Source organism: Micrasema longulum, unplaced genomic scaffold (assembly GCF_059751315.1).
Source record: "Micrasema longulum isolate JH-2025_06_02 unplaced genomic scaffold, ASM5975131v1 h1tg002732l, whole genome shotgun sequence".
NCBI classification, from domain to species: domain Eukaryota; kingdom Metazoa; phylum Arthropoda; class Insecta; order Trichoptera; family Brachycentridae; genus Micrasema; species Micrasema longulum.
In genome coordinates this window covers 76-144,254 of record NW_028279862.1, presented here as the reverse complement: position 1 = coordinate 144,254, position 144,179 = coordinate 76, and the positions used below count along the sequence as shown (strand labels likewise).

General features: G+C 32.2%; 2 protein-coding genes across 10 annotated transcripts; both read right to left on the bottom strand.

Annotated features, from left to right (window-relative positions):
• Positions 1-17,690: 17,690 nt before the first annotated feature.
• On the bottom strand, positions 17,691-25,788 carry LOC148271681 (uncharacterized). 9 transcript variants are annotated; one of them, XM_088241063.1, is made up of 5 exons: positions 25,696-25,788; positions 23,452-23,549; positions 21,656-22,659; positions 19,949-20,168; positions 17,691-18,695 (listed from the first exon to the last, which is right to left on the bottom strand). In XM_088241063.1, exons 3-5 carry the CDS (start codon positions 22,454-22,456, stop codon positions 18,361-18,363), a joined length of 1,356 nt encoding a protein of 451 aa, XP_088097189.1. In that variant the 5' UTR covers positions 22,457-22,659; positions 23,452-23,549; positions 25,696-25,788; the 3' UTR covers positions 17,691-18,360. The 9 variants fall into 9 exon arrangements, with proteins under 9 accessions (XP_088097189.1, XP_088097193.1, XP_088097185.1 ...); XM_088241067.1 differs by having other exon boundaries at positions 21,656-22,584; XM_088241059.1 differs by having other exon boundaries at positions 23,456-23,549.
• A 10,172-nt stretch (positions 25,789-35,960) lies between these two features.
• On the bottom strand, positions 35,961-118,279 carry LOC148271680 (protein O-mannosyl-transferase TMTC1-like). The gene is made up of 13 exons (XM_088241057.1): positions 118,123-118,279; positions 88,361-88,434; positions 67,046-67,183; positions 59,741-59,917; positions 56,236-56,425; positions 53,514-53,635; positions 44,250-44,414; positions 39,336-39,449; positions 37,848-37,991; positions 37,561-37,760; positions 37,313-37,469; positions 37,056-37,206; positions 35,961-36,788 (listed from the first exon to the last, which is right to left on the bottom strand). Exons 1-13 carry the CDS (start codon positions 118,177-118,179, stop codon positions 36,159-36,161), a joined length of 2,319 nt encoding a protein of 772 aa, XP_088097183.1. The 5' UTR covers positions 118,180-118,279; the 3' UTR covers positions 35,961-36,158.
• Positions 118,280-144,179: the final 25,900 nt, after the last annotated feature.

Sequence of the window (144,179 nt, the reverse complement as noted above, 5' to 3'; positions counted from 1 at the left end):
TTCGGAGGCCGATAGTATCGATTTCATATGTGATTATTGCATGGAAAATTAAGAAATCTGTGCCCCGATTACAATGGGAAGTTAACAGAGTTATCTTCGACTGTCTATTAAGAAACCCACAATAATTGTGTGCGAAAATGAGTGTATTTGCATGAACATTTAAAGTATTTTCGTCGGTAATCAATAATATAACATGTTTAGAAGAAAAAATTGTATGCACATTCTGCTTTTCATACGGAAAACTTAATTTTACTTTGTAGATAAAATTGAAGAAAAAGGTTAACTTCCCATTGTAATCGGGGCCCTGAGTATCCTATATTAGGAACACTTTTTTGAAAATACGTTTTATTTAAAAAAATAACATTTGTATGTTATTTTTTTATTTTTGTATGACATTTTATGTTACGTAACTATGTTTTCAGATATTAATAATCAATTTGATTTTAATTAACAAGATTACATATAATACTAATTATACTTAAAGAGAGCGGATGTGCCTGGTAATTAATAACTTTACTAAGTTACTTTAATAATTTTCATTACTTTTAATCCAATTTGATTACAAAATATACATCTTCATCATCATCATCATCGGTGGCGCTACAGCCCGTTGTGAGCCCCGCCCCCCAGAATCTGTCTCCATTCCTCCCTGCACCCTGCGGCTCTTCTCTAGTCCAATTCCACTCAAATTGCTCTCATATCACTTTCCACAGCATCCAGGCATTTAGAATTTTATTGGGGGTACGATTTTCACTGATTACAATGGTTGGGGCATGTTCACACACGGCCCAGCCATTGTAATTTCCTTATTTTTATAAATTATATGCAACTATTAAGTACTTCCTCCACATACCTGAAACCGTATTAAAGACAGTGTGTCTTTTTATCAGTTTCACTCATACAAAAAAGCAATGTTTTTTTTGTTGTTAATAAACATGTAACTCTTTTAAAATATTCAATTTCATAATCGCGATTTTAATTGAATTTAACTTTCACTGCCCCTTTTAGGGCCTTTGCCGGATATTGTCATTCATCCTCATGACCATAGGTATTGCAAACACGAATGGTAGCAAAAATCAGTATTTACTTGTATCAGAATCACCTATGTCCAGTTTGGTAATTTATAATTTATAAATGTAATAAAATCAAATTAGACTATCATTATTATAATTTAAAAATGTTCGAACTCCGACGCCCATCATATTATTTTAGTCACCAAAAGATAAATCTCATAATCATGCAAGTAGCGCAGCTTATTTAAAAGTTATCAATTTGATCGAGTCACGGTGAAAGCATTGTTAGTTAGTAGGTACAACGTTTGACAATTTCAACACCGAGGGTTAGCAACGCCACTTCCCAGAACGGCATAAAATATTAGTTCAGTTCATATTCCGACACATTGGGCTCCCTGACAAAAAGTAAAATTTCATTTACCAACCATTATGTACATTCTCTCAAAGACGAAAATTTCGCAAGTATCGATCACAATGTTATCGGGCACCCCTGAGAATCTCCCATTTCTCAACCCAAGATCTAAAAACCGTTTTTAACTGTCAATTGTATATATTTAGGTATTCGAAATTATGTAATTTATTTTCAAACTTTAAATATACGTTTACAATAAATATACATAAAAGGGCGGGCATATTGCCTTAAGGCAATTTCTTCCTACTTACCCAAACCGTTCAGTTTGAGAAAATTACAAGTACATGGACGTATTCTGAGGAATTATACTTTATCTTATAATTTTATACAAAATTTAAAACAAAAATTGACTTTATAAAAAAGTAACACTAACTATAAAGAGAGGAGAAAAGATGGGAAGGAACTATGAAGGAGAAAGGAACAACTCAAATATTTGGATAGTGACATTTCAATCTTGATTTGAATGTAAATAAAGAAGGGGCGTCTCTGACATAAGTGGGTAGATTATTCCACAGCCGAGCAGCTTCTTCTTTTTTCTCCTTAAGCCCACCATCCACCCGCAGCTGTTCTGAGTCCTGAGGGACTCTCTGTCAGCTGTGCATAGAGGAAAGTTATTATAAATATTCTTAAGGAATACAAACTCTATGCAGATTAAGAAGGGGGGAGGAGGATGTATGAACAGAGGCTAAAACGTCGTCCCTACCCCTCAGGATCCCCTCAATGCCTCTGTTTTCTTAATTAAAAAAATATGTATTTACACAAAAAATTGACATGAATAAACGTATCCAATTATACAGAAACAATTTCTTAAAACTATAGTAACACAACAAACATAACTTACATAACAAACATAAGTAAAAACACAAATATATACAATGAGAGAACGACTTTGAATAAAGAAGGACTTCCTGGGTGGTCAGAGGCAGGGGATCCGAATACCACCCCCGTAAAAGGAGAACAAAACAAAAGAAGAAAAGAATTGGATTATAACAAGAGATGTATCGACATGGAATATGTTGACTGTTGGAGCAAATACTTTTTTGATTTTTGTGATGAGTTAGGTGTTAAGAATAATGTTTTGTGTGTTAAATAGAACCAGAACCCTGGACGAGTGTTTTCGACTCTATGGCTAAATTATCATTCCATGTCCGCTCCCTAGTTGGAGCATATGATGTCCACAAAGAAATTCCAGGCATCTCTGTCGGCTGCCATCTCTATATTAGTATTGAAAAAAGTCGTTTTTACAATAGAATATTTCAGTCCCAGGACTGGCACCTGAAGAGTAAGACTGATCATCTTACCTTCATAAGAAAGATAATAAAACGCTGCGATTGGTGTACCGGAAGTGCGGAAAGGGAATGATGATGAGTTCTGATATAAACTGCCGACGAACAGTCACCAGCGGATGTCCAGGACGTCAAGAACTTGATGCCCTTTAAAGTAGATAAGCGTGGTTAAGAAGGTAAGTATGAAGTCCAGCCACCAGTATCGCCTTCGCTTGATGACGGTTATTACCGGAGTTTTCTGCGTTCGTTCTCTTATTTTTTCATTCCTTACAAAGTCAATTCACCGCACACCCAAGATTCTTTCGAGACATCTATTCTCGAAATTCAGCATTTTGCTGTTTTGGGCTCTAGCGACGTGCCACAGTTCAGGTGTAATGCAGGGGTCATATAGGCGGAATTTGGTTTTCACAGAGTAAATATCCGATTTCCAGTCAGCCTTCATACTATTGGATTCGGGGCCTGCTATTCCTAGCCGCATTCCAACTCTTTTAGAAAGCTGCCTATGGCCTACACTTAGGTAAACATCCTGAAAAATTAATTTGTGTAGGGATAGGCTGACCTCGTAGTATAATGGTTGGCGCATTTGCCTAAAATGCTTGAGGTTCGATTCGAGTTTAATTCCTGGCAGGGTTGATGTGAAGTATTTATTTTAAACGTTGTTTAACCCTGTCTCTGGACTCGTATCTGAAGCGTAAGACTGATCTCCCTACCTTCATGTAACACATGATCGAGATACACATGTGGATAGGATATGATATGATAAATACAATAAGGTATGTGGTAAATAAATAAACTAGTCCGAATGTGGTCCCGTGGTCATCAGAGGTCCAAGATTCGAGTTTTGATTCTCGTTTTCTGGGACGGTTGTTTGTGACTATTTGAAAATGATCTCAAAATTAAAATATTCCGGGAAATTAAAAGAAGGTGCGCATTTTTTTTTCATGAAAAAATATTTAGAAACTAAAAAAACATTTATAACGTGCCCACTCGTATATTACAACAGAGTTTAAAAACACTTTAAAGAAGGAAATATGAAATTCTAGGCATTTAGAGGGCTATGACCTGACAGTGACCACATTCCACATTGTGTAACATTCACCATTTTGCTTTTGTTTGAAGATCCATCTTTCTTTGATTTCGCAAAAGTCTACAGATGGAACAATTGAAGAATATAGGCAATATTGTGAATGTTACACAGTGTGTAAAGTGGCCAATTAAACCAGCCAACGACAGATCATAACTCCTATTTTTTTTTCCGATTTTTAAACAGTTTTATACATCATTTGACGTTTAATCATCGTCGTCGTATTAAGAAAATAAATCCCCCAAATTAACCACTCTCTAGGGGGTAAAGAAGATTTAGAATACCACCACAGGGGGTGAAATCTTTTTTTTTGTCTACTTACAAAATATTGTCAATAAAAAATATTTTTCGTTCGAAAAAGTTCAAAAATACTCTGTCTTTCCTAATGTTATTATACTTACTGATCCAACTTGTTTTTAAGCAAGGTGTGTCATCCTACTGCTACTGCCACTACTATCACGCAATTTCCCCCAGGGGTAGGCAGAGAGGATGAGCCGCCACACACGTCTATCCTGGCATACATTCCTAGCTTTTTCCACATTCATATATCTTATAAAACGTGCCCTTCGGTCGTGTCTGCTTTTGATCTGATTATGCCACGTCTTTCTTGGTCGCCCTCATCCTACGTCACCATTCATTCTCGACATATATCTGTTTTATCATTTTTTCGCAATCCATTCGTTCATCCGATTGATTTTTTTTGCATTCACAATTGAAAAGTGATTTTTCCCAGTTCGAAGACAAAATGATTTTTAAAGTAAGAATGCCATTGCAATCGCAATTAAAAGTTGCATAATCAGCAAGAAAAGCTGTTCATTAACTCTCACTAAATCTAAATAAAAAAAGGACTTTAAAATTTCACACATTTCCTCAAAATGCCATCAAAATCCTTATTTTAATAAGAATGCTTATGATGGAAAATCACCAAGGTGTATTTAAAGGATCTGATTGCACGATTCGATTCTAAAATCACTTAGACATTTCATATAAAAAATCTGACAAAAACCGACAAAACACAAATAACTGTTTTTCTCTAAACGATTTTTTTTACTTAAGCCACTTTGACAATTGTAAATATAAGTCATTAAATCATAACAGATTAGGAGTCGTTGACTGATTTCAGTGTAAATTATGTAAATTAGGCGAATCTTACAGTATCCAATCAGAGCTAGCCATATCAGAGATTGCAAGATTAAACCAAGTTATTGCATCTATTGTTCAGTCTTTGAATCCAATTTAAATGTCGTAAAGAACGCCTAAATACATTATTACCTTGCCTGTTTTTAGCTAAATCTTTACTGGATATTAAGATAATGGCAGAAAATAGTTTTTTAAAGATCAGCTTACACTATTTTTCACATTAATGTGAAAAATACATCACGGCCTTAGGCCTCTAAGGCGCTGGACTCTAGACAAAATTTAAATTAGGTTTTTCTCAAGCCTGGGTGTTCTGTGCTGTAATTCACCACTGTAATTAGGCCTTCTGGTTTGTTGTGGCGTTAAAAAAGAAAAGAAAATATTATAAACATGAATTGATAATAACGTATTTATTTAGTTGCTTTTCAACAATTTTATAATTAACAAGCATAGAAAGGATTACCCTTTGACCAAAAAGAAGTTTCAGCCCTTTAACTTGACAAAAAGCAAAAGTTGAAAGAATTGAAGAAATATGATATAGGCAGAATGGTGAATGTTACTTAATGTGTAAAATGGCCACATAAACCAGCCAGTGACATGTTATAAGCCCTGTAAATGCCTAGATTTCCATAGTTCCTTCTTTAAAATGTTCTCCATTTCTATTGTACTACGTTAAGTATAGTAGTATTTGATTCATGTTGTGGTGAAGCGGAACATTAGCCAATCGATTATTGGTTTAAAAGTTCCCAAAAGTACCTCAAGTTTAAACGAATTATAAAAAATGAATAATCGGTATTTACCGTTCACAAACGTAAAAATATTGTTTTGTCTCGCTTCGGAAGAGTGCTTGAAAGCTTTTATTTGTTTAGTTTCTTTGGATATTTGAGACATTCCGTGGAAAAAAGAATCTTCTTCTAAATACTTGAACACTATCCTACTTTAAATTTCAAGTGAAATGATACGATCGAAATTATTCGCAGCAAATCAATGTATATAAATGAAAGTGTGATAAATAGTCCGTTATGCTTCTCCGATCACGTTGCCGCGGTATTAACATCGCAGATTTTTCTAGAAATGACAACCTTTCCCACTGCATCCATCGCCTTTAACTAGAATTGAAACATGTTGTAATCTGATCAATGTTTTTTGATTTAATCAAATCAGCAAGGAAAACCACTAATGATCCATGTTGCAAAAAGTAAAGTGCTTCTTATCGTATAATTATAAACAAATAACTTGTTATAAAGACAACTAACCTTTTTCAATACGCTTTTTAATGGTTTTTAGTTAGAATAAACACAAAATTTTAAGATAATTGCGTGGAAGAAACTCAATGAAATTTAGCAAAGCTGTTAAAAACACATTTTTAAGATAATAACACAGTCTTGCGCACGAATTCTGATACCAATTTTGGAAGAAATAACTCCACAATTGGTATAATATTTTCTTGCCGATAGCTTAGGATAGTTTTGCAAAAAATGCTCGTCGTACACAATGTAGGTACTAATATATTATTAACCTAGCCGATGACAGATCATAAGCTCTGTAAATGTCTAGACCTCCATACTTCCAACAGCTTCATCTCTGTTAAAAAAATTAAAATATTTCATTTTATTTTATTTGGGAAATCAACAGTTCTACATACATATTTATAGTAAACAAACAGATATAGTGTATAAACTCAGAACTTATAACAGATTTCCCCAAAGTATACAAAGTTAGTAAAGAAAATAATATATTACATATTAAATAAATACATATAAGTTTATACATATAAAAATGTTGTTTTCATGTACTCGTAAATATTTTTCAATAATCAAAGATTTTTTTAAGAACAGTAAGTTATTGTAAATTGGGCGGGATGGGTTTGTGGAGTAAACGTATATGCATAAATATGTATAAAAAATAACAACGTGAAAATCTTAGAGTAATTTATTCAATTTAATTATTTTATGTACGTTTATGTACATTACAAAACTATTTCAATGCATACATAACACGAAAAAATTAATACTAAAATTTAAATATGTATACAAACACGGTAAAATACCCAGCAATTATAGGAAAAGTATGCTATCCTCTCTGGATTTTTTCCACTAATATGAAAGATGTCGATATCCGAAGAGATACGATTGAGTAAAGACATTGCTCTTCCGACTAGCATTACCATCGGCAGGTTGGTTCTGCAAACAGGACGATAAAACAGTTTAAGCTGCCTATGTCTAAGGTAGTCACGAGGAACATAAATAAAAATATTCTCCAATGTTTGATTATGTCCAAATGCTTGCAGACTGGCTGGATTTCCTCCCTAGGGAGTTGTTCATATTTAAATTTATTTCAACAGAGAGGGAAAAAGTTTTCGAGAAGGGAATATGGAAGTCTAGGCATTTACAGGGCTTATGACCTGTCATTTGTGTAAAGTGGCCAATTAAACCAGCCAACGACAGATCATAACTCCTATTTTTTTTTCCGATTTTTAAACAGTTTTATACATCATTTGACGTTTAATCATCGTCGTCGTATTAAGAAAATAAATCCCCCAAATTAACCACTCTCTAGGGGGTAAAGAAGATTTAGAATACCACCACAGGGGGTGAAATCTTTTTTTTTGTCTACTTACAAAATATTGTCAATAAAAAATATTTTTCGTTCGAAAAAGTTCAAAAATACTCTGTCTTTCCTAATGTTATTATACTTACTGATCCAACTTGTTTTTAAGCAAGGTGTGTCATCCTACTGCTACTGCCACTACTATCACGCAATTTCCCCCAGGGGTAGGCAGAGAGGATGAGCCGCCACACACGTCTATCCTGGCATACATTCCTAGCTTTTTCCACATTCATATATCTTATAAAACGTGCCCTTCGGTCGTGTCTGCTTTTGATCTGATTATGCCACGTCTTTCTTGGTCGCCCTCATCCTACGTCACCATTCATTCTCGACATATATCTGTTTTATCATTTTTTCGCAATCCATTCGTTCATCCGATTGATTTTTTTTGCATTCACAATTGAAAAGTGATTTTTCCCAGTTCGAAGACAAAATGATTTTTAAAGTAAGAATGCCATTGCAATCGCAATTAAAAGTTGCATAATCAGCAAGAAAAGCTGTTCATTAACTCTCACTAAATCTAAATAAAAAAAGGACTTTAAAATTTCACACATTTCCTCAAAATGCCATCAAAATCCTTATTTTAATAAGAATGCTTATGATGGAAAATCACCAAGGTGTATTTAAAGGATCTGATTGCACGATTCGATTCTAAAATCACTTAGACATTTCATATAAAAAATCTGACAAAAACCGACAAAACACAAATAACTGTTTTTCTCTAAACGATTTTTTTTACTTAAGCCACTTTGACAATTGTAAATATAAGTCATTAAATCATAACAGATTAGGAGTCGTTGACTGATTTCAGTGTAAATTATGTAAATTAGGCGAATCTTACAGTATCCAATCAGAGCTAGCCATATCAGAGATTGCAAGATTAAACCAAGTTATTGCATCTATTGTTCAGTCTTTGAATCCAATTTAAATGTCGTAAAGAACGCCTAAATACATTATTACCTTGCCTGTTTTTAGCTAAATCTTTACTGGATATTAAGATAATGGCAGAAAATAGTTTTTTAAAGATCAGCTTACACTATTTTTCACATTAATGTGAAAAATACATCACGGCCTTAGGCCTCTAAGGCGCTGGACTCTAGACAAAATTTAAATTAGGTTTTTCTCAAGCCTGGGTGTTCTGTGCTGTAATTCACCACTGTAATTAGGCCTTCTGGTTTGTTGTGGCGTTAAAAAAGAAAAGAAAATATTATAAACATGAATTGATAATAACGTATTTATTTAGTTGCTTTTCAACAATTTTATAATTAACAAGCATAGAAAGGATTACCCTTTGACCAAAAAGAAGTTTCAGCCCTTTAACTTGACAAAAAGCAAAAGTTGAAAGAATTGAAGAAATATGATATAGGCAGAATGGTGAATGTTACTTAATGTGTAAAATGGCCACATAAACCAGCCAGTGACATGTTATAAGCCCTGTAAATGCCTAGATTTCCATAGTTCCTTCTTTAAAATGTTCTCCATTTCTATTGTACTACGTTAAGTATAGTAGTATTTGATTCATGTTGTGGTGAAGCGGAACATTAGCCAATCGATTATTGGTTTAAAAGTTCCCAAAAGTACCTCAAGTTTAAACGAATTATAAAAAATGAATAATCGGTATTTACCGTTCACAAACGTAAAAATATTGTTTTGTCTCGCTTCGGAAGAGTGCTTGAAAGCTTTTATTTGTTTAGTTTCTTTGGATATTTGAGACATTCCGTGGAAAAAAGAATCTTCTTCTAAATACTTGAACACTATCCTACTTTAAATTTCAAGTGAAATGATACGATCGAAATTATTCGCAGCAAATCAATGTATATAAATGAAAGTGTGATAAATAGTCCGTTATGCTTCTCCGATCACGTTGCCGCGGTATTAACATCGCAGATTTTTCTAGAAATGACAACCTTTCCCACTGCATCCATCGCCTTTAACTAGAATTGAAACATGTTGTAATCTGATCAATGTTTTTTGATTTAATCAAATCAGCAAGGAAAACCACTAATGATCCATGTTGCAAAAAGTAAAGTGCTTCTTATCGTATAATTATAAACAAATAACTTGTTATAAAGACAACTAACCTTTTTCAATACGCTTTTTAATGGTTTTTAGTTAGAATAAACACAAAATTTTAAGATAATTGCGTGGAAGAAACTCAATGAAATTTAGCAAAGCTGTTAAAAACACATTTTTAAGATAATAACACAGTCTTGCGCACGAATTCTGATACCAATTTTGGAAGAAATAACTCCACAATTGGTATAATATTTTCTTGCCGATAGCTTAGGATAGTTTTGCAAAAAATGCTCGTCGTACACAATGTAGGTACTAATATATTATTAACCTAGCCGATGACAGATCATAAGCTCTGTAAATGTCTAGACCTCCATACTTCCAACAGCTTCATCTCTGTTAAAAAAATTAAAATATTTCATTTTATTTTATTTGGGAAATCAACAGTTCTACATACATATTTATAGTAAACAAACAGATATAGTGTATAAACTCAGAACTTATAACAGATTTCCCCAAAGTATACAAAGTTAGTAAAGAAAATAATATATTACATATTAAATAAATACATATAAGTTTATACATATAAAAATGTTGTTTTCATGTACTCGTAAATATTTTTCAATAATCAAAGATTTTTTTAAGAACAGTAAGTTATTGTAAATTGGGCGGGATGGGTTTGTGGAGTAAACGTATATGCATAAATATGTATAAAAAATAACAACGTGAAAATCTTAGAGTAATTTATTCAATTTAATTATTTTATGTACGTTTATGTACATTACAAAACTATTTCAATGCATACATAACACGAAAAAATTAATACTAAAATTTAAATATGTATACAAACACGGTAAAATACCCAGCAATTATAGGAAAAGTATGCTATCCTCTCTGGATTTTTTCCACTAATATGAAAGATGTCGATATCCGAAGAGATACGATTGAGTAAAGACATTGCTCTTCCGACTAGCATTACCATCGGCAGGTTGGTTCTGCAAACAGGACGATAAAACAGTTTAAGCTGCCTATGTCTAAGGTAGTCACGAGGAACATAAATAAAAATATTCTCCAATGTTTGATTATGTCCAAATGCTTGCAGACTGGCTGGATTTCCTCCCTAGGGAGTTGTTCATATTTAAATTTATTTCAACAGAGAGGGAAAAAGTTTTCGAGAAGGGAATATGGAAGTCTAGGCATTTACAGGGCTTATGACCTGTCATTTGTGTAAAGTGGCCACTTAAACCAGCCAATGACAGGTCATAAGCCCTGTAAATGCCTAGACTTCCATATTCCCTTCTCGAAAACTTTTTCCCTCTCTGTTGAAATAAATTAAAAAATATTCTCCATTACATCTTTGTTGATCGTTACACTACGAATTAATCGGAAAAAATACATAAGCAAGTATGCAATTCTTCTTTTCTCCAAACTATTGTAACCGAGCATTCCCAGAATGAAGTCAGACGGGTTCAACCACGGATAGTAGGCGCACTCCCTTAAGTAAAGATACCACAGAAATTTCTTCTGAACCATCTCCAGCATAAGAGAGTTCTTCAATTCACCTTAGCTGTTCGGAGAACAAATCCCAACATTTTGCGCGCACTGTCACATACAGTGCCCATGTGAGTACGAAATTTCAGTCTACCATCAAACATAACTCCCAGATCTTTGACAGTGGCAGTTCGCTTAAGTGAACACACTCCTATACAGTACCGTATAAAAATATTTTTCAATGCCTTTGTATATGACAAAACATAATATATGGAAACATTAAAATTTAGTTGGTTCTGAGTTCCCCAATCAAATATATTATTTATATCAGACCCGTCCATTCGCGAATATTACGAAGCCAGGTTATCTGCCTTCGGCCCACACGGAGTCGAGCCGCTATTTTGCCTTTTATGATCAGGTGCAATAGTTCGCCTTTTTCTCATTTTATTTTTATGACCCGAGTAAAAAAATCTTTCGGACTTTGATGTTTATCAGCAACTCCCTATTTACTCTCTGAAGAAAGTTTGTGTTTCTGGTCATATCCGTCTACTGTACGTGCATCATTCTACGCTTCTTATCGGTTCAAGGTACTTATTTTGAGGGTACATGATCTCCATATAAGTGTACAGACCGCACGAAGCATCTGATCACTCTCGGAAGGAGTTTCAAATTAAGAATGCCATCGCAGAAAACAGGTCTCAGTTTATTAAATGCCGTGCGAGCTGCCTCTATTTAAATTGTAAATGCACAAATAAAAAGATTTTTAAAGAAACATTTTCAAACATTTCAAAGTTTAAAAAGGCCCAACAACACGAAACGCGTCACAATATACCATCTTGTATATTTAAAAAAATAAAGTAGACTTAAAATCCAATAAACGTGTTTTATTTTGGATACATAACCAAATTAAATATGGAATTCTACTAATTCTACCAAAATAAAATAAAAGGTTTTCAAGTAAAAATCTTACCAAGCAATTCTGAACCATGATTGGTTGAGATTATTTTAATATTGACTAAATACATTTAAAGTGAGTATCTCAAACGAGGCGTGGTGACCCGAAAAAACGCAAATTATTATGAAGTCACACAGAAAACCTTGAAAATAGAAAATTGCTTAGTCGGAACGACAAGGAATTTATAAGACTTTCTACTTTATTAAGAAATTAATTATTACTTAGGCGTAACTTACTTCAAATCTCGCTGTTTTTGCTTTTTATGTTTAATTTCCCGGGTAATTAATTATGTTATTTTGATTAATCCATAGTTAATGTTTTAAATCTGCGGTAAGTAAGTAAAAAAAATCGATTTCAAGATAATGTCACGTTTCTTTTTTGATGTTGAAATGTTCAAGGATATTGGTAACGTTATTGGATATGCATTGAAACATAAGTATAGTTGTAAGATTACGAAATTGTCCCAAAATGAGTTTTTGTGTAAAACTCATGGGAATACTAAAGGCATAGGTATATATAATGTGTAAATAGTTTAATGAGTTTTTCTTATAATTTATTTCATTTTTACGCAAAAATAAATTATCTGTATTTTTTAAATTATTGAGTGAAAGATCACTATAAGAACACAAAAAAGATTTTATTCTCGGTCATAGCGATAAAATAAAAACAAATATACGTATTGTGCAAAATGTTGTTGGCACATGAAAAATTATTAGAAGAAATTAGAAATAAGAAAATTATTAAAGAAAGGATTATATTGATTTTATTTTATTATATTTTTATTTGATATTTTCCGTAGGTATTTAAAACTCAATTAAAATGTCCGCTTCCTTGCTAAGTGGTCTGTTTTCCGGGGTTCGCTCCGCCTGCTGGGGTGGATTCCCAGCTGTCCTTCCATTTTTTAAGTGGTCTTCTACGAGGACGTGTCCCATGAGGCTCATTATGTAGTGATAAGTGAGTCTTGTGTTACATAATTTTTCTTTACTAGTTAAAAAATTCCTATGAAATAGCATTCGTAAAAATCGTGAAGTGCACAATTCTCGGCGAGGTCACATCAATTAAAATGTTTTTTCTTCTTAAACCTGAGTGTTTTGTGCTGTGATTCACTACTAAAATTAGACCCCATTAGGTATCTGATAGTTAGTTGAAGAACAAAAAAGTTTTAAAAATGTGACGTAATCACGTAATCTCGGTACTCGAAAATTAGTTCAATGAATTATTTTTAATCGACGATCGTATTTGTTAAGATCCAGGGAGAGAAAAATAGTAACAGTTGCAATTTTTCATATTGTTTATTTTAAAAATATTTCTTTATTGTTTTATAAGTACCCAATCTAAATATTATTACATTCATTTTCACTAGTTACCAAAACATAACCCGCTCCTTAAAGTATATCATACTATAATTGAAATAATATTGATATTCCACTAGTTTTTCAATGCCTGTAAGATTTGATGGTTGATAGAAATAACGTTTTGAGTATGTCCAAATGTTTGTAGATAAGATAGATTTTAGAGACCGACCAAAGTTTCGGTAAAAAACGGTAAAAAAAAAAACAAATTTACTAATAAAATTTATGCCTTTTATTTCATTGTGTATTTTATTTAACACTTATTTTAATAAATTCGTGAGGTTTGCCAGTAAAAATGCATAATTTTGGGCGTTTTAATGTGACTTTTAACTTATTTAAATAAGTTTCGATTTCATCCGAAACTAGAACAGGGACCTTATGATGTACTATTTCGTTATCGTTCTTCTTCCACACGAAAACTTTAGTGAAACAATAGCACAAGGAAATTTTATTCGGCTTCGTGTTAGCGAATGAAATTCCGGAAAAATCGGTCAAAAACGCATATTTTTTCTATGGATTTGCTGACTGAGAACTGACAAATACGATCGTGTATAATCTTTAGGTACGATTCTGTGGATGTGAGGATCACTTGTTGACATCGGTTTTGTAAACATCGGAAGCTGGTCGTTCGTTTCGGTGAGTTAATAATGTTTTAAAACAAATTACATAAATATATTTGAAATACTTAAATATTGTTTTATATACACAAAAAAATATTTCTTTTTACAGACGTAATCATGGCTTCTAGGCGCCTTAGCGATTCACAGATGACCACTTTGATAGAGTAGTTTGTATACAATTACATGGAAAGGTTTGTATACAATCACAATTTTACTTCATACGCTAATACCCGTTTGCAGAGACAAAACTTAAGGTGAGGAAAGTCCATTCTATTGTCTTCACCTTCAGGTTATTCTCCGCATTTGAGATTAGAATGTACTTTCCTTACCTCAAGTTTTGTCTCTGCATACGGATATGAGACTCTTAAGAAAAATTTTTATTAAAGCTTTTTGTGCAATGATTATTTGTTTGATAAATGTTTCATTTGTACATCCCCACCCAATAATACATCACAAAAGTCAACAGATGGAAGAGTTAAGGAAATTTACACGTTTGCACATGGACAGAACGGTGAATGTTACACAGTGTGTAAAGTGACTACTTAAACCTCCCAATGACAGATCATAAGCCCTGTAAATGCCTAGACTGCCATGTTTCTTCTCAAAAATTAAAAAATTAATAACTCCCTAGGGAGGAAATCCAGCCAGTTTGCAAGCATTTGGACATACTGAAAACATTGTTGAATTTCATTTAATTTTACTTAAACACATCTAATTGTACACTTTTAACTGTTTTGCAAACAGAGCATTTTGTATTATTAACTATGATTAATACCTATTTTCGGCACTGAACTGAAAAAAAAAAAATTCTACATAGGAAATAGTTCCTTTTGGAATAGGTATAATTGATTTTAAAACTACAAAATCATCCAAAATTAGTACGTTTTAGCGAAAAGGAAATATATCAACATGGAGCGTCCCCAGGGCTGCTATCGCGGCTGTAGAAAAAGCTTTTATCTCGCGTGTATACATACAAAATATACGAGATAAAAGTGTTTTCTACGGCCGCGAGAGCGGTTTATAATAGCACCACAGATATATATGGTGTAATATAAAACTCGATTTGATATATTTTAGAAATAGTCAACTTTGGAAAAAGTTATTACCATATTTTTTGGCAAACTTTTTTTTTCGGATTCGGAAGATTGATAATTTTGCCGTTAAATTAACTTTTATATTTAAAAACAAAACAATAAAAGGGGTAGCTTATTTTTTTTTATTTAAATGAAAATATCAATACCTATTTCGTATAACGATAAAAATGCTTCCCGCCTACTTTTTTCTCTGCCTTTACCATTAATATACCAGTATTGACTGCCCTGTATTTTTGCGAAAGCCAACATTGATCGATTGGAATCATTAAAAACATGAAAATACTTTGATGTGTGAGTTGTTACCTACAATCTTCGGCACATGTTTTTTCAATATTTATAAATGATTATGAATAATGATATATTTGTAATCAGTCAGCATTCAAAGTCTCTCGCATATTTAGAATTCGCTAGCATTCACTAATTTATTTGCTAAAATAAAATTCTACGTAGTTAAAAATGGCTAAATACCCACCTACCATACAAATCCTTTAATATGGCATCCATTTTTTTTTTCAAAGTTAACTATAAGTTATGACGTTTAGTAATACGCGCAATGTTACAGACGTTGCAATCGGAACACAATACGATCTCTTTATACACACCTAATGGTGGATACGGCACTGCCTGAATACTTTAAATGCAGCGATATCGATCGGTTATATATTTTACTAGCGGACCCGACAGACGTTGTTCTGCCCGACGTTGGCTTGCCTGTTATTAGCTTGGAAAAAGACTTTTCATTGATAAGCAGGTACCTAGGTACTTGTTTATGATTGAATACCAAAACTAAAAATGATTAATTTTGAAATATTTAATTTAAGTAGGTACCTAGATACTTGTTCATGGTTGAATTCCAAAACATAAAATAACTTATTTTCAAATATATAATTCTTTTTGCAGATATCAAACTCAGCTCTTTTCACCAACAGGGGTGCACTTTATACATGAATGCGATTTTCAATAATGTATTGAATATCAGTTAATATTAATTTAGTATTACCGAAAATCCAGTAAACAGAAATAATAATAGAATCTGATTAGGATTCATAAAAATGTAATTTTGTTTATAAACATAAAAAAAAAACTTTTTTTAAACACAAAAAAACAACATCTTTCCATTTTTTTGTATAAGCATTCTCGTCATTCATACCCTGGTAGGTCGATGAAAAAAAGATTTATGCTTCTAACTTTGTGTTTACAGATTCGATTGAAAATTTTAATATCTACGAACACGCGTAGCGCAAAGATCTACATTTCGATGAAAAACGCACGTAAATCGGTGAAGCCGAAGGAGAAGTTCAGTGTCATTACACGTACAGAAGAATTATATATATATACTAGCGGACCCGACAGACGTTGTCCTGCCCGAACGTTGGCTTACCTGCTACTCTATCTTAGAAAATTACTTTTCATCTAGGTATTTGTTTGTGATTTAATTCCATAACTAAAAGTTGTTAATATTAAACAAATATTGAATTTAAGTAGGTACTTGTTAATGGTTGAATTCCAAAACATAAAATAAATATTTTTTCAAATATGGCATTCTTTTTGCAAAGGTCAAACTCCGGTCCTCTCATTAACAAAGGGGTGTACTTATGTAGGAATACGATTTTTTTAAATGTATTGAATTTAATATTATTTTAATGTTACCAAAAATCCAATAAAAAGAAATAAATTAAAAGGAATTTAAGGAAAGAATCTGATTGAGATCCACAAAAAACAAATGCTGTTTTACACATTCAAAAACGAACTTTTTTATACACAAAAAAACAACATCTTTTAATTTTTTTGCAAATGTATTCTCCTCGAATGAAACCCTGGTAGATCCACGAATAAAACATTTTTGCTCCCAATTTTGTTTTTACATATTCGATTGAAGATTTTAATATCTACGAATACGCACAGCGTAAAGATCTATATTTATCTGAAAACCTCACGTAATTCGGTTAATCCGTTTAGGAGGAGTATGGTGACATCACACGCACAGAGGAATTATATATATAAAGATAAAGATTACATGAACGTACGAGTATGTTGATCAGCCTGACTTTCATTTTGGATCAGCCATTCAGCCAAAAAAAACAACATGGTATCAAATGAGAACTTATATTTTACCAAAGCCACTAAAAAGTATTTTTTAATATTTTTCTGACTTTTGTTTTATGAAGCTTTTTTACTCTATCGGCAATGTTTTGTTTTCCGAATGTTTGAGTTTACTGTTAACCCCATTGATGTGCCTTATATATATATTTTATTGTTATTATTATTTTTGTGTTTCTGATCCTGTAAACTATTTGTGATGATATACTCATATGTCTGTGTCAGCTAATTGCTCGTCCTAACTCAACACAGGACTTTTAGTCCCATGGAGTTGGCACTTATGCCTCAAATAATATGTAATAAACTGTCTTTAAGGAAATAAATAATTAAATAAATAAAAATAACAAATCGCTTTTTGATTCCTAGAATACTGGCGTGGAAAGTATCTAGTTTCATACCATCGAAACATCGTTTCATACAAGCGATTTTTCTTTTTTGAAATATTAATTTGCATAACTAAATGATGAAATAAATTATGCGTAAGGAAAAATTGAAGGGAAGTCAGAAATAATTACGAACAAGCTAAAATTAAAATGTATAATTTTATTTGTACAAACATAAACAAAGTACAAATATTAACCAACTAAATAATATTTTTATTAAATGAAAATAATTTTAAATAACGTATTAAAACAATAGTATATCCCAATAAATAATAATAATGGTCATATTTCTTTTGAAATACATATAGCAATATCCACGAAGTGAATAATACTGTTTAGGTATATGTTTATATACCATTTGGATATATATATATATATATATATAAAATATGAAAGTACAGGTCTAGATCTAAGCGAAAATATAAATCTATCTCAAACTATGACACGTATGTTTTGTGAATTAAGAAATAATATAACCTAAAACAACGAAGTTCTTACTTTTATTAATGTCTTCGGTAACAAAATCAATTTACTACATCTTCTCAAAAATGCATAACATTTCATTAATACCCTATTTTCTATAAAAACGCCTTTAAAGATTATATTTGGAAGACAATGGCTGCATTATAATACGTATTGTAGAATCAAAATGTCAATTAAAATCAATCTAAAAGGCATTTTTGATTACGTTTTCGTCATAATGTATGAGGAATGTATCTGAATTCTGGAATTCTACTACCGATTGTGTTCGATCTATCTTTAATCTACGTGTTGTTTGCAGTAACTATTTTACATGATTGATTTTAACCATCAGTGTCCAGATTTGTAGCCATAAGTCTTGCCTCCATGGTGTCCGCCTTTCTTCCCGTGGTCGGTATGGTGAGCATGGTGTTTGTCATATCCCTGTTGGCTCTTGTGGGCTTTATGATCCTCGTCTACGTGTCCGTTACTATGGTGCCCTTTCTTGCCCGAGTGGTCCTCGTGTTTGGCGCTCTCGTGCTGAGCTTTCTTGTGATGGTCGCCTTCCTTGGACCCGTGCTTGGCGTGGAAGTTTCCGTAACGGGCGTGAGATCCACTCTTGTGGTAATCGTCGTAGAACTTGTGTTCCTTGTGGTATTCGTCCTTTTGGTATTTGTTGTGGTAGCCTAAGGATATCAGAAAATAATTATTAACTAACTTTTACGATCGTCACGTGACGGTAAAGCCGACTGTGAATGCGATTTTAGACAAACATTAAAATTTTATCACACTCAAAATATTCATCGAGCAAATATAATTAGCTACGACTATTTTAATCTGTGTTTTGGGAGCATCATCATCATATTCATACCCAAAATTGAAGCGTATCTGGATCGTTTTTGTTACATGTAAGGCAAGGTGATCAGTTTTACCAGTCCAGGAACAATGAAATATTTAAAAATAATAACGAACCAATTATTGTAGAACGACCTGTAAAACCAACAGTCCACGCTCATCCTGTCAGGAATCGAACCCAAGAGGTACTAAAAATATTTTTAAGTTTGCGCTAGAATGTTAGTGTCGTATTTTAATTTAACACTAGCAACAACTGGCGAAGCAGTTTGATCAGAATAAAATAATAAATGCAGAATACATAGCACGAAGATCAGTCATCTTGAATTAATTGATAATAAGATTATCGTCGATTAAAATAATGAATTTTAAATATGCAGAAGTGGAATAAATAAAAAAATATGAATAAACATTTAAACTTCCTAGATTTTCTCGGCACAATAAATAGAAACTGAGCATAGGTTTTCCTTTGAGCCGATAATCTTCGGTATACTGAAGAGTCACCAAATTCGATTGGTTAAAGAAGCGATCCAGATTTCAAAATATTTCGACTATATTACCAGAGATGATGGGATGCGATTTAAATCATCCTGATACCAAGTTATAAAGAAATCACATAAAAGCGTGGACTGTGAAGCGAGCCAGATTTCAAATCAACAATGACTGCGACACGGAACAAATCCTAAGCACATTACGTTACACATTTATCTACACAAACAACATCAACCCGATGATGGACGGTGTAATGCGATCCGAAACGTCAGTAAAGAGTACGAATGACACACGGCATTTAGAAAAACGTTTTAGTAATAAATATTATCTTTTTTACGATACCGTTATTTATTATATCTGAAACTATGAAATTGTTATTCTCATTCGCATTACTTGTTTATATCATGAAATGCTTCAATTTTAATTTTATACCTGTCTTATAAAAGTCCTCAAGGCGTATATAATAAATAAATAAATATGTACCCATAAACTTATCTGTTAATTCTACATTTTTCTTAGTTTGTCAATTTATAAAATAATTGTTTAAATACAGTTTTTATAAGGAATAGTAAAATTTATCACGATTGCCATGTACCTTTAGTATTGTGTCCCTTTTTATGGCCCTTTTCCTCTTCAAACTTCCCTCCCTTCTTCCCATGGGCGGCTTCATGGTGTTCTCCATGGTGCTTGGCAGAGTCATGGTTGCTGTGCTTTTTACCACCATGCTCATCATAGTGTTTGGCATGTTTCTCGTGTCCTTCGCTACCTTTATTTCCATGTTCCTTATGGTGAGCTGATTTGTACACTTTGTCGGCCTGAAAAATTAAATTAAAATAACACATTTTTTTATAAACTTACTATTTAATGTTTTAACAAGTTATTTCAGAATAGAAAATCGCATCTAAATGCAAACAATATTTTATATGCTTACAAGCATATCGTCGGTCTAAATTGTAAAACTCGTAAGTCCCAAAGTAACTTTTGTTCTAGAGAGAGTAAAAACAGTTTTTACTTCAGTAGCGAATTGTAGCAAAGTTTGTTTTCCGTACGAATATATAAGTGTTAAAGACCTTTAAATTACTTGAATTCCTAACAAAAAACGCCAAAATATAATTTTTGACTATTTGTGGACTTTCACCGAAAATTTTCATGAAAATGTTTTTTTTTTTAAACATTTATTTTTATAAATTATTACATACTCACCTATAATCTTTGTTATCAAGCAAAATGAATTATGTTTCCCTTTAAATGGATTTGAATATTAAACTGTATACTACCTATGAAACAACCACAGTTTATGATATTTTTAAACCTAATTTTAACAAAGAAACATAAGAGTACCTTTGTGTATGAGTCTTATAATATCCTAATAAATCAAGGTATTATTTATGAATTCTATCATCAGATAATGTGGTTCATTGAATCTACCATTAAAATCATATTTTCATAATTTATATATTATAATGTTCATACGAGTAAGAACTAAAAGGTTAAAGTAATGAGTTTAAAGTAAAACGGATTTTGTTCCCTTGAACAGCTATGTTATTTTTGGGAAAATATCTAAATTAAACTGATTGGCGTATAAGAAAATAAAGGTAGGTAGACTAGTAAAACATCTTTGAAAACAAATATGCGTTTGTATAGTTTTTTGCCTGAGGATACCAAAGATTAAAACCAATAAAGGTATCGATGATTGGATCTAATCAAATTGGTTGGTAGTAACCTACAGGATGAGCATTGTTAATAGAAAACTAGGTTAATTACAGAAATTTTACACTAGTGTATCAGCGATAAAACATTTTCATGTTAATTTTGTATTTTTATTGGTTACAAATGGTTATATGCTAATGATGCGACGTAGAAACAGGTACCTGACATAAGTAGATGATTCTATATTTTTGTATAGGAAAAATCAACAAGTTAAGTTCTAGAAATATAGTTTTTTCTAGAAATCACTTGCTTCACCGTATTTTACAAGATATTTTAAAGTTCGAAATATTATTGAAATTTCACAGAAAAACCGCAAAACGCATAATTAATTATGAATGCAGCTATTACGCAACAACATGATCAACCGCACTTGCAACAATTTTACTATTGAGATTTGGTGGGGTTCGATAAGAAAGTTTTCTTGGGCGACCGGAAATGTTTATAAGTCACTGCTCGTACACTTTTTATTTCCGATGCTGGTGTTTATGGAGCAGCTGCAGTTGGATGCGGAAAATCGGGTGAAATAATTTAATAAACATGATAACAATGCGAGGTATACAATGTTGTATGTTTCGTATGTTGAAATAATTACCTTGTGTCCGTGTCCGTTCTTGTGCGCATGGTGATGGGTGTGTCCACCTCCAGCGGCGCGGTGGTGGGGGTGGTGGTGCCCCCCGGTCCCCGAGGCGGCGGGGGAGTGGTCCACGTAGCGCGCCAGGGGCGGCGCCCCCGCGTGCTGCTGCTGGTCCGCCACCCGCACGTACTGGACCCCGTTGTGGAACAAGACGGGGGGAGGGGACCTGGTCTCCGAGACCAGCGGATCGTCGTCCTCCTCTATCTCGTGAACTTCGTATTGAGTGGTAGTTTTCATTCCTCTGGAGGAGTAGCGCGGTGCCGGTTCGCTTTCTTCGTACGCGAGATCATCGCCGTAGCGATGATTTTTGAACCTTATTTCTGAACGATAATCCGCGCTCCGAGCTTTTCTGGATTTCTCCTTTTTGGAAGACTCTTCTTTGAAATTTCTCGCGTATGTCTCGCCGTCGTAAGGAGATTCCTCTTCTTCTTCTACTTGGATTTCTTCGGCATTCCAATCCTGTTCTTTCTCGTACTTGTTCTTCGTCTTTTCTTCCAATTCGATATCCCTCCTCGCGCGAGTTCCCGTATCCCTTTTCTTCCTGTCGTAGTACACCGGCTCCTCATTCTCGTACGAGCCCCCGCGAGGGGTTGCGTCATCTGCAAATTCCGAGTAGCGATTTTCTATTTCGAAAAACCCCAAGTCGGAATTTCCACGATCGTTGAACTCTGCCTCCGAGGAGTATTTGGCAACTCCATGGCCCAGAAACGCGACGAGGAAAATCGTCAGTTGACACAAAACTTTCACTGTTTCATTCATTTCACGATTGATCGATCACGGCTCATGCAAGAGTTAAGTTGAAACTGAATATATAATTTGCTTTTGTAAGTATTTATATCGTAAATCGCTCCAAATTACCACTTCTCCTCCACTCGTACTTGAAAAAACTAAAGATTTCACAAATTTACCTCATGATACTGTTTATTTACGTTGTGAATATTCCCGGCTTATCAGTAGACTGGCTGCAAAAGAATATTTTTATTTCGGTTTTATTATCACACTAAAAAGTAAAAAGCCAACAGTTATTTAGTTCATTTCGCCAAGAGCAACTTAGGTACGGCCGCTGAACTACATTTATGAAACCTAGCACGTGTGTTTTGCAAAACTGCTCTGTCTATTCGCTACTAACGCATGTACGCGAGTAAGCTGTCAGAAAGAAGAACAGCTATTGAAGACTCTATATGCAAGTCACACACATACAAAGCTAAATCAAATAATGACATTCTCAGTTAGCGCGCTATTCGGTGTATGGGTGAAAATACGTAACGTATTCATATTTTTTTTAACAGAATACGGAAACATTTTCCAGATGAATTCTATTGAATTCTACTAATAACATGTGTTGGTGTAGCGCACGAACGACTTCTGCATTAAGGCAACGGGGAGAAATAATTACAAATTGAATTTATTATTTTAGTTGTTTTGTGGAGGTAATACATTTTTCATTACAACATTATTCACTCTAATATATTTCTCAATTGATGATTAATGCAATGAAAATATTTGTATTGGAATTTCAATGAAAGAACGCCGAAATGCAATGTTATGATTTAAACTTAAAAAAGACTAACGAACTGAAAATTAATAATGACTGTTACACCACTTTAGGTGACTGAGGTTGACCACAATACCGCTCCCGCAAAACATAGTAATTTAATGTAATTGTACAAAATGCATATAAAAATATGTATAGTAAAATAAATGAATTTAATTCCCCGATATACTTTACATATGTAAATGTAGATATAACTTACATACCTAGGTCTTGGTTGCAGGAATAAAACGAATTGATTTGTACAATTCGTGCTAGGATCCGTTCCGTTAAATTAGTTAACCAATAGCATATCGAATTCTGCGAAAAGGCATAAATATAAATAGTTATCTGTTGAATTTGTTTAAAGCGCTTGCTCTATCTAGAAGTATCTCACCGAAAGAAGGTGTCTAGATTGGTGGATCTAGATACGCTTGTGGGTGACAAGTATTGTTACGGATTTACGGATTGTAGGTACGGTATACATTTATTTTACTGAAACAAACAGTCAACGATGATTAAATAACATAATAAAGATAAGGTTTAAAGACAGATCGGCGAAGTTTCTGTATAAAAATCAAACATATAAAATTGTGGTACAACAAAAGGGTGTGTTTGTGCGTATTTGTATGAGAGTAATAACCGTATGCAGAGACAAAACTTAAGGTGAGGAAAGTACATTCTAATTTCAAATGCAGAGAATAACCCGAAGGTGAAGACAATAGAATGTACTTTCCTCACCTTAAGGTTTGTCTCTGCATAGGGGTATAAGTGTAGAGTTGTGAGGGTGTGTATTTGTGTGGGATACATAATAATGTTTTTGCAGTAATACGAGTTATCGATTTAACAATCAACATTAAACTTTAATTTAACTATTTTAATTACGAATTATTCTTTAATCATAATACCTAATCATTGCTAGGATGAGGGTTCGTAATTTTATGATTAGTCTATGTTTCCTATTCAAATAACAACATCGACCAATTAATACACAACTAACAAAAATTACCGTACATACTCGTGTGTGGTCATGGAGTAGTAGTGAGTGTTGCAGATTTCGAAATCAAACCCCAGGTTCGAACCCAACTTTATCTGTCTTCGTAGAAACCTGTTTTCAAACAGCGAGTTATTGCTTTTACCTATTATTGTATAATTTATTTCAATACTTTTCTCTTAACCCCCAAATGACAAAAATAAATTTGATTGAAAATTAATTGATTTGCCTTACTTTAGTGCAAAAATTAAAATGATGTTCTTATAATCTGATATAAGGGAAATATACTATAATTCTTTCGCTTCAGATGCTGTCCAAGAAAACTGAAATATTTTAGTAAAAAATAAATATTACCTACAATATTTTAAGCGTGTCCAAATCTTTCCGGATTAGAACTGGATTTAACCAAATAAAAAGTTTATCAAAATTCTAAATATTTCAACAGGGATTGAAAACCCCTTCGAGTAAATGACATGAAAGTCTATGAATTTAGAAGGCTAACGACCTGTCATCTACTATTGCGACAATGTTTAAACGCTTAAAGTTTTCAATTCGTTCATCTGTTTTTTTTTGTTGACAATTGAGGCTTTTATATTCCCCTTTTAATGCGTTTCTCCAGTTTTAGTATCTTTTGAAATATCCATCAATGTATCAAATAAATATTACTCTTGGGGTCGAACCAGGGGCCGCGGATACACGGTAGCTGGATGTGGTAATCACTACATCATATTATGGTGAATTAGTAAGTTTCTTCATAGAATAAGTGATTTGGAAATAAATAATTTAGTAAGTCGTAAGATTTCATATTTATCTCTATGTTATAATCGATAAACACCCTGTCTTATCAAATTATAAATGCTGGTATAATAAATAGACGCGTTACTTTCTTACTAAACGCATCTTAGTTTTAGCAAATACTGCGTTGCTCGAAAATTTGAAAAAAGAGAAGCAAATCACAACATATGTGCAATACTTTTGTGAAAAAAACATATGCAAGAAAGGAAAGAACTACGAATTGAAATGCCATATTTAACTTGTATATACGTCATTGGTGCCTTAGCAGTACTATGAAAGTAATATTGTTGTGTAGAAAAGGATATAAGAAGTTGCACAACAATAAGAATTTATTGCAAAATTAGAATATAAATACGTAGCACATAATTAAACATTATTTTTTTTTTGTAAATGGTACCTACATTTTTTTTCAATACATTTTTGTTGGGTTGAGTGCATTTCAGCTCTTTAGGTGAAAAAAATCCACGTTGAGCGGATATGTTTTACATAAGAAATAAAAATACTAAATAATAATCATAAAACAATACACGCAATTCGCACACCAATAAAAATATATATTATAAAATGTTTCGCCTTAAGCAAAAACATTAATTTAAATCGATCATTGCAGACATGGAGGCATTTTAAGTATCGAACAAATATATTGTATTAGAGTGTTAGTTTATTGATTGTACCAACCGGAAATAAACATACCACTTAGATGTTTTCGTGAATGCACTACATTATAGATATTGTATATTATTACTAAAACGAATTAGATTCTTGATTGTTGCAATTGCAGAGTTAATTTGAGTATTTATACTCCCAAAATAAAGCATTCATATTCAGTTATCTGATTCATGATAACAATCATTGTCATGTGTACCTATGTTTACCTGCTAGCTACTCATTTTTATAATCTCATAGGTATCTATGTATTATGGCCGTATTAAGTGGTGCAAGAAATGGTACCATACAAAATGTATCATTTCTTGTACATTAAAAAAAAAAAAAAATAGGCATGCGCAGTTATTTTCAACGCTATTTTTACCGGGAAATTTTATGATTCTAATGAAATTTTAAAAACTAATCTTGAAATAATAACTTAACCTTATTGAGCACGTCAATGGCGTCAACCTTATAACACGTGGTGAAATCATTTTTCAACTCAAACATTCTATATTTATTACGCATATGTCTAATCGACATATTCACAGGGAAACTATTTCTACGCACATCACTATTTTCAGTGAAATAACGTGTTTTTTTATTTATTTATTTTTTGATTTTTACAATAAATCTTACAATACAACATATCTATGGGCGGAGAACAATAGCATAAGTAAACTTTTTCAATTTTTTATTATTTGCTCATCTTGCAGTATGAAACTACGTTCACACGAATTCCAAAACACGTAAGTCAATTTACGCTATTAAGGATAATATTATAGATGTACTTTATTATATAAGATAAATTTATTAATCGCTTAAAAAAAAGTTTTCTCGGAGAAGGACCTTTTCAAACTTTATGCCTTGAACGACGTAACATTGAAGAGTAATCACCTGACTATGAATTCCGAATTATTAGCAATAATCCAAATCTCATAAGTATGGGGAAAAAAGGACATTCTTTCAATGTTAGATTTGATTCCCGCAATGTTTGAGACACAAAAAAACTATTTCCTGAAAAGTAAGGCATTTTGACTTATGTGTTTGTTCCCCCCTACCTTAGATATAGTACACCACCCAAAATCACATAAACAGAAGAAAAAACCCACAAAGACATGGCCTGTTTGTGGGTATCTATCCAAAAATAAAAAAAATATTTATTAAAAGCATCTGAAAGAATACGATAAATATAAAATTGAAATAAAAAGTGCTAATACTAAAATGTAAATGTCACGCCTTTGTACAGTCTTCGAAGATTTCATGGACAGCACGTTCGCAGTAATTGCATATTGAAAAAAAAGTTCTTTCATCGTCCATTCGCTCTATCACCGCATTGCTATTATTGTTGAAATTTATTTATTATTATATTTTTTTTAGATGTGAGTTGGGAATTTTCCCGGCTTATTATGTAATATTTCTTATAGTAGATATTTTCTGCTTTTAGGAAGCTTCTATTTTCTCTTTCAGTGTTAGGATCAGGAGGGATATTCTATAGTGGACCAACCAGGAACTTCTCCGAATTTGCTCTTGTGAAGAGGAATCCACATAAAACCCCTTAGAAGATGCCGACCTGTTCACAGTCATCAACAGGCCTTCCGTTTCACTAGAAGACTGTTAGGCATTTTGTGTCCTACTTTGGTTTATTTTACCAATGTCCTGCACTAATTTGACCACCTCTCGTGTGAGTCCTTTATGAAGTATCACCGCTCCAATGTCGCATAGGTCCTCGTTCAGACTTTTGCGTCGCGCCTTTAGCTGTTGTCTCTGAAAGCTGAAAATGGGGCAATGCATCAATAGTACAATGAGGAAGTTCAGTGGTTTTTTTTTGTTTGTTAATAGACCATTAAACTAAGCCATTTTTTTTTTCAATTTTTATATATCGTATTATCAGCGCTCTGATTTTTTAAAGTTTTGTATTTCTAAAATAACTCTGCGTGTGACGTCAAAGGTTCACATCCGCTTATTCTCTCTCAGTTCTGCCGATTGGTCCGTTTACAGTAAGCAATATCTTCTACAGATCCGTTATCATTGGTTGATTCATATCAACCAGTGACGTCGTTCAAAGTAGTTCGGTTTTATTAAAATATGTTTTTACTATTTTTATTTTCAAGAAACGTTGTACAATTGAATGCTCTCATTTTTACAACGCGCAAGAAAACATTTTTTGTATCAATTTCCCGTAAGGCTGAAGTTCCTCATTGGGTTAACCGAATTTCAGTCCAATAGCATGGACGCTAGATTTGCAGTCTGTCGGTGGTTTCTTCAAAACGTAGATTAGAGCTTCTCTGATTGCAAAGTTCCGCCTGAAACGCCGACCAGAATTTGTCAAGTTTCAACTTCTTCGACGGAAACTCTCGCGCCATCGAAAGGCACAAATTTTGCGCCTACTGCATCGTTCAAGAGACTGCCATCAGTGAAGATCCTCAACTCCTCCTCTACTGCCTCAGGCGGAGTCTGGTCATCGTAGCCGTGATCTGTCGGGTAGGGTTCCGCTGGATGAGGAAGTGAGAAGTCGTAATTTGAAATTTGAATTTATTGCAACAGAGAGGGAAAACATTTTTGAAAATGAGCATGGAAATCTAGGCATTTACAGGGCTTATGACCTGTCATTGGCTGGTTGAGGTGGCCACTTTAAACACTGTGTAACATTCACTATTCTGCCTATGTTTAAACATCCACATTTTCTCGACTCTTCAATCTGTTGACTTTTGTGAAGTAAAAATAATCAATAAGAATACATTGTTAATTAAATTATATAATGTATTCTTGTGAAGTAATAAATACATAATAAAAAGAGCTGAAACCTTTATTTACGTGTGTGAGATTTATCTGGCTGTATTATTTTACCTATAGACGTTGCCTATCAACAATATTTTTAGTAGGTTCAAATGCTTTTAAATGAGGCAGGATTTCACTCCCTTTTTTTCACTTCTAAGATCGGAATCTATTGCAACAGAGAGGATAAATGTTTTTGAGAATTAAATATGGAAGTCCTGGCATTTACAGGACTTATGCTTTTTGCCGATAATGCTTACCTCAACCTTTTATTTTCTGAACGAATCTTAAAATAACATCACCCTTCTTAGGATAGAATGACTATTAAATTTTTAATCTTAAAATATATTGTCATAATTTTGGCATCTAAGGTAATAATCCGTTATTTGTGAAAGATAAAAAAAAGAAGAAACAGATTATTTACATACATTATATATTATGTGGTTTGTTTTTGGTCCTGAGTAGCAAGCCATTTCTTGTGTTAAGTCAGGACTCTATTATAAAATTTAGTGTAACATGTTAATTAAGTAATAAAACTATATTGATTAAAAATCATATTGTTTATATTGTAATTAATGTAGAGTTTTTGTTCATTTATAAATTTAAAAAGGTTAGAAACGCTAAATAAATAATCAATAAATTTATTAGTATTACTATTAACTGTACAACCATTAACACCAAAAAGAGACTGGCAAAGGCCTTGGTTTTCTCAGTGTTCATGTACGGTGTGGAGTGTTGGACACTGAGGGAATCTGAAAAGAAAAAAATCGAAGCTTTCGATATGTGGTGTTGGCGGCGAGCGCTGCAAATTCCGTGGACGGTCAGACGTAAGAATGCATCTATTCTCTAGGAACTGGACATAGGAGAAAGACTGATATCCATGTGCGAGAAAAGAATCCTGCAGTTCTATGGGCATATTCCCAAGGGAGACTCTGATAGTTTGGAGAAAACTGTTCTCCTAGGAAGTGTCGAAGAGACAAAGTCGCGTGGACGTCAACCGACGAGATGGAGCGGTCTATGCCGAGTTATCAGAATCATCACAGACGAATGCCCATAGAAGAGCACAAGACCGTTCCAGATGGAGGGAGACTGTCCACAGACGAGCCATGCCTAGAGTCAGGCGTAATCACCATCCTCAGATATGGGGCACGGATTGAAGAGGATTAACTTTTAAAAATCAGCTGTATTTCTAAATGGTTTAACATTATTTGTTGGTAAAATATTTTTTTATAAAACTTCTGAAATTTCCCGATGACAACCTCTGGAAATGCTACTGTCGCGAAATAAATTTACAATGTTTGGTCTCGCTGAGATAGTCCGCATTGTTTGAGTGCATTGTGTCAATATTATTAGTGCTTACGGAGACAATGTCAAGAGTATAAAAGGTGAAATCTTAAAGGTGCTATATAGTGACTATGCGAGTAGTATAGCCTGCAGCTATCACCAAGTTGTTAGGGCATTATTATTAATATGACAATAACAGCAAAAAAATGTACATTTAAATTAATAAATAAATAACCCCGAAACAGCGTGGTTAAAAAAAATAATCCATTTTCATTTCTGTTGATCTGCCCTTTGGGCCTTAAACAAACGGCACTACGGACCTCATCTGACAGACCATTTGTAGTTTTTTCCACATTTTTGTGTTTTTTGTTTTTATTAAAAAAATATACTTTACTACTTGTGATAAACCGTTTACCAGTTTTGAAGTGTGTTTATATTATTTTCTGGTAGAATTAATCCCTTTTTTGAGAATGATAGAATAGATAATTACATTTCTCATATTCAACTCCGTGGTACCCCATTTGCAACTCATTACGTTTTTAAATAAAAAAAAGAACATTTTTGTGCTCCGGAATAGGTTTGCCCGCTCGTTAAATTAAGTTGATAAGAAACATTGATACTTATACATTGTTGAATAATGTCAATAAGGCTCATATTGCTTTTGGTGTAGGCGCAACATACACCGAACACCTAGAGAGTAATTAAAAATATTTGACCGCATTTTGGATATATCGAAATATTTGGGTTTGACCCACCACAGAGTTTATTAATATTTATACATATTCCAACAAAGGCAGATGTTAAGAATAAACTTCAGCAGAGATTGACGGTTTATTTGATTTATTTATTTACTCCAATATAACGCTACGTTGAGCACGCTAACCACACACCACAAAGCAGTTTAGAAAAATAACAAGCCCCTAAATCTTTGCATTCTTCTTTGTTTCCACCCTCAGACATTACCAGACGCCTCCAGAAGACCCTATAGTTAGCCAGCACTCTAGCCACCTCCTTATTCAACCTCGTGTCCCTTAGTTCCGCCGAATAAAACCGAAAGATCGTTATCGACGGCCTTCCAAAACGGCGGGAACCCGCAGTTGTGAAGAAGAGGCAACTTGAGGCAACAAAATTATTGCATTTAAGAAATTATAATTTTGTTTTTGAAAATTTAAAATCCTGGCATCAACCATTTTCCGAACGAAATATTCGGGTTAGCAAGCAACATTCCGTTATGTGACCTTGGTAATTAAAATGTGACAACAAAAATGGCGGTAGAATATTGCGCGACTGCAACCGTAACACGCTTATTGTAAATTTCACCATCATTTTTTTAAAAATACGTTAGTTCGTGATTTTGTTTTAAAATTTGGCTCGCGGTCCTCTTTTTAGTAATTTCTTGAACAGCGTATATAATTATTAGTAGGTATGTACCTACTCTAATTTTAGTTTCTTATTTGGCAAAAGTTGGCAAAAATGACCTCCATCGACGCAGTTTTGCTAAGTTTATGGACCTATCTCACAAAATACAAAAAAAATTGAGAACGTCTCGTTTTTTTCTCATCGGCAAAAAAGCGTATCGCTGACATTCAAACAAATGCTTATTTAGTTGGATAAACAAGTAAAAATACGAGATGGTGGATTTATATCTAAATAATCATGAGTCAGGATGACATATGATATAGGTAATTGAACGTAGTTATGCAGAAAGCAGCCAGCCATAAAAAGTGAAACTGAGATAATAGCACCTTTGTGAAATTAGTGAATAAACTAATCTACATAACAGTTTCAATGTTTTTGACTTCAACAAATTATAAACAATGAATATTTTAGTTTTTTTATATTACAAACAAGAATCTAATTATATGTTTGACCAGTTTAAATAATTTTTTTAATTCGTTAAGATTTTTCTAGTGCTGTGGGTGTTTTCTGCAAATTGAGAAATGCCGTTTTTGTGATGGACACTATTTTCAAAAGGTGATATAAACAATTTTTTGTATGAAAGCGGTCTTGCTGTTTTTAGCAGGGCATAACATTGACCTTACTGCCCCCGGTAACATCAATATATAATTTTTTCAAAATTGTGGACTGGCTGCTTTCTGCATAACTACGTTCAATTATTCTATCGTGTCATGAGTCATGACCAGTAGCAATTCGAGCAATTGACGCTTGACTCACAGACGGAAGGTTCCGGGTTCGATTCCCGGTGAGAACACAAAAATTAAATGTGATTTTTCTCAAGCCTAGGTGTTCTGTGATGTAATTCACCACTGTAATTGGGCCTCCTGGCCTGTTGTAGTGCAAAAAAAATAAAAAATCCCATGTATTGAAATAATTTTACTGTCATCTCATACAAGATTTAAGATGCCTATTTTTCGCAAAACAGGCCTTGGTCTGGTCTCTTGAGACCTAATTGCAGTGGTGATAACCGTAATAAGCACAGAACACCCGGGCTTGAGAAAAACTATGTACATACAATCATTGAGATGTCATCAGGAATTGAATCCGGTTTTCTGTGATCGAGCCGATGAAGAATATAGTTCAGTGTGTAAAATAGAACGAAATTCCTGGACGCGTGTTTTCGAATTAATGGTAAAAGATCCTGAAAAAGGAAATTGAATGGGCATATATATACTACCTTATAACTATAAGTTGGCGTGTTCGCCTACCGTGACTTAAGAGTCCCGGGTTCGATTCCTCAAAAGGTATACCCGCGAGGTTGAGAAACAATGAAGTGCAGTTTCCCTATCAGCATAAAGGAACTGCACTTCAAACTATGACCTGGATGCACTAATTTCTCGTTTTTGTTTTTTTTGTTTGTCTCTTATATTTTTATTTTTACTTTATTTAAAATCTATCTGGTTTACCTTAGTTAATCAGCAATGGTCTGCTAATAAAAAAAAAAAATAAAGGTCGCCAGGAAATATTTGTTTATAAAGTGGTTTTGTACTGAAATATTTCACTGTCCTTGGGTATGCAATTGAAGAATAAGACTGATCACCTTACCTTCCTGTAACAGTGCTCTATGAATATGAACCATCAGAGCCTGATTACAATGGGAAGTTAACATTTATTTTCAATTTTATCTACAAAGTAAAATTAAGTTTTCTGTATGAAAAGTAGAATATGCATACATTTTTTTCTTTTAAACATGTTTAATTATAGGTTACAGATGAAAATACTTTAAATATTCATGCAAATATATACTCATTTTCGTACACAAATATCAATTTTTCTTTATAGGCAGTCGAAGATAACTCTGTTAACTTCCCATTGTAATCGGGGCCCTGGTGCGGATAAGTGTTGGATTGATTGATGAATTGTCATAGACTTATATGATGATCACTTTAGACACATAACATTCACCATTCTACTCATGTTTGAACTTCTACATATCTACAATTTTCTAATATTGCATATATGAGGTATACCTCAGAGTAATAATTCCCTAACTCTTATAGATAATTTTATTGCTTTAAACAATGGCGTTCCAATTTTTGGTTTGGTTTAGCAACAAACGTTTGTTGCTAAACCGTCCAGTACACGTGTACTGTACGGTTTTTGGTTGCGCTTGCAATTCTCGACCTGAGTACCCACGACCCGTTATATTGCTGTAAACTGTAGCTAAGACCATCTGCTGATTTTTATTTTCAGATAATCAATTTATTTTTCTATAAATTAATTTTTTGATAAGTGCTAAAATAAACCAGCCAAAGTCTGGTCATAAGCCCTGTAAATGACCGAAGTTTTATTTTCGAGATACTGTGAATCTAGATGAAATCTTAAGAGACTTCAAAATAAGGCACTTGTTTACAAAGATTTGTGAATACACAAAATTCTGACATAGAACGAAGATGTGGTCCGTAAAAGTGTCCTGTATTCACACATCAATGGTCTGTGAACCCCTCACTGTCACAACTTGATACCCATTTTTTAGCAGTTATTTACTACTTTCAGAATATTAAGATTAATAGTAATAATGCAAATATTTATCTTTAAGAAAATAAATATGAGTTTCTTCTTCTAGTGCCGTATCAGATGTCCCTGATGTTTGACAATCACTTCTGAAAATGCCTCTATCTTGCGCTGCCTGGAACAACTTAATACTCCTCATTCCGGTTAAGTCTTTTATATTGCGCAGCTAGGATGTTTGTCTTCTGCCAGGTCAACGTTGTCCTTCAATCTCGCCTATTAATATAAGTTGGAGGATTTCATACTTGTCTCCCACTCAGGGTGTGACCCAGGTAGGAATTCTTACCGATCTATATACATTTTAACAATTCCCTGTTTCAATTAGCTCTCCTCAGAGGACCTCTACATTGTTGAAAAAATCTATCCATGGTATATAAAGCATTCTTCTGTGAAGCCACATCTCGAATGTCTCCAACCGTTTCATTGTGTTTATTTTCAAAGTCCAGGTTTCTGAACGATACAACAGAACAGATTAAACATAGCATTTTATCATTCTGTGCCTAAGTTTTTAAATTCAGTTTATAATTGTAGAATATTGTTCTTATTTTGTTGAATCCTCTATCTCCAACAGTTCATTTTTTAACTGTAAAGTAATTCTAGAGAGTAGTCTGGTCTGCCAAATGCCATCCACTTTGTTTAAATCCAATTGATTTCCTATTTCATTTATATAAGGAGTTCTTGAAGATCAGCAATATTTTCAGTCAAGATGACTGTGTTATCTGCATATCTTGTATTTCCGTTAATCTTCACTCCTTTCAAAGTGTTTTCAAGGGCTTTTTTAAAGACTTTATCAGAGTACATATTAAACAATAGCGGCGACAATATGCATCCCTGAGATGGTATTCTGAACGCAAAAGCGTACGTAGAAAACACATTTTTAATAAGTATATATAAGTGCACGCCAATAGAGTGTTCTCTTCGCGCGCAATTTCGTTTAGATTTCCAGCCGTAGCGTACCTCTTTTGATTTTAATTTCATCAGAAAAGACTTATATTTTATATTGTTAGGTTAAGAAAAATAAAAGCCGCAGTTCAAAAATTGTGATTTCTTTATTATTTTCCATGAGTGTATACAAATGTCAATAAAATGATTCAATGAAACATTTCCAGCAAGGATTATACGTAAACCTAGTGAATTACTTGTAAATGAGATTTGGTTACATTCGGTTTTGCTACTATTATAAAACTTTTGTGAAATAATGGATTTTCGGATTGTATGCTCCATGCTATGTAAAAATATTAGGAAATGTTTAATATTGATTACAAAACTTCAATATGACAGATACATTTGGTCAAGAGTTAGTGTTTGCCCTAATAAATATTAAAATACCAATTATTGTTCTTTCCGTTTAACCCTTGAATATTATTTACAAAATACCCTATAATAATAATAATTAGTTCAAGATAACAAGATAAATAATGTAAAGTAGGATGAATTAAAAACAACTATTTATATATGGTCTGTCAAAACAAAATTAATCTTTTTATAAGTAACAAAATTACTTTTACCCATGTCTTATTTCTCAGTAAAATTAATAACAAATAATATTAAAAAGGAAAAAATCTAACCGGCTTTGTTACTCAATTCCGGTTTGTGAAATTATAGAAGCATTCTTGATTCGTTGTGGTAAATGAAATATTATTATTGTTAGGTATGTTTATTATCGCTAAATATACAATAATTATTTGGCTTTATTATCACATATTAATAATTAACCACTACATACACAATACTTTTAAGCTTGGAAAATAGGATTTTATTATTTGTCATAAAATAACAAATAATGTTAAGAATGTGCACCCATATTATTTCTTGGATTTTTAATACAAATTAAAAATCAGTGTTATAATGAGGGTGAGTTACTTAATTACTAAATCAATAACTTTTGGTAATTAAAAAAACAATTTCCAATTTGACATTTTACATTAATAAAATATGTGATCATATATAATTGATAAACTTAAAACTGCCGTGAAACACAATGTTACAAATAGGAAAATATGTTAACTGTGTAAAATAAAATTATTACACTATCAATCTTATGCCTAGAATGTATGTAATAAAATATATTGTACATATTATTCAAATACACACTGACATCTCAAAAAATCATACTTACATAGTGTAGGTACTATATTCACAAACCTTATGGTTTACATCAATACCATAGTCTTTATTATTTTATATACACATTATAATTACATTTATTTACAATGTTTTAACAGAAATCTCTAAGAATATTATTATTTTTATATCTAGGAACCTACGAATCAACTGTTTTTTATTAGTTAGCTTAGCTTAACAGCAGAAAAATATATATTCTCTTCTCAATTATTGTTTTGAATTTTAGTACTATTCAAAATTTACATTTATGATAAGATAGCATACAGTGATGCAAATTAGTCTATCAAAAAAGAATATTATGAATACTTCTGGAATGTGCTTATACAAATTTGAAGCAGACCCTACAAAGCATCGACAAAATGTTGAATTAACCAAGGTGTTACTGGGTCACCATTGGTGTTATAGTCACCATTTTTCAAATGTTTTGACCTTTTTGAATTGGACCGACATTTTATTTTTCTACACAACTTCAGCATGTTGCCGAGACGGATAGCGTAAAAGCATCTCCCTCGTTTTAAGTTGATACGGTGGAGATCTGATTTGTTACATCTAAGTAGAGATTCATGGGTATCCATTGTAACAGAACTGTTTAGGTTGACTGTATTTATTATATATTTCTCCTCATACCCATGAGATTCTGTGTCTCTTTGATAACTTGATTTATTGCAGTTTTGCGTAAGTGTTGCGCTTATGTTTCTTCTACGCTCAGTCACATTAATAAAGCCGTTATGATTTATTTTCTCATTAATCGATACTTCTTCTCTTTCTGCTTCCGCATTAAAATTTGCAAGTGGAGGTAAAGTACCTAAGTGTACAGGGTCTTTATTGTTTATTGATTTTTGTGTTTGAAATGTGTTAAGGTGTTTATGTGTCCCATCATTATGAATATGAGGCTTAACAATATACTCGTTTATATTCCTTGGAACAGAAGATTGATCAAGGATTGAGTGATCCAAGCAGGTTCTCCCTCGCTGTAAAAATAAAAACATTAAATTAAAACATTTTAAAATTGCCTTGGTAAAAATATACATTTACTGCCATCTATGAATCAAACATGAGACTAAAAAGAATAAGTAAAAAGCATAGATGGCACTACACATTACTTTTCAAATGAAGATTTTTATTGTTTATATTATTTTGATAATTTGATCAAAAATACATAAAAATTAAATTATTTAGAATAAAAATATTTTTCAAGCTATCTTGTATATTAAAAGATAAAATATAAAAGATTTTACCAAGTTCGACTGAGAGTCTTCTTGTGATAATGGCTGCTGCGGTGAATAAAAATTAGCACGACTGCTAAGTTCTTGTCGAAGTTTCCATTGATGAAGATAAACATCTCTAGCATAGTGGATTGCTCCACCCCATCTTTTACCGACATGCCATCTTAAAAGAAAAATAAAATATTATAGTTGGTAAGTATTCAAAATTAAAATAAAAACATTGCTTGATATTTGAAATGTATATAATAGAACATGACATAAAGCGATACCTTGTTATAAGTTGAAGAATTCTTGATCTTTGTCCAAAGGATCTTAATAAGAGACAGGCGCCCCTCAAAGAAATAATGTCTCCTTTATCATGAGTTGTCTTCTTTTCACTGATGCCCAATGCTATTAAATACATTTTTAATGATCCCATACGAAACGCTGCAAACAAAAATGGAAAAAAACATCACTATTTACATTGCAAACAATTGTAATATTTTAAACTAAGAACTTCTTATTGGTTAATATTTACCATTGTTTTCCAGCCACTGGGCAAATCTGACATAATGCTCCCATTTATTTGGTTCCAGGGAAATAACTTGCTTCAATAATGGACCTTTTAGAACTTCTGACTTCAGATTGACTAATTCCAAATAAGCCAGTACAAATTTTGGGTCCAATTTTACGCATCGTTCTAGCATGTGAAGGGATTCTTCTGTTCGATTGTCACTTCTAAAATAAAAACCAAACATTTATGCATAGTAAATTGATTCTTGCTGAAACTTGTTTAAACATTAAACATAATACATTTTATTTTACCTGTAGAGTTTTCCTAGGTTGTAGTGAGCATTAACATGGTCTCTTGAATACTTAATGGCTGCTAAAAAATGCCCCTCAGCCTTAGAAGTTTCAACTATCAATGTCCCAAGGTTATTGTGGGCACTCGCATAACTTGGCCAGAGCCTAAAAAAAAATATACGAGTACATGAATATGTTATTGGCATGTTGAAATATTAGGATAAAATGTACAATTAATTTGAATACTTAGTAACAAGTATCTAGATTGTTTTATGTTACCACAAAACTCTGACGATGAATAATAAGAATGATGAATTAATACATTTTTATATGCATATTTAAATACAGGTATATTATTTTTATGAATTAAATATGTTTTTCTGTATTTCAAATATGTTAATACATCAAATACATAAAATGTTAGGTACACAAATAAACCATCAAGCCATTTCTCCGTAGGGGTAGGCAGTTTTCTACATCTATCAACATTTGCATTGTAAATCTTTTTAGCCGTTCTTTCGCTGTCCATTAGTTATACATGTGCAAATCAACACAGCACTCTTTTCTTGTTTTTTTTTATAATGCTAGTCTAAGCCTTACATAATGCATGTGTCTCGATATTTGTACACCTTTCATACATTGTTCTACCACACATTTGCCTGAGAGATCGCATTTAAACAGCACTCTACCTACTTTCATCTTTGTTTTTCCAATTCCATACTTTACTCTCATACATAATGGTCGGCACCCGAACTCGATTATGAACCGCTAGTTTTGCCTCTTGCGACAAATATTTGTTTGCTAAGGTAGATTAAAGTGCACTGTTCACTCTGTTCCTTTAAATGTTTTTTAAAGGAACAGGGTGAAGAGTAATTATCTTTTTTCCTAGATAAACAAATTCTTCTACCTGATTCAGTATATTCACACTGATCTCACATTTAGTTATACTTTCATCCCTTTCAAAAACCATCACATTTGTTTTATCAACATTTATTAGTAAATCGTTTTCTTCGCTTATTAGGTACTACTATAAAATAATGGGTGATTGTGAAACAAACAATGAAAAATAATACACAATACACAGAAATATTCAAACAATGAAAAAAAGGCACTACTTATTTTTCATCAATTGCAATAAATCTAATAAAATAAACACTAATAAATCTAATAAAAGTAAAACAAGGCAAGTATTAATCTTTTTTGTGTACTAATGGTTTTTGTGCATGGAAACATTTTAAATTATAATAAAATTTAAAGTTGTCTATAAATATGGACTAAATAGAAAAATTTAACCATAGTTGAATTTTTTAACTGAGGACTTTATTTAAAACTGTAGGGTTATTTCTGATAGAATTTAACGATGATATTTGTTTTAAAAAAAACTATCTCAAAGTGAATAAACATACAAATAAAATACATTGGTTAAAATTTGGGGTTCGCTCCTTTGTTCCATTAAAGCCAATAAATTAAAAATTTAATAAGTAAACTATAATAAACTTGTTTTATCACCTTAGGGCTTCATTGTAGTGCGTTACTGCAACTTCAGGTTGGTTGGAGTCCCGAAGAAAGTTGGCAAAATTGTAGTGCATTTTAGCATTATGGGGAAGTGCTGCCATACCAGATCTAAAAATAGAAATTAGTATTACATACTCACATATTAAATCAAATAAAGTTTTATGCGTTCTTGAGGATTGATTTATAATGATTTATTTGTCGCAAATCTGGTTGCTGGTTCAATGGTCACGGATTCCAGATTAGTGGTTTTTTTCTGCTCTATCCCAATTTGTTTCTAAAACCCACAAAAAGGTTTCATCATCATACCCCTGTCCACACCTGATGGTGCATAGGGTACTGCAATAGTATACTAAATACAGCATATATTGATCATCTATTACACGAAGGCAGAGTGATCAACCTTATACTTTAGGTCAAGAACATGAAACATTACAGTGAGAACGGTGGTTCTAAACAATATTTCACATCGACTTTCTCAGTAATGGAACTAGGGCCCTGATAAAAATGGGAAGTTAACAGAGTTATCTTTGACTGTCTACAAAGAAAAACCGATATTTGTGTATGAAAATGAGTATATTTGAATTAATATTTCAAGTATCTTCGTAGGTAACCTAAAATTGAACATGTTTAGAAGAAAACATTGTATTCATATTCTGCTTTTCATAGAGAAAACTTAATTTTATTTTGTTTTTAAAATTGAAGATAAATGTTAACTTCCCATTGTATTCGGGGCCCTGAGGCCTCAAGCATAATAGGCGAAATGCGCCAACCACTACACTATGACTATGAGGCAGACTTATCTCCACTCAATTTCCTTATTTTGGATTTTTACCAGAGAGTAGTCATCGAGTCAAAAACACTTGTCTAGGATTCTGGTTCTATTTCATAAACAGAACTGTATTTTTAATCTGCTTGGACAGAGAGAAAAAAGCTATACATGGACCTAAATATTAGAGAAAGGGTCCATAACCATACGTTTTATAAACTGGAAGTGGTTGAACCCACCTTTTCCCATTTATTAATATATGGCACTCTTGACACTATTACCAGTTCAAAGTTCAAACACCCTATGTACATTGTACATAGATACCTTGCTAAAATTTTAATACAATTATCTTAGTTCCACAATATGTTTGTGGGTTACGGCTTACGTCACATCTGCGGTGACTGTCTCAATCGTTAAAATATATTTATAAAAGGAACAAAAATAATAAAGAATGAAAATAATATTTAAGAAGTACCACATTTACTGTAGTCCCTAATTTAGAAGTTTAATATATGTTAGGTATAGATAAAAATAAACAATTGGGTAAATATTAGTTTGTGGTAGTCTATATAGTAAAACTAAATAAATAAAGAATTGCATAGTAGCAACTTTCATGTAAATTGTCTTCTTCTTCTTCAGCCATCTGTCCTCCACTGCTGGCGTCTTTCATATTCTTCCATTTTTCGCGGTCGGTTGCTACTTGCATACAATTTTTACCCCCTACAGCCGCTTTGTCGTCAGACCATCTTTTTTGAGGTCTTCCGACGCCTCGCTTATTCTCCCAAGGTCTCCATCTTAAAATTTTAGGGGTCCATCTTGGAGAGGCTTGTCTCGCAACGTATCCTGTCCATTGCCACTTCAGTCCTTAATTTCTTATTTTATCTCTTAGGCCTTTACCAAGCATGAATCTTTCCATGGATCGCTGTATGCATTTGAGCTTTTCTACATTTCTTTGTGTGAGGGCCATGGTCTTTAATGCATATGTAGTCACTGGCAGTATACATGATTCGTAAGTTTTTCTTTTTAGACAAATCTTTTTTTTTTTCAGGTATGTGCCTTAGTTTTTCAAAAGCTGCCCAACTCATTCCCATTCGTCTCGGCAGTTCCTTTGTTTGGTTTTCTTTGTTTTTCCCAGTTTTATCTTATGTCCAAGATATATATATATTCATCTACCATTTCAGGGTTTTTATTGTTAAGAGTGATGATTTTGTTTTCTGGACTTATATTTTTTGTTTTTGAAATGTTCATATTCAGACCAATTTTACTAGAAGCCCCATGTAATTCATTAATCATTAGACTCAATTCATCGATGCTTTCACTTATAACTATTATGTCATCAGCAAATCCTTAAATTATCACCTTAGTGACTCAGATATGTGCCATCTATCTTCAGCCCCTTGTTATCCCAGTTGAGGGTTTTAAATATATCTTCTAGGGCTAACGTAAATAGCTTTCGTGAAATTGTGTCACCTTGTCGCACACCTTGTTGTATTTTTATTTTTTCAGTCTTAGTGTCGTCATCAAATTTAACAGTCATTGTTGCATTTTCATATATTTTCATATTAGTTGTATATATCTAGAGTCTATTCTTGCATTTTGAAGTGCCTCGATTATTGCCCATTTTTCACCTTTTTTTTATTTTTTATATGGGAGTTGCTTTATTATTTACCTTGCTTATAATATACAAGGTTTATATTTCAAAAAGTGGATTTTTCTGCTATTAAATATCTTAAAATTTATCTAAACTATTGGGATCAGGAGGGATATATTAATGTGGGCTAATCAGGAACTTTTCAGCATTTGCTCACGTGGAGAGGAAACCACTTAAAACTCTTCAGGAGAAGCCGGCCTGTTGGCAGTAGTCAACAGGCCTTCCGTTCCACTAGAGGAGTGTTCGGCATTTTGTTCCCTACTTTGGTTTATTTTACCAATTTCCTGCGCTATATTTATCATGTATGATACTACCTCTCGTGTGAGTTCTTTATTACCTATCACCGATGGGATGTCGCAAAGATCTTCACCCAGGCCTCTGCATCGCGCCGCCCATTTTTCAACTGAATCAAATGCTTTTTGGTAATCTTATATTGTAAGTAATATTACATTGAATTGAAATTGTTTGTTACTCGCATATGCGAGTAACAAACTATTTCTATTTATATAACTATTTATTCAGTTTATCTGTTTTCCAGTAATACTTCAAAAACGCGCATTTACAATAAAACATTTTTACATACATTTATGAAATACATTGGAAGTAAAATTATTTTGAAATCAAATAAAGTATTTCCGTTTTCAAAACAATTAAATTATGGTGGTATCTGAAATCGGAGATGTAAAATACTTGGATAAATTTCCGTTGCTATACGGGCAATGTCACACATTTGATTAATTACATCGAATTAATTGCTGGCAACCTTAGAAAAATGAGGTATCTATATACACCGCAAGACAAAAAAAATTACGAGTTTACCTGCTACCGCGTCCCTTGACTTTACTGAACCCTTTTTCTAAGAAATCCTTTATCGATACCTCTTTCTTTTGTTTAATAAATTAAGGACACTATGTGTCACCTTTCTACAATATTTACATTTTAAAATGTCTCAACAGTCTTGTTTTACCCGCGTTTGAGTGAACATAACACAACAATCATGGAAAGTGCAAAGCAAATGTCGATTGCGATAAAATCCAAAATAATCACATTGTCGCAAGAAAACATATCTAATTGTGAAATATCTCGTTGAGTTGGGTATTCAGAAGGTGCAGTGAGGTTTTTATTTAAAAAAATCCAAGAAACTGGATCCATAGAACGGAAAAAAGGAAGCGGACGGGGGCGCGTGACATCTGCCCGAGATGATCGCTTAATAAAAAAAATTGTTATGCGCGATCGATTTTTAACGGCACCTGAAATACACGCAGAGGTGCAGTCTACCAGCACATCAACATTTTCAGTAAAAACAGTGTCCAGGCGGCTGTTGGAGCATGGTTTCCAAGCACGGAGTCCCGCAAAGAAACCATTACTCACGGACAAAATGAAGAAGGCTAGACTGGATTGGGCGAAAGAGCACCAGAATTGGACCTTGGAGGATTGGCAAAATGTTGTTTTCTCTGATGAATCAAAATTCAACCTTTTTGGTCCAGACGGCAGAAAGATAGTTCGACGAAAACGTGGGGAAAGATATCATCCGTCGTGCGTCACTCGAACCGTTAAACATTCACCCTACGTGATGATTTGGGGGTGCATGACAGCATACGGTTTAGGACCTCTAAATTTTGTACAGGGTACGATGAATGCCATTCAGTACAAAAAAGTGTTAAAAAAACATATTATTCCAACAATCGAGGACATTACGCAGTATACCGCGGACCCAATTTTTCAGGACGATTCTGCGCCGTGCCATAGAGCCCGCACTGTGAGTACAAATATATATATTTTTAAATGCATTTTGTGACCACATGATAAATAATTTATTGTTTTTTTATAGATCAATGAATTCAAGGAGAAAATTGGCTTAAAATCGTTGACGTGGCCCGGGAATAGCCCTGATTTGAACCCAATAGAAAATTTATGGGCGATTATGAAAAAAAAAGTCGGGAAAAAAAAATCAAAAAACATTGAGGAATTAAAAAAAAACTTAATTCAAGTTTGGGAAGAAGAAATAACATCAGAAATTTTAGATTCGCTTTACGCTTCTCTAAATAATAGAATTTTACATGTTATAAAAAATAAAGGTGAATTCACTAAGTACTAAATATTTTTAAATGTTATAAATATGTTTAAATGTAAAATACTTTAATTTAAAATAAAGCGATAAGAACCTACTTCTTAAATATGAATTAAAAAATAACATGTCTTTTATTATTCCATCACAAACACTCGACCATAAATGAACCGTTATGGGTCTCTAAGGTTCGGGTAATCTGATACCTGATATATAATGGCAATTTCTAAGTACAATTCATGAGTAAGATTTTTTATTTTAACCTTGAAATAACGAGTAGTCATCACATATGTCAAACAATATAAAAAAAACTAATTAAATATCAAGAATAATTCATTATATGTCAATTTTAGTTTTTTTTGAGAACTCGTAAATTTATTTGTCTTGCGGTGTATTTGTTTGTTATTGGAATGATTTGTTTACCTGAGAAGGGTTTCTCTGGAACTCCAGTCCCTGTTTCGTTGCCACGTGCGGGCGGCCCCGCTGTAGAGCAGCACAAGCAGCGCCGACCACACCACAAGTCGCGCCACTCGGCCGCGCTTCCATATCGCTCGTGCGCCCGCGGTCACAACTAACACTCCGCCGACACTGCGAAATTACAACATAATAAAACACCTTTACTATGAACAGAACAAATACTTCCATGTTTTTTAACATTACTGATTTTTGCTAAGTATTTATTTATAGTTAGATATTTAGGTATTTACTACAGCAATTCATATTTAGTTATATTTACAGCAGGTTTAATGAGAAATGATGCCGTGCTTCTTGCTAACAACAAAGAGGAACTGCAATAATTCTCGGTAGCAAAAGTCTACGATATATGCGAGGGAAGCGATTTGTTCATGAATGTCGATAAATTGAATGTAGTGGTTTTTAAAAGAAATGAAAATATGACTAAATGTGAATCACTGCGAATGGGGTTAATACTAAAACAAGTAGAGGCATTTGTGTATCTGAGAAGTATGTTTACTAGGGTTGGAATGACTGAGAAATATATTGTTTGTTTCATTTCATTTTCTTTTTTTTTGCACCACAACAGGCCAGGAGGCCCAATTACAGTGGTGAATTACATTACAGAACAACCAGGCTTATGAAAAATCACATTTTTAATTTTTGTGTTCTCACCGGGAATCGAACCCGGAACCTTCCGTGCGTGAGTCAAGCGTCTTGACCACTACACCACGGAGGCCGCCGCATATATTAAAAGGAAGGTGAGTGCCGGGAACAGAGTTAGCGGTGCACTTAAATCAACCTTGGCAAATAAATGTTTGTCGCAAGAGGCAACATTAGCAGTTCAAAATGGAGTCCTGGTTCCGAGCCTGATGTATGGGAACGAAGTATGGACTTGGAAAAACCGAGATGAAAGTAGGATGAATGCTGTCGAAATGCGATCTCTCAGGGGGATGTGTGGTAAAACTATGTACGATAGATACACAACTGTTGAGATCCGTACATTTTGCAAGGCGGAGGTAAGCATTATCGACAAAATCAAGAAAGGAGCTCTGCGTTTGGACATGTAGAGCGAATGGACAGAAAAAAATGGTTAAAAATATTTACAATGCGAATGTTGATGGATGCAGGAATAGATGAAGACCGAGAAAGACATTGCACGATCAAATCTAACAAATACTTGAAGATGGATATGTTAAAAGTCGGAAAAATCGGCGCGCGTGTATGAGAAGATGTATGAATGTAGAGGAAGCGAGATCTGTATGCAAATATAGAGTGATGTGGCGTTCTATTCTCTCTGCCTACCCTTACGGCGAAACAGCGTGATGGCTAGTTTTTGTTGTTGTTAATGAGTGGTAAAAATATTTGTTGTTTTTTTGCCGGTTAGTCATAAAAACTCCCTATCTAGGGATAGTTTTCCTGTTCCTTAGATCTTAATAGTAAATATATATTTTTAAAATTCGTAATTTTTATCATAAATATCATCACCTTCAAAAATCATTTTTTTAAATTAATATTCGAAAGAAAATTAAATCAATAAATTGGATAAACCGTTATAAATTTGAATAAAATTGTACAGGAATAAATTAGATAAATGGTTCATTCATATCATATCAAAATTCAAACTTAAAGTTAAGACACACGTGTTGAACTATTTATAAATTAGGTTTATGTTTATATTATTATTCTTATTATTATTTAAAGAGCACACATAAGAATATGCTTATGTGTGCTCTACTTCTAGATTTAATAATAAATATATCACTAATACCTAAATCCTAAGTCACCATCATTTTAATGATTATAGTTTTATAGTAGTTTTAACTAGAAATCAACTCACGTCCTTCTATATCGAACAACAATTTCTCCGACTCCCCCGACCAAAACACAGTGGAAATGTGACCAACACCTTCCTCAGCCCGTCAATTATTGGTAATACAGGCCAGACATGAATTATAGCGTCAGGAAATGTAAATCACAAAGACTGACAGCGATGTATCTACTCATGTCAGCAGGATAGAAAGATTTTTGAATACATCTTCTTCTTCGCAGTCTCAATCCTGGGGATTGGTTTGCAGCAAAGTCCTGCATCTCGTCCTCCATTGGTCTCTATTTTTTGCAGCCCTCTTCAGCTCGACATATGAGGCGCAGTTTAAATCTTCGCACACTTGCTCCAAATATTCCTTCTTGCTCCAGATATAGTTAATCTATTTAGTGACTTTTTCAAGAGTGTCTATGATGATACAACTAATAATAATACCAACAATACTAACTATGTAACCAACTTAAGCAGTAATATAAATATACAATTATCTCATATTCAAATCGAGATGATTGACATAAGAAACAGTATTCAAAAACTAGTTTCTAAGTGTAGTTATGGTCCTGACAAAATACCTACAATACTGTTAAAAAAGTGTGTTGACTTCCTTGCATATCCCTTGTATATAATCTACAATAAGTCTCTATGTGAGGGACATTTTCCCCAGTATTGGAAGTCTGCTTTCTTAACACCTATACATAAAAGTGGGGATAAATGTGATGTCACAAATTATAGACCGATTTGTATACAATCTGCAATACCAAAGCTCTTCGAAAAAATAATTTTGCAAAAAATGTCTTCAATTGTCAATCAAATAATAATTCCAAATCAACACGGTTTTATGCCTTCAAAATCAACACTGACTAATCTTATAATATATGAAAATGTTATTATGAACTCTTTTAATTTACGTAAACAAGTGGATTCAGTGTATACAGATTTCTCTAAAGCGTTTGATAAGGTGAACCATAGAATCATGATCGATAAGTTATCCAAGTTGGGTTTCTGTGGATCGATTTTAAAATGGTTTCAGAGTTACCTAACTGGTAGATCATTGGCAGTAAAAATTTGTGACACCACATCCAGTACCATTGAGGCGACTAGTGGAGTCCCGCAAGGATCCCATTTGGGTCCGATACTTTTTAACATTTTTATCAACGATATTGTTGACATATTTAATGGTGTCGAAGTTTTGTTGTTTGCTGACGACATGAAATTTTTTAGAGTAATTAACACTATTGATGATTGTATTACTATCCAACATAACTTAAATAAACTATTTTCGTGGTGCTCAACAAATAAACTCCAACTAAATGTAAAGAAATGCCAAATCATGAGATTTCACAGGACTAAGATTCCAATAATGTTTAATTATTCTATTGGCAATTCTGAACTTGTATCTGTTTCCGAAATACGTGATTTAGGTGTTATTTTCGATACCAAATTATCATTTATTGGTCACATTAATAGCATTAGTAATAGATCTCTAAGAATGTTGGGTTTCATTATCAGAACCACTAAATATTTCAAAGATATTGGTGCACTAAAAATAATGTACACGTCACTTGTAAGAAGCATTTTGGAGTACAACTCTACAATCTGGGCTCCTCATTATTCTAGGCACTAATATTGTATTGAAAAGGTCCAAAATAAGTTTTTACGATTTATAAATTTTAAATTAGGTGTTGGTATTGAATTTTTAAATTATGATTTGTTACTGTTTATTTTGAAATTATTAAGACTAAGTGACAGGAGAGTTATAACTGATTTATTAAATTTATATAAAATAATCCATTCCATGTTTGACACCCCTGCACTTTTATCACTAATTAGTTTTAATGTACCAAAAAGGACAACTCGGCAAACCTACCAATACTGTGGCAACAATACTTCGACATCATATGGTAATAATGCAGTCATCAATAGACTTCACTCTTTAGGCAATAAGTACCAGGACATTGGTGACTCATTTCACATGAAATTTATTACATATAGAACGGCTCTTCTTCTTTATTTTATTGGTAATAATTCTAGGTAACTATTTGTTACTTTTGTCAAAAATTTGTTTTAAACTTCTTTATTAGTGTTTTTTTTTTCTTTTTTCGTTTCTTTTCTTAATTAATTTATAAGTAAAAAATATTTCTCTTTATCATTTTTTTTTACATCATTATATATTTTTATACATAAACATATACTATTTACCTAAATATTAGTTTTCAATAATAATACATATATATATATATGTATATATATAATGTTATTCAAAATTGACTTCTTAGTTATTTTTTTAGCTGGTTTAAAGTATTTCTAATACCAAATTATCTTTTTTTATCGATAATTCTATAACTGGTAATATTTTATTCTTTCATATAGTTCATATTTCTTAGACTTTCTAAATTAATAATATTGTTTTAAATGCTCTGTATTACTTATAATTATGCTTTCATGTATGTATATTTAATTGTATTTGTAACTAATATGTAAAAGGCACTAAGTGCCGTTTATTTCAATAAAATAAAATAAAAATATTCCCGTCGGGGGCGCCCTCTATAATTTGTCCCCTCAGCCATTCCCTCTATGATGTCGTGCAGGAGACCCCCATGGCGCATAATGTGGCCGATCTATCGGGCTCGCCTCTTTGAGATGGTTTTGATTAGGTGCCTACCTTCTTTGATTCTGTTGAGAACCTCGTCATTAGTGATGTGGTCTCTCCAGCAAATTCCTAATATTTTTCTATAGCACCACATCTCGAAGGCTTCTAGTCTTTTTTTATCTCTTTCGGTAAGGCACCATGTCTCACAAACGTACATCAATATGCTCCATACATATGTCTTGGCAAGTTGCTTGCGGAGTTTTAGATTGATATTATTTGACTAAAAAATCTTCGATTTTTTGTTAAACGCAAGCCTCGCCCGGTGTATGCGGCAGTCGACTTCTCTTTTTGTTCTCCCATCCCAGGTGATCCTGCTTCCAAGGTACACAAACTCTTTTGCGTTTTTCAGAGTTGCTCCTGACATTGCTATATTCATTCGTTGCTCATTACGGGCCACAGCCATTACTTTGGTTTTGCCCCTGTTTATTTTTATATTATATAATAACATAAAAATACCATATTAATTAACTTTGTGGTTTTCGATAAAATAAATTTGTCCTTAAATTATTGATCAAAATTATTAAAATGACTGTTTAAAAAGTTTATTGGGGGTAATTAAAGTTCTAAGTGTGAAATCGACTCGATGGCAAAAACCTGAAAAAGGAAATCAAATGGAGATAAGACCGCCTCGAAGTATAGTGGTTGGAGTACCATGCTTGAGGTCCCCAGTTCGACTCCTGGCAGGGTGGACGTGAAATATTGATTTTAAAGGTTCTACACTGCAATGTTTCATAGTTCCTCGATTGGTGCATGAAGCGTAAAACTGATCACAAAAAAGATCCATTGGAGTGCCAATTTTCAAATATTTATCACTGTATTTATCAAATAACAGATTTTCGAATGAAGATATTTTAAAGGACTCAAATGCCTTTATAGCCGTAAGGAAATATCAAAAAGGATTTGAAATAAACGAAATTTCACGAAATCAACTAAATGAGCACTAAAAATTCAATCGTCCCACCGGAGAACATAATTTATTCTTTTATTATTTTCTTAGTGGCTGTTTACTTAGGGTGGAGGCATGATCATGAATTTATTTATGAGATGATTTGAATTCATCCTGAAGCTTAAATATAATTTCTAGAAGCATTACAATAATGGTAATGTCAAATTCCGTAAACGGTATGTTTTATATTATAGAGCATATCACTGGCATGTTTTACATTTTAAGATAAACAACCAAATCAAATAACGTTTGCAAATACGTGCCTTATACATAATATGTTTTGATTATTATCTTAAAAATGAAAAAAAAAATAAAATTATTATTTGTTTAAAGATTTTTGATTTATTTTACGTTTAAAAATGATCTTATTCTGAAAGATATTTTTTCATAATACTGAAAATTTGTTTTCAAGTTACAGCAATCGAAATATGAGGAAGCTCAGTGGATTTTATATATTTGTTAATAGACTATCAAACTAAGCCAATTAAAAAAATAAATACATATTTATGATTCGTATTATCAGCGCTATCATTTTTTAAAGTTTTCTAATTTTGAAATTACTCCGCGTGCGTCGTCAGAAGTGCTCTTCGGTGAGTTCTGCTGATGGGTAAATTGGAACTTCTAGTAAACCGGAAATAAAAACCAGTAGTGCCATAAGGAGCTCTGAGTATGGTAGGTAATTAGAATCGTCATTTTTTGCGACACGTTTTATGTAAGTAAATATTTTGTTGGAGAACAGTCAGAGCTAGCGACGGTAGATGTATTTTATGCGAAACTCGTTTCATAACCAATTTTCATCATCATCATTCCATTTATGCACAGTTGCACACTCCTGTGCACTCAGCATTGGTAAACCAAATGTAGTGTATTTCGATCATCTGATACAAGAAGGAAAGGTGATCAGACTGATCAGTCTAACGCGTTAGGTGCTTGACCTGGAACAATTGAATATTGCGATTAAAATCACTTTTCGCGTCTACCCTGCCAGGAATCGAACTCAGGATCTCAAAAATGGCAGGCGAACGTGCACGTATAATATGGAAAATATGTTTTCAAAATAAAACAACAAAAAAAAAGTTTAATTAATAAAGAGTTTAACTATAAATTAATGACAGTAAAAAAATATATCCGTAAATCTAAAATAAACAGTAAATTTATTACGCAGTATTAAAAATATATTAAAAGGGTTTTTGTTATGTTGATAAGACTTTGTGTTTGATATTAATAACTCTAATAATAAGGATTTTAAAGCTTCAAATATCTTAAGTGGCTGAATAAAAATATATTTTATGAATAAACCAACATAAGCCACTCTGAAAAGTATACGAAACATTTGATGGAAGCGAACCAGTGCCGTATCAGGTTCCTTATTCCAGTTTAATATTGCACGGGCCCAGAAAGCAACTTGAAAGGACTCGCTTCCAGTATGGAGGCATATTATTATGGCTCCAAAAGCACAAACCTTTTCATCTTGCCAACTCGTGAAATGACAATGTATCTTTTATAGAAAATATTTCATTTTCTTCTTATACAAAGGGACAATAAAAATGCTAAACTTATGCTACAAATAATAGCCATGTAATAACGTTGGGATTGAAAAAAAGGAATACGTCGGATGGACGTAATATTTATACAAGATTTGAAATTTCAATATCCGAAAATAAACAATATCACGTAACGTTAAAATAATTAAAATTTTCTTATAATCGTTAAAATAAAACAATACCCTTTGCATGATTTTCTGATATTATATTATAATGTTGGCCTCCTTGGTATACTGGTTAAGACGCTTGACTCACGCACGGAAGGTTCCTGGTTCGATTCAATGGGATCACCTGTGCCAAGAACACCTCACAACGTACTTTTCATTTAAAAAAATAAACTATACTCCATTTTCTGAAGTTTACAGACAAGTAGAGATTTCAAGATTGGTTTGGCCGAATGACACAATCCATTTTACTGCTATCCTTCTCCACCATCCATTTTTTATAGCCCAGTTGAACATTTTCTCGTTATTTATAATGTACAGTGGAAGTAGGTAACAGATTTTAATTGCGTAATAATCAAAGTCTCTTTGACCAAAAGTTTGAATTTTTTTCGGTTTTCTCTGTGTCGAGGATCTTGTGATTGTAAGGATCGGCACGAGGTGTACTGTATTAAGAGTTTATGATAAATTAATAAAGTAATTATTGCCTTAACGAGAACATATAAATACTCATAAAAGTATAAATAAATGCTAATCGCGAATGTTGCGAAATGCAAATATCTTTCAGACAAGGATGAATTAATTTTAATGGTTGCTGAATATTTCAGTAGACACTTTTATAATTCTCGGGTAATTATTCAACAAAAGAATATTTTTAACGTCATTAAAAGATCTGGTTTCTAGAAACAAAGGAAACACTTTCAAAGGGTAATAAAAGATACTCGCTTTTTGAACAGCGACAAAAAGGTTTTTTTTCTTATCGTGGGTTTTAGCTTTTAGCCATGTAATGTAAATAATATTTATTTTGGTTTGTGTAGATACTTAATTTGTAGTTTTGATTTTTTAAGCACTAGTTTTGGGGAACATCATTATACAATCAATAGATTAAAAAAATATTTTATTTTTAATAGACCACCTGTTTTTTTAAAATTTAATAACAAACTAGTTTCGGAAACACATTGCCTTCTTCGGGGTTTAATACAAACTAACATAATAAATGTATAAAATGTGCACAGTTAGGTTTGAGTAGGTGAGACTTAAAAAAAATATACTAAATAATACAAAACAAAAAACTGATAAATAAGATAAATCAGGCATTTACAAGGTAACTTTTCATGACTGCAATTCATTTTAAATTGGAAAAACATTCCGAACAAGAGTCAAAGAGCATGCATGAAATGCATTAAAAATAGTTATTTTCCGTTGTTTGAAGAACTTATCCCTAGCAAATAATCAATCATTTAACTTCGCAAATGGTATCGAAATTTTACACATAAACAAAAAAGGAAGTGCACTTAACAATTTAGAAGTATGAGAAATTGGAAAGGCAGTAAAAAGTAGTTAAAATATTATGAATAATCAAATAAATGTAAGCAATCGTTCTATTTTAAATATATTCCTTCTTCCTAAACCCGGAGATAGCCCCCCTCTATCCTTCTTTAGCCACACCCACTGAATCATCACTGTGTACATTTTTACATGATATATTACGCTAGTTTTTTATTGAGCCAGAAGAAGGCAATGTGTTGCCGAAACTGGTGAGATATAAAAATACAAAATAAAGTGGGGAAAAAAAATAAATATATATTGCTACTTTATTCATTTAAATACGGTGACAATAATAAATGAAGAACATGGGTAAATAAATGTCCACTTTTAATAACAATATTTTCTAGACAACTTTTTTAAATTCTGGATATATTGTTGACTAGAACTATTGTTCGAAGTGAGGTACAATAACTGGTATATTTTGTACGTATAAAGCTGACGACATTAAATTATTGTTTGAAACAAAAAATAATATACAGTGACAGCAAAAAGTAAAGCGTTAAATGGGTTAAGCAATGTGTGTGAGTTTTTATTAAATAATAGGCATCGGCTGATCTATGGTTGTCGGTCTCAGGACCTCTCATCCTTCTTTATGCTCATTGGGATAATTTTTTGAAATTTATTTCATCGCGTTGTGAATGTTTACAATATATTTGAACATTGAACATAAGTGCTTTTGTCGGAATATTAAATATTTTTGTCACAATACTTAAATTATACGAATATATACAGAAGCTTCTTTTAGGTATTGAAAATCGTTTAAATACTTTTATATTTACCTTGGAATGTAAAGGACTCGTTCAGCTACCACGAATCCAACAGTGACGAATAAATTGGCGGCAGGTAGAAAGGGGAGTATCAACAGCAGCATCCCAAGGACTACTGGAACATGGCGTTGTTGCTGAAATAAAAATAATTATTTAGCAGGAAAAAGGGTAACCTTTCATTTAGAAATATCTAGAAATAAATGGGGATAAATAAAAAAGTATAAATGATTTATTTAAAAACTACAAGAAGGAATATACGAACGATTTAAATAGTTATTATTTCATAATTTTTACAAATCATCTGGAATTTTTCAATGAAAATAACAATCGTCGAATGCGATCGAAATGCGTTTTCTTAAACAAATGAATGGAAAATCAACGTATGATTGGGTTACAGATGATGAAATCAGATGAAAGTGCTTATCTGAGACAGGTATTATTAATAAGGTTAAGATGGTTTGATCACGTAGAATGAATGGATGACAAAATAATGGTAAAACAGATATGCGCTGTGAGAATGAATGGTAATGTAGGACGAGGATGAACAAGAAAGATGTGACATGATCAGATAGATTTCTTAATTAGATAAATCTTAAGTCTGGTCATTTCAAAGGCAGACACAACCGAATGGTATGTATGTACGCCAGTATGTGGAAAAAGCTAGGAATATACGTCGGTGTGGCAGTCCACCCTCTCTACTTACCCCAACGGGGAAATAGTGTGATGGTTGTAGTAGTAGTAGCAGTCAAGTTTTTATTACTATCACAAAAGTTTACTGGAAAGTTGATCATGTCTCGGTAGGGTATTGAATTTATTAAGTTTTGAAGAAATTTGTTTTAAAATATTGTATTGGATTAGGAAGGTTTTGGATCTTAAGACCTAAAATAAGCTGGTGAATAAAAATAAACATTAAATGGATTGATATCAATACTTAAGTAAAAAATGTCAACAGAAAATTTTACTACCGCAAAAAACGTAATTTAGTTTCATGATTCATAAACTCTAAAAGTTTTTACAGAATTGATGAAGGTAAACACAATATACTTTTGGAGGAGATAGTTTTAGGGTAAAGAAATAAATTAAATTTCCTGAATATTGGAATACAACTAATATTACAAGGATGAGAAAATCGATCAATAAAATACCGGGCATAAACTTAGAAAAAGCTTTAAATTGGAGATACTGTTCATTTTGGTGTGTTATAATTTATTTTAAAAATGTCAGTAATCTGAAGGAGTGTGTGTAACGTAAAATGGCGTTAAAAAAGAGCTGGGAGTTCAGCTTGGTCAGCAAGCACTGTATTCAAAATGATGAGTTCTATTTGGTGATCATATATTTACTCGGTAAAAACCAAATGCCGCATAGGCGGACATGGGCGGTATTTTGTATAGACAATGCCTGCTTAGCATCTATTCTCCTTTGCGGATGCGAATCGTGATACCTCACTGAGGACCAAAACATAAAACTATTTAGTTATGAGAAAAGGTGCCTCGGAAGAATACTGGCTGTTCGATGATTTGATTTTGTAAGGAATGTTGAAATAAGACAACGGGCGCAGCAACCTCCAGTGATAACTATCATCAAGCGGAGGCGATATGGCTGGTCGAGCCTTAAATTACGGATGTCTCCTCAGAGCCTTAACCACGCTTGCCTACTTTACAAGGCACCGAGTGCTCGCAGCCTTGGACGTTTACGGCTGACTGTTCGTCGAAAGGGCACACGGGAGTTGGCTGAAGACAGAGACTTGAAGAGATTTTGTGAATACCGTATGCTCCGCTCCACCTAGTCTGCGGACATAGATGAAATAAGTAAGAAAACTAGATAAAAAATGAACTTATTCTTAATAGATAAAATAAATCAAATTATTTTGATGCTTCGATGAAATGTGCTTTCTAGTATTTTTTTGACCAACAGATCTATAAAAAAACGAAAAGCCCCAATTGCGAATACATCAATGTAATTCTACAAAAAATAACACAGTTTTTATTGGAGGTAACAATATTAATTACGAACAAATATTCTTAGTGCAGAAGGTAAATAATATATTTACTGAATGTAAACAAATAAAATATTAAAACCTCCAAAGCATCAAGTAGGTAACTGCTAGGTAGTAAGGATTTTAAATTTCCGAGATACAGGGAAATAGAGTGTGACCTCAATTTGCCGCTGCTGCATGGGGTTCCCTTGCACCCAAAAGCATAAATCTTATATTGGTGACCCTGACGTGAAGTTCTGCTGGGATAACGGGGTGATACCTGATCGGATGATCAACTATTGCAGACCTTGTTCTGCAAACGTGATTGGGAACCCTACACTCAACGCAGCATCAACGGAGTATTCAGTTGGACGACAGTAAGAAATGACACTTTCATCACGCAGCGCGCCAGTAAGACACACCACGCACTTTTACGCTGATCCCGCCTAGTAACGTTGATCTCGATCATCTATGACGATCCTGCATGCTTTTCTACCTCAATCCCGCACAGTTACGTTGATCAAACTCATTTACGTCGATCCTGCACATTTGTGCAGCGTATTTACGCTGATCTCGCTCCTCTGCGCCGATTTCTCACAGTTACGTTGACCTTGTTCATCTACGACAATCATGTATAACTGCGCTGATCTTGCTCCTCTATGCCGATCCCGCACAGTTTACGTTGATCTCGACAATAGCGACATAATTTAAAATTATTCTAATAAGCTATTTATATGGTTTAAAATATTTTTTTCTGACCTCCATATCTGTGAGACTTCTGTAAATGAGTAAAAGAGCAGCCCCACAAGCCACACAGGTGACCAGGTTTCGGGAGTCGCTGACCGTCGTCACGAGAGGAACAGACCCCATCTGCCAATCGTGGGAGAGCGTGGCTGGACACAGGAGCAGCCACCAGTTAAAAGCTGCCAGGTAACAGAATGTCATCAACCTAAAAGCAAAAGTTAACGTGTGTGAAAATTAATATAATGTAGACATTGTAGAAGCTGATATTAATATCGACACCTCTAATTGCATGGTTTTGAAATAACACAATACAAAATTTCAGTAAAAAAAAGAATTTATTTAACAATGCGTAGTAGTAATATAATTCATTCCCAAATGATCAGAGAGTGGACCTATCGAGTGCTAAGGAATCATACAAAGCTGAGAGCCCATCAAAACCGGGCTTAAATTTAATAGAGTAGTGAAAGTGAATAATCTTAAATGGTTTTCGATGTTGTTATATTTAAAAAAAAATAAGGAACAATAAATCATAAACAATAAAAAAAAACGATATCCCGAATTTATTCTTATGCAAGGAAACCTATTTAGCATTATTGTTTTTTAGTAAGCTTTTTTTTTCCACAGTTTTTTTACAATGTACTATGGTCTATTTCAGTTACTTTCACAGCGTTATAGCTAACGGTATACTGCTGAGGGAAAATGTTGCAGATACTCATTCTGTTTTGGTGCTGTAGAAGAAAGCTGTTTGATCAATTAGAGTATTCAATATGAATGCCAGAGAGCCACTTAGATGTAATTCATAAGAAATTTAAAAAAATATTAATGATTTCTTTAACTAGCGGAGCCCACAACAAGACTGGAAAAAATAAGTTTTTTTTGCCTCAAACTGCATACCCTTCTTTATAAAGTACTTTTTAATATTCAGGCTTTGCTAAAAAAGACATTTAAGGATGTTATCAAACACAGGCTGCCTGGAAGAAGTTACTATAGAAGCGTGGAATATTTGCAAGACAATACAGTTTGGCAATAGATTTGTGTTTGTAAGTTTGTATTGATTTTAAATATATTGTTGATTTTTATTTATGAGTTGTTGATTGAATTTTCTAATTGTTGTATGTATTATATAGTTGTAAATCATAAGCGTTTACAAGATATTCAAGAAATCCTATGTTTAAAAAAAAATACAAATTATCCGCCGCGTAAAAAGAGGTTCTAGTGTATTTTCAAGGAATTTATATTTTGATCATAAATTAATTTGATTAAATGTTTTCAAATAGGAACACAGTCAATTGATTGAAACTTTTTTTCCCTTTTTAATTGTGTTGATAATTTTGTTAAGATTTTTTTTATTTGTATAGAGTATAAATTTTTAGTAAAATCATAGATATTATTGTAATAATCGCTTCATTTTTTCAAATCCATTCTCACATAATAATAAACATATTATTGAATTCACCAGGCCATTAAGATATGGTATAGTTATTATTTACTTCATAAAGTCTTTTAATTTGTATTATTCATTATTGTAATTATCATCACATGATATTAATAATAATTCAACTTCGTAAATGCATAAGAAGAAAGATGTGTTCACAATGTTCAATAATTTACTGGTTTAAAAAATATTTATTTACGGGGTATTTTCTAGCTTTAAACTATTTCATCTAAAATCTAAACGTAGAAACTGAAGAATAAATAAAAAGTAAAAGTAAGGGTAAAGTTAAATATAATAATTGAAAGATCGTATGATAATTGCTTTGATCAATAATACTTGAGAATTAATTAAGCGGCTTTGTAAATATATAAAAATTCAAAATATTATTGACAACATATAAATACGCGTAAAAATAAACGCCATATAACTAAAAAAATATTCAGTTATTGCTAATAATGAATAATATTATTTGATAATTGGATCATAAAACATAAAGTTTTAATTACAAAGTATCATTTCCAAATCTCAATAGATATTTTGAACTTTTAGAGCAAAATAAGCATTTACTGATTTATCAAAATTAGCCATTTGGCAGAAATGAGAGTTGAATTCATTAAAATTATCCAACGACGTTTAAAGCGAACCTTTTGTTTTAAGTGAAGCATTTTCTAGAAGAAATATTTCAATATTTTACCTTGTATTTTCAGAAATCAAATCAGGACGTGGCATTTCCATGAAATTTTACCCTGATCTTTTAAAATTAAATTATATTCAAATTCAATTGCTCGTTTTACACAATCGATATGGAAATGTCTATGACTAATTTCATAATTTCGGATTCAGGTGCGCTGAACGTAATTAAATTCAATAAAGTTTGTTAAAAAAACCTTATCTCAATCGTTCAATCAAATTTATGTTTGAAAAGGGAAATTCGGAATAAACGAATTTCAATAATAATCCTTCTGTTAACATTGTAGAATAATTACATTGGTTATTTGAGGAACCCCATAAGTCAGTCAGTCTAATCTTTTCAGAAATAACATAAACTGTTTAAAATGAAATGTTTAAAACCTTACTTAAATAAGAACGCGGTAGTGATTTTTTATCATATTTTTTTTTTCAATAAAACATTAGTTTCTAAACGGAATAAAGTGCATTTAAAGTCAAAGTCATATCCGCTAAAACCCTGACTATAGGAATTCTCAAATGACCGATTCAATTGGTAAAATAAAAAGCGGTTAATTTTATCGTAAATTTAAGAGTTAGCTGAAGATTTTTTTCAACGTAGTTCAATAATTGAAAATATAAAAAATAACCTTGTAAACTTTGTAAAATTAGTTTGAATATTAGTGACCAAATACTATGGAAAAATACAAATTTATCAAAATGTGTTAGTCGTATTTATCAATATTTTAGAGATTTATTTTGAGTGGAGTTGAATTTTTTAAAATTTGTTTGTGAGAAAGCATTTAAAAAGTTCAATAATTAAGAGTTTGGTAAACAGTAAATTAAACATTTTTACGATTTTTCCAAATGCTTCATTTTGGGTTTTTCATAATCACGATAATACCGTGCGGTGGCCCATCTGTATAATTTTATTTGTCAACAGCATCATACATCAAAGTAAACCCACGTGTGTTCGACGTGGTTCTTGTTACGGCGGAAAAGAAGAAATTCGATAAAATAATACCGTGATATTCGTAAATACATTTTCATGATGAATAGAATTTATAACAGACAATTTATTAGAAACACATCACTATACAACAATTGCTTTTGTTCATCTTTGTTTTCACCCAATCAAGTCTATATTATTTAGCTGTGTTAAACATTTTTTTTGTCTAAAGCAAACAGTAAGAGTAAGGGAAAATCACTAGACGTTTTTTTTTAAAAAGGAATCTTAGACAATTGACTAAATTACACAATAGTTCATCATGAAGTGTATTAAAATGATTATTTTTTTTTTAACAATTTACTTATTTTAATTTATTTCAAGCCAATTAAAAAAAATCCGTGTTTAAATATGTTTTATTTTCAATTGAATGGCTCGAGTGTTTTGTGCTGAAAATACAGATATACGCATACCTGACGTAGATGCTCGGATGGAAGGCTGTAGGATTGTCCTGTTGGGAGAACTTAGGTAGAGATCCTTGCAATAAGGCCAGTCTGATCGCCAGAAGAAGGGCCAAGGAGAGAACAACTTTAGCGGCCCTGCGGGACAGCTGGGCAGCTCCATCATTCCACCTTACTTCCACAACGGTCCTGAAATATTTAAACCAATAATAAAATAAAATATCGTCATTTGGATCTAAACTTGTTGCCAAAGAGAGGGAAAAAATTGAGAAGGGAATATGAAAGTCTAGGCGTTTAAAGGGCTTATGACCCTGTCATTAGCTGATTTAAATATACACTTCTTAGTATTTTACAATAGGTATAAATAAGTTACAAATACAAATTATACTATTTATAAACACTAAAAAAAATCCCACAACGGCATGGTCTGCGTGTGGGTATACAGTAAAGTTTGAGTGGCCACTTTACGCACCGTATAACATTGAATTCACTATTCTGCCTATGTTTACATCCACATTTGTTCAACTTTTCCAATCTGTACACTTTTGTGAAGTAAAAGAGCTGGTACCTTTATCATATGGGTGAGATTCATCCGGCTGAACCAATTCACATTTTTTTTGCTCAATTCGAAAACTCCCCGTGAACACTATGTCAAATTAAGTCATTTTCACATATTCTTTGAACAAACAGTAAAAATAAAACAAAAATGCTTGAATGCATATTGAAAAGATGCAAACAATTTAATTAAATCAAAATTTGATATTACCTGCTTATAAAAACAATAAAAAAGCAGTGTAGACCGACGTTTTCATTCCACGGAGACGGGAGTGATAAGAGTACTGTCTGACATTATAACGTCGGTGGACTCTGGTAATCTGGTGTTGATGGCTCTTCTGGACATGAGTGCTGCATTTGATACTGTAGACCATAATATTTTGCTTGAACGTCTGGAGAAAACTTATGGTATCCGTGATCAGGCACATATGTGGTTCAGTTCATATCTTAATAAAAGAGAATATGCAGTCGTGTTCCAGGGTAAAAGCTCAACCAACTTTCGGGTGTCTACAGGAGTGCCTCAAGGGTCAGTACTCGGACCACTTCTCTATCTCCTTTACACTAAAGATATAGAGAACATTATCAAAGAATGTGGATTGTGGTCGCACTGCTATGCAGATGATACGCAGATTTATTTTTATTGCAAACCAGGCGAGAGAAGTGTGCTTGTCAATTTAATTGATGGATGCATCAAGAAAATAGGAAACTGGATGGCTGAAAACAGACTAACATTAAACCCATCAAAAACTGAACAACTGTGGGTGGCTTCAGCCAGACGACAGAATTTGATCCAGGATACGGCTCTACCCAATGTAGGGAGTGCCGTTCTACCCACCGTTAAACTACTGGGAGTTTTACTCAATTCTGACCTATCTCTTGACGCTCAAATTAGTAGAACGATAAGTTCATGCTTCTACCAGCTGAGACAAATTAAATGCATACGCAAAAATTTGCCGGTTGATGCCGCCCGTCAATTAATAAATGCGTTTGTAGTGTCTAGAGTCGATTATTGTAATGGTATCTATGCAGGTCTACCAATGAACAAAATGACTCGCCTACAATCTGTATTGAATGCCGCAGCGAGACTTATTTTCGGAATCTCTAGGTTCAGTCATATCACTCCACTACTTCGGGAACTACACTGGCTACGTTTTCCACAGAGGGTCGAATACAAGCTCTGTTGGCTTATGTATAAGTCACTGCACAACTCGGCTCCGGAATATCTAAGGGAACTATGCATTCCAGATGAACTGGCTGACAGGCGTCTCACGCTTAGATCAGCTACGTCTACGGCGAGAGGAAAAGTTATTGTACCTCTACGCAAACAGCGCACTAAATTTGGTGAGCGCGCATTTGCGGTCGCAGGCCCTATGGCATGGAATGCTCTCCCAGCAGAGGTGCGAGGCTGTGAAAGTGAAGTGATGTTTCGGAAAAAACTTAAAACCCACTTGTTCTCTAAATCATTTGAATAAATCCGTAGTACGTGACAACAAAATAAATTATTTTAATCAAATTACAAATTTAAAGCTTCAATTAAATTAACTTAACAGTAGAATCACCATGTAAAGCGCCCTTGAGGTATTTTATTACGAAAATGGCGCTATATAAGTTATCCACAATAAATAAATAAATAAAATAAAAGTAGATGTTTTAAAAATGTACTCGTATGTGAATCTACTTAATTGTACATAAAACTATCTAAATGTAACAAAACAGATTAAAATATAACTATAAAAAAAAAAAAAACAACAAAAATTCTTACTAATTCTTGTTCGTGAGTTGTGTCAAGTGAAAAATTATGTAGTGCATTTGATATAACCTTTTTGAGAACAAAACAGTAAATCATGAAATAAAAATTCAAGAGAATTAAAGCAAAACGGATGTTCAAACGCAGGCAGAATGGTAAATGTCACTAAATGTGTCATCATTCAAATCAGGCAATGCCGTTGTAAGTCATGTAATACTTAAACTGCCATATTTCCGTGTCAAAGAATTCCCCCATCTCTGCTGAGATATCTTTATATATATAATTCCTCTGTACGTGTGATGTCGCCGTACTCCTAAACGGCTTAACCGATTTACTTGCGGTTTTCAGAGAAATATAGATCTTTGCGCTGTGCGTGTTCGTAGATATTAAAATATTTCATCACATATGTAAAAATAAGTTAGGAGCATAAATGCTTTATTCATCGATCTACCAGGGTTTCATTCGAGGAGAATGCATTTGCAAAAAATAAAAAGATGTTGTTTTTTTGTGGATTAAAAAAGTTTGTTTTGGAATGTTTACAAACAGCATTTGTTTTTTGTGGATCTCAATCAGATTCTTTCCCCAAATTCCTTATAATTTCTACCTACCCATTTTTTTAAATTGGATTTTTGGTAACACTAAAATAATATTAAATTCAACACATTTTTAAAAACCGTATTCCTACATAAGTCCACCCTTTTGTTGGTGAGACGACCGGGATTTGACGTTTGCAAAAAGAATGCCATATTTGAAAAAAAAAATATTTTGGAATTCAACCATAAACTAGTACCTAGATACCTACTTAAATTAATTATTTAAACATTGACAATCTTTAGCGTTGGAATTTAATCACAAACAAGTACCTAGGTACCTACTTATTTTTGAAAAGTATTTTTCAAGCTAATAGTAAGAAAGCCAACGTTCGGGCACGACAACGTCTGTCGGGTCCGCTAGTATGATTATATATTAGGAGTAAAATGAACGAAAAAACCTCAAATTTGAAGGTCACTATGTAGAATTTTCGTGAAATACTGTAATGCTGGGTGTCTGACGTGTTATTTATGAACGTAATTAGTGAAAAGGAAATGTCATTTAAAATTTTAAGACAGAGTAGATAGGCACCGTTGTTGAATGACGATTTATTATTGTCGCCATAATTTACACCCTTGTCAATATATAATCGCCACCGAGCAATAAATTTTCTTAAATTTCGTATAACAGGATTCAGTTTATGTAAGAAAACCGGGCAAATGGCGTAGGAGGGTACCGAAATGAAAAATTGTGTAGTCTTAGTAAGATAATATTTACATTTTGTTTTTCGAAGTAATTTTTACTTTAAAGTAGGCACACTTATTTGTTCAACGCTAAAAATGTTTTGGCGGACCTAAAACACAAAGTTCGTTTAATATGAGGGAAAAAAGGAAAAATAAAAGGTTTTATTTAAGGATTTGCTTATACCAAATATTTTGTTTATTCAAGGTTTTATTTTTTATCAAATTTAATTCAAGGTTCGACATTTTTTCCGACTTAGCTTTTACAAAATACTTTATTTTTTTTACATGTTAATAATTTTTGTATATTTATCTAACACCACGTTTTTCTTTTTTAAAACATTTATTATTTTAAATATTCAAGTTTGTTTGTAAAAATTCTTTGTAAACGTTCATATTAAATTATTTTAGAAATATACCATCGGTTATTTTAAATCATGTTTATGGTCTCACAAATATATTATTTATTTTAAAAAGTAGGTAAACCCACTATTAATTTTTTTTTACATGTGGCCTTGTGTCATGGTATTAATTTCCTTAGTGAATTTACAGAAATTTAATTGTGGTTTTGTACCGAAACGCGAACCTCAAATCATCTTACCTTTCAGGTTTAATTTTATTAAATCGTTTTGCTTTTACTTTGTAGCACAAGACCAATTTTATTTGACAAAAACATCTATAGAGGGTGCTCTCTTATAATTCAATAATAGGATTTGAAGTAAAAATCTTCGGAATACCGAAATTTCAAGTGAAATGTATTTTGTTAGCTAACGTGGTCTTAAAATTTAATATTTACATATTTTTTGTGTGAGATAAAAAATCAAAATACTTCTTCAAAAGGATCTTAAATTTAGACATCTGGGGATATGTAATCCTGTTTTTAGAGTTGTGCAAAATGTTATAATAACAAGAATCGCACAAAATATGCTTTATTTTTAATATATATGTAATTGTCGAGCACATGTTTATTATGTTGCTGAAAAAAAAAAGAAATAGGAAATCAATTAAAACTTTAGAAGACATGATTTGAAAATGAAAATATCTTAATTATCAACTACTCATTTAAATAAAAAAGAGGCACTTTCAATCAATTATTATGATTCTTGTTAAATGTAATGAATTTATCTACATATGTTTTTATTATTGCTAACGCTTTTTTCTATAATTTTAAAGAAAAATAACAACATTTAATTAGATTATCTATAAATAAATTGTACAATTAAATAACTCGTTATTTTTTCCTTTCGAACCAAAACAAATTATGCTTGTAAGTGAATTAGCTTTGGTAATCTGTTGTTTAAACAAAATACGTTTTGATGGATTCAGTTCAAGTTTTGGGCAAATTAACGTCGAATAATCAATATTATGGGATTTAGCGCGGAAAGTTCCTGCAATAAGGATAATTTATCATCTAAACTTGATATTTAAGATTGAATCCTTTAATGTACAAAAGGATTTGATCATCTGAAACAAGCGCATGATAAATGAATAGCTGCTAAGTTGAATTGATAAATGCCAATTCAAAATTCGCAAGCAATATAATACCATCTTGGTACTCGGACTTATTGCTTTCTGTTCATACGCAATTAATTTTAAAGCCAATAAGTCTTTTTAAAAGTATTTTTCTGTTTCTTTTTAAAAAATTTAGATCAAATTAACCTGATTCAGGATAATCGCTCAAGTTATAAACGAAATAATACGATGGTGTATGTTTTGATATATATTAAATTTGATAAAGGGACAGACATTGCTAAGCTAAAAATAAAAAAATTGTTACTAAGACACAGTACAATAATTATTTCTACTATTTGAAAAATAAAATGATTTTATTTTCCAAAAAAAAAAAACGTTGTGTGTGAACAAAACGAATTTATTTTCCACATTTATATAACATACATACCTGCTTTGGCTTGAAATTTTGGTGGATCATTCATGCCACTTATTTCTTAGTCATTCTCGTTCTACGTTACCATTCATTCTCGCCATATGTATTTGTTTTTACTATTATTTTGTTATCCATTCGTTTAACATGTTATAATTAACGTTACGAAACTTTCAATTACAATATTATAAGCACCACAGATTGTCTATAACAAACGATGCTACACGACGCCGATGTCGATGCCGACGCTCCGCAACCCGCCACTATAAACTAAGACGGCATAGTGGCATGTTTATTAGTCTTGTGACATTCTGAATCGAGAGCCTCTTTCAGTCATTCTCGTCATAAAATTTGCCTCATTATTATGATCACGTATTCTAATAAAAAAATTCGAACCATGGACGACTTAGGCAATATGTGGTGTTCCAACATAAAAAAAAACAAGGAAATTAATAATAATAATACACTAAATTTCGTGTCAACATGGACAAAAGAGTATGGTTTACTTATAAACCAATCTAAAACACAAATTATGTTTACGGGTAGTCAAAGATTCCTCAGTAAGTTAGACGTATCTTCACTTAATCCTCTTAATGTCAATGGTACCAATATTCAATACAGGAAGTCCGCAAAAAATCTAGGAGTACTAATGGACGAACATCTATGCTAGCGAGCTCATTAGAACTAAGCTGCAAAATATTTTTCAGTCTACACTCACTTAGAAGGTTGAAAAAATTCTTCCCCATCAATACTAAATGCACCCTGGTACAATCATAAATACTACCCATTCTAGATTACGCTGATGTTTCCATGACCGATTTAAGCTGTGAGCAACTTGATAAATTTGAACGACTACAAAATACATGTATTAGGTACATTTTTGGTGTTAGGAAATATGATCACATTTCTGGTTATCTTAGGCAACTCAAATGGCTCAAAATTAGACAGCGGAGAGACTATCATCCCCTCTCACTTCTGTTCAATGTACTTCATAGTCCTAATGCTTCTATATTACCTGCGTGGAAAATTTCAACGCTTATTAGTTCATGGTTTATCTCTTCCTTCTAATTCTCAAAGCACTCTCTTAATACCCATCCACAATTCCTCTTTCTTCTCTAACTCATATAGTGTCCACCATCAAAGATGTTACTACAGTATCTCTGTTTAAATCACGCCTGAAGAAACATCTCCTTTCTCGTCCTTAATATCTCCCTTTTTCCTCTTTTTCCACTTTTCCCACTGCGTAATAGTATTTATAAAAGGTAATTTATAAACAAATACGTTTTTTTCTATTTTTATATATCTTTGGCTTTTTAATCTTTATTTTCTTTTGAATATGTTTTGTAACTTGAATTACAAAAATGAAACCATTATTTTATTCACAATAAGTTTTTCTGGGTTATTATGCCGTGTGTCGTTCGTACTCTCTACCATTTGGTACCACTTGGTAGAGAGTACGAACGACACACGGCATAATAACCCAGAAAAACTTATTGTGCATCTTAACGGCCGTGAAAATCTAAGAAGTTTAATCATTATTTTATTGGTTGGTTGGAAGAAATTGCCATTTGTCAACAAGCATGCCAATGTACAAATAACAATCTGAACAAAAAGTTAAATAAATAAATACAAAATAATAAATTTAAAAAAATACTATTTTTAAAACAGCTGCTTGGTTCTTTAGCATGAGTTGATAAACTGGTAAAATTTTTAAATTGTTATTCTAACAATGTTTTCTGTATTCAAATTTTTTTTAGTTAACTTCTCGGTCATACACAAATTTTAAAGGTTTTCTTTCACCCGTGACAACCCACGCCAACAGTCAAAGCAAGCTGTTGTTTTAAATACTGGAACATCTTTACCTTTTAACACACGGCCAGCATCTGTAGAAGTCAAAAGCAAGGTTAAGGACGAAAACCGTAATACCAGTCTCCTTGGCCAGCATACTAAGTCCACCGAGTAACACGCTGAGGCCGACATAGTGAGCCCCACTCTCCGGTCTGTAACAATATAAAACATATAATTAAAATAATGCTTAAAATGAGATGCTTTCCAACATCCCAGTCCCTTCACTTCTCTACTCCTATCACCTTGTATGTTGGTACTTTGATTGAAGTGTAGTTAGCTTAATCATTTGATGCAAGAAGGGAAAATTCGTTTCAGATCTAGTTCAGGGACCATGAAATTAACATTACAGTGAAAATCTCCCTTTCAATTGATCCCAGGATCTTACGCATGGTAGGCTTATGCACAAACCAGCACTGGACTTATCTCCTTCCGTTTTTTTTCAGGATTTACCAGATAGTAGCCAGCGATTCGACAACACTAGTCCAAAGTTCTAGTTTTATTACGCAAACATGTCTTTTTTGTTCATCCGCCATATACAAGAATAAATAAGGAAGTTCCGCGGTTTTTTTATTATATGTTTATTTACAATATTTGAGTTTTTCCAAATGTTCGTGGACAAAAGACTGGAACTTACCCCCTTGGGAGTCATTAAGATTGACAAATTACAACAGGGATGGAAAATACCTTAAATAAGGGAATATAGAAGTCTAGGCATTTACAGGGCTTATGACCTGTCGTTGGCTGGTTTAAGTAGCCACTTTACAGACTGTGTAACATTCACCGTTTTGCCTATGTTCGAACATCCATATTTCTTTGATTCTTCCATTTGTTGATTTTAGTGAGGTTAAAGAGCTGAAACCTTTATTGTTGTGAAGAGATTCATCTGACTGAATTGTTTTCAGGCGTTGCCTAGTATGTGAAATAATTCAGTCAGATGAAAATCAATAAATGGAAGAATTGAAAAAATATGGATGTTCAAACATAGGCAAAATGGTGAATGTTACACAGTGTGTAAAGTGGTCACTTAAACCAGCCGATGACAGGTCATAAGTTCTGTAAATGACTAGACTTCCATATTCCCTTATTTAAGGTATTCTCCATCCCTGTTGTGATTTTTAAATATTTTTATTTATCAATAAACTATCAAACTAAGGCAAAATTATGTGTATTTGTGTAACAATACTTTTATGATCGCTATGATTTAAAAAAAAAAAAAAATTGTGATTAACTCCATCCGAGACACCACTAGTTGTTGTCGGTGAGTTTTCCTGACTTTTAAAAATAACCTTGTACGTATAAAAACACTCGTTCACTAGAACTTGTGATGTTTTAAATTAGTTCATTTTTATTAAAACGAATTTTATTAAACTTTTCATTCATTTTCGTGAAACTTCGCCGTAAAATAAGAAGCTTTAATTTTTACCGCGCGTAAGAAAACAGTTTTTAAATCTAGTTTCTCGTAGCACAAAACTTACTCACTGAATAAAATGACAACAGAAAGAACGATATAAACATGTCTAGGCATTTACAAGGCTTATGACCTATTACGGTGTAGTTTAAGTTATCGCTTTTCATACTGTGCAACAAACTGGTACAATGGTGATTGGACTCATAAAGGTAACAAAGAAATATCAGTGATCAAAAATCAAATGTCCAAAATAAAAAAAAACGAGTTTTTCCGAGTATATAAGCCTTATTCATGACACGTAAGGCTACTAAATACAGGGGTCCAAACATATGAAAAAAAAAAAAACATACTGGTTATTTGATTTATATTATTTATTGACAATTCTTGATCAGCCGGTAGAATAAAAATCTGACCCTTAATCGTCCGTTAAGTTGGACCCTGTACATTGTAATACATCAATAAATGTTTTTTATAGAATAAAATCTTCTCTTACAATACACCGCCAACACATGTTTCAATAATTTGTCCCACTCTGTTTCATTGAAACATTGCGTATTGTATCTCTTCCAACGTATTTTTAAATGTATCTACACTTAAGACAATATTCAATTTTATATAAATTATCCTTAGGCAGTATAATATTCACCAATCTGAAGATGCCCATTAGAGGGTGAAAGCGCTAATTGGTCAGCAAATAAGTGGAAGTGCACCAAGTATTTTTAATTAAAAACCTAAATTTAAGTTATTACATCATCACACTGGTTATATTTAACACATAAAACTATATCCTTAATTTTATCCGGAAACTGTTTGTTTTCTCAAAAGTAAAAAAAAGAGCATATCGAACACTGATTTGAATGAAATAAAGATGTAACTAACAAACCGGATTGTGGTCCCGTGGTTAGTGTCGCGGACTCACGGATCAGAGGTTCGAGGTTCGAGCCCCTATTTACCACAGACTGATTACCTAATTGTTTAATACCTGTTGGCTTATGTATAAGTCACTGCACAACTCTGCTCAAAATGCATTCCAGATGAACTAGCTGACAGGCGTCTCACGCTTAGATCAGCTACGTCTACGGCGAGAGGAAAAGTTATTATACCTCTACGCCAACAGCGCACTAAATTTAGTGAGCGGGCATTTGCGGTCGCAGGCCCTATGGCATGGAATGCTCTCCCAGCAGAGGTGCGAGGCTGTAAAAGTGAAGTGATGTTTCGGACAAAACTTAAAACCCACTTCTCTAAATCATTTGAAGAAATCCGTAGCATGTGTCAACAAAATAAATTGTTTTAATTAAATTACAAATTTAAAAGCTTCAATAAAAAATAAAAAAACTATAGAATCACTATGTAGAGCGTTCTTGATGTATTATATTACCAAAATGGCGCTAAATAAGTTATCCATAATAATAATAATAAACCTTCAATATTTGATTTTTTTCGAAATGGTATCTGAAGCGTAAGACTAATCACCTTAGGTACCTTTCATAAAACAAAAATGAGTGAAAATGCGGTACCTTATGTACCACTGGGTGCGAATAGGGAAATAATAATAATGATTTTTATTTGCAAAGAGTGTTTAAGTAAAGCACGTACACATGTGATTGTAGGGATGTTCAAAAATGTATTAAGTATTTAATAAATATTTTGTATGATTTTGTGTATATTATTCAATTGTTGGGTACAGTTGAAAAATATAAAAAAAAGTTTTTATGGTAGATATTTATTAAACTAGATTTAGCTGTATGAATATAAGGAAGAAGTGGTTATTGGCTATCTGTATATGAAAAAGTCTATTCATTTAAGAAAAGATTCTTATTATGTGCTGAAGCCACACTCAACACTGGAATCAACCTTTTGAAAGAACTCCGATTTGTATTTATACGGGTTCCGACTACGTAGAATGATTCATTGATTCTTACTCTGAAGTAATTATATTAGTTCATAAGTATAAGATAATCTTAAGTTAATTTACTACGCAAATGTATATACATTATTATCGAATTTCTTTCTGACAAAGATAGTTTCTATGTAGGCGGGAAAATTATGAATGTAAATGAATAAATAAATGAATTAATTATCAATGTACATAAGTAGGTTCTGTCTGTGTCTGAGGGGTCGAAAAAAATACCTCGGTGAAGTAGTCAATAATCTTAAACAATTGGTGTTATTTGAGTGGTTATGAAATTAATATTTTGGTGAAGGGCATCGGCACAGTTAGTTATTATTTCAAAATAATCAAAACAATAATCCAAATTTATGTTGTTAAATCTGAATAAAAAATCATTATAACAATGGATTATATTCCAAGTAAATAAACAATGTTTTTGTTGAAATTTATTGCAATGGAGAGAAAAAACCTTTTCGAGAAGGAAATATGGAAGTCTAGGCATTTACAGCACTTGTGACCTCTCATCGCCTGGTAACAGTTACCATTTTTCTTATGTTTGAACATCTACATCTCCTACACTTTTCCATTTGTTTGTGTAGTTCAAAAATATTTAGACCATGTCATTGGCCTTGTGAATGCCTACATTTCCTTCTCAAAAATATTTCTCATCTCTGTTGCAACAAATTTCAATTATGATAACTCCCCTGTGAAAAATATCCAGCCTTGTCTACAAACATTCAGACACGTTTAAAATATTGTTGATTATAGTTTTTACTACCGTTCGTGTAATTGTAATATGGTCACAAAGAAGAATAACAAAATCCTATAGTTTTCCATAGAAGTTGCCAAACTCACAGTGAAAGGGACAATAAAAGCGGTAGAATTAAAATAAATTATACCGCAGTTTCAAATTAAACCTAGAATTTATACGAAAATTTAAGACAAATACCACAAAATTTCTGTGATTAAAAATATTTGTATTTCTTTTTAAAAACAAAAATTCAAGATTTTGATTGAATATTTTTTTTGTATAATCTAACATATGTATTTAAATAGTTTTTGTTTTTACTTTCATACTTAGTTTTTATACAAGTACCAATAAATGTACTTAAGTTTAGTCTAAATTTAAAGAGGCGTTCAATCTGGTCGAAAAGTAATCATATTTTAGTTAAAATACTATTGTGTATTTTTTTTTTTAAGAAATACTTAAAAAAGTAATTATTTTTATCTGACGCCGATTTATTTAATTTTTTAATAGCTCGATTTTTAAAGAATGGCGTTTAAAAATGGCATAATCGTATGCATTTCTTACTTTTTATCAGCCTTAAGTCGTATTATAAAAATACTTTTCAAACGGTTTTCTTAACTTTAAGAATGTTTAAGTATTTTGAAATTTTGTTGTTTGTAAAATTATTTTCGTGATAAGAATGGGGAAAAGCCGATATATCAAGCTAAGCATTACAAATAATAGCGTGCGTTCATCATGTTACTAAATGTCACGACAAAGCTAAGAAAAAAAAATAGCCTGGTCGACGAACGGACGGTACAGAGAAAAAGGGCTTGTGAAAAACTGTACACACTTACAAACTATACGGTGCCCGCACCCCACTGATTTATAAGGCCACTTTGAGATGTAAATCTGGTTTTACTGAAGCACGAAGAGAGGCTACTTCAACAAAGATCATCTATTATCTCTAGCGGCCATGGACCCTGGGTACTACGGAATTACGGTGGTCGCTTTATCCTACCTTTATCGCAGGGTCCCAGATCACTGAATCATGCTATGCATAAGGCTTTCTTCTACCTGCTTCTGATACCTTTCTCTGGTTAAGCGCAGTGAAATAACCAAAAGAAATATTCATTCTGTACTCCTACCTAATAAAAAGATGTCACAATTGCCACACATAAAAACGGAGATAAAAAACACAAATAAAGATGAAAAATTAATCCCAAAATTAATTGAACATGTTTAAAACAAATTCAAAGTTACCGGAGAAAAAAAGCCAGGGACACATTTTTAATCGATTGAAAAAGATGAAGACCTATAAAATGTTTTTTTTGCAAATGTCATAAAATAATTAGTTAGTAACGCTTTTATTATCTAAAGTCAAATATTATATTACGCTAGAAAAGGTACCAAATAATAATTTCAATCATAAGTGTTTGTTTAGGATGAATTTCCTTAAGTTTTCTGGTTGACTTTCTTTTCCAACTTTTCGGATCGCATTACAGATTGAAGAGTCTCCAAACTCGATTAGTAAAAGAAGCGATCGAGAGTTACAAACTTCTTTATAATAAAAACAGAAATGACGAGATGCGATTCAAATCATTCCGGTACCCAGTAATTACATAAAAGTGTTGATTGTAAAACGGCACAGGTCAACCAACTCAATATAGCAATGACTGCGACACAGAAAAAATCATAAGTACATGACGTTACAATTTATACACAAAAATAACAGAACACAATGACGCTGTAATGCGACCCGAAATGTGGAAAATGAGTGTGAAGGACACAAGGCAACAAACCTAGGAAGACCTATTGTGCATCTTAATGGCCGTGAAAATATAAGAAAAAATATGCTAAGAATTAAACTTGTTGTTAATGAAAATATAAAAGGGAATTGATTCCTTTAAAAAAGAATTAAAAAATATTTTTCAAAAATATAAATATTTTTTTATTTAACTGTTAAATTTGACATAAATCTATTTTTTACGAGGCGAAATAAGGGAAAATAACTAATACAAACTTTTAAGATATTAGCTAAGTAAGTAATATTGAACGTACCAACAAGTACATATTAGTTTTCAAGAGTAGCGAACTTTACTGGTACGGCGCAGCTTAGTGACGCGAATAATCGATCATATTGATTGAATGATTCGATTGTTTCGGTAATAAAATAATTACTCTTATTTAAAACTACATACTTTGATAAATCATAGGTTGAAAGTTTTCAACAGTTGTTAACGATCATGTTATAAAAGCAACATATTGTCTTAATTTTTATAGCGTTATCATAAATTATTCATTGATTAAGAAATAATAAAAAGACAGCCTTTTCCACAAACTGCGAGACAAATGTATTTCACTTTATAAATCCAAAAAATATTAAAAACGGTTTAATTATTTAAAAAAAAAAAAATCATGAACAATGCTCTAAATGAGCATACTAAGCAATAGAAATTTAATGCCATTTTTAAAGGGAATACCACTAGCTTGATATTGTCAAATGGGAGAACAACGAATCCCTTAAAAGATTAAAAAATGTAAAATTAATATTTAAACCAATAACTTTGTAGTTATTAATTAAAATAAAATTAATTTGCACCAAGAGTATATAGTTAGTTGGACAGATCGTTGAAAACCACAAACAGCTGAAATACGGTTTAAGTCAGTATAACAAAATAGATTGCTGCACAGGACTACAAAAAAATGATATACTCCTGGCTATGCATTGATTTCAACAAAAAATATATTTCTAATTTCTCCTTGATGCTTAGTGTAATTTTTCTTTTGTATCCCTTTATTACTACTATGTTTCATTGCAAATCAATAAATTCACGATTTGTTAGCATTAGACCAGACTATTGTCTAGTTGGCCGACAAATTGTGAATTGCAAATGAAAAAAAAAATAGATCTACATAATGTATAGCAGAAGACTGCTGCGAGTCATTGCATATATTTATATATAGTTCTATTAAGCGTGTTATCCAGATGTTTATTGAAATTAATGTTAATGAAATAATTTTAACTTGTGGTATTTTTTAATAATTTGCATGCTTCCACTTTCTATTTTGCCAATATACGAGTATCCCAACTCATTTTTTTTAATGCGTCTTTATGTGCATAAATAAATAAATATGCAAATTGTTAACTTTTTATTATTCTTTAATTTAATTAATAAATTGTAATAAATTTAATAAATTACAATGAACTTCCATCAAGAATTTTCACTTACAAACTTAAATGTTTTAAATTGTTAACTGCTTCTTCTTGTTTCTCTTTTCTTCAATATATATGTGTAAGTCTTAATAACAATAAATAATACACAAATTAGTTTTTGTAAAAAAACACTTTTTTTTTTTTTTTAACTGATACTAAACTTGATAATGAAGTTTATCAAGTTTTGAAACCGGTTGATAGAAAAAATAAAGAAAATAAATTGTGTTAATTATTGTCCTATCTACCATACTTTTTTTTTTTGACAATTCAACCTATGAAAGATGATATCTGCCATCTATATAAATAATTTTATGTAGACTGGGATTTTCAGAAGATCCAAGTAGGAATAGCAGCCTTCTAAAACATCTAACCATTCTGACAACATTCTCGCCAGAATCACTTCGGCGGTAAGAGAGGATAGGAGAGATTTGTATTTTAAAAATATTTATATCATCATTTTTCTCAATTCGTTCAACGTACAATACAATTACAAAACAATAATTTATAAGTCACGACTTATCACGGAATTCTAACAAGTCGAGAAAAGAAAAGTCAAGACATTGATACAAAAAAAATCATTGTTATTCTTCTTCTTCTTCCTCTTAGTCTAGGTCGTATGATCCGTTATGACGCTGGGCTGTCTTGGGATGTTGACGTCTAGTTGTCCAATATTTTTGATGGCATTCCTGGTAGTCTTCTGTTGCTAGGGTTTTCAGACATAGTAATTTTCGCAAGCCTCGTATCTTCCACGCTGCCCACATGGTCCCTCAAAAAGCGCCTTCCGCATATTCTCCCCCTCACAATTTCTTCAACATCACGGACAAACCTTATCGTCTCATTTCTGTTCCAATATATAAAAGTCCTGCATGCGAAAGAGCGTTATTTGAAAATAATATAAATTTTTGAGATTCTCGAAAACAATTGAGCTAAATGAACAATAGTTATTAAGAGCTTTCAATTGATCACATCAAACTTGAATTACTGCACTGCGTTCTCTATATTGGATAAATTGAGAATAACCGACTATTTATATATTTATGAAAGTCCAACTAACCAACTTACATAGTTTTTGAATAAAAATAGGTGCTAACAATGTTAGGTTATTTATCGTTAGCGGGTTGAGAAAATAGTAACCATTTTACGTAAAGGTTCCTTCTTGTAGGATTGTAGCTGTGGACTGTAATGAAAGGAGATAATTTTCAGTAGATATTTATTCTTGAAATTTTATAATTTTAATCAGAAGACCTCTGGTACTGCAGGGACCAGCAAAATGCTAGACAAGAGCTAGGCAAGCAAAGCAATAGTATGAGTTGTCCACCACGTGGTCTAATAGCCAGTGCGTTTTCTCTGGTTTGATTCTCAACATGATTAATATGAAATGTTTATTATACTGCAGTATTTCATAGTCTAAGGACTAGCATCTGAAGCATAAGACTGGTGACCTTACCTTGTATAACAAAATAACCATGATCAAGATTGGTGCGATCGGTGTACCGATGCTGATCCCTATGAACATTGGAGTTCGAAAAGGGAATGACGGTGAATAGTCACTTGGAATAAAACCGTTTTGTAAATCATTCGTTTTTAAATACACGGTTATTACTTATTCGATTATTTCGTACGAGCATCGCTACAGCTTTGTAATAAAACCTTTTATTCCTTGACCGGTTAACCGGAACATATATCCGTCTAGTAGGAAGTAGGGACGTCTCGTGAAGGCGTCTCGACGTTCATTGTAGTCGACGCTGATTGGAAAATGTAACTTTTGTGGCATGTACTTCCGCCATATCCGGCTAACGGTCTTTTTATCTTCCGTTTCCGGGCAACGGCAACCGATATGACAGAAATGAGAATTGGTATCGAAATAGTTCAAATGTTTTTCTCGAATACAACTGAAGAAAAATAGTCTTTAAATATTTACCTTCGTCGATCGAAGTAAAATATGTTTTGAACGAGTTAAACAAAATTAATGGCTACTATTGCATTTATTAAGCCATTAAATTTATACATATTAAAAAAACAAACAGTTTGAAATGATCGATTTGAATATTTGATTTTATGAATGCAGTAAATATTTAACGGCGGTATTTTGCCTCCAAGCCGTAAAAAATGTGAAGCGGCGGCCAATTTTTTTCCGGTTTTATGTGCATCGATATTAAGTTGGAAAAATAATTTTATGCTCGACCCGCAAAGCAAACATTTAATGTAGTGGAAATGAAACACGAAAGAACAATCCATTATTTTATGACCACTAATCTAACTTCTTGAATAATATTACGACAGTTTCATTATGGGTAAGTTTGAACGTATTTTAAATTAAAAGCAATATAATAAACGTAATCTGATAAAAAATTCTACGTTTTCTTCATTTCGTTTTATTTATTCATCATTATTCATTTATCCCTTTCAAAGTTATCCTCCTCAGATATAATACATTTTTGCCGGCGCTTTTTCTAGTCTTCAAAGCACTCCTGGAGTTCTTTTTTTTGGTATAGCGTTCAGTTCCTTCAGCAATTCATTCTTTATCGTTTCAATATTAGCAAAACGTCTTCCTTTAATGTTTTTTTAGCTTTGAGAGTAAAAAAAAGTCACAAGGGGTCATTTCTGGTAAATACGGTGGCTGAAGCATCATAGTGGAAGAGTTTTTGTCAAAAAATTCAAGAACAAGCAGTAAAGTGTGAGCGCGTGAATTATGGTAGGAATTCAGTTATTTCGGTAAAAAAAGCAGTGACACGTTTCATGTCTAAAGCATCGGAAAAAATACTTGAAAAGGGCCAAATGATATGCCAACATTATCAGCAACTCTCCAATACTGATTCGGCGGTCGTTCATAATGATTTTCTTCACTTGTTTGACGTTATCATCGGTTTATGCTAGGTCGTCCACTGATGTCGTCCTCTTCAACATCCTCATGGTCCTCTTTGACACATTTATGCCACTAATCTTATGTTTTACTTACAGTAAACTAGCACAAAAGCAACAATCACTATTTCAAATACCATGTTACTTTTTATTTTTAAGCTAATTTAATTTGATTTTAAGTACATTGTTGCATTATTTTCTCTCGCAAGTCGCTGAACACGCCAAAACACGTGTAACCTTATTGACAGTCACAGTAAACTAAACATCTAATAATTTAAAACCAGTTTGTAGACCCGTGGCTAGTGCCGCAGACTCAGAGATCAGAGGCCCAAAGTTCGAACCCCTCGATTCCCATTTTCAAATAGTAAATTACTTTCAACTCGTTGAAAATAGCCCTCAAAAATGAAATATTTATGTAAATCATGAGGACGCAAATGAATATTTCATGAACAAAATATATGACTATAGGTACATATCAACATACGTCAGAATCAAGTGCATTAGCACAGCAAAAATAAGATTGTGTCGATAGGATATACAGTTCGCGATATTGAAAAAAAATTGTAACTATTTTATCAAACCTCGTACACATTTAACCGGTAAATTCATTGCGAAAGTTCTATTATGTTCTCGTACATAAAATAACACGGAGAAGAAATATTCTAGGTTAAGAAATCATTGTCAATGTAACATAAACCATTGATGATAAGAAAGGTCTTGCGGTAGTACGAGTAGATATAATGAGATCGGTGGCCTAAACTTGAAATGGAGTTCTTTTACTATGAAAAGAAGCAAAAAACAGATAAGTATACGTACATCTCTAAGGCTTAGGTAATGAAATCTTTAAGTTGAAAATTATATGATAACTTTTTGCCTTTTTTACGCATTCATGAATTCAAAATCAACTTAGAGGCGGTTCCGAAAAACGGTAATGAGTTCCATGATGTTTATTCAAATCTAACGAAAGTCTTGCTTTATTTAGCGATTTCTCGGAATGTCTTGATTAATAAATTACACGGTTTGTTTTGTTTAGCCCCCTCTTTCAAGGCTGTGACGAGTTTCTTAACTAGCGAAAATAAATGTCCTAGTTGTCTGCTAATGAAATTTGCTTTGTCCTCATTCAAATTAGGGAAACAAATTTCATTAGTTGAAAACCATTACATAATGAATGAAATGTGTCTATCTGAAGAGGGATATTTACTTTTATGCGCCTTAGAACATGTTACGTTACATCAAAGTTATGACAATAATTATAAGTAATCCACAATATTTGTACATTAACAATCAACACACGAAAATAAAATTTTAACTAAGCAGTTCTTTGATTGAAAATTGTCGTCGTTTGGCGAGGATCTATTGATACATTATTTTTGTAAGTAAATTTTATTGTTTAAAAATATCAATGTGTTCTTTGCAACCATTTTTTTCATAAGGTACATAAATGACAACAGAGAAACAATAGTTAAGTAGAAGTTACGACAGCTCGCTTTTAGTAAATATTTCGTAGTAAAACGAAACAAAACAGATATACGAGAGCGTTTTATATGTAATTTCGGTCAACTCTCATAGTCAGTATGGAAGCGTGGCGGAATACGCTTTCCCGGGAACAAAGAATTCCATTCTTTGTAAGCGGAAAACGTTTTAGGCGATTTCCTAAAGGGCGAAAATGTTTATAAATCAATGCAGTTGTGACACTTGTGCCCTCTTTTTTAACAATAACCCTAAGTATTCATCATTTACACATTTTCGATAGCGATGGCTCCGGCGGCTCTCCGTAACTAAATATATTGCTTAGAGACTTTTCCATTGAAAAACTACTCTATTTAACCATAACTGTCATAAAATGTTTACCCCCTAGTGCGTGTTTACTATCGAAAAATGAGTAAAAGTGAATAAGAAAAGCTTTGATAAAAGAGCAAAAACTCGACGCCATATTCAGGTTGAGTTTTGTTAACACAGTGTTTATTATCTTATGCAAATAATTAATTTTTGTATGACAAAAAATTACAAAACTCTCATTATATACTACATAAATTATTTACTTTACGCAAGCAAAATAAAGTAAACAGGGAATACATTTTTATGCACATAAATAAATGGATACTTTTAAATCAAACACATACTATTATATTAATGTTTGGCATTTACCCCATTTTTACGAGGGTTGTTTCTTAAGTTTAAGATATGGCAAGACCAGTGTGAATATGTCAAATCTGACAATATCATCGTAAAGTTTGCCATTTTTAATGGTAGACGAACTCAGAACGTTTTGTCATTCAAGTGATATTTGTGTTGTTAACAGATACTTGAAAAATTATTTTTGATAAAAAAATGGAACTAAATCGTGAACATTTTCGTACGATGATTTTCTATGACTTTTGACGTGAATTAAACCAACAACAGTGTGCCGATCAACTCGCTGCGACTTTTGGCGATGAAACACCATCTCAAGTCACCGTGTTTCGCTGGTTTCCTGAATTCAATCGTGGTTGCACTTCGTTACAGAACGAATTTTGTGAAGGTCATACAAAATCGTGCCAATTCACCATTCAAATGACAGGTCATAAGCCCTGTAAATGCCTAGACTTCCATATTCCCTTCTCAAAATGTTTTTCCTCTCTGTTGAAATGAATTTTTGAGCATTCAAAACATCGAATTGATGTGTCATCCGCCGTACATGATTTGGCATCCAATGATATTTTCTTATTCCCGCATATTTAAAATAAATTGCGAGGTCGACGTTTTTCGACGTCTGAAGAAGCGGTTGATACGTTCAAATCACATGTTTTGGAGGTCGGACCTCAATCGGACTGGAAAAAAATGCTTCGAAAATTGTTTCTAACGTATGCAAAAGTGCATTGATCTCCAAAGAGAATATTTTGAAAAACAATAAAGGCATTTTCGATTATAAATATTTGTTTTTTTTGTATATCTCAAAATTAAAGTAGCAACCCTCGTAAAAACGTATATTCAAAGATATTAGTTACTCGCTTCAGATATTTCAAAGCAATTTTCTTGACACGATTTCCATTATAATGATTAATCACAAATCTGAGATACTTATCTTTAGAAATGGAGACATTCGTAACAAATGCGGCAATAATGTAGATAAAATACTTGTCGAATCGATGTAGAAACATTTAAAAGATAATCATATTTCATAAGAATGGTTTTCAGCGGCAAAAGCTCGATGTGCTTTGTACAAAACTCGGCACACTTACTTACCGAATCGGGTTGCGGTCCCGTGGCTAGTGTCATGGACTCACGGATCAAAGATCCGAGGTTCACACCCACGCTCTACCACAACTTGATTCTTAGTTTCTTATAGTGAGGTTTTAATAACTCGTTAAAAATGTTCCTCCAAAATAAGATTTTGGTAAATCATAAGAACGAAAATATTTCTTACTTAAATATTTACGTAACAAAAATACAGTGACGAGATTATATTTCAATTTAATAGGATACCGACTGTTAATAACTCAAGATGTTCTCTGAAAACTGGACAATACTGCTTGTGCATTTTAAAAAATGTTATCACCTGTGATATATATATATATATTTTTTTAATAAATACCTTTATTAGCATAAATAAATAATACATTCAGTAAAAAAATGGAACACTTGAGGTTGAACTTGCCAAAAAAGAGTCTGGCTCTTGTGCTTGGCAAGTTTACATAATAACAAAAAAAAAAACAAAAAATGCAAAACAAAATACTAAAATAAATTAAAAAAAAAAACAATTTTAAAAATTGAGAAAAAATAACACTAATTTTTTAAAAATAAAAACACAAAATTTATAAACACAGGCACATATTAAATATACATCTTTATTTTCAAAATACAGTTAATGTTAATTATGTCAAGAAGCTTTTCTTTAAATTGTCCTTAAATTTTCCGCAATTTATTTCTTGATGTAGATTTTGTGGTAAGTTATTGAAAAGCTTCCGTCCTGTGTAAGTATAATGATACATTTATGTTTCTTATTTGATACGGATGGTAATAAAACTGATGCTCGATTTTACGTTTAATGGTCATACGAGAGTTATAAACGTGAAGCAAAACGTTTGCAGTTTTAGTGCTCGGAGAGAAAAATAGTTTGATAATTGGCAGGACTAGTTATTGCAGTTGCTAAAGTCAATTATTGGGACGTCAGAGTTTGTTGGAAGAGCCAAACCGTCGCATCGTTACGTTACGTTACGTAGCGTTATCGTCCGCCAATCTTCTGAGTTACTAGGTTATGGGAGTTTTAACTTAAACGGGAAATGAATGTGCCAAAGATTATAAAACTTTCCGAAAGGTATTGTCTTTCTCGAATTCATGGGATCGTTTAAGGTGCAAGAGATATGCTTTAAAAATCTACGGTTTTAAAAATGAACGATGGAGATAACGAGCTTGAACTTGTGTATTTTGGCTGTGAAATTTTTATTTAAACAATGATTAATAATTAATATTAAAACTTTTCTTATTTTTATTATCCTTACCGCAGTAATGGTGCAAAACGTAATATTTTTTAGAACCTACACTATACACATATTACGTATAAAGTATTTGGTTCCCAACTTTATTTGACCAGGGACCACTTTGGTTTCTTTGTTGTTATCAGGGACCACGAGGATCAAGAAAAATAATCTGTGTCAATCTAAAAATAATTTTTAATCAAAACTTTAAACATATTCGTTAAGCGGAAAAGTAACATACTTTAACAGAACTAATATAATAGAAAACACAACATTTCTAGTGGAAAATTAAATTCGGTTTGCATCAATGTGATATTTGACCTTATCTCTTGTACAAATTCGGTTATCTTGGGGCTAATAAGCTCAAAGCTTAACGCATATCATCACTTACTTTCTATCGACTCCTCGCCACTACCCACCGGCGCGTGGCACCGCACCGCCCGCGTAGCAAGGATTAATAATTTGAAACTAATAAAAAAAAAAAATCTTTCACGGACCATATTATAACTTCTACGGATCACTAGTTGTGAACCAATGAGTCAAACGAATGCAGGATGGTTTGATATTTATTATCGACATAAATTAATATTTTAGTGATAGAAATAAAGTATCAAACCGTTTTTATTATATAATATTTAAGTGTCCTTGGCAAGGGTAACCCCAGTGGGGACAACATTTTTTCTATTATTTATAATGTGAAAAGAAAAAAAAAATTAACAAGTTGTTATAAAAAGCGATAAATTTAATGTAATCAATTTGAAATATTTTAAACTAACAAGTTGCAAAAATGCAAATAAACTATACGCACAGATTTGTAAACATTTTCATGTAACATATGTAAATTTAGTACACACGAAAGTATTTTCAACAATTAACTACATTTCAAAATGAAAATCTTGAAAAAAAAGAGTACATAACAGTTAAACTATGTTTTGTTGAAAAAACATAAAATATAAAAAAATAAATTATTAAATAAACAATAATATGAAAAGTTAAAACTAATAGTAGGTACCTACACGTAAATTAAGAAAAATACTAAGCATAAATCTCGTTCAATTTGATTAACACATTTATTTTTTTTTTGCATTTAAGTAATATAAATGCTAGGATTAATGAATTATTTTAAGTAAAATATAACATTTATTACGAATTGACGCCAACGAGGATTAATATAAAAGATATATTTTCAGTGAAATTCGAAGATTTTTTAGTGTAGAAATTCTTGATTAAATTTCTAAAAAAATGTTAGTGATTTCCTCGTCTGCCTTTACGAGTTGACGAGAGACAAGTGGGAAAATATAAAACTAAAATGAAAGGTGTCATTAGTCTTCCCCGCCCGTGAGGAGGACATGTTTCTAGGCAGTGTTTTGCAGCAATCACCCTTAGGATTTTTGGTGGAAACCCTAAAGCCTTGTAATCATTTTTGCTGCCGTAAGCTCAAGACTCACCATTGTATCCCTGCCTGAAAGAATTATGAAAACACCTTCCACAGAAATGAAAGAAAGTTTATATATGTATTCAAGTGCAGTTCTTACGCTTTTACATGAATGCCGTAAAATTACATGCAACGTCGCCATTTAGTTTGATTAATAAATACGATATCTTTTCATACATTTGTTTTAAACTTGTATCCATTGTACAATATGCCAAGTGTGTTATCGATGATTTGGCTCGTTCAAAGAGATATCAATGTATAGAGGCTTTATTTTTTTTACTTAGATAAAAAAAAATAAAAAATTTGGTAAATTTTAAAATATGTATATTTTACATTTCAAAAACGTGTTTCACTTTGTGGTATGATATTTTACATTTATTTAATTTATAAGTATTTTCTTCCTTCTCTCTCTCTCTCTCTCTTTTTTTCAATATTCTTTTCTTTCAATATTTTATAGAATAAATAGTGACGTCAGTGATTTTAACCCGTGGTGTAGTGATCAGGGTGTTTGCCTACCATGTAAGAGGTTTTGAGTTTGATTGCCGATGTTTTGTCTCAAAATAACGTTTAATATAATATATAAATATTTATTGTTTTTTTTTTAGAAAAATAAATATTAGCTTTCTCATAATTGACCCAAATATTTCAACAAGTTGTAAATAACTCACTCTCTTTTCCACGTCGACAGCCTCCCGACGAATACGTGACGTTTTAACCCCCCAAAAAAAACAAACACAAATAAACAATTACGCTGTTTCCCCGTACGAGTAGGCAGATTGGATATAACGCCACATCACCCTGTCTTTGCATACATACCTCATTTCCTATATATTTATAAATCTTTTTACGTACGCACGCCGATTATTTCTGCTCTTGAAATGTCCATCTTCAAGTATTTGATGGACTTGATCGTGCCATGTCTTTATCGGTTACCCTCATTTTCTGCATCCATAAACATTCGCATCGTATATCCCTTTAGCCGTTCTTTCGCTATCCGTTCGCTCTACATGTACAAATCAACACAGCACCCCTTTCTTGATTCTGGCGATAATGTTTACATAGTTCATAGTTCACGGATTTCGAAATTTGAGCACCAATCATACATCGTTTTACCACACATTCGCCTGAGAGATTGCATTTCGACAGAATTCAACCTACTTTCATCATTATTTTTCCAAACTTCGCTCCCATACATTAGGATTAGCACTAGAACTTCATTGCTCCCTAAAGCTCTTAGTTTCTTACCATTGTTAACTCGGAGAAAAATAAATCTCATATTAGTAATCTTCGTCGCGTATCATTTAATAATCATGACTTATATAATTTTAAATAAGTGTAAGTGTAAGTGTAATTAAATAATATCTTATCGGAATAATTTTTCAATGGATCTTATCCCAACATCACTAAGAAAATAAAAGCAATTTAAAATTAAATTGAACTAATGTAATTTTGCAATGACAAAACATGGATTATTTAGAAAATATACTTTGCTCTCACAAGCTTCCATAAAACCTATAAAACTAATCTTATTTTCTTCGCCATAAAACTTAAAATACTTTTACCTCAGTTGCGACAAAATAAACTTAGAATTTATTTGTCTGGTTACTGTGTTTTTTTTTTGCAAACGAATTGATTGGTTTTATTTAAAGGTTTATGACGTAAATTTCGAAAACCACATTTTAAATAAAAATAATCAAAAGTTTTTCTTCAAATAAACACGCTGTATTTACCGCTTGTTATTGACTTTTTTGTCTCTAAAATAAAACAGTTAATAATCATCATCATTCCCTTTCCAAACCCAGTGGTGCATAGAGCACTGTATAAGTACACCAATCGCATCGTATCTTGATTTTTAAAAATCATGAAGGTAGGATTCAGGTTACGCTTCAGGTACAAGTCCAGGGATTATGAAATATTCTCGTGCAAAAAACATCTTAAACAAATATTTCATGACAACCATGTTGGGAATCGAACCCGAGACCTCCTGCATGGTAGGAAAATACGCTGATCTCTGCACTACGAGGTCGACAGAACAGTTAATATTAGGCAGTTTATCATTTGCACTTTTATATGAGTAGTGCCATTTTACAGTATTTGTTGATTTAATGTGGTGACAGTTGTATTATTTTTTAAATATATCTGTACGTCAGAGGTTTTGGATACTAAAAGCCATTTTTCACAAAATCGCTTTTTGCTAGATTGATTAGAATTTTATTATCTATTAATGGTATAACGCAAGAAGTGCTACGTATTATAAACTGTAAAAATCATTTTAGATTTAAGTCCAATCTACCATCTTGATTAGAGCCTTACAATCCTATATGCACACGGTACTCTATACTTCTAAATTGTCAAATATTTTTTTGGTCCTTTCTTGTCTCCTTGGAATTTTCCCATTTAATGTTTATCTATGGAAACAGTAACACAACTTTTCACTCATCATTATTTACTTTTGACTCGTCAGGTGCTGATGACAAACAGAATGATAAATATTTTTTCCATTTTAAATAAACACCGAATCAAATGATTCATATTGTGACACATTATTTACCCATAGAAACATTTTGCCAGTTGTTGTGATACCAGAATATATTTAACTAACAAATTAGAAAATGTCTATAAAAACCTAGAAATTCAATATGGGATTGCCTTGAACTGTTGTCTCTCATCAACTTCAGGGTGCCTGGAAGAATGACTAGACAGGTGCCACCGTTTTGTAGCAACAATTCACGGACAGTGTATACTTGTAATGCAGTATTAAATAGACTTCATGAACTCGGTAATAGTTATTCCCACGCATCTGATATATTTAGTGTAGGGTATTGTTTCCATAGAACAAACCTTTTGAACTTTTTCAAAGATAGTGAATGGTAATTATATTTATTTATTCATGCATTTCATATACAATTTTTTGATCACTTTGCCTAGCTGTGTGAAACAGTACTTATGATTTTCTTGTTGTTTTACTGTAGAATGTTTTATTATTTAAACTTTCTACTGAATATGCTGTATAATTTTTAGGTTATTCTTTTAAATATAAATCTTGTATAATTTTTGGTGTGATTTTAAAAAAAAAAAATTATAAATTTTGTTTTTAATATTCATGTTTTGGAAAAAAAAATATTAAGCCAAATATGTTAATATTATAAATATTTGTAAAAGGCAGATTTGCCGTTTATGTTAATAAAATAAAGGTAGAACGTGAATAAGACAAAAAAGCAATAAATGTTTTTTTTAAACCTGCGGCAGGGGTCCACATCAGTAAAAATAGTCAAGTAGTTGCTCCCAAAGTAATTGGTGCACCATGCCATTGTCGGTTATAATGTTATCATAAAATGTTAAAAAAAATACGGATTGAAATGTTGGAGCATTGACATGATTTGCGTCTCACACGTGGAAGCAACGCCAATCAAACAAGAGTACAGCATCTGACAGATAGGCCAATATACATACTGTAATATTTAACTGAACTGTTACTGAAGATATATAACAATGGTCAATCTGCCCTGCTCTGGTCAAAATCAAAAAAGGATTATTGTTATGATTATTGAAATGAATCATTTCAATAATATTATTTGCTGACAAAACTCACCCACATGACGAGGACACGATACATTAGACGATTAAAAGATCTACGAAAAAAAAAAACAAATAACTCTCTATTGGGACTAAATATTCAAACTATCTTTTATTCAACCCCCTGGGATTAGCAATGTGTGATTAGGAATTGCTGCGAAAAAAATATAGTTGTTAATATGGAATTAGGAAATTTTAAGTGTTCCACTATACTTTATAAATCACCTTCTGTTAATTGGCAACAATGTCTAAATGGGAATGCCGTTTTAATCTAAAAAATGGTTTGAATGCAAGTGCATAAAGATAAATATGGCACACCACCATACAAAACGTCCTTTGACGAAGAACTTGTTTAAGAAATAGGCATCCATAAAAATTTACTCCTCAATTTAATTCCAATTCCTGATCAACTCGATAATTTAAATGGCCGTTTAATTTTTATGATTTCGCAAAATAAAGGTTTATTTTAGTCTTGTCGTTTTTATATTTGCCATTCTTTTTATGTAAAATTAATTGACTGAAATATAAAATCTATTTGACTTTTATGCTCCACATTATAAACACATTGCTTTCTTCAGAATTAATTACAAACAATATAATATGTAAAACATTGTACTTACTTTTCACATTTTACACATATTGTTTTAGTTTCTGATTAACCCTGAAATAGACAATGTTAAAATTGGTTAAAATTTAAAAAAATAAAGTAGAACATAAAAGACAAAGTGATTTTCATATTAAGATATTAATGCTACATAAAATAAATGACAAATAAAAGACACAAACTACAAAAGACTTTGATTAATAATTAATAAATTATCCACAAAGTTAGTCCTTTAAACATTAAACATATTATAGAAATGGAGTCTCACAATATCTTTACCATAATGAGTAATATCGTTTCTTTACGGTTTTAATAATTACAGGTTAGCATTAAAACAAATAAAACCATCTTCACTATTGAACATTTTTTTCTAAAATTTTGTTGCGTTTTATTGAATAATAATAAACCTAATTTTTATAATTAAAGTAATCGGAAGCACACATGTCCTAACAAAATGTTTATGGTTCACTTCTTCGGAGGCAAACAGTCGTATTCTTCTAAGTATTTAAATTGCAAATTAAGCTAATTGTTAGTCACAGTAATTCAAACATATTATTTAAGGGGTTTACAAATAAGTTAAAAAAATATTTTAAACCATAAACGAAAGAAATTAATAATTAAATTCAGTCTTGGGGATCGTTTTTTGCTTCTCATCCAAAACAGCAAATGGCGCATAGGATTATATACCTCTGAAAAAAAGATATGTATTTTACATCGTGTCTGGGCAAATGAAGAATACAATTTGTATTTGAAAAAGAACCAGAACCCTGGACAAGTGTTTTCGACTCGATGGCTATTCTAAGATAAAAATACTGAAAAAAAAAATCAAATGTAGATACTTCACTACGAAGCGGACTTGGTAAAGTATTAATAGTTACTTATAACAGTGACAATTATTTTGTATGTAGAAAAAAACTAAATAAATATCGTATTCAAATGCGGTTTACAAGTTGCGAGTACAAACAAATGCACCTACTCACCCGATACCCCTAAGACGGCCGCTATCCAAGAAGCTAACATAAATCTGAAATATAATTTATTTTCAATGTTCCCTTTCTTATTTGATAACGTCTATACATTTATATAAAAAATAGGCGAATTACAAATTAATTCTAGCGTTTTATACGAAATTGATTGAGTGTTATTACTCACCCGTGATACACAAGAAGTGATATGAGAAAAAATATGCATGCGAGAACGTCCGCTCTTCCTACGATTCCTGTCACCTGAAAAAGAAGAAAGAAAAAATTAATATACTATCGGGTGTTTTTCAAAGCGTGATATAATTTAAAAATAAAATAAAAGTATTAAATACTAATTTAAATCAAATTGTTTTAATTGATTCCGAAAGAATGAAAATACACATTAAAAAAAAAATATTCGACAAATCTCCTCCGCGACTCAGTCAGTCAGTCGAATTTTTGGTCACTTAAAAAATCTGTCAATATTTCTAAAATGGTGTGTGTTATATTGGTTTCAAATGCTTCAGGAGTTGTCGGTATGTCTTCATAGGCCATGAACTTAACGTAGTCTTGTAGGAAATAATTTAATGGCGTCAAATTACAAAACCATTGAGTCCAATTGACAGGGTGATTTCTGGAAATAATCCTGTCGCCAAACTTGTAACGCAGTAAATTCATGGCTTGAATTATTGAGCACCGATTTTTAAAGTAAGATTCCACAATGTTCAACGATTGTTCGAGTATAAGGCGTTTCATTATTAATATAAATATTGTTACAGAGCTCAAACGTAAAAAAAAAAAACTGGCGAATCGTAAGTTCCATCACGACAAAAAAACATTCGTTATAAAATTTTAAGCGTCATTATTATTTGATAAAGAAATAATATTTCGCATTGCTTTAAATATATTCTTTATCAAATCTGTATTGTGCCCACAATTTCGTTTTGTATATAAAACACGGTCTCCCCAAATAATATTTTCATATTAAACATAGGTAATTTATTTTTTTGATAATTCTTATATAATCTTATGTTCTATGTTACACTAGCTTCTTGATCTAACAAAGAGCACGCAGATTGTTACAAAATGTTTGGTATTCAATGGGGAAATATGAACAGAGCGCTCGTTAATATGACCCAAAAGCTGCTAGTTATTTTGTATAAACTAATTACACAAAAAACTTCTTTACTAAAAAGTTTATTAAACCAATACATAGTAAATCCAAAAGTAATCGTGATATTGTATAAACAATAAATTTGAAATGTTTTTGTAAAGTCGAACAAAAAGATCGACCAAGGTTATTCAATTTGAAAAAAGTTTATTCATTTGAGTAAATTATTATTGAATACGCTCTAAATTCTAAGTGAAATGTTACTTTTCTATTCACAAAAATTCAAGTATTTTCAATATCGAAATAAGGGGTTTCCAATCAAAGTCACATAGAAACAAATTTATGGCGACACAAAAGGAGCAACCTTCTCGCATAAAGTGAACTCATAACTTATTCTCTCTAATAAAAACAAACTATCACGAATGAAGTCTTTAAATTGAATTACTACTTATCCTGCCTAAAGTACCCAATGTCGTGCCTTTATTCCTTATGAGAGTCCTTATTGAATTTCTGGAATAAAACATACGAAATGCTGGAAGGGTTGCCCAAACTCAGACGGTCCGAAATTTCCCTACATTATTGCCGAAACGTCTGGCTTCTACTTTGAAGGTGACAGGGGTTTTATTCGGGTTTGTCTGAGGTTCAAAGAATATAACAAAAGGTAAAAAACCAATTTCTCGTACCAATTGATAAATTGACTCACGACTGCGAAAATGATAACGTCTCCCGTTTTTTATACCGAATCTCTAAATGGACATTTATCTTTGGAAATCTGCTATAAAAAGGTTTCGGTAAGACTTCAACATGAAGAGCAGTGACGGAAGTGAAAACAGATCACCTGACCGTAATATTTCATTTGTTCGCGTGAGAGCCTTTGATAAAATCGTACTGTAGTTATTCGTTTTCTTCCCGTCTAGCGTCTGTGAAATGTGTGTTCCTTAATATAATTATCTTTCAGAGAGTTTCTAGTTGCGGGAGGGGAAGTTGTAACTGTAAGATTGAAACTTGGACAAGGTAAAAAATGTACAACAAAGCGAGTATCATCTGGGAGGCCCCCACGAACGTGAGTTTAACAGAGTACTAGGGAAAGTAAACACTCGGGCGAAATCGACAGCTTGATTGGGTTTTAGGAATTCTCATCCGATCACGTAGTTTAGCTTTAAACTGTCTGCGTCGCTGTCTGCTACACATCTATAAAGTTACTTCCTCCATTTTTAGGGGGAATAGCTCAATCGTTATTTTTTGCGAGCTAATTAAATTAATTTGAAATATTTGTGATTGGTTTTAAATCAAGGGGTCATTTTACGTCATTGAAATTGATTCAAATACAGTATTTTGATAAAAGGCACGTTTTAATTATTCGAGTAATTTTATTCATATTTAAATTTAATTAGCACGATTTCGTGCTCTGTAATTTAAAGCGTCGGACTGTAAGTTATGTAGTCAAATTATTTAAATAATATGAAAGTATTTAGTATTTTCCATAGTGGGGGGGATTTGAGTGGGAAACTCCTCGATGAGTTTCCGAACATATGACCACCTTGTTTTTTCTCTCTTATTTTATTAAATGTAAACTATATGTTTGAGTTTGCTGTTTACCATATTGATGTGCTATATATTAATTCAAAAAAAAATATTGTGTTTCTCCTTCTATTTAATATCAGTGGTGATATACTTGTATGTCTGTATTGATTAATTATTCGTCCCAACTCAACACAGGACTTTTGGTCCGATGGAGTTAGATTTATGTCTCAAAAAATATGTAATAAACTGTTTATAAGAAGGTTAATAAAAAAAAATTATTGCTTTTACAATATTTGAGTTTGTCCAAATGTTTGTAGACAAAATACTGGATTTCACCCCCCCGGGAGTCTTTAAGGTATTCTCCATTCCTGTTGTAATTTGTTAATATTATTACGATATTGCTAGCATTTTAAATACGGATTTATTTCCCACTTAAATCATTTATACAATTCTTTGACAATCTTGAACCAATAGTCTATACATATTTTACATTAATTAATGTTTTTTTAAAATTAAGAATAATGTTTCCTCTACTAGGATACCCTTGTAAAGGGAAACATTTCACCCTTTTTACACATCTGCCATATAATTGTAATCTCTATGTTCCTACATAGGTACGATTAAAATGTCGTTAACTGAATATTTGAGTTTTTTTTTTATTTATTTTTTTTATTTGGGAAAAAAACAACAGTTTTTACATATATTGTATTAAAAAAAATACATATGAACGAAAATTGTGAAAACAGTCAATAAATTGTTTCCACAGCGGTGTAAGATATCGATTAAGTACATTATCGGTATCAAAATAAAATCAATAACAATTGTTGGGCACAAACTAAATTTTCCTTTCTCCTCCTTCTTTCCTTCCCATATTTACTCTCATCATATTGTATTTTTTATATCTAATTATGGTGCAGCTTTTTAGTTAACTTCTGTTTCTAAAAACATATTAATACATGTTTTATTTTAAAACTATTGTATTATGACAAAAATATTATAATATCAATAATGTTTTAACTATGTTCAAATGTTTGTAGACAGGCTTGATCTCCTCCCTAGGGAATTTTTTAGATCTAAATTCGGGATATGATAATTTGGGTATAAAAATTGGAAAACCTAGTAGGTGGATTGGTTCAGCCAGATGAATCTCACCCACGTAATAAAAGTTTTAGCTTTTTACTTCATAAAAGTCAACAGATGGAAGAGTTGAGGAAATAAGGATGTTTAAACATAGGCAGAATGGTGAATGTTACACAATTTGTAAAGTGACCAATTGAACCAGCCAATGACAGGTCATTAGCCAGGTACATGCCTAGACTTCCATATTCCCTTCTCAAAAATGTTTTCCCTCTCGGTTGCAGCATTTTTAGATATTTTAATACACCAACAATATGATCATATACCACTGATTTCCTTAAATTTAACATTTTGGGTAGTCAAGAAAAAATTACTTAAGGGCAATATGCCAACTCTTACGCATATGTTTATAAAGAGTTTAAATGAACAAATAAATACATGGAAAGGCTTTCACAACATGCTTACGTTTAAACAATTAATGCACGGTATTACATCCATTTAAATTACGTATGGCGACGTGTGCAAACGATTTAAAATTCTGATTGAAAACTCCAATCGAATTTGATAAATATTTTACTGGTCATGTAGCTTTTGAAATTCAAATTTGGTGAGCAATTCATTATTTGCGCCTTCAAAAGCTTTTGAGGACAATAATTACCGAACCTACAAATACTTTTGTGATAAGCCTCTTTACGTTCACTAGCACAAATGCGACCATTATTAAATTCATTTATCAATGTCCTCTGCCAATTCCGGCATTCGGAAATGTGTCGGTTTTTGTGTTTTGTTTCGAACGACCGCCGCGAGAGGGTACTAGTGTACCACTGATCGTGGCGTATTTCCCGCGCAACCGGCTGTCAAACCTTTAATCCTGTAATCATTTCAGATTGACACCTACCGGCTACCGCCAGCCGCCAAGTCGAGGATTTTAATTATCGGGTACCCAAATAATTTATTTATTGGATCATACGGGGCTACGAACGAATAATAGCATAAAAATAATATTCAAGCTGTGCATATTTGGTATTTTTTTTCTATTTTGAATCACTCCTTTTTGTCAGGCACGTCTATTAGGTGCATTGGCGAAGAAAGTTCTTGATACAAAATTTCAGTTTGTTCAGACCATTATTTATTATATTATTATTATTCTATGTCCGCTCCCTAGTTGGAGCATATGGTGTCCACAAAGATCCTCTAGCATCTCTGTCAGCTGCCAGCTCCTGTGCATCCTCCCAAGTCAGGTTCACGTCCCGTAGTTTTGACACGAACTGCCGACGAACAGTCAGCAGTAGAGGGACAAAACGTTGAGAACCTGATACCTTGTAAATTAGGCCAGCGTGGTTAAGGCTCTCAGGAGGCATCCACAGCACATAGCCAAGCCAGCCGTATCGCCTTCGCTTGATAATAGTTGTCTCCGGAGTTTGCTGCGTCCGTTCTCTTATTACTTCATAACTTACAAAGTCAAACCACCGCACACCCAAGATTCTTCGGAGACACCTATTCTAAAAACTCTGAATTATGCTGTTTTGGGGCCTAGTGAGGTGCTACGATTCGCATCCGTAGAGGAGAATAGGTGTTATTCAGGCGTTATAAAGGCGGCACTTAGTTTTCGATGAGTTCATATCTGATCTCCAGACAGCCTTCATACTGTTGAGTGTTAAGCCTGCTATTCCTAGCCGCATTCACAGTTCTTTTTGAAAGCTGCCATTTCCGTAACATATACTTCCAGGTATTTGAAACTCTCAATTCTTTCGATGACTTGGTTTGACAGGGCCAGGGAATTTTGGGCATCAAGACATGAAATGTTAAACAGTAAATGAGTTTTTGCAGGTTGATTTTTAAATCCATGCATGCGGAGTACCTATTTAGGCTATCTACAGTGGCCTGAAGACCCCTGACCGAATCGTCAATTACAACCACATCATCGACATACTCTAAGTCGTAAGGTTTTCGGGAGGAGGGGATGGATATTCCTCATCTAGTGGAATTGACTTCCTTAAGATGAAATCCACGATGATTATAAAAAGGAACGGTGCAAGGACGCAACCTTGACGAACTCCGGTGGTACGAATATCGTGGATTCTTCAGACTAAGATTATTATATTAGTATTAGTTATTGCTAGACTAACGCTATGAGATGTTTACTCCGGGAGAGACTAATGTAGAATATACCATGCCAGTCATGCGGGTATGCAGACAATGGTAGGTATTGTATTGTCACAAACACAATACTACCTCTCATACATAATATATTAATGTTAAAGCCACAAAAAAAACTAAAAAAGTAGCATTTTGGATGCTTTTTGTCAGTTATACCTATTTAACATTATTTTACACGCATGCGCCTCTGTTTAAAAAAAAAAGTTTCCAAACAAAAGTCTCAAAAGAAAACTTGAGGTAGTAACATTTCACTAGTAAATTTTTATTTTTTTGAAAAATTTTGTTAACAAATTGAATAAGGATAATAAAATTAAAAATCAGAAAAACTGTTTACGACTTAAATTAATTTCCTCCGAGAGAATCCAATATCAAAGCGAAATATTCGTAAAACCTTGTCCTAGCAAGCCTAACACGTTTGCTTTTACAAGTTTACTAAGAAATGAATGAGAATCGACAAAAACAGTAATTTCTCATCCTTACACGTGTTTCGAATCCGCTGATTCGAGATTAAGTTACAAAAGATAACATATACAAGCTAACAAGGAAAATTTGATGAAAATATTGAGGCAATTTTTTACGATATAACTTTTCATCTTGATTATTAGAGTATTTCTCATGTGTTGTCAAGAGGTAACATATTGATGATCTCTAAATACCATGACATGTATGATAAATAATATCAGTATATAAAATAACATATTTCTTACGTTTGCATAAATTATATATAAATGCTGAAAACTTCTCAGTAAAAAAGGGATCAGATTCCATGTAAGTATATTTAAATGATTTATCGATTAGCTGACCCTTAAAAAACAAAGGTATTTGATTCCGGCCGAATATTTCGGGCAGTTGTCATTCGACGTGAGACAGGTTCAATATTTACATATTCATTATATACGGACTCTTCTGTTCATTTTTAATACATTTTTAATGATGGGCAGCTTATTTGAAAATCATTCATAATTGATTGTAGCACCGGCGTATATGTCGTATTGAAAAATTGACAACAATTGAATATTATTTTGACGTAATTTTCCAACAAGTTAATCCGGAAATAAAACCAGTGGATTTGTTCTTTCTAACTTTTTTATAATGTATAAACGCCTAGAAAACCATATCCTTCCTCTTGCTTAATCTATCCTCTTTTTCTCTATTCCTCTTTTCTTCTTTCCTCTTTCCTCTTTCCTCTTTCCTCTTTCCTCTTTCCTCTTTCCTCTTTCCTCTTTCCTCTTTCCTCTTTCCTCTTTCCTCTTTCCTCTTTCCTCTTTCCTCTTTCCTCTTTCCTCTTTCCTCTTTCCTCTTTCCTCTTTCCTCTTTCCTCTTTCCTCTTTCCTCTTTTTCTTATTGAGTAATAGTATTGATATTTCAATTTTTCTATATCTTTAGCTTATTATTTTATTTTCTATTGAATATGTTTCGCAACTTGAATTATATAAATAAAACTTTTATTTGATTGGTTCATCGTCATTCCTTTTCCGCTCCTAATGGTGCAAATGGCACTGTATTGGTACATCAATCGCAGCGTATATTGATATTTTTTGTTAACTGAAGGTAAGATGATCAGTATAACGCTTCAGGTACCAGTCCAGCGACTATGAAATATTCTAGTGTAAAACCACCCTTTTAAATAAATATTTTATATCAACCATGTCGGGAATCGAATCCGAGGCCTCTTGCATGGTAGGCATGGTTACCGATAATGTACAATTTACCTGTACAAAAAGACAAAAAAATAAAAATGGGTTAATATGTAGTATTAATTCGTTTTTCTTGGATAATGCGCTTATTAAATTTGCACATTTACAAAAACTAATACAGGTTGGAGTGTCACGATATTTTTATTTTGGTTTGTTGGTTATAAAAAGCCCCTTTTTGTGCGTAATCGCCCCCCAACTCAGTAAAAAAACCTTTTTCTGAATCATTATTTCTCTACTAAGCATAAAAAAAATCCATATTGTCTGTAGTTTTCAAGATTTCACTTAAGGTTTCTTAAACATAACTGTTTTCGGGGAAACCGGCTCACATTTTCTTATAATACTCGTACCTCATTGTGTTTTTACTTTTTTAATGTTATTTGTTAAAATATTTAGCATCAGAAACATTTTACTACGATCATAATGTATGAAATTGGAATTAATACGAGTTTTCGAATTTGTTGTATAAAATGTAAAGATATACTAATACATTATTTTGAGTTTGTCCAAATCTTTGTCCAAAACAATGAAAAAATAATACATAATACTCATAAATATTGAAACAATAAAAAAAATAAACACTATTAATTTTTCTTAAATTACATGTAAACACTAATTAAATACATTTTTATATAAAATGAGCAGAATAAATTATTAAATTGAATTCAAATTCTTGTAAAAATTGAAATAAAGTTGCAAAAATTGTACGAATTAATAATAAAATAAACATTAATAAAATACGTATTTAAATAAAATTAAAAATAAAAATTATCAAAACAAAACTATTTAAAATAAAACATTCATTAATATAAAACTAATAAAAACAATTCATAAAATACTAATACAAATAATAAACAAAATATGCATCGAAACAAAACCAGCAATCCATCAAAATTAAATGTACAAAACTAATATATCAATATAAAATATGAGCAATATGGGGAATGTTACATAGTGTGTTAAGTGGCCACTTAAACTAGCCAATGACAGATTATAAGCCCTGTAAATGCCTAGACTTCCATATTCCATTCTCTAAAATGTTCTCCATCTCTGTTGTAATTTATTGACTTTGTACTACGAGTATGTTGTATTATGGGTATGTATTTCTTGTCAAACACAAAAGCCTGACTCTTTATTTACAAGATTAACCTTTCGTTGCATTTTTTTAATGTAGAAAGGAATATGTGAAAAATAAAAAAATATATTTGTTTTATAAATTAAACAATGTTTTTGATCGACTTTTAATTTAATGGCTGATTGAATATGAAAAGGAAATAATGCTTCTAAATTTACCCCCAAGTTATGACAGCGTTGCTTTAAAGCCCTTTAATTTATTCGAATACACGAACTACTAGATTTTCGACAAAAGTTGTTTATTTTAAATACATTTTTTATTTAAACATTCACCATATGGTTATTCACTATAGTAAAATATATATATAAAACTACTTTGTTTTTAACCGCATTTTTTATTTTATACTGACTGGTTTTAAAGCTACACATGCTTCTTTATCAAATTTTAATTGACTTATAAATATTATCCTACTTTATTTTAACAGTGATTACTCAAAACATTACATTGAAACACTTGGAGATAATGAGTCAAGTCGTTTTATCATGTTCTTGAAAATATGGGAAGTGTGAAGTGAGATGGATACGATCTTCAAAACTAGACAGGAGTAAACAACAGGATATATTTTTTAATGGGTAATTTATTATTTTCCTCTAATAATGAATTGTTTTTTTAATTTATAAGAATTCCAGGGTGTCTAATTTTAATATTTTATTTTCAACATGAATAACTTTTATTCCAGTGTCTTTTTCAAAACCATGGTTATTATTGTGTTGTATTCCAACTTAACACAGGGCCCTTGGCCTCATAGAGTTTGGAATACGATATTATTGTATTTTTAAAAAATATTTATGTATTAGCAAAAAAAAATAAATATACATTATCAGATGTTATAGAAATAAAAGACGAGTGGTACTTAAGTCCACAAATTTGGAATATCCAGTGACCGGTTTCATCGCTTTCGCGATATCTTCGAGACTGGTATCTTTATTAAGGAGTTCAGTGTATTTATACAGGACAAAGTTAAGGATATAAAATTCAAAATTGTATGAAAGTAAATTAAATAAAATTATTTTTATCTTAGTGATTAACAACAATTTTTTTGGGTTAACTAATGAGTTAATTTAATGCTTTTATAATGAGTTTAAGTATTGTTTATATTTTTTATTTTTATATTTAGTATCCCGTCCTTTGTCAGTGTGATTTTTGTCAATTATGATTTTTGTCAATTATAATTTCTGATCAAATCAGATCTCTTATTAAATTCATTAAAATAGCAATATATCAACTCATTAGTAAACCCAAAAAAAAATTTTTAAGATAAAAATGATTTAATTTAATTTACATTGATACAATTTTAAATTTTCTATCCTCACCTCTGTCTTGTATAAATACACTGAACTCCTTAATAAAGATACCAGCCTCAAAGATGGCGCGAAAGCGATGAAACCGGTAACTGGATATTCCAAATTTGTGGATTAAAGTATCACGGTTCTTTTATTTCTATAATAAATTACAATGAACTTCCATCAAGAATTTTTACTTAAAAACTTACATTATCAGATGGATTGCGAATTTCGAAAAATTATTATTGTTTAGGCACGTAAATGTGTTCTTTTACTCCAATATTAAAGTTGATTTTAGTTTTTCAAATGTACTCGTAGATTGAATCGCAAATAGCAATCATTACAATTTTATTGGTATATGATAGATTTATTATATTCAATGATTTTATTTTTATGGTTTTTTAACTAAGTATGTTCCTTTATTATTAGTTGTGTCGAATACAGCTTGTGTAGCTTCGAAATCGATCGGTAGAAAAAAAAGAAGTGGTTATAAACAAAGTTATTTTGCATTTACTTTTCATTTTTAATTTATTAAATTATTGCGAGCGTTCTAACTACGATTCTCTACGGAATATACTGCAATCAGTACTTATTTTTGTAGAATTGATAAATGGCGTTTCTCTCAGTTGACAGTGAGTATTAAAAAGGCGGAATGCCAAAGTTTTATACTTTTTTCGGAGAGTTCTAAGCCTTTTTAGGCAAACAAACTTTTGATTACATTTGATAAACAGAATGAGCGGAGTTTTCTCTTTCCACCGATAATGTTTTGCAATAACAGTAAATGTTCCGATGCCGGCCAGTTTACAAATGCCGATGTTTGGGACAGCCAGGGAGTGTGGGTGGGGGGGGGGGGAGTGTGCGTCGTGGGAGAGGGGAGGACATAAGAGGGGGTGGGGATGAAAAATGGACCGGTGGACGGATCTGCGGAAACGTCACGAGCACAAAACACCCCCAGATGGATGTAAATACGCTTATATTTGTACTATCAAGGCGTTTGCTAGAGGGGCATTGAAATTTTAGAATAAAAATATTTCCTTTCCACCTTTACACTCTTTGAGCTTTAGCTTTTTTTTGTACAAACCATTTGAAGCAAAAAGTTCTGAGTTTGAGGGGCGTAAAACCTAGTCTTAGATTGAAAAAGCTAATTTTAATATAGTTAATTATTATAATTGTAAGTCTTATGTAAGGTTGCTTAAGAAGTACAGCAAAAACTTCAAATCGCCTACGCATTTGTGAAAACTTTCACAAAAAAACAAATGAAAATATCACACCTAGCGTTAAGAGTGCCAAAAGTCTAATTCTGTCAAACGGAGAAAATGATTACATTCGCGATTTTGTGATAAGAGAAATAGAACCAGAACACGGGACGAGAGTTTTCGACCCAAAGACTACTTTTAGGAAAAAAAAAAAAAAAAAGAAACAAAGCCTCGTAGTGCAGTGTTCGGCGCATTCGCCAGCCAAAAATCAATGATCGGGTTGTGGTCCTGTGGCTAGTGTCTCGGACTCACGGACCAAAGGTCTATGGTTCGAATCCCACTCTAGTCCAACTTGATTCCATTTTCTAATAGTGAGTTATTTACAACTCGTTAAAAATGGCCCTCAAAATGAAATATTTGGGTAAATTATAAGAACGGAAATATTTATTTAAAAAAAAAAAAGTTGAAAACAGCCTTTTACTCAATTGTACAATCTATGTCACAATATGGTATTGTTGGATGGGGTGGTGCATATGATAATATATTAAACCCTCTTAAAATAGTACTGGTTAGGCCGTTTGAAAATGTTTCACAGCGTAAATAAATTCCTATTTCTGTCTTCTTTTCTCTCACCAACTTGAATCCTGTCCCTTAAAAACAAAACTATTTAGTTTATCATTCAGGTCATCTGGAGTCAGTGTCCGATTAAAACTCGACTAACATCCACGCAAATCGCCAAATCGATTTCGGTACACCGCATCGCGTAAAAATAAAAATACAATTAATAATAAACGTAACTAAATTTATGTGACAAAGAAGAGACCATCAGTGTGGAGTTTTGCTGCGGCTTTCCAGAGGAACCAAAAGCCTACAAAAGATCAGTCCTTATCAATTTCCTTTCATATCCCAATTTTGCGCTGTGACATTAATACATTTATATACCTACTGACGAAAACCAGCTTACGCATCGCCAAGTACAAAGATTAATAATTAAAGTAATTTTAAAGAAACCCTCAACATTCAATCCAGAAATTCTATATAAATTGTTTAAAGTTCATACAGTAGACACTGTTCATAAAATAAAATCCATTATACAAATTTATAAAGAAGAAAAAATAAAAGAATTCGAGTTGAATAAGTCACTCAGATACCAAAATAATATTAAAATCCCTATACTATACACAAGTCATGGTCAAAATAGCTTTGTCTTCAAAGGTATCAAAAATTACAATGATCTAATGAACTAAAAACTATTAAGACTAATACATTAATAAATAAATTCAAAGTAAATTTAAAGATTTTTTTTAAACCTGTGTAAAAAAGGCATTCCATTTTAATTAGTATTAATGTATTTTTATTTTCTGCTTTTCTTTTTATATCATATAAGTTTTATTTCTCGAGTACTCGTATATTCAAAATTATATAAATTCTAATAAATAAATAACTATAATAGTGTAAGTCCAAGCACAAGAGCTAGTCTCTTTCTTTGGAGAGTTACAGTTATAACATTTACTAGATGTATAAAAGTAGATTTGTATTAGAATAAAAAAAATGTACTATTTATGAAAAAAAATGTATGATAACATTTGAATGTTGGAAATTAAAAAAAACTGACTTAATTGTAACGTGTTTGTTGGCCTCGTGGTGTAATGGTCAGCGCGTTTGCATAGCATGTGAGAGGTCTCGGGTTCGATTTCCGACATAGTTGATATAACATATTTATTTTAAATAATGTTATTACACTAGAATATTTCATAGTCCGTGGACTGGTACCTGAAGAGTAAGGCTGATCATCTTACCTTAACGTTACAAAAATGAACAAGATACGCTGCGATTAATGTATCAATGCAGTGCCCTATGCACCATTACGTGCGGAAAGGGAATGATGATGACGATGAAATTGTTACGTGTATAGTTTTGCTTGGAAACTTATAAAGCTTATTTATACGGCGTTTGAAACAAGAATATCCGATGAAATTTGAAAGTTTGGACGTTTTAAAAAAATGACTATATTGTATCGCCTATTGTATTGCTTGAAAACTTGTAAAGTTTATTTACACCGCTTCTAAAAAAAGGATGTTTGATGAAATCTGAAAGTTCGGAAGTTTAATTAAAAGGACTATATTGTATCGCCTATTGTATTGTTTGAAAACTTGTGAAATTTATTAATAACGCTTTAAAAAAAGGACGTCAGATGAAATTTGAGAGTTCGGATACAAAAAAGCTGCTTATATCTTAACGCATACTTTATTGCTCACTACAGTATATTTAGAACGCACCCTTAGATAAACAATGAATATCCTTTTAGCAGGGGATTCCGTCTGGACATATCCATGGGTAATGGATTCGCAAAGTTTAATTCTGCACTAAGCGTATTGACTAAGTGCCTGTTACCTCGCTATAGCCTGATCCTCGCGGAGCCGGATACTAGGGTCTCCACCCCTAACTACCCCACCCCCCGAGCGGGCGCACATTAGATAACCTTCTAGTTTCCGAACAGAGTAAAATTCTTGAAATACCATTCGTTGGCTCGTGACATTTGTCCGGGAACTTCTTTCATTAGCTACGACACATAAATAACTCAGCTAAGTATACGAATTCAATTAAATTACTTTCAATTATTGCAATTATCCGTTTTATTTTGTAAATAGTTTTATACAAACAGTTTGTTAGAAAGTTTTTATGGTCAGTTTTGTAGGCTTTGGTTTATTTCAATAAAGCTAACCGAAATTATTCACAAATAATACTTACTGTTTTTTTTTTCTCATAATGCGTAGACATGCAATTCAATCGCGGTGCTTTAGAATACGTCTATAAGATCGTGACAGGCGACGAATCATAGATTTATGCATATGAACCCAAAACTAAACAACAATCGACTGCACGAGTCTTTCAAGACGAGCCAAATCCAACAAAAGTTGTTCGCGCACAAAGCACTTTAAAGCAAATGGTCGCCTGTTTTGTGAAATTTGTATTCTTGTTATAACCCAATTAATCCAGGTTGTGGTCCCGTGTCTAGTGTTGCGGACTCACGGATCAGTGGTCTGAGGTTCAAACCCTGCTCTACTACAACTCGGTTTTCATTTTCTTATAGTGAGTTATTTATAACTCGTTGAAAATGCCCCCAAAATTTTTAATACTCGGTAAATCACAACAACGGAAATATATATCTAATATATATACATGTGCATAAAAACTAAAAACCATAAGAATGAATTAATTATACAAGTGTATTTTTCCATAACGCGTCGAATCTCTCGAATATTTCTTTCTACCTACCCAAACCATTCAGTATGAGAAAATCAGTGTTATATGATCATAATCAGTGGTATCTATTAATAATTTCACTATGGAACGAAATATTGAAAAAAAAAATTTTTAATTAAAAGCAAAAATTGAATAAATACCTACACTATACTATGAAGAGAGGGGAGGTGGTGAAGAAGGAGCAAAGAGGGAGGAAGAAGGACATTTTAAAATATTTAGGAAGTGACATTTCATACGTGATTTAAATGTAAATGAATGTCTCTGACATTAGTGTGTGGCTTATTCCATGACCAAGAAGCTACTATTGTGAAGGAGGAGACAAAAAAATTAGAGCGGTGAATGGGTATTGAAAGGATTCTCTCGTTACTAGAACGAAGAGTTAGCCCAGCATGGGCTCGGATAAAGGTTGAATGAGCTCTCTCAGGCGAAGTGGGATTATCTAAAATATTATGAAGAAGTGATAGAATGTGAATGTTTCTTCTATGCCAGATACTGAGCCAGTGTAGTTGCGTGCAATATTCGGTTAAATGGTCGAGTTTGTGAATATTCGTGATTACCTTCAACTGTTTTGAAATTATAAGATATTATATCTAAAATGTAACGAATTATCTATGGTCCGAAAAAATCTTGATTTCAAATAATAATATTTATTAATTTTAAACGCCTTGGCGGACTTTTATATTATAAAAAATATACACGGTTGGTTTAAACTCTCATCTGCATAGTGATAATCAGTATAACATAAATTAACACAAATATAATAATGGAAATAGAATGAAATAAATAAGAGCAAAAAAAAAAATGGACTCAAACACAAAAGCTCAATTGACCCAAGAAATTATTCTACCATTAACAAAAATATTTCGTTTAATGTAGATACAAAATATCAAAAGAGTTCAATTAACTGCAAAGTTTATGTAGTCTCTGAATATGCGAATGAATATATTAGATACTGAGTACTAGATTTGTTAATATGAAATGGCGTTGTCTGTGTTTTTATATTATCAAAATCAAAATGCACGATTTTTTATTGTTACCATTAGATACATAGATAATTAAGTAAAAAGTTGCAAAAACCATTAATTTTATTTATGTATTTTAAGAAAAATGCAATTCGTATATCGCTGGCCCAAAGCTACAGTGAAGTAAACCCGAAATTTCCAATTCTGAGATATGTTGTGTATGAGCAAGCAGATATGTTAATAAATTAAATAAAGTAATGTTTCCAAAAAAAAAAATATTAAAGATATATAGTTTACTTATTTGAGAATATAGCCTTTATAATGTACTTCAAATAATATAATTCAGTTAGATCCTTTGCAAACCTAGAAGTCTTATTATCACAGAATTTGTTTTTCAGAGATATCTCACTGTTGCTTTGGGCTAGCGATATAGACATCTTACTAAGCAATGTCAGTAGACAACCTCAACTTGATAATAAACAATATGAATATTTCATGCCGGAATACATTACAAAATACTTATTCTTCCGTTGCTAGCATTATTTAAGGGCTCTCAAGAACATTGAAGTGTATCCAAGAACCACTGGAGCCATTTTACAGCACTAATGCACGCGCTAAACAGAAAATTATACGGTAACTTTCTAAAACAATGAATAAAATCTTAGTTCCAACAGAGTAGTGCGATACTGATACTCGACATTTGACGATCGTCAAGTGGCAAACGTTGACTGTCAAATGTCACAATCGATTTTTGACGATCGTCTTTCGTCGCCGACAAGTAACCACTAGATGCGCTCAAAATTGTCGACTTTCATGCATCAGTGACAAACGTGGTTAGTAAGTTTGTTGATAGGTCTTGACCAGGATGATGCCAGATTTGAATAGGTCGACGCTAGGTACTTGTCTGAATAGGGTGATTCTGGGAATAAAATTTATTAATGAACTATGATTTTATTTTGAGCTTAATAGGTTTTAATATTTGATGGATGTTTTAATCAGGGTGTCTTTGAAACAGGCAAAATAACTTGAAAAGTTTGCTCTGCATGAACTTTTACAGAAAAGCTGGTGAAAAATAGAATATATATACTGAGGTGTACTGATGATGATAGGAACATTGAAAACAATAAGTGTTAATTCTAAATAACGCGTATCTTATATAAACAAAGGACGTAAAATAAAAATAAAAAATAACATTAATTGAAGCGTAAAATTTGTTTCCGCAACGTGCTGATCTGAAAAGAGGCCAAGAGATCTCAACATTGGATCTGGGTAAATGATAGGGGCTTTTAATATCAGTGACAAATAAAGAATATGTAGGCACTAGTTTAGCCACACAACTATCAAACGTATATTTAACAATCGTCAAGCTGCGACAAATGTCACAAATCAATAACAGATACGCTTAACATTTGACGTTTTTGTACCTATCAGTGACAAATAGGTTAATAATAAATATCGGGCGCTGTTTAGATTTGATGTTCCTTTGTGGTTATATTTCAGTGCATTAAATTCATAATTTATTGGGGCCATTAAAGGAAGTGAAATGGATTCTCTTTCTCTCTTTCCTGCTCCTGCCTTGCTTTTTACTTGCCTAGCTCCCGAAACCACAGTCGTGTTCATCGAGTGACTGCAGTACCAAAGCCCTCATGATTTAATTTATACTTTCAAGAATAAATCTCTACAAAAAAACAACGCCCTTCATTACAATCCACAGCTACATTAGTATAAAAAGAAACATTCTCTAAGTAAGTTTGCCACTAAATATAAGACGATCAAATGTTTATTTTAAAGCAATTCCAATTACGATTCCGGTGACGTTTTCATAAGTTGTGGGGAGGAATATGAAGAACGTGCTTGCTCAGCGAATTGTATCCACAATAAGTACTCCACTAGTGATGAGAATTAATATTTTTATTGATAACATTTTATTTCGATTATTTTACTAGAAAAATGATGAGCATTGTAGCAATTTAACTGAACAAAGTAGTTTTGAACTCCGCTCAAAATTTTTTTGCTTTGATTACTATATTTCTACATTTTTTGTTGATATTTATGCTTTGCCCTGATTACAAGGGCACATACTCCGTTCTAAGCCAGGCGATAACATTTCTAATATAAATATTTTTTTATGGAAAATATTATAAATAAAAATAGATTGTGGAGACATGATAAAAAATAATGTCTTCGATTACTATGTCAATCCACATAAAAATATGTAACTCAAATGAGACCGAGGAAAAAATCTTCAACAAACAAAACGAAGGATATATAAGTGCTAAGGACTTAGAATACAGAGAATCCAAGGAAAAAAAACATAAATGATAAACTAACTCGTGCAAATAAACGACTGCTGTGGCTCGCCAAAGCCGCGAAAGCAAATGCTTATAAGTTCACATGGACAAGAAATGGAAAAATACTTATGAAAAATATGCAGATTTCCGTATTTTAAACATCGGAGATACTAATGATATTCCCACTATGATAAAAAGATAAAAAGTTATTATTTACTAATTACCAGATACTTCTTCGCCTCGAATTCCAAGTTGAAATATAAAAATAAAACGTCAAATTGAAGATTAAGCGGACGACAGTTAACGTTTTGACTGCGACTCATTTAATTAAATTAATTCAAACATTTGAAGTATATAGTTTTTTACTGAATTCACTAACACAGGACATAATAATAGTACTTATGGAAAATCAACAAAAATAAATCATTCCCTTCTATCTCTCTAGGTATACTGTATACTATGTATACAAAATCTGCCAAACATATCTCACATGATGGAATCATAATATTTCTGAACATAATAAAATGAAACGAAAGACCTATTTAGAAAAAAATGTTTTCTGAAATCAGTCCAAAAGATATTACAAAAAAACTTAGTTTAAAATTGTAATACTCATTCAATAAAGATTATCAAAGGAGTAATATATATTTATCACTTAAAACAAAGATACTGGTTGAGCCAAATTTACTGTGTTAAATATTTGGATTTTATCCAAGGGTAGAGACCACTGTATAATATTGCTTCGGGAATAAATATATAATATCGATGTTGTCTTTATTATTATTCATAAACGTTTATATTTATATCATCTTTGAATGAACTTAATAATGATGCATAATTATTTGTAAATACGTTTATATTTTTACATTATAATTATGTTTATTAAATTACATATTCTATCATATATGTAAATGTGTTACTATTATTACTTTCTTGTATTATTTTGTATTTATTTTTACTGTAGAGGTATTTATTTATTTATTTATTCACACTCTTTATCAAAACACAATTCCATGTTCACTTTGCCCAGCTAACAAGGGCAAGGACAGTATTATTATTATACTCTACTTGATAGTAGCCATTTGTTAGTTCATGTAAAACATATTATGATTGAATGGATTTAATGGATTCAACGGATTTAATACGATAATAAAACGGAAAATACAAAGATTACACAAATAATAATTTTTAGAGTGAATTTGAATACTGGTGAAGACAGAGAATGGCCCGTGTTACGCGCCCTTGTATAGGTCCATTGGGCACTGTGGCCATAGACAACAACACATCCTCGTCTCGAACTCTCTGGTCCCCACATTACTATCAATTAATTACCGAATTAAATTATAAAATTACTATAAATAATTATAACATATTGCCATGTACTATTATATAACTTTTCTGCATTCCATTTTTCGATAAGTATAAATTTTGATTATTTATATTTTTCTGTTATTGTTTTGATTATTTTGTTTAGTATGTTTATCCATGTTTTTGATTTATATATAGAAGAGTCCCGACTTAACACGGAATTTTTTAACAAGTCGGGACATAAAAAAATATAACCGTACTCGACGATAAAATTGTGTATTTTGTGCATTAAATAAGTGTAAAAAACTATGATCAAACTGTAATAATCTCACCGTTAGTAAACATACAGTTTTTCTTCGACAATAATTTACTGACCGTCTCCCCGAGTGAATATCCTTGCCCCGCGCGATTGTTTATTTGTTTAAGTTATACAAACCCATGGCGTCATCGCGCTATTTAACTTCAAGTGTCTTTTTCAACCCAGCATTCCAAAGAGCCTGCCCGCAAGAAGGCCGAACGATAAGGTTCGGACCTCAGTATGAGGTGAACGCTTGTTGTCATTACGTATTGGAGTTTAGAGCATTATAAATAACGCAATTTGTGAAATATAAAATCCGCAAACCGGTGACCTATCAATCGTGCGTTTATCATTCTACGGTAGGTGGCGCGATGAGCTATTGTAAGTAACAAGTTATTTTGATAACCGGTTAAATATTATTGTATTTTTCGCATCACTAGACCAAACTTACGCCGCACAGATATTTACGGTTCCAACTTTAATGCGTAAAAGTTTCGCGTATAAACTCATTTCGCCGTAAATCCGACATTACGCACAACAGCACGAGTATAGCACTAACTCTATTCCGAGTTCTGCTTGTTCAGATACCTCTTTATTAAAGTTATTATCTAATTTATGAATTGTTGTTTGTGTTTATTTGATTTTGATAAAAATATTAATAAAATTCTTCGGTTACATTTTTATTTATTGACCGACGAGCGCTTTCGCTAAAGTAGGCACCTTTGGGACTGGTAAATTGTTTACCACATTTTAAACTTATAGACAATCTTTTTTAAAAAATTTGGTAGATAATAATAAAAATAATTTTATTGCTCTTTGTATTAAATATACTTTTCAAAAAATTAAAAAATTAAGCTAAACTCTATCTAAGCATGCCCTTTATAACTGCTGTGTTATAGTATTTATGTAATATACTTTTTTTCTTTCCTTTTAACATGATATTTATTTATTTATTTCAACGGCTTGCGTCTTTAAAAAAAGAATAAAATAATATTGAAAAACAATTATAATAAAACAAAACATCTGAACACAGTATAAAAAATATAGATACATGAAATAAAATCAGTAGAAAATATGACAATAATAAAGAAAAATTAAATAAGAAATTATAACATAGGTATGCAGCAAATTAACAATAAATAAAGGGTTTTAATAAAAAAGTCATAGGCGATGTATCATAGCAAAAACAGTAAAACAAGTATAACACTTAGTATATTTTTATAATTTAGAAAAAAAGTGATTAAAAAGTAATGATTTTAATTGATATAAAGTTAAATGAAATAAGTCTTAGTTTTTATGTTGAAGTGATAATATTTCTGGAAAGTAAAATGCACTGCGTGCCGTGTATATAAAGAAATAAAAAGCCGGTGCTTAATCATAGATCTTCATTACGTCGCGTCAATTACAAGTTCTTAACCAACACTTATCCATAATACATTTTTATCGCGTAAGTAGACTGACAAGGATGGCCATTGTGATCGAGCTCCTTTAACTTATAATCAATTTACTCTTATTCGTACTAAGTGGTGCATAGATGTAGTCTATGCATTATAGGCACTAACAGAGTTATTTATTTATACATCAACGGTACGTCAGTAAATTGCATTAATCAATATTTTGTAAGTTATTTATTTATTTAAACATCAACGGTTCAAAGAACCTTTTACAAAAAAAAATAATTTACAGAAATAATCACAGCAGTGCACAATAATCATGTAGTACATAGTATGAAATAAAAGAATAATTAAAACGAAAAAATTTAGTGAACATATAATACAAAAAACAAAAAAGTAAAACAGAAACATAACATCTCTAAATAAAAGATAACAATAACCATGAGAAAATCTTGTGTTCTAAATATAAATATTACACAGTAAAGTTGAGAATAACTAGATAATAATGATATATATTTTTTAAAAACATTAGTATGTACCTAAAAAATTATAAATTTTTAAAGCAATAAAATAAAATGAAAAAAAACGGAAATAAACTAAATAATTCTTTTATTTAGTGAAATCATCATCATCAGTTGGTTGGAAGAAGTTGCCATTTGGCAATAAATCCACCAATGTACAATTTAAATTATGTCTAACATGTTAAAATAAAGAAATAGAAAATCACGTATTCCAGGAAACAAAGTTAAATTTAAATATATATTCAAAAATAAATCCATTACTTTACTAAAAAATAACTAAACTAAAAAATACTAATAATTATGTATAACATGTTTGAATAAGGTGCGAGCGCCGATCGGGTTTCGCCTTCCTAGTTGACCTCATGTTCTTGAAGTAGTATAACTTGTATTGAAAGTCTGAGAATATATTGTATTAAGAATTTTAGAGTTTTCATGGAGTATTATCGAACCTAGCGCCTGGAGCTTAAAGCACCCAGGGAAATGATTTCACAATAGGCACCGAATCGGTACATCAAAATACGACACATCTGAATATTTATAAGAAGATAGGGTACGTTTCGGGTACAAGTTTAGGGAAAATAAAGTACTTCATTTTAATTTCCTTTCCGCACCTAATAGTGCACAGGGCACTGTATTGATACACCAATCGCAGCGTGTCTTGATTATGTTTCTTACATGAAGGAAAGATGATCAGTCTTATGCTTCAGGTGCCAGTCCAGGGACAATTCTAATGTTAAAACACCGTTTTAAATAAATATTTCACATCAATCAGGTTAAAAACCGAACCCGCATGGCAGGCAAACATGCTGACTATTACGCCACAAGGCCGACAAAGAGAAATAAAATACTACCGCGTATTTACTAAAAATATTTTATATTACATTTGCCAGGAATCGAAACTGGAACTTTTATAACTTTAACCTAAGCAAAGACGCCAAAAAATATACTACTAGACGTAATTGATTTTATTTCACACACAACTGCTTAACCAAAATGAGGACAATTGATATTTTTTGGTTTTACTTTGTAAGAATGAGAAAATAAATTAATTATATAATAAAAATAAAAATAAAAACAAGTTGTTCTTAAACACTAATGTGGATAGTATATTTACTGCTCAAAAAAGGTTTTTTTTAAAAATTATGCAAGTTAATATGACTACCTTTTTGAATTTATTAAAAATAAAAAAGCCCAGAATGAATAATTCGTACTTGTACTTTCATTAAAAAATTGTGTCACCACTTAACCTGTGACCTGCCTATAAAATATAATTAGTATGCAGAGAAAGATCCCCCATATATACCCACCTTGTGTGCTTGCAGAATACAATGCAAAGAACAGTACGTTCACAAACAACGTGCTGAAAACGGGGATTGTGATATAAAAAGCTTCACATTGCGTGGGTGGAAGATACTCACCTGAACGTATGGCTCAACCTGACTTCTATTACATTTTGAATACGACTTTTTACGTTATAGGATGCCATAAAATATTCTTTAGATCAGAACGTTACCTTAAGGGTTATAATAACGCACTTTTCGAATTGTCGTTCTGAACATTTTCTTTTATTTATGAAGGAGCGGAAATTTATTTTCTTTTAGCTTTGATAGGTTCCGTATAGATAACTCATATGATAAATGAAAGTATTTTATTTTTTATTAAGCGTTTATTTTGGGAAATACTTTTTATTTATTTTTTATTAAATCATACATTGTTTTGTACTCCCAGGAGTTACAACAAACTCATTTTGGGAATGAATAATATTTACATAAAGGTATGGTAATAATAATTAATATAGTAACAAGTAAAAACATGTACATAAAACTGAAATAAGATAGCAAGCAAGTATATTTAATCGGGTTGTGGTCCCGTGGCTAGTGTCTCGGACTCACAGACCAAAGGTCCGTGGTTCGAATCCCACTCTACCCCAACTTGATTCCATTTTCTAATAGTGAGTTATTTACAACTCGTTGAAAATGGCCCTCAAAATTAAATATTTGGGTAAATCATAAGAACGCAAATATTTCTTTTTTCAAAAAAAAAAATATATAATATAAAGAAATTTTAAAAATTAAAAAAAAATGTAACATTTATTTATAGTAAGAAAGAAATATCCGAGGAAAAAGATTAACTTAAAACTAAATTTCACCTTCCACGTACCTTCTCAAATAGTAATTTTTTAAATGAGTATAGTCAGTTTTTGGCGTTCTATAGGACTCCGGTAGCCTGTTGTACTCACTACAAGTAAGGTACTCCAGAGACCTTAGACCATACCTTGTCGTGCGTGATCCAGGTACGTGAATATTTTGACTCTGTCGTGTTATACTGGTGGACGTCACGATTGAAGGTATAGCCAATATTAGTGAGTTAGTCTTTATTTACACCTTGAAGCACCGTTTTTGCAATCTCGTAATACGGTATGACTAAAAATGGGAGAATGTCAGGAAGTTAAAATCAGAAAATGACCAGTTCGTTTCATTAATTACGTCAGAAACCGGCTTTTTTGTAAAATTTATATATATTTTTTTTATTTATCTTTATTATGAAGGAAAAATACTAAAGGAAAAAAAACAGAATTTTAAGGAAAATAATCAAATAATGTTTATAAAATCGTTAAGCGAAAATTAACTTACTAAGAATTTTAGAAAAATTTAAATAAAATAAACATAGGCAAAAATTGTTTTAAAAATTATCTATAAAAAAATTAAAAGAAAAAGCTCAGATAAAAGTAACAAAACCATTGGACATTTTATTTGATTTTAAACACTTGGGAGCGTGATTGTTAGAAGAATAAAAAAAACTTAATTTAGAATATTTAAAATTTAAATCAACCTTTGTTAAAATGCTTTCACAGCATACTTGAAAAATGTAAGCCCTTTAGTTTTTCGTAACAAAATAAAACATTTTAATTCCATTGTTTACATCGTGAATCGTATCGTATACCGAAAAGAAAAAGAAAATAAAATAACGTTGTCTCATTTTACCCTCCAATGAGATTCGTGATGGTGTTACAAGGATAAAGTGGAACCTTTTAGGTAAAAGCACCGAGAGAAGTGGCCATGTATGGCGAGTTACTACAGGTGTATGGCAGTACAGCGGGCTGCTAAAATATGCAAGTTTCCCGCTGACCGCGTGGACGTGAGGCAGGCGCTTTCACCCCGTGGAGCTTTGTTTGAAGTAATTGGCGAAAAAATTGTGCTAGCTAAAGGCGTGCGCTCGGATTACTAATGGATTGTACTTCATTAAAAAGAGTGCCTATAATAAGGAAACCTTTATACTTAGGGATATCATTAACCGAAAATAAAATGCCTCCAAATACACAAGAGGAAATAGACCTAGTAAATGTTAACACATAAAAGAGCCTGAAAATGCAATTTGGTAAACAAGAGAAAATAATTAACCGCGTTAACTTGTTTTGCGTATTGAATGGAACGTGAAACTATGTGTAACAGTTATTACCACGTTTTGCGGTGGTATTCAATTTCGAATAAAATTACCGGCGTGTAATGATTAATCATTGGCATAAATGTATTTTGCCATAAACAATGGACAGAGATCTATATGCCGCTAATATAATACGCGGTCATTGTGTTTGTTCGCCATATATAAATGGCACATTAATTGCCCCTAAGCTGGGTGAGTTGGACGCCAGCCTAATATCCCATTCTAGGGAGAGAAGGTTAGCCACGACTAGAAGCCACCCACCCGTGCCCGTGTATGGGATAACAATAAATCCTTGTTTCATGAAGCCGATATCCCACGAGATTATTAGACTTTTGTTCACTCCCCGAGTAATGTCTGGGAGAAATTATGAAATAACTGGCTTTCAAAAGAAAAAAAAAACATTTCAATGAATGAACCGGTAAAAACTAACTTAAAAAACATTATTATTCCCGAATGTCCCCCTAGTAAATAAAACGTTAAATTCAAGTACATGTACAAGATACATACAACCTTACTTACGAAATTTATTATAAGCGCAAGCGTATATTTTACGCACCATAGGCACCCCATATACAAGAAGCATATGGGGTGCCTATAAAACTAGTTGAACTTAGTTATCAAAGCCCTTTACTTAAATAGTGAATACCGAATCAGAATCAACGATGTTGTCACAGATTAGTTTGAGGTCATCACCGGAGTTCATCAAGGTTGCGTCTTTGCACCATTTTTCATCTTAAGGAAGTCAATTCTACTAGATTGAGGAATATCCATCTCCTTCTCCCAAAAGATCTGCGACCTAGAGTATGCCGATGACGCGGTTATAATTGACGATTCAGTCAGGGGTCTTCGGGCCACTGTAGCTAGCCTAAATAGGAACTTCGCATGCATGGGTTTAAAAATCAATATTGCACAAACCAATGTACTATAAAACACTTATTGCCTTGATGCCCAAAATCCCCTGACTCTGTCAAACCAAGTCATCAAAAGGGTCGAGAGTTTCAAATACCAGGGAGTATGTTAAGGAAAATGGCAGCTTTTAAAAAGAGCTAGGAGTGGGGGTAAAAATAGCAGGCGCTACATTCAATAGTATGAAGGCTGTCTGAAGATTGGATATTTAATTAGTAAAAACCAAATGCCGCTTATATAACGACTGCATAAACCTATTTTCCTCTACGGATGCGAATCGTGGCACCTCACTAAGGCCCAAAACAGTTTAATTCTGAGTTTTGAGAATAGGTATCTCGAAAAAATCTTGGGTGAACGGTGGTTTGAAATTGTAAGGAATGAAGTAATAAGAGAGCGGGCGCAGCAAACTCTGGTGAAATTTGTCATCAAGCAAAAGCGATATGTTTGGCTTGGCCATGTGCTGCGGATGCTTCCTGAGAGCCTTAACCACGCTTGCCTACTTTACAAGACATCAAGTTCTCGACATTCTGGACGTCCACTGCTGACTGTTCGTTGGCAGTTCGTGTCAGAACTATGGGACGCGAACCTGACTTGGAAGGATGCATAGGAGCTGGCAGCCGACAGAAATGCTTGGAGGATCTTTGTGGACACCACATGCTTCAACTAGGTAACGGACATGGAATGATGACGATGATGTATATTTTGAGCTATTAAACAAAAGGTTGATTTATCAAAATATTCTATTATTACTATTTATACTATTTCTTAAGTTATTAAATTTAATAATTTAATATCATTTTTAAAATTTAATGTAAAGTCCTACATTATACATACTATCTGCTGGTTTTAGGATTAATCTCGTACATGGTTTATGTGTTCAAATAATTATTTATGTAATATATTTTTTATATTACGTAAATTCTTATTAATTTATTTATTTATTTGGAAAAAAAACGGTTTTTACATATAATTCATCTATAAAATAAGGATACATTGTAACTTCAATTGTCAAAACCGTCAATAATAATTTTCCACGGCTATACGTTATTAAAAAAAGCCTTTTATATTTACAATACGCCCCGTGGGCGTATTGTAAAATAAAAAAATATTTTTAAAAAAATGTTCAGCAGGAACAATCCCGTGCGAAGACTGAGGAAGCTTAGTGCGTTTTTTTAATTTTAATTTTTTTTTGATTTGTTAATAGACTATTCAACTAAGTCAAAAAAAATGTTTTTGTATATTTTGTATATCGTTTTATCAGCGATGTGATTTTTTAAAGCTTTGTATTTCTGAAAAAACTCCGCGTGTGACGTCAGAGGTCCTTCTCTGTCAGTTCTCTCGACTGCTTCGTTCAAGGTAAGCAAACTGGATATCCTTCACAGCTCTCATATCATTGGCTGGTTCCTATGAATTAGCGACGTCGTTCAAAGTAGTGCGTTTTTATAAAAATATTTTTTATTATATTTTTCGTATATTTTCAAGAAACTTTGCGGTACAATTTAATGCTCTAATTTTTACCGCGCGTAAGAAAACATTTCTTGTATCCAATTACCCGTAGGGCTTAAGTTCCTCATTGTCCAAACAACCTATCAGACCTCAGAGCAGACGAAACGGACCCTAGAGCATAGTCAGCGCGTGGAAGTACATAAGTACGGCGGAGCAGGCGAAAGGGGCGCAAATCTTCTCTCAGGCCACCCGGACTTCTACTCCGGGCTACGGGCTGTCGGGAGACAGTGGCGTCGGTCAGGAGTCAGGAGCCAGAACGTGTATTGATGGTTAGAGCGGAGGAACAATAGTCAACGGTGGAATCCTAAGCCTCAGTTAGCAATAGGGGTTATTGTCTTGGCGTTAGGTGGCAACCGGTCGTAAAAAATAAACCAAACAACAAACCTCATACTAGCCTAGCCTAGCGTGTAAATGTGGAAGTTCCGTGGTTTTTGTTTATTTATTTTTTGTTTGCTAATAGACTTTTTAAGAAGTAAAACATTTAAAAAAATATTTTTATGTATCTCGTTATCAGCTCTATGATTTTTTTAAGTTTTGCGATTTTGAAATTACGCGTGTGACATCACAAGTTCTCATGGGTGAGTCCGCTGATTGGTGAATTGGCTTCCCGGTAACCGGAAATCTCTCGCAACGCTCAATCATTGGTTGATTTTGGAGAACTAGTGACGCCGTTCGAAGTAGTTCGTTTTTATTTTTACGAATTTTGGAGGATCATCGCATGACAATTTAACGCAGTTATGCAGAAAGCCGCCAGCCATAGAAAAAGTGAAACTGAGATAATAGATAATAATTAAAATCAATATTTTTTTTAGTATTTGAGTTTATAATAAAGAATTATTTGTTTACTGTCACGGGGTTGACAACCTTAGTATAAAGTGAGGTGAGAACACAAAAAAAAGTGATTTTTCTCAAGTCTGGGTATTCTGTGATGTAATTCACCACTGTTAATGGGCCTCCTGGCCTGTTGTGGTGCAAAAAAAAAGGAATACATTATGATACATTGCTTCTGTCAATCAAAATCTTTGCTTAAGTTATGCGTTTTAGTGTTTATATATTATTTTCTATGTATGCCACTAACTTTATGCTGTATTTTTGTTGAGATTAAGATTTATATTAGTTTGAAAATTATATATTTTTTTATTTGGTTAAAGGCCTAAGCAGTTGAAATTATGTATTAATAAAAATGTTTATTTGTATACGTACTTTAAAACGACTTATTTTGAAAATAAAAAATATCTAGAAAAAATACGAATTGTTTTGGTAATCTAATACAATTTGATTTAAAGAGTATACTTTACCTAAAAATGTATTTATTTAACATATCAAATATTTTTTATGAATCGAGAAAATTGTAAAACAGTATTAACTGTGTCGAATAAATTTGTTCAAACCACCAGGTTTACAAAAATCTGTTAAAACATTCATCAAATGAACGAAATTTGATAAATCAATCTAACTGGAATAATAAACTTTATCATAAAACTTCTAAAAGTGTACCTAAGGTATATTTTTTGTATTGAGAGAACAAAATTGTTGAAAGTTAGCGAGTGCGCGAGAAATGTGGTGTTATGGTTTTTGCGTAGGTAGTTAGAACCTCATTTTTTCAAGAAAATGCTGTTTACTTTTCACGTCAAATATTAAGTTTGAAAATTTGTTGACTTAACCAATGTTTACCGAACTATAAGGAAGTAATCCACTTAATGTTGAAAATTACCAAATAATCGTGTAAAGTACTCTTGCGGAGCCAAAAGATACCCTTCGGTCACGCTATATGGCAGAGGACGTACATTGTAGATATACTAAGTTATGTATAAATGGTATGTAAATGTTTGGTAGGCGTTTTGTCCTATTCAGCGCCAAGTTGGCAGGTATTGTCCGACCCCGGCCTAATATCTGACCGCAAGACCCGACTTCTGCTGTATTCCTACCGAGTTTGTCATGTCAAGCGCGCGAAACAAGGGTTCGTTGTTGGTAATTGTATTCAAAGTAGACCTTATACGGTTCACGGTTTTTATAAATGAATAAAAATAGGCCATTTGAATCTCATTTTTTTAGAAAATTATAAATCACGAATAATTTCAAAAGTTTTAAAATGTTTTGTTTTCCCAGAAAATAAAAAAATAATAACAAATTGTAAATATAATTGAAACCCAACTATATCGGTTCCCTGTTTTTGTCAATTCATTCTAAATAATCATAAAATACATTTGTAATAAATTAATAAACATTGCGTTTTTTAAAATAAATATTTCAGTTTTTTTATTTTTTATTGTTAAACTCTTACATTCATTTTACAAAAATTATTCATAATTTTTTATTCGGACTCTGTTGTTGATCATTATATTTTTTACGTCTTTTGAAAAGTTTGTCAGAGTCTTTTCAGAGTTTAGTTTTGTCTGGTAGTTAATTGTATAATTTCGGTCGCTTATTTATTAGTCTCGATTGTCCTCGTCTTGTTTTGGAATGTTGTATGTGGTATTGTTCTGATATTTTTGTATTATGTCCATGTTTATTACAATTTTTTTTCAAGTTTTTGTTCTTTGTCTACATTCATATCAGTGGCTAACTTATGAATAAAGTTTAAAGATTCTAGTTGAGAAAGTTCATTAACATTAATTTAATTGTTTAGTATTTTTAAAGAGTTCTTTAGTTGGTGTTAGATACGGGAGGTCATATGGAACTGCTGTTGTACTACGGTCCGTTTACATTGACCATCTGAAAAAAAACGATTTTAATAACGCTGATCGCGCCACTTGCCCGTTGGCAGATGAACGCTCGAGAATCGTCTGGTTCGCGGAATGTGTTATCTTAATGTTTTGCCACTAAACCCTAATACAATGAATGTAATTCCTAGCTTGCACTGGATTTCTGGTACCTTATTGTTTGGAACTTGTCTCGCGGCAGTCAGGATCAGATCAGATCTTGTGGTCATGAAGGAGGGGCGCCTGACGTGGTTTCTTGATTATTCTTTTTACACGACATAGTGGATTACATGAATTATTAATCGCAAAAGTAATCGATTCGCGATTGAGGTGAGAAATGTCAATATCTAAGCACACGAATACTGACAGTTCGGTTATATTAAGAGTTGTTCTTTTGTTATAAGCATTTGAATAATTTTGAATTGATTGAATATGTTGGGCCGGAGACAAAAATGTAGTACCTACCTACAGTAAAAAACGCAACATCTTAACTAGGGCCCCGTTTGCAGCAAATAAATCCAACACAGTAAATGTGGCGAAACCAAACGCAGTTGAGAATAATAACTTCTATGGACCAGTTATAATAGAAATTAAAGAGAGTTAAAGAGAAATCACTATTACTTATTGTTCGAAAATTTCAAGATATCCAAATAATTTAACGTTACATAGGTGCAATACAAGTGCTGAACAAAATCACAAACAAATAGACAAACATTTTTTTTAACTCTCTTCCAGAAAAATTAAAATCATTTAATAAAAACATAATAATAAAGGAAAACTGAAAACCACATTAATTAAAATTTAAATTCCTATTCGTATTAGATTATATACGACGAAATTAATTTATGTTTGAAAGGTAAAAATGTAAATAAAAATATTAAAAATGAAATAAAAAATAAAAAGGTGAAATGAACTCCCTCTCTAAACACGAGCAGTCTGTTCACTTGGAGAGGTAGTATAATGATAAGAGAACTTATATACTGTAAATAATAATGATTTGTTTTTTTATTTTGTATTTTATTTATATTTTATTTAAAAAAAAATGTTATCATTTTTTATGTATAAAAAGAAATATTTGCGTTCTTATGATTTACCCAAATATTTAATTTTGAGGGCCATTTTCAACGAGTTGTAAATAACTCACTATTAGAAAATGGAATCAAGTTGGGTAGAGTGGGATTCGAACCACGGACCTTTGGCCGGTGAGTCCGAGACACTAGCCACAGGACCACAACCTAGTTATGGTTAAAGCAGACTAAATGAAGTGCCCGTCTACAAACATTTGAACATACACAGAACATTGTTGAAAAACTAACTGGTATAAAAAGAAGCCTTTAAGGTGATTTTCACAAAAATGGCGCTATATAAATTATCCAATAATAATATATAATTATTTTCAGGCGTTGACCAGTACTGGGCGATTATCTAGTGCTTCTCTATTTATATTAGCAAAGTAGAATGATTAAAAAAGGGAAACTTTAAAATCTGTAATACCACGGACGCGGCACTGGAAAAAACATATTGTTTTTTTCTCTAATATCTAATCCAAAAGAGGTTTTGAAAAAAACATAACATATTAGATAAAAATTTAGTATTAAGGTTTTTGTTTTCAAATGTGTTGAAAATTGTGTAAGTTTTGTGAACCCAACAGCACTAGATAATTGACCAATAGGTACGTTATTAGATTAAATGAGAAAATTTATTTATAAACCAGTGTTTTTAATCAATAGCTTAGTACTCATACATTGAATATAAATTAATATTATATTTTTACTATTAAGAATCTCAGCAAAATTTAAACGAACGCAGAAGCTTTCTGTGTATATTTTATTACGTAATCATTAGAAACAACCAAAGCAATAGTAGTCTCAGCTACGCTCATAAGCGCGTCAGAGCGTGAAAGAGACGGAGAGTATTTTCATAATGCGTATGCCGTGGAATATCATACCATGCGCTTATTCACATATATATATATATATATATATGAGATACTACACAAGCGAAAAGTGTTAATGTATTGTTCGCGTCAGCTCTTTCTAACAGATCAGTAGGCGAAATGGTTCGGCCAGATGAATCTCACTTACATGATAAAGGTTTATCTCTATTACTTAGAAAAATTCGACAAATGGAAGAGTTGAGGAAATGTGAATGTTTAAATATAGGCAGAATGATGAATTTTACACAGTGTGTAAAGTGGACCAGCCAACGACAGGTCATAAACCCTGTCAATGTTAAGACTTCCATGTTTCCTTATAATCAATGTTTTCCCACTTTGTTGCAACAAATTAAGATTTCGATGAAATTCGTTTATTGCAACAAATTAGTGCATGAAATAATTAAATTTTTTCACTGTGTGGCGTGATATATAAATTTTTTTAATGTTATTCAAAATTGTTTTCTTCGTTTTTTTTAACTGGTTCTAAGTATTTCTAATACCAAATTATCTTTTTTTTATCGATAATTCTAAAACTGGTAATATTTTATTATTTTATATAGTTTATCTTTTTTAGACTTTCTTAATTTGTTAATTAATAATATTGTTTTAAATGCTCTGTATTACTTATGCTCACATGTATGTTTATTTAATTGTATTTGTAACTAATATGTAAAAGGCACTAGTGCCAAAAAAAATATATATATATACATTATCAAGAGTATGTAAAAATCTTTTTCTATAATAACCTACTGAATATAACAAAAGAGATTCTTTATTTCTATTGAAATACATATCAATTTTAATCGACATATTTTAGTATCTTTACGGTATATCCGAAGCGTTTGGTTAAATCGATCAATTTTATTAGAAGAGTCGATCCTGATCCCTCAATCTGTTTAAAATTTGTTTAGGGTATTGTAAAGGCGCCCTCAGAGCTAAAAATCTCATTAGTGCGAAGGGTGCCCGATCCACTTCAGATTCTAATCTGCCGATACTTATTCATTCAAAAAGCTCGATGTCAACAGGCCCCGGAAACGCTCTTCTTATTCCAATACGCTGGCTATTGTTATATCTTCTGACACTCCAAACGCTGAACAACGCTTCAAAAGCTCTTTGCATAATTATTTGATCTACTTTGCTGACCGATCCGTTTTGAAATACAATATATATTATATGCCGTCATAAGCAAAAACGCAGTTATTTGAAAAAGTCATATTTTGGAAATATGGCACATCTTAGTACGCATCAACTTAAAAAAAAAACCATCCGTAAAACATGGCATATCAATTGAACGTAGTTGTGCAGAAAACAGCCAGTCCACAATTTTGAAAAAATGAGATATTGATGTTATCGAGTGCAGTAAGGTCAATTATTTGTTCTGCTTAATACAGCCAGACCGCTTTCCCACAAAAAATGTATTTAATCACCTTCTGAAAATGGTCTCGATTACAAAAATGGAATTTTTCTATTTGCAGAAAACAATTACAGCACAAGAAAAATCTTACGGTTCTTTAAAAAATCATTAAAACTGGTCAAGTACACAATTAGATTCTTGTTTATCATATAAAAAAACAATGTTTTCATTGTTTATCATTTGTTAAAGTCAAAAACATTCTAACTGTTGTGTAGATTTGTAAATTCACTCTTTTTACAAAAGTGCTATTATCTCAGTTTCACTTTTCTATGGCTGGCTGTTTTCTGCATAAATACGTTCAATTGTTTCTTAATGATAAAACCTGTGTGTATCATATCAACAATGAGTATGAATCTCTAGATACTGTGATATTCCTTAAAAAAATATTAAAAAAACATTATTTTGATTTTCATGCTAAAATATATTTTTACTACTCATTGCAATATATTAAATGGTTCGAAATTTCTTGTGAAACATTCCCACATTAATTTATTAAGTAAAAAAGCTGCCTTTTTGCTTGAGTGGTATAAATGTCCAACTGTTTCAATCAAAATTGTATAAAAAAATCAATAGAAACAACTTTCCCAAAATCAGGTTCATCAATTAAAAAAAAAAAAAACTAGCTGTTGGATATACGTTAATACACAGAAAATATTTTGAAGGACCTATCTATAACTTTACGAAATCAAAAACATTTCATATACTTGTATTCGTATATGTAGATTCGTTCAATATTTCTATTGTAATGTCATATTCTATGTATATATTAGGCTATATATAGGCGGCCTCCGTTGTGTAGTGATCAAGATGCTTGACTCACACACGAAAGGTTCCGGGTTCGATTCCCGGAGAGAACACTAAAAAATAAATGTAATTTTTCTCAAGCCTAGGTCTTCTGTGATGTAATTCACCACTGTAATTGGGCCTCCTGGCCTGTTGTGGTGCAAAAAAATGTATAAGTCTATATTGTCCTTAAAAATGCCCACTGAGTGTGTTATAAAAAAAATAAAGTATCGCTTTTCATATTAAGCAGCATGAACAACTTTTTCTCCTTCTTCTTTTTCACATCCGCTCCTAAATGGAGCATCTGGACATCACCAGTTGCCTCCGAGAGACCCTTTCGCCAGCTAGCACTCTCGCTTCATCCCGCGTCAATCCAGCGCCAGCGCCTCTTAGTTCTGCCGAATAAAATCGAAAGATCGTCATCGACGGCCTTCCTGTACAGCGCGAGCCCGCAGGTTTAAAGAAGAGCTAACTTTCGTTTAGGCTCTCCCGAGGCATGCGCAACACGTGTCCACAATATGGTGGTTGAGTCTGAAATGAAGCGAGCGTGTGACTTCTGGAAGAGTCATTTCTGCGAGGTCCTTAATCGTCCACCTCCCTCGGACCAATTCGATATTTTGGCAGAGGCATTTCAAATAAACATCCTTAGAGCAGCCAATATTCTTAACCATTTTCCGACCACTGATGAAATCAGCAAGACGGTTGAAATGCCCGAAGAATGGAAAAGCGCCGGGCGAAGATGGAATTAGTTCCAAGCTGATAAAGAATAGTTTGGATGCAATTGTTTAACCTCTCTACACTTTATTATCCGAGTTCGTTGTCTGAGGAATCGGATTAATGATACGATTATTGTACTTGCCTTGCAAGAAAGGCCTTTAGAGTAGAATAATTACCGAGTAATAAATCTGCTAAACGTTCCAGGAAAGATTCTTGCACACGTCATCTTGAGCAGAATACGAGTTCCTGTATGGCAGATTCTGAGAGTCAACCAAACTGGTTTTATTCCTAGTAAGTCGTGTGCGGACCATATCCATAATATAAGATGCATTCTCCAACAAAGCAATGAAATGAACTCACCCCTTGCGTGTTGTTTTATTGACTATGAGAAAACATTTGATAGTCCGCATCGACCATCTCTTTGGAAAATTCTCGATGCGTATAACTACCTACTTATTAAAAACAAAGTAAATTTGGGATTAACTATGAATACTACAATATTACATTGTCAAATAATAATATATATTGACTTTAAATACATTCCGCATTTGATTCGTTAATCAAATAACACCATTTAAAACTTGTTATATTGTCTTTATTGAACAAACAATGAAAATCCCAATAATTACTGAAAATATTTCCAAAGTAAATTTAATAATGCATCAACATTTTGTTAGATTTTGAAGTGCTTGTTTATTTGATTCGTCTTTGTTTTAGTAACTTATTTTATTGTATTATTTATTACTTTTTAAACCACGAAGTTTCATAAGTGGATAAAAAAATAATCAAAACGATATTCAAGTTTTTAAATTATGGAATTTTTTTATATCAACAGATACAGTAAACCTGCGTTTATTCGAAATTCAGTCATCCGATTTACAAAATATCCAGATCGTTATCACGAAATTAAAAATAAAGTAGAAATTTTAAATTTTAATTTGATTGTGCAATTAATTTTGCTGTACATGTTTAAATAAGTTATTAATGTGGCACTGATTCATCAGGAAATTTTTGAGTATTACTGTATTATTTAATCCATGCATAAAGCATGTGGTGTCAACAAAGTCTCCAGGCTTCTCTGCCTGTGTCCTCTCAAGGCAGGTCTGCGTCGTGTAGCTCTGACGCAAACAACCAGTAAACTGTCAGTCGAAAATGGCCAGGACGACAAGAACACGACGCCTTGTAAAATATGGTCCATCTCACCGTATCGCTTTCGCTTGATGACAGTTGTCACAGAAGGTAACTGCTTTCGCTGTCTTATTTAAATATAATTGTATTTAAATAATTGAATTGTTTGGCGTTTTGAACCCTAGTGAGTTGCCACAATTCGCATCTGTAGAGGAGGATAGGTGTTGTGCTGATAATGTTTAGACGGCGTTTGGTTTTGAATTTTCCAAACGTATTCTACATAAATTAAGTAACTGCAACTGAATCAACATTGCTTTGTTTCAATAAGAAATATTCTAAAATGAATTAACACTTTTTCGTAATACGTATTTACCCAATTTTTTTTTATGTACATCTGCCTCGTTACCTGTAGTTAGCGGCGCGATTGCCTACAATTTAGAGGCATCTCGGGTTTAATTTCCGACATGGTTGACACGAAATGCTTGTTTAAAAATGTGTTTTACGCTAGAATATTTTATGTCCTAGATCTGAAGCGTAAGGTTGATCATCTTACCTTTCATATAACTATGCTACGCACCATTACGTGTGGAAACGTAATTTTGATGATAGTTTATAGTTCCTTTAAAAAATACAGATCATAACGGATTACTACTGGTGACTGACCCAAGCAAGATTTTGAGCCGAAAGCGAAACCGAAGTTCGGCTTATGTTCTAATTTTGTCCGAAACCGAAATATATTTAAATAAGTTAAAAGTCGTAAGCATGTTTATTGTTAAATCTTACGAGTTCATTAAAATAAGTAATAAATAAAATGCACAATAAAATAAAAGGCGTAAATTTAATTTTAAAAAATAATTAATTTTAGAGCTTTTTTTTATTTTTTTAGTTTTAGTGCTGCAGAGCAGCGTTTATTTTATAATTAAAAAATACATACAAGAATTTGTTACCCACTAAGTCTAAAGACTTTTCAGTGGGACACATTTTTTTTTTATGACATGTTTATATCACATTTATTTTATTTACATTTTACAAATTTATTTGTAAACAGGCACTATAAAGTATCTAGAAGATATTTCTTCAGTTCTTTTTTTTCATTTGAAGATCTTTCATGTTAATGATGGTTTGTGGGAGATCATTGAACAATCAACAATTTGTTGTTATGTTTTACATATGACTTTCATGTTACAGTTCTTCAACGTACGCTATAGGAATTTCAACTTTTAACTATAAAGGAATTACAAAAATGAAGAACTACTGACAATAGCCAACAAATCACAAAATCAGTCTTGTTTATTTTTTATGTTAGACAATGGCAATACAATAACTATACATAAAAACATATTTGAATGCACAACAATCCAATATCTTTAATTACGCCAATTTTACACCCGAGTAGAGCAAAATGTAATCCGACACATACCAACCGCGAAATACCAAAAAAGTGCCCTATGAATCATTATGTGAAGATAAAGAAATGGTGATAAGGTGTAATTTTGCATAAATTGAGATATTTCTATATATAAATTTTGTAGTTCGATTGACTAAGATTCGATAGCATCAGTTTAATCAAAAATAAAATAAATAAATAAATTTTTTTGGGTCGAAATGGGTAAAATGGGTTGCACAAAAAAAAGGAGGTTAAACCACTAATTTTGCACATTTTGATAAAAACGCCAAAACTTTTAAAGATTTTTTTTTGTCGTGCAAAGTACTGCCACATATCTTTTTGTGTATTCTTTAAATCACTGTGCGCCCATGCGATTTGGCTACAATACAACATGAATTTAAACAAAATAAAACGACGTGTGGAGTAATCGATGTCACCCTTAAAAGATCCTTTATCGGGGCCTTTTCGCTTGAGGATTTTTAGGGATTAAAATGTTTTGTTTCGCGAATTTCGTTCAAAATCTAATTAAAAGCTTAAATGGAGATTCGGAGTATGATAACATGTTTTCAAAGTGCCTCGGCAGTAGAGTAGAGCTCCCTATATTAGGAATATGGAAGCTTCGGGCTATGGTACTTCACGTACCTACAGTAGTATGATAGGAAACTCAAAGATGTTTACTAGAATCTTGACTAATCGCGAATGTAATCATGTAAGATCCTATTAGATCCGCATAAATTAAACGTTTCATTCAAATTAAAATGAATTTGAAATAAATGGAAATATTTGTTTAAATTGTTTTTTTTTTATATAAACAGCAATATTTTAAAGTATCTCCATTTTTTTGTTGACAAATATCTAGATACATCAGTACATCTCCTTGGTAATTCTATTTTGGATGGTTTTAGTTCATTTGTATTACATTATGTTTACGTAACGTTAGTTTTCAAAAGCAATTTATTTTGTTTTTTTCTTGTTTCTTTTCTTTTCTTGATTTTATTTTAAAAGTACATAAAATTTCTCTTTATTTTTTTTGTGTCAGTATGTATTTTTATGTATATTCATACTAGTTACCTACGTGGTAGTTTTAAATAATAATACATTTAATTATTTTTCTATCATTTAGTGTTATTCAAAAATGTTTAATTTCTTGATTAATATGTATTACTTTCTTGTTTTTTTTTAACAGGGTCATAATATTTCGAAGACCAAAAATTTTTTTTTATCAATATTTTTATAACTGATAATGTAATTTTTAAATTGTGTATCTTTTTTTGACTTCTTAATTTGTAAATATTTTACTATTTTGGATGATTTTAGGCCAGTTGTATTAAATTAAATTATCGGCGGCCTCCGTGGTGTAGTGGTCAAGACGCTTGACTCACGTACGGGAGGTTCCGGGTTCGATTCCCGGTGAGAACACAAAACTTAAAATGTGATTTTTCTCAAGCCTGGGTGCTCTGTGATGTAAATTACCACTGTAATTAGGCCTCCTGGCCTGTTGTGTTGCAAAAAAAATGTAAAAAAAATGTAAATTATGCCAACGTGAAGTTAAATTTACAAAATTAAATATTTTTTATTAAATTTTACTGTTTGTACAAAAGTACCTACTGTATTTCATTAGTTAGGAAATTTGCTAATATAAATTTAGTAAATATAACCGTCTATGAGAAACGATACGGAAGTCTAGGATTTTTTTTTGAGAATGACCAAAACTTTTAAGACGAGAACCGGCTGGATTTGACTAAAGTTGTTCTTTATCTCCGTTAAAATACACAATTATCTTACTACTGCCCTGTTATAAACAAAGTATCAGGAATTCTGAAAACGATAATAGAGAAATATCAGTTTTTTTAAATATATTTTCAAAGTTATAAAGGTCTATAAAATACTGTACGGTAAAAATTTTTTTTTGCTTAGTATTAGTAGCATATATTTTTTTTAAATTTCTAATTTTGAAATCCCACGAAAACGGTAATTCCATTGGTCATGCCCCTAGTACGTCACGATTCATGTTTATTTGTTCCAACCATACAAATTTGTTAGGAATATTATCACGAATCTTGACGTCACAACTGGCAAGGCCAAACATGTTGCGTTTTTCTAGGGACGTATTTAAAAAAAAGTTTTTTTTAAAATTTATGCATGGAAACATTTTTCCACAATATCCATATTGATTTTGAAAATACGATTAATTATTCTAAATCTATTTCACATGCTTATTTATCGGTATTCGTAGTATGTGATATTTCCCTATTATGTTAATTTTTAACATGACTTTTTTTATGCAGGTATTTAACAACTTTAGTTATAATGTATGTTTAAGTGTAAAATGTTTGAATTGAACATGTAGAACGACGAAAATATTAAATGTTTGCTTCTTTTCTTTCTCTTTATATTCTTATCTACCTATAATTAATGGTGCATATCCGCAATGCTATCATGATCGTAAAATACTATAAAAAAACCATAGTTAACAGACACAAGAGTTTCAAGGTCTAGTCAGTTGCGGTTGAATTTTCAAGTTTCGTGAAAAAAAAAAAACTTAAATTTTGAATAAAAACAACGAGACTAAAAACGATTAAAAATCTTCCCATTACTCTGATAATTATGAATACGAGCATGGTTGCATCTTGTAGCTAAATGTATATGTATTATTATTTTTCAACAATAATATCTGTAAAAATTTAATAAGCATAACTGTTTTCGCTTTAATTTAAACCAAACTACAAATACAACAAATTTATGTATTAAGAATATTGAATCTGAAAAAAGATTACAAATTAATGCAATACATTTTTCATCGAATTTGGTTGTAAATTAAAAGTAAACATTAATTAAAAAGTAATGAAAAATTAACGCATCTAAGAAATAATTTACTGAATGAATTCCGAAAATTTCGATTAATTTTAACGGAATATTTTATGTAAAATTCGTTAGTAAAAAATGGTAAAATAATCTACTTGTATTTTATCGTTGTAACGAAAATTAGTTACCATGTTTTAAAGACGAATTATCCTTAAATATTATGTTAATATTTCATATGGAATCGTATGATTATTTGACGTTATTATGTTTGAAATACATTATGCTTTATAGGGTCATGAACATAATGTTTATGATAAATGAATAAATAAACGAAAATGATTTTATGGGGGAATGTTGGGTAAAACTAGAGGTAGCTTAAGGTAGGCGTTACGATTTTATTGTGATGACAATAGTTCTCCCAGGGAACTAGAAAGGTACCAGGGCGGCATTAATGTACGAAAGTACCAATACAATATAAATACAGACTCGGGTTGGGGAAAATTTATTTGTATGTTATGTTTCCTTCTGTCAGGGGGGCATGTAATATGAAATGTGGGATGTTTAGAGACAGGACCGTACTTTTTCACTGTCGCTTCATAATTCTCGACCCATCGCGATATTCGGTGGACATAGGTCATAAATATCATTTTTAAAATGGTTTCCTCTTATGAACAACGCAACGTTTTTGATTAACGATTTTAATTATAATTTTGGGTAGTGCTTAGGTTCACACAATTGGTTTAACGCTACCGTTTTTAATTCATTATGAATAAAAAAAGCCTGTTTGTTAAATCAGAAAAATAAAATTTGATCTGGACACTTAAAATAAATAATAAAAAGTATAATTACATCCCACAAAGGAATTGCAACGAGTGTGATATTGATTTAAATAAAAATTTGAAATTATGAATTTATAAGTCATAGATACGTAAAGTTAACACAGTTATTCAACATAATTTGTGAGTAACATTTAAAAAAAAATACTTAACAAAGTTGAAATTTACGGATAATTCATAATAAATTATTACAACTACGTAGATACTGTAAAATGCATGAAAAGTAAATCATCAACTTAGTTAAAAGTAACGATAGCTAATATATAAAGAAAGCTGTAAAAACGAGTATGGGAAAAAAATATTGTGTGTTTTATGAAAGTTTCAGAAGATACTTGACAGAGAAATAAAAACATGTGTTTGCGTTGTGATGAAAATAAGGATAAAAAAAAATGGTGATATTCAAATAATTTGCGATCCGCGGTAATAAATATCTAAATATATGTGAGTAACAGAAGCTCAAAATATCAGAATAATTAGTTTTTAAAATACGTAGGACTTCGTAGGTTTTTAAAATTACAATCGGCAGGTTTTTTTTGCACCACAACAGGCCAAGAGGCCCAATTACAGTGGCGAATTACATCAAAGAACACCCAGGCTTGAGAAAAATCACATTAAGGGGAGACCTTTAAGCCCACCATCCACCCGCAGCAGTTATAGAGTCCTGATGGACTCTCTGTCAGCTGCGCATAGAGGAAAGTTATTATAAATATTCCTAAGGAATACAACCTCTATGCAGATTAAGGAGGGGGGAGGAGGACGTATGGACAGAGGCCAACACGTCGTCCCCACCCCTTAGGATCCCCTCAATGCCTCTGTTTTTTTTATTCAAAAAATATGTTAACAAACAATTTACATAAATAAACGTATCCAAATATACAAAAACATTTTCTTAAAACTATAGTAACATAACAAACATAACTTACACAAAACAAGAAGGACTCCCTGGGTGGTCAGAGGCAGAGGATCCGAATACCACCCCCGTAAGGGGAGGACAAAACAAAAGAACGTGTACTCTGAGAAAAATCACATTTAATTTTCGTGTGCCCACCGAGAGTCGAACCCGGAACCTTCCGTGTGTGGGTCAAGCGTCTTGACTACTATACCCCGGAGGCCGCCAAATATAATTTAAATAAATGAATGAATATCTCGATGGTATAGTTAAACAAAGAAATCAACAACTGCAGCGACTCTTAGTAATGTTTTATTGTCAAAAAAAATTGTTTGCTCGGAGAGTTTTTAGGGTGTTATCCTATTTATTAAGATATAAGGTTTTTGACTTTCTGGACTACTATTGAGGGGTCGCCTGTAGTCATTGTCTAAACTATGGAATGCGAACATTACTAAGTGCGCCTAAAAATAGCAGTCGGTATAAAACTCAGTTTGTGTACTCCCAACGCTTCATTCGGATGGTGAATATTGATCAAGGAAGGAATTTATTTTTGGAAAATCAAAATGTTTCCCACGGCTAGCCAGGAAAAGATTAATGGATACACATCGAACAATACCAGTCGAGTCATCAATAAAATATTAAGTGCACTCAGAAAAACAAACCGAAAAAAATAATCATTTATTCTTGTTCGCCCGTCAAGCCTGTCCTTCCAAGTTTGGAAAGTAATAAATTAATGCAGGCACATTTATGTGTGGCTACCTATATCATGTTGTATAATACACGAACTCGTCAAATGTATAACCCATACGAACAACCCTAATAAAATATTTTGTGGCAGTCATTCTAATACACTTAGAACATGACTTATATTTGTACGTTGGCGATATGTGTAAAACTGATATTGATCATATTGGAGAAATAAAGCACGTAAAAATCTGCTAAGGTCATAGAATTAAGAATAGTCCAGAAACCGCATATGCGCATCAAACTGAAGGCGACTAAACTACTCATAAATTAGTAGTTTCACGTTTTGACCTTTAGTTCCTTTGTAGACGTCGCTCAGTACGCAACTCTCGATTTAAATTCAACTAAGCCATGTTGTGTCGTTTTAAAAAATAAACAGGATGGGATCACATTTCACGTGTAAGTAGCAAATTGACAAATCAAATTACTTAAGAAATGAATTATTTTGCTATCTGTCAGATTGTCGAAGAAAACAAAATCGACATTTTGTTAGTGTTACGCGGGTAGTACAATTGTTTACGGTACTTTGCTCGCCTAATGAGAGAACTAACGAAAATTGGACCTCTCGGATCAAACAACGCCGTGGTGGACATTTGACCGATATTATCGTTTAAACATAATGGCATAAAATATTATTTTACATGACATAAAAATATCCGCTTTATGTAAATTTTTTAAAAAAAAGTTTAAAGTTCAATTACTCTTATTAAATGACCCTTTACTTATCTACTCTGTTGTGTCGATCAATGTTTCCGCGTGTACAATAAAATTTTACAGAAATTAATATATTTCTTTTTAAAATTATAAGTATCTTACATTTGTGTTATGATGATAGTTTCGCGATCTGGCAACATTACGCGGCGACTTTACGCATGCGCGTGGCAAAAGTGGGGGGCGACCTACAGTTTTTGGACACAGTCCGATGTATTCAAATATGATTCTACGCTCCTTCTGTATATTATAATTATATGGCTGAGGTACTCGTATATAACAGCTTATTTCGATATGTTTATTTTTTATATTGTACGACATTGTTAATATCACGATTAGCATGTCCTTATCTACCCCCTGTGGTTTATAAGTCTTAATTCATCAAATGCGGTGTATATTGATCATCTGCTACATGAAGGTAGTGTGATCAGTCTTACGCTTCAGGTGCCAGTCCAGGAACAATAAAATATTAGTAGATAAAAATAAAATAGCTTTCTTACGCACCCTTTTATTTTTAAAATGTATAAACCAACTTGTTTCGGCAACACATCCTTCTCCAGGGTTAATTAAAAAAAACATGTTTGTAATTAACTCTGAAGGGAATGTGTTGTCGAAACTAATTGGTTTCTAAATTTTACAAAAAAGTTTTGTATTAAAAATAAAGTTTAAAAAAATCTGTTGATCTTCCAAGCTTTTAACCTTCCAAGACCTTCTTGAAAAATCTTCCACGAAGTAAGTGCTTCAAACATTTAAAATTAAAAATTAAATATTGCATTATAGGATAACCTTTTCAGTCGATATTTCATGTCAACTTTCAAGAAATCGAGCCCGGGATCTCAAGAATAGTAAGAAAATGCACCAACCAACATTGACAACGTGCCAGACTTATCCTCACTGGATTTCCTTATCCAGGACCCGAAGGGCACATCATGTCGAAAATACTCGTCTAGGGTTCTGGTTCTATTTTACATACAGAACCGTATCCTTCATTCACCTGGACAGAGAGAACGATAGAACATAATTATTTTGTTATTTAGACGGCGAAAGCTTTTAGGTGTAAAGAAGAGGCAACTTGGATTGAGGTTCTCCTGAGACATGCAGCACGTGTCCAAGCAAGGTCCGCTGCCGCATCCTCAACACGCTCGTCACAGGAGGTTACTGCGTTCGTTCTCGGACTTCAATGTTAGTTGTGAAATCAAACCTCCTTATTCATAGTACATATAATTGATAACATATAATAAGGATGACCACGCATATTAAAGTTGGTTTGATAATGTCCAAATAAGACGAAATAAATCACACAGTATACTCCAAAATATGTTTTAATTAAACGTAGTGTTGAATCAATTAATAATATTTTATTTTTGGATACCTTCTCAAAAATTAAAATGGAATTCTACCAACCAACTACATTCACAATAAACAAATTAATTATTCTTCTTCTTAAGCCTCGTTCTCTTCACTACTGGATAAATACCTCTTCCAAACGTTTCCACTTCATTCTATCAATCGCTTTTATCATCCACGTTTTACCGGCTATTGAGGTAATGAAGGCTGTTAATCGTTTTTCTGGCTTTCCAACACCTCTTTTATTTGCCCAAGGTGTCCACTATATTATTTTGGATGTCCACCTGTCATCATTTTGCATCATCACTGCCATTTAATTTTTCCTGCACGATCCATGATATCTACTATTTTAGTTCGGCGCCTAATTTCTTCATTTCTTATTCAGTCTCAAAGGCATACACGAGCGTCTGTCTTTCCATGGATTGCGTGCATTTTACTTTCTGGCTATTTTCCAGTGTCACAGACATGGTTTTTAGTCCGTATGTCGTCACTGGTAATATACACAATTCAAAATCTTGTCTTTTTAAGCATGCTGGGACTTGTTTATTTTCAAAAATGTACTTTAGCTTGCCGAAAGCTGCCCAACTTAGCTCTATTATTTTTGTCGATTCCGCTGTTTAGTTATTTTGACCAAGTTTGACTTTGTGTCCTAGGCATTATGAACATATTCATCAACCTCTTTGATTTTATTATTATCAATGAAAATGTCTTTTTTTTGGACTCATAATCTTCGATGTATTAAAATGAAATAAAATCACTTTGTTTTTATGTACCACTTATATTTTTTATAATTTGACAACCAACTAGTTTCGGCAATACTATGCCTTCTTTAGGGTTAATTACAAAGTAACATAACATACATACATTTTTCACAGTGAAGGTAGAGTGAGCGTGGTTACGGAGGTAAAGAAAAGAGGGGGTTTGTGTGTGGATTTAGGGAAAGGGAACATATTTAAAATGGGAGTATTACTAAGATTTATTTGATTATTAATATTATTTAAATTTTTATTTACAGCTTTTCTAATCTCCAATATTTCAAAATAATCAAGTGCATATCCCCTTTTGTTTGTATGTAGAATTTTGATGCCATCTTCAAAGTTGAATGAGTGACTATTTACATTATATATATGTGACTATTTATATTTATATATGTAAGTGGTACATAAAAACAAAGTGATTTTATTTTATAAAGTTTATATTTCAAGCACTAACTTTGTGGTTATTCATTATAATAAAATAAATAAAACAACTTTGTTTTTAACCACTAATTAAGCCACAAAAAAAAGTGGTTAAAAACAAAGTTGTTTTATTTTATTTATGATTTTATTTTATTTTAATATATTAAATAAATAATGTTCCTCAAAGTAAGTGCTTCAAACATAAAAAAGATCATAATCTTTGTTTTATTATTTTTTTATTTTATATTCATTAGAGTATTTTATTATTACATGAGAACATTTTATTTGCATATATGATTCATAGCCGTGTACAAATGTTGATTAATTAATGAGATTCATTAGCAAAATTGCGGTGGGAATATTGTACTGAAAACGTATTGTCTGAAAGAGCATAATGGAACATTTTTGAGAAAAACCCGGGTGAAAGGATTTTTATTCCAAATCATAAATCTGTTACGGCACATTTGGGCGGGAAATAAATTTAATTTCGCGAAGAAAAATAACGCTTTGACACGTACTTGTTGTAATAACTGCTAAACAAACATTTTGACATGGCGCGAAATACATTTTCTTTATAAGAAGAAACAAGAGACACGTGAAGATAACAAAGAAGGTATATAAATTACCCGTCACAGAGCCTATTATTTCCCGGAATATATATACGAAATTATACATAACAGAGTTATATTTAACAAACTTCAAATAACATGAAAGAACATGCGCATATTTATAAACAGACGAATCTAGTTTAAACACACTAATAAAAAAAATGTTGTGATAATTTAAAAACCTATAAGATGTAAGATTAAATATAAATAGTTCATTATAAGGTTTTATGTAGATCCATAATTTTTTGAGATATGATAGTTTGAAATTAAGACATTATGTAATCTAATATTTTTTATTATTCAATTAATAATAATTAAGGATTGCTTTTGGTTTTCTTTAAAATTTTCATGCCGATAGAACCGATTTTTAAATATAAATATAATAAAAGTTAAATGGAAATAAACATATTTTGTTAGATAAAACCTTATTTCCCCAACGCGACGATATAACAAAAACAAGCTTGTTATTAATTTCCTACCTACAAAAGTGTGATGGTTTTTATTACAATATAATACTTAATATTCTCTTTAGTTTAATTCTAATTTTCACCAATAACCGGGTTCAGTCATAACCGGCATTGTAAGACTCAATTTACTATAAATAAAATCTTTATAAACAATATCGCTAGTGACATGAAAATAGGGTTATTAATTTTATAAATGGATATTTTTGCTTATACATTGTGTACTTAATAATTTAAATATAGTGCCTGTTGGTTTGTTAAAACGAATTTGAGTAACGTTTTATGATTTCTTTTCGAGGAAGCTCATACTGCTATACCACCTGGTATGGATATTCCAAACGTTCTCGCGGCCGTAGAAAACACTTTTATCACTGTATTTTGTATGTAAATATACGATATTAATGTATTTCCTACGGTCGCGAGAGCGGTTTAGAATAGCATCCCTGGAATATTACATTTGTATGCTCATAATTGAAAGAAAATCCAATAGTTATATTACAGTATAAGTGTATATATATAAAACTTTCAGTTTTACACCATCATGTTATGTAAAACAAACAAACAAACAAATAGTAATATTCAGGATTAAATGAGTCTGGAAAATTCCGTTTTAGCAATATGTCGGTAAGCCCCCTTTTGGTTTTCGCCGTGTTTATAAGGCTCAATTATTTATTTCTAAATCATCGAATTGATTGTTTACAAGAACACAGTTAAATTCGCTATAAGATTAGCTACATCGAGAAGATATACATATTACCAGCGTAATAAGGTTGTAAAAGTATTTGGGTCTCATTAGTTAGCTAGGAGGTTCCCTATTCCCAGTAAAGGAGGTCGCCGGTCGAGGGCAACTTATGAATAAGAATTACGTTTAAAAACTTGCTCTACAAGGCATGTTCCTCATACATTTTCATAAAAAATCCTTTTGCTGGCTGATGCATAATATACGTATGTACAAGGCGAATATTAATATATGTTGATGCTAGCAACAGATGCGCGATTTGACATAGTTGAAGTTTTAAGCAGTTTTTTTATATTAAAAATCATGAAAAAGGTAAAAAACTTTATATACTTTATAACAGTAACGCCTAATGATAAATAACGTTTTACAGTAAGTGGAAACGTGAAAAGTGAATTTATTATGTGTCTAGGCTGATCAAGAGTTCAGTTCTCTTTGTGAAATAGAACCAGAACTCTAAACGAGTGTTTTGACTCGTTAGCTACTCTCAGGTAAAAATCTCGAAAAAGTAAATCGAGTGGAGATAAGTCCGCCTTGCAGTGTAGTAGTTGGCGCTTTCGCCATTCCTTACGTGAGGTCCCTGTATCGATTCCTGGTAGAGCGAAAATGAAATATTGGTTTGGAAGGTCGTTCTTCAGCGAAATATTTAATTGTTCCCGGACTGGCATCTAGAGACTGCCTTCCGTGTAATAAAATGACCGATATACTCCGCAATTGGAGGACTAATTTAATGCCCTATGCACCACAGGGGGCGCATTTGGTAATGATAATACCACAGCACAATTGAAATAGTAGACAGAAAGCATATAAAAAAAGTTATAAGATAAAAATAATCCAGGTAAGAATGATAAGACTGTGATACATTTAATAAAAATGTTTTGTAATAATTTTCTAGGAGAAAGTTTAAATAAATAATTGTTCGAAAACAAGATATAATAAGCAAAATAAATTTCGCTATTTTTTTTTTATTCCGTTGGTAAAGCATTGAATATCATATTGATCGACGTATTATATATTCTTAAACGGTCTTCAAAATAAAGAAATAATCTAATAGGCATTTTACTCTTTGGACACTTTCATAAAAAAAAATAATCCCCTTTGCAAAAACGGAACGAATTTCAAGGGGGTATTTTAAACGAAATGTTAAAAAATACACACCAGTTTTTAAGAATAACAAAGACCATGTGAACAAATATGTAGTATGTAGGCATTACAAGTACGGAAAGCAGCGAAGATAAAATGCATTTTATTCCCAGCGACCTGCTCGGGGCGCGCGTTGAACACTTAAAAGCTTTTAAATTAAACTTTTTCCCTGGAATTAATAGCATTGTATACCTTCTGAAATAAACTGCGCCGCAGCACGCATTTGTGTAATGAATTTGAAACACATTTCCCATTATAGAGCCTTTCGCGAATACGTATCTCCACAAATTAATATTTTTTACAAATTTCCATCAGCGGAGTTGTTTCTGCATGTTTTGGAAGTAATTTAAGCAATATTACATTGATATCCTGATAATCTGAGAACGACGCCACAAAATATTTAGACAGATACGTTTTTTGTACAAAGTAATAATTAAACAAAAATAATATTTATTCACTCTAATTTGACTTACAGTATTTGTGAACAGAAAATAGAATAGAAAGTAATTTGAGGTGTATTAAGATAAAATTATGAAGTGCATTAATAGTTTTGACAATAACGTATTTTAAGTATAATATCGACGACGTTCAGGCAAAAGTCACTAACCCTAGAAATGACAGTTTTGAGTGAAATATTAGTGACCGATCGAAGTTTCGGTTTCAGTTTCGGCTAGTTTCGGCCAGTTTTGGCAAATAAAATGAAAAAACTTCAGCCCAGCCGAAACCTGCGGCCGGGATGTGTCAGAAAACGTTTGTCTGTACTCGGGTGCATCTTAAGGCCCGTGACTCGGCTGCGCGATCTTGCATATTTATTTTTTTAAATTACTTTATAATTTAAAAGGTTAAGTGCATATAGCGTACATTGAAAAACTGTAACATATAGTATAAGCTAAGTTACATGTATTATTTAACATAAAATCAAAAAGCGATAAAAATAATCAAATTTACACATTAAATGTATGTCTTCTATTTCATAATGTATTATATTTAACTCTTATTTGAATGAATTCGTAATGTTTAACAATAACAACGCCTAATTTTGAGCGTTTTGGAGTGACTTTAAACTTCTTTAAATAAATTTCGGTTTCGGATTCAGTTTAGGCCGAAAATATTATGAAAATAACTTGTTTCGATCGATCATTATTAAACATGTCATTCGAAGAGAAAAATTATGTTCTTAAAGAAGCAAACAAAGTAAATCCGAATTATTTGATATTTTAGCATGTGATTTTATATTATTTTACCTATATTAAAACATTAAAAAAACATGTTTCTTTTAAACTACATTATTGTAATAATTATTTAAAACATTTCCTTCCTTTCGCTTACTCTTTTAGCTCGCATTGTCCAGATTATAAACAAGTAAAAGTTACTTCACCAAATTTTGGCCACAAAAAAAAGTATCAGAAGGAAAAAGTTACCAATGGAATTTATTGAAAAGAGATTTTTGAATTATGTTGCGTACTTGCCTCCAATGCACAAAAACCTGAATTTTCCTTGGTTTCCAATCTTTCAAATTGCGATATCTCAAAATGAAGTTATTTTGGTTAGTGACTTTTGCCTGAAAGGCGATGATATATTAACACCCTTCTGCAGCGCCGAAAGCAAAAAAAATAATACGTTTGTCTGTGGTTTATGAAATTTTAATAATTATGAAATGAATGAACGGCAAATTCACACATGAACACATCAAAGAGTTTAAGGAGTGTGGACGATTAAACTTAGACAGAATGGTGAACGTGTAAAGTGATTACTACAAGTTTTTTTAAATACCTAGACTTCCGTATACTTTTCTTAAAAATATAAATCATGTATATCATGATAAGTATATCAAATTATAAATGAAGTAAAAAAAATAAAAAACGAATTAAATTTTGCCTTAACATACTACGATAATACCTTTTATATTATGTTGACGTTAATGCTATTTACATCTGTAAAATACGATTATTTTTCTGTAAAATAATACAATCGTTGAAATAGCACACTTAAACTGCCTGATGAGCTAAGACACGAAAAACTGAATAAAATATCCAGAAGTATCGCAATTAAAAAATATTTCTTAAATCTTTTTGATATTGATAATTATTAATGTAGTTTATATAAAATGGTGTTTTATGTTTCTTATGCAATAATGTTTTCTTTTTATTTCGGATGTATTAATTTGTATGATATTATGTATTGTCAAAAAAAAAGTTTTTTTTAATTTATGTACGGTCCCAAATGAGTTTCTAATAACTCCTAGGAGTATAATATGTAATTTTTGTATTTTATATTTTATTAATAATAAAAAAATATAAAAAAATAATGAGCGAAAATTGATTCAATCAAAAGTACAAGAATTTTGATTTACGAATCACAATCAATGAAATATTTAAAAAAGGAACGTGTGATTTCATATCTAGTGGATATTTTGTCGAGTTGTTTACCCGCTTCCTTCCGCTACAGCCAGATCCGTCACAATTTCCGATTTCAATTTTCGTTCCGTGCTAGAGGCTGTACGTAATTTTTATCTGGGCGTGAGGAACAACTTTAGACGTGACTGAAATAAACCTTAGATGTCATTTATAAATGTACCGGCGTACCGTAATGTTATAAAATCTTCGTGTGAAACCTTATTAGATAATAATAAATATGACTATCTTTATTCACACCTAATTTTACACGTAAAAGTAGATTTTAGCGTGTCTTGATTATTTGTTTTTATGTGTTTTGAATTACGCTTTAGGTGTCAGTCCAGAGACGCATGTAAATTAATACTTTTCGTCGAACAAAAGTTTTCAATAAACTGTTGCGACAATTTGAGCAAACAAAAGCTAAAATTCACACTCCATCACTACATAACACACATATATACAATACACATTAACCGACGCTCATTTACATTCATACACATTGTGACAAATAAATTTCAGTAGGTGCTTTGTCACATGGTTTTGGAACTGGGAACACACGCCGTTTCTCTATGGTGCGGTGTATGAGCGATTTGTCACAACGAACCATCTTTTTGGTTTGGGGCTTTGATATGAAAACAGGCAGTCGACACGTTTCTCGGTGGTCGAAACTGGTTGAACACGGAGGCGGTCTTCGGACTCTGCCCAGAAACTTGTAGATTCATGGTACCCGATTAAGTAACACCTATATCTACAGCAAACACAGAAAACTTAACAGGTTGATTATGTAAGGATATTAAAATTAATTTACCTTTAAATGAATAAAGAAATATATTACTAGACTATGGAAGACGGTTCTTGAAACGCCATAAATAATTTGATAATAATACGCAGTTTTTATCTGTAGATGATTGATTGTTTTATTATTGTATTTATAAAAAAACATTAAATTTAATCGATTTACCGACACTTTAAATTAGTGGTATGTATCAAAATCTTAGTTTGCGTTGTATCTACTGGAATCAACTTTAATATAATATACGTTTTATAAAACAAAACAGGTGGAAATTTAATTGAAAGTTTAAATACATAATTATTGACAGCATCTGTGGTCTATTTTTAAACAAAATCAAATGAAGATATACTTATTTATCTCATGCACAGTATGTTGCCTTGCAAATCCGACCATGTTCTTAAAACAACATACAAAGACAGTTTATTCAATCCGTAATTATGAAAGGTTAACAAAAAATATGCATGTTTACGAGAACTATTTTTACAAAACGTTATGCAAGCAAAGGTGATAAAAATGTATGTGAAAAAGAATATGTCTACTAATTTACAATGTTGTAAGATGTAATTACGGAACCGTAATAAACAATCATTACAAAGGAAGAAAGTAGCTGATATTTTTTTCCCGGCTCTGCAAGTTTTTGCATCCCTCTCTCAATTTACGAAACGGTATATCAGCTAAGCTCCTATACATTTAGCATGACAAAGTTGGCAATAACACCTCATAAAACGCTGAAAAGGAATGAGCGTAAATTTTCTACGAACAAACATAAGAGGCACACCACCACTGACGCCTTCAGTCCAACATAATCTTGCCGCTTAAGATACAATCGCTGTATGAGACTTTCATTAATAATTTCAGCGACACATTATGCGTAAAACGCTTTCATTAAATGCCTATTTTACTGCCTGAGATAAAGATTTCTATCATACAGAATTATTAAATTCACGAGACATTCATACATTTTGGCAAATTTATCCATAACCTTACTGGGTACAACATAGCCTGATGAATTTGAGGTCATCTAATTATTAGGTATATTTTAATTCTATTTCAAATTAAATATGACACGGAGAAATTGTAACGGGAATCTGGATTTTTTTTATACATTTTGATTTAACACGAAATTACTGAGATTAAATTGATCAAAGTAATTACCTATTGTATGATAAAAAAATCGGAGGTTTTCTTTTGAGAGTCGCCAATTTTTATAAATGTAATATCATTATAAAGCCTTCAAACAAAAACCTCTCGTTATAAACGTAACACGTATACTCACGTAAGATCTTAGAATCAAATTAATGATAAGGAGCGGAATGGCGATGGAGTTTCAACGTTTCGTTCGGCGAATGAAATATGAATCGTAATTATAATATTTCCCGAGATACGAAAAAAATCCAAATGATCGTCTGAGAAATAATTTAATATTTAGAATACAATAAGCCAGGATATGGAAAATAACATTAATTATTTTTACTTCTACGAATATTTTTCTCAGCTATTTTTCATTCCTATCGACGCGATGATCGGGGAGGGAGTAAATATCAGCCATTGTCTTCTGTTCTTACGCTATTATTTATAAGGTAATTGGTGCGAAATGTTCTAGAGAAATTACGCTGATCCCAAGATCAGCGTAATTTCCAAGTGCAAGACGATGCAACTGGATTATGATAGCTCAGTATATTCTAGAGAACAGTATGGAGCGATAATTTGATGACAGAAAGGCTTCACACTTGAGTGGATGCAAACTCGTCTAATGATCAATAGGTTTGTTCTCTCATTTGATAGCGAAAATCGCACAAGTAAAAGTATGCATTGCAGTCATTGTCAATTAAATAATTAGATTTTGTTTTTGGCATTTTTTTTAGGCGGGTATTAACGTTTAATAACAAAGAGTAATAAAACACATGTTCTGTGTCTGGGTGGATAAAGAATACAATAGTGATGGAACGGAAGTGTCATAATGGAAGCAGAAACGGAAACAGATGGCATTTTTTTTAGGCGGGTATTAACGTTTAATAACAAAGAGTAATAAAACACATGTTCTATGTCTGGGTAGATAAAGAATACAATAGTGATGCAACGTAAGTGTCATAATGGAAACAGAAACGGAAACAGATGTAAAAAGTAAATTTTAGCGGAAACAGAAACGGAAAGGTATGCGGAAGTGTCAATACTTTTAAAAAAGTGCATTTTTTACAAACGCAATTTTCAATAAAATTAATATTTAAAATTAAGTAGTGGCAAGTCATATTTTATGAAAAGTAATTTGGCCGCTTTTACACCTAACAATCGGTTCCCGTGTTCTTTATATATATTATAAGACCAGCTCCACTAAATGATTGCTCACGTGCGACGCTGCTGGGAGGAGCTGATAAATATTGGCACACTTATGGCAAAACATTAGTATATTTTTCGTTATTTTTAATCGAGTCTTGCGGGTCTTCATTCATACTCAACATAGATTCTAACATTTGTAATGATGAATTCATCATTGACGATGACGTAAGTTGGACTTCATTCTTAATTTGGCTACATCTGGCTGTTAGATCACCAATTTCAACAAAATAGTTCCAAACAAGACTTGTTTTTAGTTTCGTAATTGCACTAAGTTACACACACGATACAAATGAATTACTTAAACAAACAAAAAAAGAAAATCTTACGAGCTTATGTCACGGCGTATAGTGCAGTAAAACAAATATGTAAACAAACACGTTGTGACAAGTGCCGAAAGCACGTGCCCGGCTCGCTTGTCGTTAGCTGGAACGCCTGAATCACCCCTCCCACGCGTTAGTTCCATTCAAATTTCCGTTATAAAACTTGCGGAAACAGAAACGGATGTCAAAAAACGTGCAGAACTTCCGCAGTTGCGGATGCAACAGCAGAGGTCTGTTGCATCACTAGAATACAGTTTTGAGTATGAAATAGAACTAGAACCCTGGAAAAAAGCGTTTTTGACTAGATGTCTACTCTCAGAATCAAATCTAAAAGTCTGAAAAGGGAAATCGAGTGAAGTCTCCCTCATGTTGTAGTGGATGGCGTAGCGTTTTCACATACTTTCCCACCATTCTTGAGGGAAAGTATGTGAAAACGCCCCGGGTTTGATTTTTGACAAGATGGACGTGAAATATTAATTTCAAGGGTGGTTCTACACGGCAATATTTCAACGTCAAGGTTGATTATCCTACTTACATGTAAAAAAAATCCAGATAAGCTGCAATGAGAGTGAAAATGCAATGCCTTATGTACTACTGGATGGGAATAGGGAAATAATTATGATTAAAAAAATACCTTTTGTGAAAAACGACTTAATGAAGTTTAACTCGTTTTAACAAATACCGTTTTGAATTACATCATCATCATCATCATTCCCTTTCCGCACCTACTGGTGCGCAAGGCACTACATTGGTACACCAATCGTAGCGTATCTTAATAATTTTTGTTACATGAAGATAAAATAATCAGTCCTACGCTTCAGGTGTCCCGGAACTATGAAACATTCTAATGTAAAAACACGTTTAAAAAAAATATTTCATACCAACCATGTCGGGAACCGAACCCGAGACCTCTTGTATGGTGGGCAAATGCGCTAACCATTACAGCACGAGGCCGACAAATAACACATAGATATAAATATTTTTTTAGCCTTTTTGATACATCGCACCCCAAGAAGTACACTGTGTTATGTCTAAATCGGCAATTTTACAGGAGAGCAAAAACAGACTTTGAAAAATTTATTACGGCTCGTAACTTGACGTATATTGACAGGATAGTGCCAAGTATTTTCTGATGTGTTTATTCATTTGACTTTTAAAATATGGGAAGAAAACTGAATGACGGCAGTGATCTTCTTGGTATTTTTCTCAATTGATTTCAAAGAATACTGAAGTATGCGGTACATATATCTCGTTACTACTACTACTACCATCACGCCATTTCTCCGCAGGGGTAGGCAGAAATAATGGACTACCACACACGTCTATTCTGACATACATTTCTAGCTTTTTTCACGTTCATACATCTTGTCATACGTGCCCTTCGGTTCTACCTGCTTTTGAGATGACTAGACTTATTTTGGTTTATCTGATCATGCCACGTCTTGCTTGGTCGTCCTCGACTCACGTTACCGTTCATTTTCACCATATACGAGTAAAATTGTTTCACTATTTTTTTTGTCATCCATTCGTTCTTCATGACCTAACATCTCAGAGACCC

Excerpts from the sequence above, each read along its gene's own strand:
- LOC148271681 (XM_088241063.1), bottom strand. The coding sequence starts at position 22,456 with ATGAATGAAACAGTGAAAGTTTTGTGTCAACTGACGATTTTCCTCGTC. Across the intron at positions 20,169-21,655 it reads AGAACGGACACGGACACAAG|GCCGACAAAGTGTACAAATC; the intron begins GTAATTATTTCA and ends TTAATTTTTCAG. Across the intron at positions 18,696-19,948 it reads AAAGGGACACAATACTAAAG|GCTACCACAACAAATACCAA; the intron begins GTACATGGCAAT and ends TGATATCCTTAG.
- LOC148271680 (XM_088241057.1), bottom strand. The coding sequence starts at position 118,179 with ATGACCACAAGATCTGATCTGATCCTGACTGCCGCGAGACAAGTTCCA. Across the intron at positions 44,415-53,513 it reads CGAGTCCTTTACATTCCAAG|TGTCGGCGGAGTGTTAGTTG; the intron begins GTAAATATAAAA and ends GTAATTTCGCAG. Across the intron at positions 37,207-37,312 it reads ATTCTTCAACTTATAACAAG|ATGGCATGTCGGTAAAAGAT; the intron begins GTATCGCTTTAT and ends TTTTCTTTTAAG.